The 144179-nt window shown below is 39.9% G+C and overlaps 4 protein-coding genes and 2 pseudogenes across 4 annotated transcripts in view; 4 read left to right on the top strand and 2 right to left on the bottom strand.

The window, feature by feature from the left end:
• The window catches only part of Ahsg (alpha 2-HS glycoprotein), a 7241-nt gene extending 2017 nt beyond the window's left edge, over nucleotides 1-5224 (top strand). Inside the window, exons 2-7 of the mRNA XM_074073592.1 lie at nucleotides 663-773; nucleotides 1085-1169; nucleotides 1532-1695; nucleotides 2857-2958; nucleotides 3803-3886; nucleotides 4499-5224. Of these exons, the coding sequence (XP_073929693.1) occupies nucleotides 663-773; nucleotides 1085-1169; nucleotides 1532-1695; nucleotides 2857-2958; nucleotides 3803-3886; nucleotides 4499-4831 (879 nt within the window). The 3' untranslated portion in view covers nucleotides 4832-5224. The remainder of the gene's footprint in view (nucleotides 1-662; nucleotides 774-1084; nucleotides 1170-1531; nucleotides 1696-2856; nucleotides 2959-3802; nucleotides 3887-4498) is intronic.
• Nucleotides 5225-33846: 28622 nt separating this feature from the next.
• LOC109693050 (fetuin-B-like) lies at nucleotides 33847-44295 on the top strand. The gene is made up of 7 exons (XM_020174088.2): nucleotides 33847-34169; nucleotides 34494-34604; nucleotides 35627-35714; nucleotides 37992-38161; nucleotides 38879-38980; nucleotides 42934-43017; nucleotides 43811-44295. The coding sequence occupies exons 1-7, from the start codon at nucleotides 33948-33950 to the stop codon at nucleotides 44180-44182; spliced, it is 1149 nt and encodes a 382-aa protein (XP_020029677.2). The 5' UTR covers nucleotides 33847-33947; the 3' UTR covers nucleotides 44183-44295.
• Nucleotides 44296-52063: 7768 nt separating this feature from the next.
• LOC109693053 (calcium-independent phospholipase A2-gamma pseudogene) lies at nucleotides 52064-53180 on the bottom strand (annotated as a pseudogene).
• A 2238-nt stretch (nucleotides 53181-55418) lies between these two features.
• Hrg (histidine rich glycoprotein) lies at nucleotides 55419-64064 on the top strand. Its single transcript, XM_020174085.2, has 7 exons — nucleotides 55419-55636; nucleotides 56298-56411; nucleotides 57249-57339; nucleotides 58844-59010; nucleotides 59725-59805; nucleotides 61548-61649; nucleotides 62894-64064. Exons 1-7 carry the CDS (start codon nucleotides 55436-55438, stop codon nucleotides 63980-63982), a joined length of 1845 nt encoding a protein of 614 aa, XP_020029674.2. The 5' UTR covers nucleotides 55419-55435; the 3' UTR covers nucleotides 63983-64064.
• Nucleotides 64065-67799: 3735 nt separating this feature from the next.
• On the top strand, nucleotides 67800-96010 carry Kng1 (kininogen 1). Its single transcript, XM_074073590.1, is given in 12 exon segments — nucleotides 67800-68175; nucleotides 70983-71093; nucleotides 73312-73396; nucleotides 77300-77472; nucleotides 78595-78702; nucleotides 85638-85722; nucleotides 86674-86846; nucleotides 91758-91865; nucleotides 91972-92058; nucleotides 93670-93747; nucleotides 95777-95815; nucleotides 95817-96010. Coding segments are annotated over 12 exon segments (1287 nt in total). The 5' UTR covers nucleotides 67800-67977; the 3' UTR covers nucleotides 95859-96010.
• Nucleotides 96011-108882: 12872 nt separating this feature from the next.
• LOC109691387 (fetuin-B-like) lies at nucleotides 108883-119967 on the bottom strand (annotated as a pseudogene).
• Nucleotides 119968-144179: the final 24212 nt, after the last annotated feature.

Below are 144179 nucleotides of genomic sequence, written 5' to 3'. Positions count from 1 at the left end.
AGACAATAGCAACAGAAAAATTTTAAGAAGGAAAAGAAAATGGGGAAAGGAAGGAAGGTAAATGATTGAAAGGGAAGGAAGAATGAAGTAGAGGGAGGGATAAAGAAACTAAGTTATTTACCCTATACCACCTTTGACTAAGGAAATCCAAAGTCAACGTTTTCAAAGCACTGCTTGAAGGGTAAATTTTTTTTTTTTGCTGTAGTGGGTCTGAACTCAGGGCCTTATTTGCCCTGGGGCTGGCTTTGAACTACGATCCTCCTGATCTCTGTGTCCTGAGTAGCTAGGATTACAGACGTGAGCCACCAGCGCCCTGCTAGAAGGGTGAAATTTTTTAAATTAAAAAAATATCAACACACATTTCAGTTTTCTAAATTGAGCTCAGAGTGAGGACTGTAGCTCCAGCCCTTGTCTGAGACCACTGCCCTCTTTGCTTGAAGCACCATTTAGCACTTGCTGTCAACAGAGGAAGATCAGAGACTCTGGTTGTGGTCCTGATCACAGGCCAGTGCAGAGTTAGATGGAGCTGTGAAATGGGAATGACTTCTCCCTCAAGTCTGCAAAGGGGGTGTGGGCAAGCCCCGTGGGGGCTCAAGACTTTGGCTGACACAACAAGATGGATCAGTGGGTGGGCTGCTCACCTCTTCATTCTCTGTCCACAGCGGCCCTTCGGAGAGGTGTATGAGCTTGAGATAGACACTCTGGAGACCACCTGCCATGCACGGGACCCCACGCCGTTGGCAAACTGCCCTGTGAGGCAGGTGTCCCAGCATGTGAGTGCCCTTCTTATGGCAGCTGTAATAGTGTCCCATGGTTCAACAAAGAGCAGACCCATTTTATCCCAACTGCTTTCTTGGCTAACTAGAGTGCAGTTTCTAAAACTATCATTGGATGCTGACTTTTACAACAGGTCAACTCTCTTGCTGTAGGTCTTCTTGAAAACAGAGTATAATATTTCAGTATTATGCATGTGAGGGTCACCTTTGACAGCCATGCCTGGGGGAGGGGTCTCCCAGGGTGAGCAGGGACCAGTGTTCCTGGGTCCTCACTATGGGTTTTTTGGTTTTGGGTTTTCTTTCTCCAGGCGGTGGAAGGAGACTGTGACTTCCATGTTCTGAAACAGGATAACCAGCTTACCGTATTGCATGCAAAATGTCATTCCACTCCAGGTACAGATGAGTCCTCCTCTTGTTATTTTTATCTTGTACAGAGAGTAAAGAATCTAATTTGTTTTGAACCCAAGTAGTTCCAGTCACTTGTGAGTGAGGAAAAGAAGCCAAACTTCTTGGCTTCTGGGATTTCAAACCCATTTTTTAAGCAGCTGTCCTCATCGGAGGTGAAAATTGCACTGTGATAATAGGGACTTCCGCAGAAACTTCAAACACAACACAACTATTTGAAGGTTTAGTTGAGAGGCAAACAAACAAACAAAAAACAACGGAGCATGTCTTAGCCTTCTGTAAACGAGTGGAATTGGAGTGAATGTCATGGAGAACCACAGTGAAGACCCCGAGTTTTCCTTTCTGCCTAGACTCGGCCGAGGACGTGCGCAAAGTGTGCTCAGACTGTCCCCTGCTGATCCCGCTTAACGACACCAGGGTGGTGCATGCTGCCCAAGCCGCCCTGGCCGCCTTCAACGCTCGGCATAACGGATCCTATTTTAAACTGGTGGAAATTTCCCGGGCTCAACTTGTGGTAAAGAATGAGACCCTTTCGGGAGATTGGGCAGCTTGGTGGTACTTGGGAGAACGTATGTGATGACACAGTTGTGAGGGAAAAACAGGTGCGAGGTTAGCAACCAGAAGGCAAGGAGGGTGTTGGTTGGAAGGGAGGGCGGAAGGGTTCCCTAGGGGTCTGAGGACACTGAGGGTCAGGAGGATCCCCAAGCCCCTAGGCTGAGCTATTATAACATAAAGCACCAGGTACTGTAGTTAAGCACATCTTGACTTCCCTGGTTCTCGTTAAAACCGGGCGTGGTGTTCAGCGCTGGAGGTTACCATGTTATCCAGGCGCACTCGCCGCTGGCATCTGCAGTGGTTTACTAATTAATACTGACAAAGGTAGGAGTGTACTAACACTGACAGATGTATAGTGGCAGGGTCCTGAGCTGTCGTTTAAATCAGTGTGTGTTTGTAATTGTACTACAAACAGTTTAGTATATTTGAATGCAACTGAATTTTAATGTGTAAGAGATCTGATAAACTGGATACCAGCTATGGCACACTTGGGTAATAGAGTAGATAGTAATGCTGTTAGAGTACGGGATTCCCAGAATATCCCCATCCTAGACTACACCAGATAACAGACACTTCATTTTTAAGTATCTATAGACTCCAAGCATTATAAGAATGAAAAACATTAGCAATGTCTTTCATTTAGTTTTTTTCACTTGATCCTTCTGTATGAAACACACGAGGAGGGGGGTTTTTCCTTCACGTTCTCACCCCATCTTGGAGTGACCAAACTTTGGGTCTGAAAGTGCCAGCCCAAGAGTGAGGGTAAGGAAGAGGTAGGGTTCTTGCTTCTGTGTGTCTACAGTTGACCTCTGACTTCTTGTTTCCCATCTAAAAACTCACCTCCACCCTGAATGATGAGCAATGAACACCTGTTCCTCCTTAATGCAAGACCCGACTCCCACCTCTAGCTCAAGCACCTCGGAACACAATTCCCAATAATTGCCATAGGTTAGCCATTCATGGGCATGTACCCAGGGCCACACAAACTGGTCCACATAAATGGTGCTGCCTGAAGTTGTCCCATGCCATAGCCCTTGCTACTTCCCTCGAGCCTTTCCTTCTCTGCCCTTGTCATTCCAAGTTCTCCTGCTTCAAGTGCATTTTCAATTATTCTTCTCAGCCTCTTCCAGAGTCTACCCTTGTAGAGTTTGTAGTGGCTGCCACTGACTGTGTTGCTAAAGAAGTCATAGAACCAACCAATTGCAACCTGCTGGCAGAAAAGGTGAGTGGGCCAGGCCCTGGGCTGGCAAACCTACTGTAGAACAGAGCATCTTCATGTAGTTTGTATATTTGGGCTGAGGGAAGAAAATAACCATGCAAAATGTCTACTCTCTGGGTCATGCCAGACATTTCTCTGGAGTCTCATTTCCCCTTTTAAGAGTTGTCACCATGTCATGTGGCACATGGAATGAGTGGAAAGACAGAGACCATTTTCTAATGAAGCCTAGTTGTGGCCTGATGCTAGGAAGTATAGATTTCCTAGATACATCTCTGATACAAAAACTTTCAATTCTTTGAGACAGTAATGTCACATGTGGGAATTTAGCCTAAAAAGAGTGTCAGAAGTACTTCAAGAAATATCTATAAAGTTGAATTACCACAGATATCAAATGACCAAAAAAATCCAGGTGTCACTGAATAATATATGATACCTCAGTAAATAGAAAACACTGGAGGATAATGAATGACATGAGAAAATGCAATGAGAGTAAGTGAAAACACAAGACATAAAATGGTACAGTCACAATGATCTCAGGTTTGAAATTTATTTAATAGTGTTTTTAAATAGGAAAGAAGTACATACATGATAATACTAGCTCTCCCTAGATCACCACTGTTTCTGGGATTTTGGGTGTTCTCTTTCACTCTCAAAGCGGATCTGCACTTTCTATGTTAGAATTACATAGTATGTGCCTTTTATAAGCAGAAATTATGTACTATAAGAAGATCTTTTAAAGAAGAATTAAAAATTTAAGTTTCTTTACCTTATGTATTATAGTATCAATGAAACTGGGGAGAAATCCATTTTTATGTCAGTTAAATAACTCCTCTTTTTCTGGGGGCAGCAATATGGCTTCTGCAAGACAACGCTTACTGAAAAGCTTGGTGGAGAAGAGGTTGCAGTGACCTGCACAGTGTTCCATACACAGGTAAGAACTTCCTGGATATTCTTGCTCATATCTTCAGAACAGAATGACCCCTTAATGCTTATGCAGTGTGTTGGTAATAACAGGGCATTTGCTGGCCTGTTCTGAACCCCACAATGTTACATGACACTGGATACATGGAATCATCAACACAGGGAAGGATATTTCAGCTATGTCTTTCCCTCCCATGCACTGGTGGCTGCAGGGCAGAAGCATCCTAGTGTGTAGTTGGCAAGGCCACCTTTTTATTCATGGGAGGTGGGAGTGGCTTCCTTAGCTGCAGAACTTGGTGGGCAGATCCACCTGGCAGCTCCCAGTGGCTGCGGGTTTGGATGACAAAGAGTGAAGGTTACCTGTAACTGAGCTACTTTTACTGAAGGGATAGGTTTGCATGTAACTACCATGACTAAGCTAATCCTAGTGACACCAGGATTAGGCCAGTTTCCTCTTCCCCATAACCCTGATGGGATCCTTGGTATTTGGGTAGTTCTTTTTTGCTAGATTCATCGCAAAGAAAAATCATTACAAATTGGGGAGAGGTACGACCCAGACCTGTGGGTGGTCTTGTCTGGGAGAACAAAGCAAGCTAACCTAAGGAAATGGTCCTCTCTCTAGCCTGAGGTTCCGCAGCCTCAGCCAGATGTCGCCAAAACAGCAGACCCCATCCCCACAGTGGAGCAACCTGCACCAGCACTTCCTTCAGCTGGGCCACCTGCACCTTCCGTGACGCTGGGCCATGTGATGGTGGCAGTTCGCCCAAGGCCCCCACAGAACTGGGCACACTACGACCTGCGCAATTCCTTCTCAGGTGTGGCCTCAGCAGAGTCAGCCTCAGGAGAAGCTTTCCCCCCAGAAACACCACCTAAGGTGACCCATCCTGGTGCTGCTGGTCCAGGTGGTCCGTTGGTCCGCCCGTGCCCAGGGAAGGTCAGACACTTCAAACTGTAGCCCAGACACAGCAGAGTAAGAAGTTTTGACACAGAGGATGTAGCTACCATTTTGTCCAAGACTGGGTAAGGGTGGGGGCCTTTTCTGCTGTCAAAGCAAAGACTGCGTGTGTCTAGATTAATATCAAGGCTTTAATTCTAATTTTTCTTCATTCCTCAGAGGATAGAAGCAGAGAGGTGATGGTTATGTTTAATGGAAGGCATAAGACTGACATCATTGTCATTGTTTTGCTGATAAACCATTTATTTCCATTGTGTTCTCTGCCTTCTGGTTGACCTCATAAAAACAGTTGGAACTGTGACTTTGAAAGGTGCTCTTACTAAACTTATTTCTGCCTCTTAATAAAAGTGCCTGAAGGACCTTCCTTAATAAAAAAAATGTTCTAAACTGAAATGTGGTTATGATCATTGACTCTTCTAGCCCAGATCTACTCTTGTGTGTGGTTTGTTGTTCTAACAACCACACAAGTATTCTCACCAAAGTCTATGTGAAAAGAGAAACCTAAGAGAAAAAAGGTCAACTGTGTGGCCATACAGAGGAAAATAAGACTAGGATCTGCTCACAATCCATATGATATAACCATTTTCTTATAAGAAAACAGTTCTTTTTCATTCATAAGGGGCAGAAAATATTGCTAAGGAGGCTCAAGTGCCTGAACTTTGTACAGACAAATCAATCACTGGTTTTCACCAATTCTCAGGTAAGGATTATTAATTAACAAAGGAATCTCATGGTAGTTATATTTGTTCATTAGTTATGTTTAGAATACCAATTGAAGGTCTGGTAGAATGGCTCAAGTGGTAGAACATCTGTCTAGCAAACGTGATGCCCTGAGTTCAAATCCCTATACCACCAAAAAAAAAAAAAGCTATAATACCCATTCCGTTGAATGTACTGTATATAGTTCATTTTATAATTCAGGGTTGTCTTTCTAGTTGATATATTTTAAAAACAAAAATTTAATTTCTGGTTTACAGTAAAATGAGAGCTGGGATACCTGGTCAGGTGAATCCCGCAGACATTTGTAGACATTCTCTTAGTGCTCAGAGAACATAAGTGAATAAATAGCTACCATTACAGAATGGTGTCTAGGCAGTGCCAGTTTTTATCTATTAGTATTAAGCTGTTCTAATCCACCTCAGTGATGAGTCCTGCCAGATAGAATTTTAAAGAGACCAACAGTCAGTTGCAGGGCTACACTGAACCAAGAAGATTGAATCAAGCATTGTTATTCATTGTTATTTCTGGAGGTTTTGCCAACCTTCCAGTAACCAGACAGAATAGCCAGGAATGTAAGAAAACCACTGGGTATCCCAACAGCCAGAGAAGACAAAGGTATGGGAGCTGTGCTAAATGCTGCAGAAAGAGCACGAGGATGAGAACTGAGAAAAGTCATTGTTTTAGCAGTCTGACTTGAGGTCATGGTGACCACTGGTAGGCACAGCTGCACTAGGAGAGACAACCTGGATGTCAAGGGACAGTGTGAGGAAATGGAAGGCAAATATGTTCCCCTCTTTCAAACGAACTGATTATGAAAGGTAGGAAAGAGAAGATATAATCTAAGTGGACAAATAATGAAAAAAAGTTTATTTTAGGGAAAAGTTCTGAGCATATTTAGGGCAAAAGATAGGAAGAAACAGAAGAGAGGAAAAGAGGAGATGATGGGCAAATGCTGAGGGAGTTTTTATTTAGTGGAGAGTTCAGTCCTTCCTTGAAGGAACTTGAAGAGGCTCCTAAAAAGGCATTTTTCACCCAGGACTGCAAAAGATTCATCTACTTTCCATGCTTGTTACACATAGGTTTGGCTATGAGGGACCATGTGGAGCATTAGACAGAGTGTGTCCTTAGGCAGGCAGCAGACACACAATCCAAATCAGTTTAAATAAAAAGGGAATGCTATTTATTGTCTATGTACTGAAAATAAGTGGACAAGTCTTAACTACTGTACAACTGGATCCAGGAGTTCAAAAGATGCCATCAGATCTGACCCCACCTCTCAGCCATGCCTGCCTCTGCTTGCCTTCATTCCTACCAGGATGGCCACCCCTCACACTTACATCAGTATTAATGTCCAAGCTTGAAGGAAGAGAGAAGACCAGCCAAGACAGCCAATGGGCCAGCATTCTGGACCAGAAAAACAGCAGGCACAAGGGCTGTGTGGTAGAAAGTAGGTTGATGTGGCCAAGGATGAGAAAGGAAGCTGAATTGAAGTAAATAAAGGAGAAGCAGTGGCATGGTTTCATTTACAATAAAGATTGATTTACATTACAAGCTCTCTCAGGTTCCATGGTTCTCAACCTGGGAATGAGATGAAGTAGAACCACCATCCCTTTGGGGAGATGTTTGGAAGTAAGTGGAGGCATTTACAAATGTCTATTGACATTTAGAAGACAGAGACCAGGGATGGCAAACATTCTGAAATGGACCAGACAACCCCAACAATGAAGTCCCAGTAATGATTAATCAGCGTCTGGTGGTTAACCAAGTGCCAGTAGCATCTGCATAGTTGCTCTTTGGGAAGTGGGTTGCAGTATAGGAAGTGACTAGAACCTTCCAGGGAAAAGATAAGTGTGCTTTAGCCTAAGGCAAGAGATATGATAAAAAGAGGATATAACTCCCAGGACCTGCTGATAGACTTGACGTGGGGCTAAGAAAGCAATGAAAAATGACAGTGTCTGGATTTGTAGCTTTGCTAGCTGGGTGGATAATGGGACCATTTACTGTGGTAGGGAGCCCTAGTTCATTTTATCTGACTTGGCTCAAATTCTTTCCTCTCTATCTTAAAATTTGTGCAGTTGGCTTTTCTGTTTTGCTAACCCTACAATGATCTCATGTTTCTCAATGTGACAGTGAATTCAGACATACCTGCAAGACCTGGACCAAGTAACTTCACGTTTTCCTTCTTGCTATCCTTGTTATATAACCAGGTATATAAAACAGCCTGGGAATAAATAAGATACTACAAATATATGCATGGAACCTTCCTCACCTATTCTATGTTCTCAGAAAGTAACCTCCCTCTCTACTTTTTCCTCCTGGGCTATGAATTCGGTGACTTCAGAAGATTATGTTCTAGACCTTCTTTTAAATCTATACTCTCAATTGGGTATGTTTGTCCTCTCTCATGATTTGAACTATCAGTCTCACAGAGGTAAATTCCAACTTGATAGCTCTGTCTTGGACTTCCTTCTTTAATTCCAACATTGCACTTCCAAGTGTCTCCAGAATGTCCTCATCTGAATTTAACAAGAAAAGTTTCCATTGTGCTTTGTTTTCTCTAAATGATGCATAGCTGAAGACAGCATTGTTGAAAATGTGCATTATTTTTAGAATAACTTTTTCCCAATAATAAAGCATAAATTAGGGAAGACGAGTTACGAGGCTTTTAAATCTACTGCCCTCATAGCACATTTTTGCATTAATGCTTTCCTGTTTTCTTTCTTTCTTTCTTGGGACGGGGATTTGAACTCAGGGCTTTGAATTTGAAAAGCAGGTGCTCGCAAAGCAGGCGTTCTTCCATTTGAGCCAAGCCTCCAGCCAATTTTGCTCTAGATATTTTGGACATGGGGTCTCAAGAGCTATTTGCCCAGCCTGGTCTCCAACTGTGATCTGATCTCAGCCTACCATGTGGCTAGGATCACAGGTGTGAGCCACTGGTGCCCAGCTTTTCTGCACTTTATTGACATCGTCTTTAATGTTTTGTTGAATGCTCTTCTAAATTAAAGCATTGCATATGTTTCATTTACATCTTTTTTAGTAGCTTTCTAATCACATCAAACTTATGTTTCAAAGTTATAAGATTACAGGTTCATTTTTCAGTACTTGTACCGCAACTACCAATGAACTATATTTGGTATTTGTTAGGATAATACATACTTACAACTATAATAACACCATACATCAGTGTAATAGAATAGTGATCATTCAAATCACTCATTAAAGTTTTGCTGCATATGAAAAAAGTGTGATTTCCATGATCTTGACAAAGGGTAATGGGTATTCCTCTTCCAAAGGAAGAGATCATTGAAACAACTGATGGGGGCTGGGACCTGTAGACAAGGAAGGGAAACCAGGAGGTGTCTGGTGGATTGAATAATACCTGGAGACAGAGGAACTGATGTTCTCACTGAGGCTGGAAGTCTAGTTGAGCTGATCAAAGTGAATGAGAGGAGGACAAAAGGTGGCTGGGAGAAAAAAAAAAAAAGGACAGGGTAAAGGTAAGGCAATGTCTGCCACCCAAGATGAGGATAATTGTTCCTTAAAGGTGTAACTGTGGGAATCAAAGTTTCCAGAAAAAGGGAGGGTTTTCCAGCTGGGGCTTAGGAAAGGATTTTTCTGAAGAAGAGGATGTTTGGAATGGGTCTAGGAACAGCATTTAGACATGATCTTGACAGGCTGGGGGTTGGGTGGGCAGTGCATACAGGGAGTAGCATGAGCACACATGGGGACAAGAAATGCTAGGGTTTGTTCAGGTAAGATCTGGTAGTTGAATTTGGTTAAAGCATTGTATGTACAGGAAATAAGATAGAGAAGGGGAGGGAAAAGATTTTTAAGGACTTGAATGCCAAGATAAGGAATCTCTAGACTTCATTTCATTCATTAGGGGTTTCTAAATTTTTTGATTATACATCCCATCAGTAAAAGAAAAAAGTGCTTGGATGGGGCTTGTTTGTTTGTTCGTTTGCAGTGCCAAGGATGGAATCCAGAACCTTGCTCATGCTAGTTCTACCACTGAGCCACATCCCAGCTCGATAGTAGCAAAATGTTTTAGTCTGCATTGCCAATATATGGAAGCCTATTAAGTAATTATACATGCTTTTATCAGCAATTTATTTGCCATTATGATCTGGATCTGGATTGTCCTCCAAAGGCCCTGTGCTACAGGCTTGGTCATAAGGCCAGTGTGGTGCTACTGGGAGGTGTTGAAACCTTTATGAGGTGGGGCATAGTTGGAAGAAGTAGGTCGCTAGGGGTGTGCCTTTGAAGGGTACCTTTTATTCCTGGCTGAATCAGTCTTCCCTTTCTTGTCGTTGCCATCTTTGACTTTCTGGTCTCTGTTCTCCATTGTTAGTCCTTTGCTCTTGGCTTATTCTCCTGCTATCCACCCTCACCCTACCATAATTCATATGAATTCACCACTCCCATGGCAACACCCTAGCATCTGTCGTCTTGCTTGACCATCTTTTTTTTTTTTTTTTTAGCGGTACTGGGGTTTGAACTCAGAGTCTCCTGCTTGCTAAGCAGGCACTCTACCACTTGAGCCACTCCAGCAGCTTGATTGACCATCTTGATATCGGGGAAGATGAGTTATGAGGCTGTTAAATCTATGCCTTTATACGCATTTTTGTATTAATGCTTTCCTGTATTTTCTTTCTTTTTTAATAAATTTTTTATTAGGATATATTCATTATACAGGGAGGATTCACAGTGACAATTCTGATTAGACTTATATTGTACATTATTTACATTGCCCCCATCATCTCTTCCCCTCAATGCCCCCACCCCACTTAAAGCAACTGTGAGAGTTTTCTTAGTTCTGTTTCATGTAGGTATATGAAGTCCATCTACCATATACTGTCACTTTAATCTCCTTCATTCACACTCCCGCATCCCACTGTACCTATTTTACAGTCCTGTTTTTCATGATTAATATTTGAGTTGATGTTCAAAGGGGTGTCTCAATGTATGCCTACTGACTGTGGGTATACTTTGCTTTGCTCTGTTCAATCCTGTCCATAACTCTCCTTTACCCCTTTTTACCTTCCATCCCCCATTTTTCAACTGCTTTTAGTATACATCCTTGTATCCTCTACTTTGACATCTTATACTATGCAATATTACTGATGCTCTATCATTCTCTTTTCCTTTCCTTCTTTCCCCGAGTTCCATAGAGTAGTTCCACTATCACAAACATGTTCTACATCTGAGTTTGTAATGATCATGCTTGTTTTTATGTGTATGGTTATCTTTGGATCTATCTTCCATGTATGAGAGAAAACATGAGGCTTTTGTGTTTCTGAGCCTGGCTTACTTCACTTAACATTATGTCCTCCAATTGTATCCATTTACCTTCAAACCATGCTGTTATTCCTTATGGTTGAGTAATACTCCATTGCATACATATACCACATTTTCTTGATCCATTCATCAGTTGTAGGGCACCTAGGTTGTTTCCAAAGCTTGGCTATTATGAATAGTGTTGCAATGAACACCGGTGTACAGGTGTCCCTATTGTATTCTGTCTTACGTTCCTTTGGGTAGATGCCCAGGAGTGGTGTCATTGGATCAAATGGCAGTTCTCTTTAGCTTTTTGAGGAATCTCCATAGTGCTTTCCATAATGGTTGTACTAATTTGCATTCTCACTAACAGTGTATAAGGGTTCCTGTTTTGCTGCATTCTCACCAGCATTTGTTGTTATTATCATTGATTATGGCCATTTTAACTGGGGTGAGATGAAATGTAAGTGTTGTTTTGATTTGCATCTCTTTTATCATGAAGGAAGTTGAACACTTCTTCATGTATTTACTGGCCATTTGTACCTCTTCCTTTGAGAATTCCCTGTTTAATTCATGTGCCCATTTATTCACTGGGTTGTTCATTCTTTGGGGGCTGAGGTTTTTGAGTTCCCTGTAGATTCTGGATATTAGTCCCTTAACGGATGAGTAGCTAGCAAAGATTTTCTCCCATTCTGTGGGCTATCTCTTGAGTCTGGTGACTCTTTCCTTTGCTATGCAGAAGCCCTTTAGTTAGATGCAGTCCCATTTGTTCATTCTTTCTCTTAGATGCTGAGTCTTTTGAATTCTGGTTAGGAAGTTATTCCCCATCTGATCCAGTATATTTCCTGCTGCTTCCTGGAGTTATTTCAAAGTTTCAGGACTTATATTAAGGTCTTTGATCCACTTTGAGTTGATTTTGGTACAGGGTGAAAGACAAGGCTCTAGTTTCAGTTTTCTACCTGTGGATATTCAGTTTTCCCAGCAGCATTTGTTTAAGGGATTGTCCTTTCTCTATCATGTGTTTGTCAAAGATCAGTTGGTCATAGATGCGTGGGTTTATGTCTGGGTCTTTTATTCTGATCCATTGGTCTTCCTGTCTGTTTTCATGCCAATGCCATGCTGTTTTTATTGTTATGACTCTAGTATAATTTGAAGTCAGGTATTGTGATGCCTCCAGCATTGGACTTTTACTCAAAATTGCTTTGGCTATTCGAGGTCTTTTGTGTTTCCATATGTATTTCAGGATTGATTTTTCTATTTCTCTGCAGAATGTCCTGGGAATTTTGATAGGGATTGCACTGAACATGAAAATTGCTTTTGGTAGTACGATCATTTTCACAATGTTGATTCTACCAGCCCATGAGCATGGAAGGTCTTTCCATCTTCTGATATCTTCTTCGATTTCTCTCTTCAGTATTTTATAGTTCTCATGGAAAAGGTCTTTGGTTTCTTTCATTAAATTTATTCCAAGGTACTTTATTGTTTTTGAGGCTACTGTAAATGGGATTGTTTCCCTGATTTCTTTGTCTGTCTGTTGTTGGTATATAGGAAAGCTACTGATTTCTATATCCTGCTAATTTGCTGAAAGAATTTATGATTTCTAATAGTTTTTTTTGGTAAAGTTTTTAGGGTCTCTTAGGTATAGGATCATGTCATCTAAAAATAGGGATAATTTGACTTCTTCCTTCCTTATCTGAGAGGGCTTCAAAGGATTTTTTCCTTGCTTTTGTCTTATTGCTCTGGCTGGGAATTCCAAAACTTTATTGAATAGGATTGGAGACAGCAGACAACCTTGTCTTATTCCTGAATTTAATGGGAACAATATCAGTCGTTCTCCATTTTAGTATGATGTTGGCTCCAGGTTTGTCTTATATAGCCTTTATTATGTTGAGGAAGACTCCTTCTATTCCTAGTTTCTTCAGAGCTTTTATCATGAAAGGGTGCTGGATTTTTCAAGGGCTTTTTCTGCTTCTATTGAGAGGATCATATGGTTTTTTGTCCTTGCTTCTGTTTATGTGCTGTATTATGTTTATGGATTTATGTATGTTGAACCATCCTTGCACCCCTGGAATGAAACTGACTTGGTCAAGGTGTATGATCCTTTGATGTGTTGTTGAATTCTGTTTGTCAGTATTTTGTTGAGAATCTTTGTGTCTATATTCATTAAAAATGTTGGTCTATAATTTCTCTTTATTCCCTTTCTATTTCCTGGAAAAGGTTGAGGAGTATTGGTGTTAGTTCTTCTTTAAAGGTTTCGTAAAATGCAGCTGTGACTCCATCAGATCCTGGACTCCTCTTTGTAGGGAGGCTCTTTATTACTGCTTCAATTTCATTGCTTATAATAGGACTATTAAGGTGTTTAATATCTTCTTGGTTCAATTTTTGTTGGTTATATACATCTAGGAATTTATCCATTTCATTTAGATTTTCCAGTTTACTTAAATATAAGTTTTTAAAGTACTCTCTAATATTTTCTGGATTTTGTTAGTATTTGTGGTTATGTCCCATTTTTCATCTCTGATTTTATTAGTTTGGGTCTTTTGCCTCCTCTGTTTTGTCATTTTGACTAAGGGTTTGTTGATCTTGTTAATCTTTTCAAATAACCACCTTTTTGTTTCATTGATGCTTTGTATAGTTTTTTTGGTCTTTATCTTATTGGTCTCAGCCTTGATCTTTATTATTTCTCTCCATCTGCTGGTTTTGATTTGCTCTTGTTTTCTAGGAGCTGAAGGTGCATCATTAGGTTTTTTATTTAAAAGGTCTCTTTTTTAAATGTAGACACTTATAGCTATAAACTTTTCTCTTAGCAAGGCCTTTGCTGTGTCCCACAGAATCTGATAGATTTTATTTTCATTTTCATTGAATTCTAGGAACTTTTTAATTTCTTCCCTTATTTCTTCAGTTACCCACTAGTCTTTCAGCAGTGTGCTGTTCAGTCTCCATGTGTTTGAATATTTTCTGTGATTTCTTTTGTTGTCTAGGTCTAGTTTTATACTGATGTGATCTGATATGATGCAGGGGGTTATTTCAATTTTCTTGAATTTGTTGAGACTTGTTTTGTGTCCTAAAAAATGATCTATTTTGCAGAAAATTACATGAGCTGCAGAAAAGAATGTGTATTTCCTGGTTGTTGGGTGAAATACTCTGCAGATATCTACCATGTCTATTTGGTCTAATGTGTGGGATAGATCTGAAGTTTCTTTGTTGATCTTTTGCCTGGATGATCTATCTATTGGTGACAGTCTCCCACTATCATTGTGTTAGAGTCTATCTGTGCTCTTAGGTCCATTAGAATTTTTTAATGTAGATGGATGCCTCTGTGTTTGGTGCATAAATGTTAAGAATTGCTATTTGCTCTTGATGAACCATTCCTTTAATTAATATGAAGTGACTGTCATTATCTCTTCTGACTGATTTTAGTCTGAAGTCTACTTTGTCAGATATGAGTATACCTACTTCTGCCTGTTTATGGGGTCATGCTCAGAAAACCTTTTTCTACCCTTTGACTGTAAGCCAGTTTTTTTTTTTTTCAGTGAGATGAGTCTCTTGTTAGCAACATATGGTTGGGTCTTGTTTTTTTTAATCCAGTTTGCTATTCTATATCTGTTGATTGGGGGCATTGAGGCCATTTACATTCAGTGATAATAGTGAGGTGTCTGTTGTTTCCATTCATTTTTATTCCCCTATTGTTTAGTTTTACCTATTGCTTGTTTACTGGTCTGCTTGCTCAAAATGATTTATTCCTTTTTGAGTCTTCCTCTCTTGCTCTAGTTTCTTCTTCTATATATAAAAGTATCATCTGTAGTGCTGCCTTGATAGTCATGATTTCCTTTAGTTTTCCTTGTTGTGGAAGGTTTTAATTTCTCTTTCAATTAGGAAAGATAGTTTTCATGGATAGACTCATCTAGTTTGACAGTTGCTTTCTTTCAGAGCCTGAAATGATGTCTTTCCAAGACCTTTTTGCATTTAGGGTTTGAGTTGAGAAATGTACTGTTATTCTAATGGGTTTGCCTTTATATCTGACTTGTCCTTTCTCTTCTGCAGCTTTCAGTATTCTTTCTTTGTTCTGTGTGAATGTTTTGATTATGATGTGTCTGGGGATTGTTTCTTTTTTTGTCCTGATGATTTGGTGTTCTGTAAGCTTTCTGCACCTCTTCTTGAGGTTAGGGAAGTTTTAAGCTATTATTCTATTGAGTAGGTTGTCAATGCCTTTAGTTTGTACCTCCTGTCCCTCTTCTATACCCATGATTTGTAGGTTTGGTCTTTTCATGGTGTCCCAGATGTCTTGCATGTTCCATTCATATCTTCTTAGCATTCTTTTACTGTTTGTTCTAATTCCTTTACTTTGTCTTCCAGTCCTGATACTCTATTTTCAACTTGCTCCACTCTTCACCCAGCTTTTGACCGAGATTTTTATTTGGGATGTTGAGTTGTTTATTTCAGGTTGATTATTTTTTAAGATTTCCATATCTTTATTGATTTCCTCTTTCATATCCTGCACAGTCTTCTTGATTTTGTTCATCTGCTTGTTTGTATTTTTTTAGCTCATTTGTTTATTCACATCCTCTTTGAGATCAGATACTAGCTTTTGTGTTTCTTCTATGAGCTCATTAATCATTTTTGCTATTTTTAAAAATTCATTATTTGATATCTTTTCCTCTGCACTTGGTGTTTAGATCCTTTGTGGTGGAGTTGGGTTTTGAGGGGGAATGGTGGTCTTGCTATTTCATTTTGTGCTGAGATTTATGTATCTGGAGTTGTTTTTGGTTAGGGTTTTAGTCCTTTGTGCTCCTGTGGTTGGGATTTTGGATTTTTTTCTCCTGGAGTTCCAGCAGTTTTCCTCAAAGAGGGGTATGCTGAAAACATTACCCCTGGCAGGGTTCTTGTTGTAATGCAGATTACCTCTTTTCTCCCCTCAGTGAGGGAGCTGGGGTTCCAGCTCCTTGATGGGGGGTGAGGACTCTCCTGCAGTCATACCAGGGAGTTCTGGATCTCTGTGCACTGTGGTAGTAAAGCCTCCTAGCATCTGCAGAGTAGTAGATTGCCATTCAGTGGAGGAGCTGGGATTCCAGCTCTTAGGGGAGATTAGATTCTCCTGCAGGTAGGCATGGGCCTCTGAGCTCCTTGGCGATGCAGGCTTTCTGGTGCCGCCCACTGAGTAGCAGGTTACAGCTTTCCTCCCCTCGGTGGGGAATTTGGTGTTCTTGCTCTTTAATGGAGAAGTGAAGTCTCTCCTGTGGCCGGGCATAGTGGAAAGTGCTGAGTCATTTTGCGACTTAGGGAAGGAGGTCTCTTAGCACCCACAGTGTGGCAAATTACCAATCAGCAGAGGATCTGGGTTCCTGCTCTTTGATGAGGCGGTGGGGGCACTTCCACAGAGGGGTTTGGTGGTGAGTGCTGGGCCTCCATGCTCTGCAGGGAGGAAAGCCTACTGGCACCAGCAGAATAGCAAAGTGTGGAGCCTGGGATTCACTTGTGTATGTGTGGCAGAAGACTCCTGCCATTGAGTAACAAGTTGAGAGTGCCTGTGGGCAGTGAAGCCAGTGGACTTGAAGCTTCTGGTGCCCAAGGCAGCGGAAGTTCTAGGGTCTACTCCTGTTGGGGCTGGGCTTGCAGGAGCCACAGCAGCTGCTTCTGGTGCAGGGGAACCAAGCCTGCTGGCTTGCGCCTTCTGTTACCCATAGAGCAGCGGGAGCCTTGGGGCCTGCTTATGAAGGGGCACAGGTTTCCTGGCATTTCAGGGTGAGGGTTAGCAGGTCATGTAGCAGGGTGGAGCATGGAGCTCTGAGTTCCTGTGTGTGCCAGGAAGCAGGACTTAGAGCTAAGCACAGAGACTTGGAGCTGTGAGGAGATTGCAGGGGCGGGGATTCAGGAGTGTTGGGTTGCAAATCATTCTTCCCATTCTCCTTGTGTGGATTTTGAGAGGGCTTTGCTTCTTGATGGTTATGGGACCCCATGGGTGTCTTTTGGGATCCCCAATCTTCCTTCTTCAGGGTGGTTAGTCACTGCTGGGGTTTAAGGATGTCAACAGGCTGCCATCTTGCTCCATCCTTCTTATTTGTTTTTCTTTCTTTTGCTGTCTGTGACTAGGGTTTGAACTCAGGACTTTGCGTTTGAAAAACAGGTACACATGAAAATGCCTTAGTCTTTAACCATCATTTTTTTCTCCCAAGTCAATGTCTCCCTATTTCCATGATTCTATGCCACTTTGAAAAACTACCCAAGGGCCAAATCCAGCTCATTGCTAATTTAGTAATAAAAGTCTATTGGAACATAGCCATGCAATCCACAGCTTACAGATTGTCCAAGGCTGCTTTGCCCTACAATGACAAAGTTAAGTAGTGGAGATGGAGACCATACTGCACATGAAGCTGAAAATATTTACTATGTGTCCCGTAACAAAAACAAGTGTATTGACCCCTGCTTTAGGCACACAAGATAACATAGAAATATTTTCTTCCTAAGTAATTTATGAACATTATAGAAATCTGAGAAATATAAAAATTATTAATTCAATAGAGAAAACTTCCCATTATTCCATAATTCATATATAATCTCTAGTAATATTTTAGCATGTTTCTTCCTATTACCTGGTAATTTTTATGTGTCTGTGTGTAGATATTTATTAATATGCCTATATATGTAAATTTTAGAAAATCAGAACTGTTCCATTTTAAAACCTGCTTTTTCATTTTATTTTGAATAGTTTATAATAGTTTTAATATTTTAATACACGAATCACTACTTTTTTATTATATGATTTTAAATTTCTGCAAAATAGTCCATGGAATGGATGTAATATAATTTAGTTAGTAAGACATCTAAAACACAAAAACTCACAATTTTTGCTCTTTCAAATAATGCTGTGATGAACACTATGAGCATTCTTAGTTTTGGCAGGCCAAATAAGAGGAGGGTTGGAGCCACCAGCTACTGAATGAGTGTTATACACACATATGCACACACACATGCACACACAGTGACAAGAATGCTAATAACCCAGCACTGTCTTTCACATGTTCCTACTGGTCCTTGGTATTTTTGGGGTCATTGTGGAGGTGTGGTAGGCAAAGTGAGAGATGGGAAAATAGTATTATGCTAGCACCAACAATATTTCATAAAAATGATTATTTGGGAAATTGATGTTACTAGCATTATATCACATAGAGTATATATTCTTTTGAAATATTTAAATACTAAAAATATAATTCATCTTGTGATTATTGAAATTCTGATTTATAGGTGACTGAGTGTTATGAACCAAACTAGGAAAGATGCAGGGATGGAGGTAATTTGGATGAGTTGTGAGTCAGGTGAGGTTTGAATATACAAGATAGCTGCATTTCATGAGATGTTGAATCAGGAAAATTTTAAATACTAGGATATTAAATTAACAATAAAGTTCCCATCTCTCTACTCTTGCCTTCCCAAGTTAGAGTTGTATATCACACAACAATGGTACATCCTGAGAAATGTGTCTTTGCAGAATTTCATAGTCTTGTGAACATGGTCGATGGTATAGGTCAATCACCCAGATTGGCCTCTTAATGCAATCAAGAGACATGTATGAGGCTGTTGCTTGTGTGACCCAACATTCTATTTTATAGTAAACTTTTTATTTAATAAGCAGAAATATTACACACTAAAATGATAAAAAATCTACTAAATATATCAACCAGTAACATATTCATTATCATCATTATCAAGTATTATGTACTGTACATAATTATTTATGCTATCCTTTTATACAATGGGTAGTGGTGTAGGCTTGTTTACACGTATTACCGCTAACACAAGAGTAATGTGTTGCTATGCTATAACTGCTACAGTGTCACTAAGTACTAGAAATTTTTTACCTCCATTATAACTTATGGGACCACTGTTTTATATGCAGTCCTTCATTGACCAAAATGTCTTTGTGCAGTGCTTTGCCCTTTGCAGCATCCCTTCTATCTCTTTGTCTTTGTGCAGTGCTTTGCCCTTTGCAGCATCCCTTCTATCTACTGTAACAGCAACCTCACCCTTTCCATGACCACACTTTCAGTTAATCTGCATCCTAACTAGGTGCTGGTGGCTCACACCTGTAATCCTAGCTACTCAGGAGGCAGAGATCAGGAGAATTGCAGTTTGAAGCCAGCCTAGGCAAATAGTTTGTGAGACCATGTCTTGAAAAAACCCATCACAAAAAAGGGCTGGTGGAGTGACTCAAGTGGTAGAGCATTTGCCTAGCAATGGTGAGGCCCTGAGTTCTAATCCCAGTACCATAAAAAAGAAAAAATGTTTATTAAAATTTTTTCTAACTGCTGCATACTGCTAAAAAAATTGTGGAGAATACTGAGAAGTAGGAAGAATAAAAACAAATGCCTCCCACCATCCTTTTTCTCCTCCCCCATTCCACTGTATAGAGGGCTTTATAACACAGTAGTTTCAATCATCTATCCTGTTTATTTTCCATATTATACATAGACCTCATAACATCACTTGTGGTGGCTAGTCAGTATTCTAGCAACTGGACATACCATAGTTTATTCTACCATTCCTCCATTGTTGGACATTTAAGTAGTTATTACTTTTTCATGGTGGTAACATGTAAGTGGCATGACAATAAATTTTATGCATACAAGCTTTCCTGTATTTATGAATATTTTCTGAGGTAGAATCTCAGAAATAGAACTAGTACTCTAAAATAGTGTGATAACAACTCAATATTTACTGTCAAATTGCCTTTTATGCCTATCTTCACTGCCAAAATATGAGTATGTCCACCTCACCAAATCTTTACCATCACTTGGGATTACTATTCCTCCCCACCAAAAAAGTCCTAACATATAACTGCCTTAGTTAATTAGAGATACTTTATTATATCATATTTCAATCTACTAATATTTGTCTCATATTCTCACCAATATAATAAGATTACTCTGGAAAAGATCACTATTGACCTTCTTATTGCCAAAACAGCTATTTGGTTTTCTTCTTATGCTATATGTCTCCATAATGTGTCATTGTCTACTGCCAACTTGGAAATCTTGCTCTGTCCACATCTCCTCCAGTCAACCTTAAAATATTAGAGTTCATTCCATAGTTGCTTGTCTCCATGTGCTTGGCAGAACATCACGGTAATTGGACCACGTGACAGATGAGCTTTTTCACTTCATGGTAGATAGGAAGCAGAGAAAGGAAATACAAAAAAAGGACAAGGCAACATATAGCCTCCAAGGACACACCTCCAGGGACCTATTTTCATCTAGTTAGGCCCTATCTCCTAAGGTTTTCAGAACCTCCCAAAATAGCACTGCCAACTGGGGACCAAACATTCAATACATAAACCTGTGGGGGACATTTCATAATCAAACCTTAACACCCTGTTTTTAATCAAGCTTTCATAGCATCTCACCCTGTGATCATCTTTCCTTGATTAATTCAATCCTTCTTTGTCTGTGGAGCCTAGATTTCTTCTCTAAGACCTTTCAATCTCAGACTCTTTCCTTTGCTCATCTCTGTCTGCTTTCTCCTTAAATATTAGTTTTCCCAGGATCTCACCTCTTTCTCATCTTATCACCTTACCTGATGTCCTAGCAGGAGTTCATCCACTTCCATGTTCTATCTGTGACTGATGATGATCCTCTCATTCCCTTTAAGCTTTGAGTCCATCTATTCAACACCAATTATAAATCTGCACTAGGGATCCCTGGGGATCTTCAACTTTAAGTCCAAAACTCAGGTCTCTACTCCAATTCCTCCGAAATATACTCTACTCTGGCAGTGGCATCACAGAAACTGGGGCCTTTCATCTCTGCTGCTTAGAATTATCTTCCTGAGAACCAAGTTTTTAAAATCTGGGAGGAGGCAGAAGATGGCAGACTAATGACACCCACCAATCACTAGCATATCTGGCAGATAGAGTTAAAAAAGCTATACAGTGGCTACCCTTGGAGGTGGGTGAAGGCAATGAAGTTTAGTAGTAAACAGATATAAAAATAATAGAGAATTTGGAGAGTGGAAACGGAGAGAAAGACCACCTTAGTGTGTGGAGCACACAACACACAGTGCAGTGGCCGAGGGTAGGGACTGAGGCAAAAAGAAGAAAGAATGAGAGACTCAGAAAACATAATTAACACTGGTTTCAGTACTGGCCAGAATTGTTGCCTAACCAGATAGGGGTCTGGAGTCTGTTTAGAATATTGACACTGGGAAAGCTCTCATTTATTCCTAGCATTCAGTCATGTACAGTGGTGGGAAACCAGTTTGAGAGGCTCCTGCCTGAGTCTGTAATTGTAAGAATCATAGGTCCCAGCATTGTCCCATCTCTGGGGACTTGTAACAAGTTCCCAGGGTCAGACACTGATACACTAAGTGCTGGCCTGGAAAGCTGGTCTAGGACAAGGGAGATTTTGAGTCAGAGACACAGAGAGCTTCACACAGTGGTACATCTGTGTAATCACAGGGTGGGGGTAGTGTGAGAGTACAAGTCACTTTCCATTTGGGCCACCAATCAAGGTGTTCAATCAAGAGTTCTCAGAGGGAAGGAACAAGCAGTTACAATTGATTATGTGCAGAAGCTAAGTTGTAGAAAGTAAAAAACCCAAAGGATGGATAATGCAAAAAGTCTTGTGTGGTGTCAATCACTGCATCCTCATAGGGCTTCCCTGCCTCAATACCAGACATCTGATGGCCTCAGAAACTAGAACCAGTCTAGGGAGATCTTGCAATCTACCCATCTGATACTGAGAAGCAGGGTAGCCCAAAGTAATTACAGCTGGCTCCTCCCACAAACCTTGTCCTCTGGTTGCTAGATGATCCACACAAACAAAAATGAGGAAACCAAATAACACTAAGCACTAACTTCTCACCAAGTGGCACATGGCCAAAGTGGCCAAAGAAATAAGAGCTAGTCAGCATAGGTTCAGAGCTTTCATTGCTGCATACACAAATGACCTCCTTAGGGAACTGGAACCTGTCCCTTTCTTTAATTTTGAGTTTTACTTTTATCATACTTTCCCCCCATTTGGTGTTGTATTTTTTAAATTGTTTTTCTGTAGAAACTATTTTATCTGACCAAATGGTTTACACATTTACATGTACATTTTATTTTTTATACATTTTTCTCTTTTCATTGTATTTTGTATTTCCATCTCATTACTTTTACTCTCAGTAACTAATTTCTTTGTCTCTCATCTATCCTATTTTCTTTAAGAGACAGGCTCTTTCTGTAGGACATGGGCTGTCCTCGGGTTGTGGTCTCTCTACTTCAGCCTCCTGAGTGCTCAGATTGTAAGTGTGAGCCAACAGATTTTAATATTTAATTTTAATACTCAAACCCCAGTTACCATAAATAAATAAATAAACAAATAAATAAATAAATAAATTTCCAGCCAGTGACATGGCCCCAGATGTGAAAATGCAAATGTGGGGAACATGAGAAATATGAAAAAAACAAAAAAGAAAGACAGCATGACTCCTCCAAAAGTTAGCAATTCCACAGAAACTGATTCAAATGATAGTGAAGTGGATGAAATCCCAGACCAAGATTTCAAAAAAAATTATAAAAATGACCAACAAATTCAAAGAGGACAAATAAGCACCACATTAATTCAAAGAGAATGCATATAAATAGCTGAATGAAATAAGAAAGATAATGCAGGAAATGAGAGAGGCATTCAATAGAGAGAGAAATTCTGGAAAAAATCAAATTGCAAATTTGGAAATGAAAAGCTCAATAAATCTAATAAAAATCTCAATCAAAACCTCATCAATAGACTGAATTGAGTGGGAGGCAGAATATCAGGGCTTGAAGACAAAGTAGACCAATTAGAACAGTCAGACAACAACAAAGAAAGAAAAAGAAAGAAAGTACAAGCAAAACATAGAAGACATCTGAGAAACGACCAAACTTATAAATCACGGGCATAGAAAAAGAAGAAGAAGTACAAGGTAAGTGGAATGGAAAACATATTCAATAAATTGATAGCAGAAAATTTCTCAAATCTTGGAAAACAGATGGACATCCATGTATAGGCAGTTTATAGAATCCCAAAGAGACATGAGCAAAAAAAAAAAAAAACTCCAAATATCATTTTATAGTTATAACATGAAGTATACAGAACAGAGAAAGGATATTGAAAGCTGCAACAGGGAAGTTCCAAGTCACATATAAAGGGAAACATATCAAAATAGCAGCAGATTGCTCAGCAGAAGCTTTAAAAGCTAGGAGGACATGGAATGATATATATTAAACCCCCCCAAAAATTACCAAGATAGATTATTATGTCCAGAGAAGTTATCCTACAAAATTGAATGAAAAACAAAGACCTTCCATAATAAGCATAAGCTAAAGGAATTCATAACCACTAAGCCAACACTACAGAATATATTTAAAGGAATCCTACATGCAGAAGAGGAAGCTAAACATAACCATGAGAGTATAGGAAAGAAAAGGTCTCACTAAAAGAACAGATAAGCAAATGAGGATTAAGAAAGAACAAAACATTACAAAAATAATAAAGTGACAGGAATTAGTACAAAGCATTCAATAATGACTCTGAATGTTAATAGTCTCAAGTTAATTAAAAGACACACACTGAGCCAGGTGCTGGCAGCTTATGCTTGTAATCTTAGCTACCTGGGAGGCTGAGATAAGGAGAATCATGGTTCAATGCTGCCCAGGCAAAAAAAAATTACAAGACACTATCTCACCCAATAGCTGAGTGCCTGTCATCCCAAACTACACAGCAGGCTGAGATCAGGAAGATTATGGCTCCAGAAAAGCCTGGCCAAAAAAGTTTGTAAGACTCCATCTTAACAGAAAAAAGTTGAGCACGGTGGCACACACCTGTTATCCTAGAAACAGTGGGAAACATAAAATAAGAGGGACACAATCTAGGCCTGCCTGGGGAAAATGTGAGAGACCATCTCCAAAATAACCATAGCCAAAAGGGCTGGAGATATGATTCAAGTGGTAGAGCACCTGTCTAGCAAGTGTGAAGCCCTGAGTTCAAATTCCAGTACTATTAAAAAAAAAAAGACAGATCAGCAGATTACATTAAAAAAAAGACCCAACTATTCACTGTCTGCAAGAATTGCACCTTACTGGCAAAGGTGAACACAGGCTAAAAGCAAAAAGAATGGAAAAAGATATTCCAAGCAAATAGAACCTGAAAAGAATCAGGAGTAGCTATACTCATATCCAACAAAGCAGATTTCAAGCCAAAATTATAGAGACAAAGAAAGTCACTTCATAGTGATAAAGGGAATAATCTTTCAAGAGGTTATATCAATTATAAACATATATGACCAAATGCCAGCCTATCTAATTTCATAAGACAAATACCACTGGACATAAAAGCACAGATAGACCCCAATACAGTAATAGTGGCAGACTTTAATACCCCATTCTCCTTGTATAGACAAAAAGAAACATCAGAATTAAATGACACTATAGATCAATGGAATTGACAGACATCTATAAAACATTCTACCCAACATCTGCAGAATATACATGCTTGTCAACAGCCCATGGAACTTTCTCCAAAATAGATTACATTTTAGTACATAAATCAAATCTTAACAAATACAAGAAAATTGAAATAAATTCTTGCATTTTATCAGATCATGATGGAATAAAAGTAGAAATCAACAGCAAGAGAAACTATCAAATGTAAAAACATGGAAATTGAACAATTTATTTATGAATGGTCAGTGAGTCATCAAAGAAATAAGAGGAGAAATTTATAACTGCTAGAATAGGGGCTGGAGACATGGCTCAAGTAGTAGAGTGCTTGCCTTGAAAGTGGGATGCCCTGAGTTCAAAACCTAGTACCACCACCAAAAAACAAAATTGCTAGAATCAAATGAAAAAGAAAACACAATATACCAGAATCTGTGGGGTACAGTGAAAAAAGTTCTAAGAGGGAAGTATATAGCTAATAATGATTATATTAAATGATCAGAGAGATCTCAAATAAATAACTTAATGATATACCTCAAGGTCTTAGAGAAACAAGAATGAGCCTACCCCAAAATTAGTAGAAGGGAATAAATAATAAAGATCAGAGCTGAAATTAACAAAATAGAAACTGAAAGAGCAATTACAAGGATATGAAACTCAAGTTTCAGAGTCTCTCCCTTCCCTTTCAAGAGAAAGGTTTCTGTTTATAGTGCTTGGGACATTCAAATGAAGATAATTTCATAGTGGTTTACATACTGCTAATGTGGATTCTATTGTTACCTTTCTATTAGAGCAGTGTGGCAACTTATATCACAAGCTTCAACATTAAAAATTGCTTTTGACTCAGTGATTCCCTTTTAAGGCATTTATACTAAGAAAACAATAAAAATAATTAAGCAATGATAATTAAAGAAAGACCCACAAGATTGTTAATTGCAGCATTGTTTATAATAGCAGAAAATTAGGAAACAATGTAAATGTCTTACAAAGGAATAGGTTTGAATAGTTAAAGCACAGAAGAATGTCTAGAAGGACAGGAACTATTAACAGTGCAGTAGAATAGCCTTGCCTTCTTATTTGCTTTCTGCCATTTTGATTTTTCTATAATGTGCATAAATCACTTTGGTTATATCTATTTTAATCAGAAATAAAGTTTATCTAAGTTATAATGAGTTCTCTAAGCCCTCCACCCAGTTCTATTCATTTTTGTGCCAAAAGAAAATAATTACCAATTATTAAGATTTACAGGGACTGAGAGTGTAGCTCAATGGTAGAGTGCTTGTCTAGCATGTGTAAGACCCTGTCCCCAGAATCTCAACAAAAGGCTTACTATTAGCTGGGCATGTGTTACATGAATGACCTCATTTAATCTTTATTTTTTTCGGCAGTACTTGGATTTGAGTTCAAGGCTTTGTGCTTGACAAATAGGTGCACTACCCCTTGAGCAACACCACCAGCCCTCATGTAGTCTTACAAAGATGCATGTTGTCTACATTTTTCTTGAGAAAATTGAGTGCCAGAGAAAATAAACTACATTTGTACCCGGAGATACATCGCTAGTAACAGATTCCATCCAACAACCGAAAGCTGTGGCCCTTTCCATTATAAGACACAGCAGAGGCTCACCCAGAAGTGCTCATGTCTCAGGCTAGGACCAGTACTAAGAAATGCTGAGAGAGTGAGGAGAGAATGAGGAGGCTGAGCCTGACTCCATCACAGCCATTTCCCTACTTTGAGCTCCATAGAGACAGTGCCAGGGCAAGTGTGAACCCAACAGGCACTGGGCAACTTTGCTTCACTGAGGAAAAAATAACAAAACATGGGCAGAGGAGATCCTAAGAAGCCAAGAGGCAGAATGTCAGCAGGTACATCCTCTGTGCAAACTTGCTAGGAGAAGCACAAGAAGATGCACTCAATGTTTCAGTCATCTTCTTAGACTTTTTAAAGATGTACTCAAAGAGGTTGAAGACCATGACTGCTAAAGAGAAAGGATAATATGAAGACATGGCAAAAATGGACAAGGCTCATTATGAAAGAGAAATGAAAACCCATATCCCTCTGACAGTGAAAACAAAAAAGTTCAAGGGTCCCAGTGAACCCAAGAGGTCTCCCTTGGCCTTTTTCTTGTTGTTTCTGAGAATTGCCCCCAAATCAAAGGAAAGAATCCTGGCCTATCCATTGTTGCAAAGAAGCTGGGAGGGGTGTAGAAAAGCCTTGCTGCAGGTGACAAGTAGTCTTATGAACAGAAGGCAAGCTGAAGGAAAAGTAGGAAAAGGATATTGCTGCCTGGCAAGCAAAGGAAAATCTGATGCAATTATAAAGGTAGTTGTCCTGGCTAAAGAGAGTAAGAAAAAGAAGGAAGAGGAAGAAGATGAGGAAGAGTAGGGAGATGAAGATGAAAAAATTGACCCTGGTGCAATTTTGTCTTTATTGAGCATTTAACCCTCCCCACCCACTTCTCCACCCCTATACAGACCTCACTCCTTTTAAAGAGACAAAATTTAAATGTAAAGCTTTATAAGTTTTGTTTATAAACTGCACTGTCTCTTTCTGTATAATTAACACACTACTGAATGTGTCTTTAGATAGCCTTGTCCTGGTGGTTTTTTCAATAGCCACTAACATTGCCTGGTACAGGATGGGGGTTATAAATTGTCAAAGCAATTTAAAGCAGGTTCTTGTTGGTGCACAGCATAACTTAGTTATACATGGGGGCAGTATTTTTTCATCTTCAGTTTTCTCTGATGCAGCTTACACAAAATTCTTGTTCTGTTAACTGAATACTACTGTGTGATTGCAAAAATAGTTGCAGCTGTTGTGTTGACATTCTGAACACTTCTGAGTAAATATAATTTTTATTAGTATTGTTGTCTTTTTTCTAGTTCTAAACTTTTTCTTTTTTGAGGGGAAGCTACTTTTTTGCTTTTACCCATTTTGGATCCCATGAATTATTTCAACTCCAAAATCTTGATCAGCTGAGAACAAATTTCAAATATCCCGCTTACATTTACAAGGTAAAGAGTAACCAATTCTGTTCACAGAATGGGATTATAACAATCAAACAACTTGAAAGTCTGTCCCAGAAGGACAAATAGAAAAATATGTTCTAATCTTTACATGAACACTCTATTCTGTGAATCCCATTACCATGCAATGGCAGTTATATTTTGCATACCTACACTTAAAGACGACCTGAAACGTACGCCCCAAAGTGTGGGCTTAATATTCAAGACTGTCAAATTAAATTTTTGTGATATTAGTTCCAGGGAAGGCTATGAAAGTATTGGCCAAATGCCTTTTCCTATTTCTCATTGTAAATTTCCTAAATACGGACTGCTCAGGAAACTGAGACTCTATGTTAAAAGTATTTTAAAAGTATTTTTAATTAGTTGGACTTCTTTTAAAATTATGATGCCATGTTTAAAGTGAGTATATTTTCCTAAATTGTGGTTTGCCCCTTTATAAATCAAATAGACACAAGGAAAGAAGATAAACTTTACATGTTAGTACAAGTTACCTAATTTATTTGAATTTGATTTTTCTTTCCAAAATCCAAACTCCATCAGAGTCTTGTTTATCTGCATAGAAGTTTAGGAAACAATTTTTAATTTTGTGGTTTTGAGATGATTATTCTGTTGAAGTACCAGTGTTTTTAAAATAGCATTCTTTACACACTTTTGGGAAGAGTGCTGTTTTGTTATATAATTTGACTTGGATTCTTTCCATTTGCATATGTTTATATAATTTCAGGTTGAAGAACATCTGAGACTTGCATGATATTAACTAGTAGTTGCAGAAGTTTTTTTTTTTAAATCAGTTTCTGAGGTCATTGCTCTCTAATGTAAACCAGCCAGAGGCCAAGGACAATTGTATAAGCAGAACCAGGATCAAAACTGCAGGGGAGTTTTCCTTGTAGTTAATGGGTAATGGTGTATTTGTCTGAGGCTGACCCAAGAAAATCCATGGTAAACAAGAACAAATACTGGTTGTTCACTGAGAAGCATGGTAGCTTGAGGAGTCTCTGCTTCAAGGCAAGGCTGGATGTATAATATCCAACAGGTTATTTAATTTCTCAGGACTTTGGCTACATCATTTCCAGAAAGTGGGATTTGGCCTACTGACTATCTGAGACCCCTTCAATCTCTAACATTATACTTCTATGATAAAGTATGCATCATACCTTATGTAGGTAGAAGAAGGGACATGAGCAGTGATTTCTAGTATCTCAAGGTCTCCGTGTCACCAACATTTAGGGGAAGATTTTGTTATTTTTATTTTCAAGATGAGGAAAGTGGTTCTCAGGAAAGTTTCAGGAACAACTTCTCAACCGTCAAAAACTCTCTACAGTCTCCTTTTGAGCAACTTCCTGCGTGGAACTTCACAATCTCTTTCTATCTTGTTCCTTCTCTCACCCTTGTTCCTTCTAAGAATCTGTGATTCATATAACCTCTAAGTTTCCTAGAAAATCAATGAAGACAAGTTACTGTTTTCTCAAAGTGGCCAAGGACTGGTACATTGATTTCCTATGACAGAGTCAAAAAAAGTCTCTGTTCAGCTCAGTTTAGCCTGACTCAGGTCACACAGGATCAAATCCTTCTAAAAGAAACATTCCTTGGTACTTAATTATTTTTTAGTTATTGCCCAGAAATGAACTTTGAATACAGAAGATCATTATCTTTGAGCAGGAATCTTTAACAGCCTCTATTTTCTGTGTGTGTTTGGAGAACTTGGATCCAGAGAACTTAACAATCTCATCTGCCAACGAAACTACTCAAAGACCCCTGGACTTCTCAACTGTGTTTTGAAAGTGAAGGATAGTAAACAAATTTCATAAACACTGAGGAGTAGAAGGGTGAATTAAAAAGAAAAATTTTGTTGTTTGTTCAGGTTCCACTAACTGGAAGTTCCTAGGTAATAGTGAGAAGGGCAGGGAATGGAAAGAGCTCCTCTAGATTCAGGATAGGAGTCTTCTACCCTTCCTCTTTTGTGCCAACCCACCCCTTGTTCCCGTCTGTGTTCTTTCTCTTTTCTCCCTTTTCTCTTTTCTCTATGTACACTTTACAGTACCCTCAGAAACTGCTGGTAATTGCCAATAATAGATGTAATTCAGCAGTTACATCTTGGAGTAGGTACCCCTCACCCCTGCCTCCAATGTAATGCCAGCAGGACTAGAGGGTTAGCTGCCTCTGCTCTGTGCTTCCACAGCATAGTACACATACACACACACACACACACACACACACACACACACACACACACACCTGTATCCTTGTATATGTATGTACATTGCATGAACATGTGTGATTGTATACCTTAATTTTCATCATTTGCAAATTCTGCATTTATGAATTCACTGACTCTCGAAAGCTTATTTGTAATCCCCAAATCAATAATCACAGCACTTCCTTGGACATTCACAGACTGTCAAAAAAAAGTCTCTTCAGACTCTTTTAATCTAGATCAGTTTCTGAGCCTTGTTTGTCTCTCATGAGTTGATATTTTGGAAGAGTACAAGCTAGTTGTTTTGTAGAATGTCCCCACCACCTCCCCAAGAATACCATTGAAGTGATCCAAGTTCTTCTCAATACATCACATCAGAAGCACGGGACCATTTGTCTTAATATTGTTGATGTTAATTTTGATCATCCGATTAAGATAGTGTCTTCCAGGTTTCTCTGGTTTATAATTATAATTTCTTCTATATAACTACGAAGTGATCTGTAGGAGATATGTAGATGCTATATAGATAACTTATTCTATATCAAGTTTTCATGCAGTAGTTTTTATATACAATGACAAGTCTCACCTGAATTAGTTACTACAGTAAAGGCTGAAAATGGTGATTTTTCTAATCTATCATTTCTTTTATATTTCATAATGGCACTTTATAATAAATTAAATGTTTTCCTTCATCCTTATCCAGTTAGTATCAGCATCACACATCACTATTTTGTTGGGTGGACTATAATTTACTACTTATCATTATTTATTTTCATGCCCAGTTTTGGCAAGAGATCCCCAAGTGATTTCTTTTTATATGAATTTATTCTTTGAGTACTTCTTCACTTTTGACTTTTACTTTCCAATTCCCTGGAATCAGTCATTTCTTTAAGAAGCCTTAGCTGCATTTAATGTAGGAGTTAGAAACCAGTTCTGAGCACTGGGTGGGCTCATTGGTACTGGAATGTCCTTACTTCTAGGCCTTCTCAGTAAATACAGTTGGAAAGAACAGTAATTTCATTTGGTTCTGTGTCAAATTGGGAAATCATTCTGCTACCTCTAATACTAATCCCAGACACCAGAATTTGTCTCCTCATTCTTACTCTTTCCCACAGTAAGAATCCTGGGTTCCAAAAAATGACATGATTTTCTCAATATAACATATGTACAAAATAGTGTTAAGAATTGCTGTACCATTGGGCTGGGGATGTAGCTCAAGCAGTAGAATCTATGCTTACCTAGCAAGCCCAAAGTCCTGAGTGCAAACCCCAGTACAAAACAGAAAGAAATAAAAAAGGCTCGGGTATAGCACAAGTCCATGTTTCAATTCCTAGTTCTGCAGGAAAAATGAATTGCTATACCCAATCCACTATAGAATAGCAAAATATTTTGCATTTCTTTTTTTTTTTAGACTGATGATATATAATCAAAGAAGTGTATTCAGATGCTATGTGATTGAGTTCTCTTTTCCTTTCTTCCTGTGCCAGTATCATTTGAAACAGAGGCTTATTTGTTTCTGTTTGTGTTTAATTTTAGTCCTCCCACTCACGTTCCTTTAATTAATTTTATTATGTGAATGTGTAAAACTTTAGCATGATTCCAAAAGTCAAAACTACACGAAAGGAATACTCTGAAAATTGTGTTGATACTTCTGAGTAATTTATTTTTTCTTTTATTTGTATTTAGAATTCTCTTTTGATTTTTACCAGGTACATTTCCCTCCAATAGGATTTGGTGAGATCTCTACAGAATATACCTCTTCCTTGCTCCATTCAACTTTCATTGCTCCATATACTCTCATTTCTTCATCCCAATCTTCTTAACTCTCAACATTTAGACCAAATATAGAAAAGAAGCAACTGGAGTATAGCTAAGCTTCCACTGAGAAAAAGTGTTCTACAGCTGGAGTGTGTCCCTTGATGAGAACATGCATTACAACTGGATCCTGGTTCGGCTGGTTTGGCACATGTTGCCACACACAGTGGGGTATTAGAAAGAACCCGTGCTTTGGGATGACACAATGCCAAATGGGGTGAAGACCCTCCAAGAAAGCCTCATGAGGATTCAATGTGAGCATCTCGCAGGTAGCAATGCTTTGCACGTGTCAGGTCAGTGTCTGGACAGTACTGGTTGTGGTGAAATCCCAGTGACCCACTGGGAGTGAAACCCATGAGAACCAGCACCTCTGGGTGAAGGAAGTCATCTTCAGGGTCGCCACACCCTCCGAACTGACTCATAATGGTGTAGGCGAGGTAACCTGGGAAATGCCCAGCTCTGAAGAAGGTACTGGATGGCTCCCCAGAAAGACATTGCACCTAATTAAAGCCTAGCCTTCTGCTAGGACCCCTCCTTTCATTCAGATTCAGGGTGTATGCTTGGTGTATTGTTACCTGGAGTCCTGAAAGGACTGTGTAGTCTGTTTTCAAGATATAAAAGGGCTACCAGAGAGGAAAACTTGTCAGCATCCGTCCAGCCCTGCTGGGGAGACAAGAGAGCCATCCCTCTTCCAGTGTAAATTAACAAGCAGGCTTCTGATTTATCTGTCAGCTGCTTGTCCAGAAGATTAATGTGAGCTGGCCTTCAGGCCCGAGCAATTCTAGGTCCTCAGAAGAGCCTGGATATGAGACTTGCAAAGCTGAGGCCCTGCTTGAGTGCTGCTTTCCCAAGAGAACCATATCTAAAAATCTTGCCATCTCTTTTCTTATAACAGCACAACTGTGACTATGAGGTGTGGGTAGATTCTCCTTGCCCCCTTCTTACCTTTTAGAATTTCTTTGGTGAGGTACTGAGGCACAGTAGCTAATTACAGTAATATTAGGAAACAACACAAATGACGATATTTAAATTAAATATGAAATCGATGTTTTAAGTGAACATAGGTATTGTAGAAATATCAGATGCCTTGCTTGTCTTTGGTTTACTGTTATGAACCTTGGCCAACTACACCCTGGATTTCTGTTTGGGCCAGAGGGACATGTCTTTCAATTCATTTGGAAAATTTCCACCCCCAGTCAAAATCTTCAGTCCCTTTGATCAGTTTCTCATTGAAAAAAAACCAAAACCCTCACATACCGCTATCCTTATCCACTAGTACCCTTACCCAAAATGTATTTGTGAGTTAATAATAAGCATTACTCACAAAAAGCTCTCTGATAGTCAAGTAAGTATAGGGGAATGTGGTTAGATGTTTTTCTTCATCCCAGAGCTTCAGGGAATCTTTAACATACTCTGTGTGAGGAAACTCTAAAAGACTAGGCATTGATGGATCCAATTGTTCCTAAACTTATTTAACACAGAACCCTTAGGAGAGAAGGAGGTGGAGATGGCGTGGGGGAGGGTGAATGTCGTTCATCTCATAAACTAGAGTTACAAGGAATGTCTTCTGTAATCTGGAGGCTTCCTGCCTGTCTTGGATCTTTTCTTTCATGACAATCTACCGCTGGTGTGTGTGTGTGTGTGTGTGTGTGTGTGAAATTTTTGAAAGGCATTGTCTTTCAGCCAGGCATGGTGGCTCGTGCCTGTAATTGCAACATCCAGGAGATTGAGGCAGAAGAATCTCGAGTTCAAGGCCAGCCCGGACTACATAGAGACCCTGTCAAAAAAAAAAAAAGATAATTGTCTTTCAGCAGACAGTCCCAATAAGCAGAACGTTCCTGAACCCCAAAAGAAGCTGAAAAAGAGTCATAACCAGGTCTCCCTGACTCTCATTATCTCTCTAACGACAGCATTAGGGTTTTGTCTCTTAAGGAATCTACATCCATACTAATCCATCAAAGAATGAACAGACCTGGTGTATTAAGTGAGAACTTTTGATATTCATTAGCTCTCCCCCTTGAATAGTCTCTGACTTAAAATACCTGAAGAAACTAAGTAGTACGCCTTTCATTCAGATGCTCACGGTGCATTAGGAATCTCACCTGTTTTCTGGCAAGTGACTGAGGGGTAAGCCTCCTCTCTTATCTAACAAGAGCAGTGAACACAGGAGATTAGCTGGGAAGTCTGAAGACACTGACTGAGCCTGGTTGAGCCATGCTGGGACCTTCTGGGACCCTGTGCTCCTGCTTGAGTAACTGTGAGGGTGGCCAAGGAGACCAGCTGCAAAGAAGTGAGAACAAGGTGATAGAGTCCAGATTCTGACTCAGGTGGAGACCAGTACCCAAGCCAGAATCCAATCATGACATCCTAAGACCCTTGACCAAATGTTTGCTATGATTTCTTGAGAACTGTTTGGAAACAGATTTGTTTACATGTTAGAATATTGGCAAATCCTATCCAAAGTACTGACTCAGAAAACTCTACCTTTCGAAATCAAGGTGACAAGTTAGTATATAGTTCCAAATCCCAGTTAACTATTCAGATTGCAGTTATAAAATAGCTCAAGTCTCTTCTAAAGAGCCCATAAGACTCTGAAGCTATACATACTGACCCATCCAGGGTCTTGTTCCCCACAGAATGGGTCTGCTTCAACTTCTGGTGCTCTGCACCCTGACTGCATGCTATGTGACTCTGTCTCCACCAGCACCAGTCCTCAGCCCATCTCTGCTTTCCCGGGGCTGCAATGACTCAGATGTGCTGGCATTTGCGAACTTTGCCCTACAAGACATCAATAGAGACCAGAAGGAAGGTTATGTGCTGAGGCTCAACCGAGTGAATGATGTTTGGGCACAAAGTCAGGCAAGTGACACCCCCCTTCAAAACAGGCCTTTGAACAAGCTGTAGAGACTGGCCCTGGGTGGGAACCAAGAGATACACGTTGGCAGGTGTTTTCCAAGATGGAAACCTTGCTGGGAAAACATTGCTCACCTCTGCCAAGATTGGCTACAATGCTCTTATTGTTACTAGGAGCAAATGCTAACATTGGTCTACTTTGACAACTAAGGTTCAGTCCTCAAAAACATCACATCTTTTGGCTCTTCCATAGAGCAGAGGCAGTTCTGTCTAGTCTTCAGAAGCTTCTGTTTCAAGTGGGATATGCTATGTTTCTCTATCCTCCCTCAGGGTGACCTGGGATCTCTGTTCTATTTCACACTGGATGTGTTAGAGACTGACTGCCATGTGCTCAGCAAGAAGGCATGGAAGGACTGTGGTGCGAGGATGTTTTATGATTCAGTAAGTGCTTACTGACAGGGGCTCCTGGGAAAGAAACTAGGTACCCTCTTCCTATGTGGAAAAGAGTTCTCCATGTTTGCCACCTTTTAAATGTCTTTCTTCATGATCTCCTCAGCAAGGTGCCTAGGTGCTGTTTATAACACTGTAGACAGAACCATGTTTAATCAAGGGATTTCTGAGAAGTCCCACATTACTTTATACCTCCAAGACCTCCTGTAGGCACTGAAGCAGTGTTTAAATTGTGAGAAAGGGACCTGAGGTAAAGATTCTGGATGCAGGAGACTGAGATCAGGAGGATCGATGTTCAAGGTCAGCCCACACACATAGTTTGATAGACCCTGGCTCTAAAATAACCACAGTAAAATGGACTGGAGATGTGGCTCAAACAAACCTGCTTTGTCAGCCTAAAAATCTGAGTTCAAACCTAGACCCAGTAGAAAAAAAAGTCTTCTTATCCTATTGCTAGTTACATCTGTTATGGTGACACTAGCTACTACAATACATATACTAAAAACTGCACATTAACTCTGGCATGATAGGAGTTTATTTCTCATTCATTAAGACTTCAAAACAGAAGTTCCTGATCAGAAAGGAGTTTTGCTGTAGGATGATTTGGAGAGCCTGGTTCCTCCTCTACTGTGGCACAGACTGCCACATTCAATTCATGGGCCCCAGGGTCCCCACGCTCACCTGCATCAAATCACAGAAAGAGAAAGAACTTAGAAAATAGAGAGAATGTATCAGACCTGGAAGTGACTACACATCCCCCTTCACACTTCTACTCACCTTCCTGTGGTTAGAACTCAGGGATACCCACCTAACTGTGAGGAAGGATGGGAAGTGTAGCAAGTTATGTATGAGAAAATGAATTAAGAGGTGATCGATGGCCATTCTTCCTACTCCAAACAACAGAATTTAAGTATCTCTTTACTTTAAAATAAAATCTCCAAATTCCCTTTGGGGCTGGGATTTTAAAATCTCATGGTCCTATCTACCATGGGATATGTGTTTGTTCATTCCAGGTTTATGGTCAATGCAAAGCACTGTTTTTCATTAACAAGCCAAAAAGAGTTCTTTATGTGCCTGCTTATAACTGCACTCTTCGCCCAGGTAAGAGATCATCATGATTTGTGGATATTAATAGAAGATGGAAAACAACATTTAGCCAGGGCTTCATCAAGAGTGTCTTGGGTTCTCTCATCTCTACTTTGCATTCATTCCAACACCAGTTGCCAATGCTTCCAGTACTTGCCTCCCTACTAAAATTCAACCATACTGCTCCTCTCCCCATAATTAATCCTCCTAAGTCCTCCTCAGTAGCTTTATATTCCTTTCCTGAGTCAAATCTTAATTCTCAATCCTACATAAATGGCACACGGTCTCTACACCTGTTTCCCCGGTTCATTTCTAGCTCTCTGCCACTATTTCCCTGATATTCTATTCAACTGAATTCCTCACTGTTATCTGGACACACATTGCACTTTCCCATCTCTGCACCTTGCCTGTGCCTCTCCCTCTACTGAACTTGCCCTGGATAACCTCTGCCCTTGAAACTCATACCCTTTTGAAGGAACACTGCTTCTTCTACTGTGCATTCTAGTCAAGAAAGCAACAGTATTCTCCTGTTACACATTCCTATAAAACATTGGCTAAACTACTCTTGGAACATCTGCTTTGACTTGGAGTCTTATATCTTCTATTGTGTGGAATATTATGTCACTTTTTCTACCTGTTACATACTCCCTAGTACCTTTAACGTTTAAGGAGCGATCAATGTTGAATGCATGAGTAAACAGGGTAAGGATAATGCTGAAAGAAATGACATTTGAAATATGCACAAGCATACATTCTGCATCCTCTTTTAACAAAAGGAAGTCCTTAAAAGCAAGCATCCATATCGGATATTGCCATTATCAAACTACTGTGTGCATGTGACTCCCTTTGTAGATCTGGTTAATGTGCAGATTCTGATTCTGTGGGTCTGGAAGGGTCTGAGATCCTGCATTTCTATCAAACTTCAGGTGACAACAATGCTGCTGGTTCCTCTGAGTGACAAGGCAACAGAGCAAACATTTTATTAGCCATAGCTTAAGGTTCCTGGGTGTGAAGACAAGACTAACCAAAAATAAATTAGAGAGTAACTGCTAAGTAGTCACAGCACTTTCAAGGGAGTCATGGGTATCAGAGCCTTGAGTCAGGAAGTGATTACAGTGATGACGCAGTCCCCAAATGTACAACCAATCAAAACATGCGTTTTCACTCTGAAAAAAACTCCAAGGCAAATTCCCTAGCCTGACTTACCCTAGATTTGCCACTCCCAGCTCCTCCCCAATGGAGATTCCAGTTGTACCATTAATGTGATCATTCTATCTAGTCACACAGTGACTTGGCCAAGTTTGGTTTCTGCCTCACTTGCACTTTCTAATCTAAGGGAAGGTCCTTGCTCCTTCATCATGCCTTTTCTTATTGTACCAGCATTTACTGAGAACTTGCTGTATGTCAGATATCATGTTGGGTGTTAAGAACTAAAAGATAAATAAGACATGGTAATAATGAAATCCCAACCTTTCAAAGGCATTCAACCTACAGAGGCAGTGTTGAGAAAAGACACTGAACTGGGGAGGGGATGTCTTTGAACAAAAAATTCCTAGTGTAAATAAACTTAAGTGAGATGAAATGTCTCTTGCTTTGATTTCTTTTTAAATTATGAAAATAATCTTGCTTATTATAGAATACTCATTGTCAACAGCTATTTTTTTGAGAAAATATCCTCTTTTCAGTATGTAAAAAGTTTATTTTTCATTGCCATTAAGTTGATACTGTGGGTAACTTGAAAATGCAAAAACATTGAAAAGTATATAAAAGTTCATCAATTCAAAACCTATAGTAAAGAAAAGAATAAGGAATGTTCCCCTTGAACTTTTTCTGCACACATTTGCATTTTATTGAGCACATAGCCCCAGTATACATTTATTCCTAAACACATACAAATGTCACTTATACCATATGACTTATTCAGTACCTATAGTTTTATATCTTTTCTTTTTTCAACTATATCTATTCAAATTTTATATGGTTGGGTGACGTTTTTTCAATTTTTAAAATTTTTGTTGTACTAGGGTAATGACTTTCTCTTTGAAAAAGAATTCTTTTGGGCAGTACTGTAGTTTGAACTCAGTGTTTGTGTTTGCTATGCAAGTGCTCTACTACGTGAGCCACACCTCCAGCCCAGATAATGTCTTTTTCTCTCCATCCTTACCAATGCCGAGTATTATCATTTTTATTCACTCTTTGCCTTTGTTATTGTCATATGATTCATGACTATTTATAGCATTAAAATCAATGATATTTAATAACTGCTCTCATTAATCTCATGGGCATCAACAGTTTCTCGAAGAAACATTCATCATATCTGCCCAGACTGTCCAAGACGCAGCCCCGTTGACTCATCAGACCCAAACGTTTTGGAAGCTGCTACTGAGTCTCTTGCAAAATACAACAGGGAAAGCCCCTCAAAGCAGTATTCTCTCATCAAAGTCACCAAGGCATCGAGCTACGTAAGTTTACAATGCCCAGGCCAGTAACGAGTGTGTCTCATCACTGTTGCTTTGGTTCCTGAGCTAAACATAGAATATCTATGCACTCCATTTCATTAGAACCCAAGAACCTTTCTCTATATTTCCTACTCTGATAGATCTGATGTACATTAGATCATTTTCAGCTTCTATTATTCCATGGCACTTCTATAAACATCATAAGACTTGATCTCACTTGATCAACCTTAAGGCAAGATGAAAAATGGACTTAGAGTCATATTGGAGGATTCTCTGTAGTTTACTATTTATTACTACATGCTCAAATTTGATGACCATGGATCACTTAGCCAAATTTTGGGGTAGATGTTGAGTTTTATGGATTAAACGAAATGGAGGCTCATTCATATTTGGATTATGTTGATATCTCTTGTGGGTTTGTGTGTGTTGTGTTAAAAGAAACTAAAGGATAATTCTTCATGAGAAAAAAATAAGCTTACCACGGGAAAGTAGGGGCCTTTCAAATCTTTAAGAATGCAAGAAAGGTATGATAATTATGTTTTCTAAGTAACAAAATTCTAACACATTGTTGATTCATGTGGAGACTTGCAGGGACGATGAATTTCTGTGTTGGCAATGTTTCTGGGGATGTATCATTTTTGTAAATCTAATGCTGCCAAATGTCTTTTTCCCCATATAGGAAGGTTTGATTTTAATGTCTCAACTCTTGTCTCATAATAGTGGGCAGGTAGCATTGGTTACTCTGTGGAATACTTAATCAAAGAGTCACCGTGTACGACATCCTCGGACAGCAGCTGCTCACTCCAGTCCTCTGACTCTGTGGTGAGTGTTCCTGAATGTCTTCATAATTTGAGGTTCCTGTTCAAAGATCATCACTAAGTATTTCTTGAGTACAAATTACTTGAGGTGTTGCAAAGCATGAGATGCATCTCTGCCTCTCAAGAAACAAATACAGAAATTAGACAGGCTTGGATGCCTAATTCACTCACTTATTGAACTGTGGGTGCAATTTTCATCAGCAATGTGATGCAGTTGCAAAAGACTGTTCCAGGAGCTGTAAATCCACACGAATCTCCTCATAGTTGGTGCTGATCCTACTTTGATTTTAATAAATCCAGTTACACTTAGAATACAGCATGGTGTTCCATTCTTTGGACCACGTTTTATAAAAAAAGACTCAAATGGAAAGTCAAAGAAAGCATCCACAATGTAGAGGGCACCTTGAAACCATCTGAAAGACATGTGGTCAGAATGTAAATTGGCACTTGTGTTGCAGCACAATTGAGCAAAATATACCATAAATATTTTCCTGCTTATTAATTTAGTTATAGGAACAGCTTTTTGAAGGTAGAATTCATGAACCATGAAATTCATCCTTTTAAGATGTACAATTTAGAAATTTTTAGTATATTCACAGAGTTGTGCTACAATGTCACAGCTTTTCATTAGCTCCGGAAAGAAAACCCTATATTTATTATCAGTCATTCACCATTGCTGCCTCTTGAAAGCCCCTGGAAACTGCTAATCTACTTTCTATCTCCTTGGCCTCATCTATTCCAACATTTCCTGTAAAGGGAATAGTAAGTGTGTAGTCTTTCATGTGTGTGAGAGAAAACATTTACATTTTTTAATAAACAGAAGTGATTAACTCCATCAAAGTAATGAATGAACAGTAATGCTAACCTTCAGCACTGCTCATACCAATTACTTTTAAAGCATTTTTTCTAAATTATTAACACTCAGGATTGTACAAATTAATGTGATTTACTTTGGCATTTCCATACATGCATACAGCATGCATTGATTGTATTCATCCTGCTCTCTTCTACTCTTGCCTCACCCACCCCAAAACCCTTTTTCTTCCACAAAATATAATGTTTCAAGGTTTCTTAATATGCAAAGAGAGATAGTTTTACCTCTTTCTTGGCTAAACAATATTTCATTGCATGGATATTGTTTATCGTTTTTCAGTTGATGGAAATTTGGGTTATATCCTGCAACAAACAAGGGTCCAAGTTCTGTTTACCATATGTTTTAATTTCTTTGGGTATATACCTTGAAGTGGGAATTCTGGGTCTTAGGAGAACTCTGTGTTTCACTCTGACTAACGACCATACTGTTCCCCAAGGAACAGCATCAGTTTCACAATCCCATTACCAGTATTTGAGGGCTTCAGTTTCTCCACATATTTGCCAAAATAGAAAGCAAAGAAATAAACCCTGCAAGTAGGTATATGTCTCCTTTTGAGTTAATTTTTGTTTATGGCATGAAATAAGGGCTCAACTTCATGTATGGATATCCAGTTGTTCCAAAATTATTTATTAAAAACACTATTTATTGAAAAGATTATTCTTTTCTCAATTTATTTGCCTTGGCACACTTCTTGAATATCACTTCACCATAAAGGAAAGGTTTTTTGCCTTTACTCCCAATTTTATACCATTGATCTACATATCTAAGCTGTACCACCAGTACCAAACTGTCTTGAATAGAATACTGCAGTTTTGTAGTAAGTTTTGAGATTGGGAAGTATGAGTCCTCTTCTTGTTCATGATTGTTTCGGGTATTCTAAAGAGTATTTTTCATTTTCATGACTGTAGGGTCAGCTTGTAAATTTCTGTTTTTAAAAGGTAACTAGAACTTTGATATATTCGTTCACATTGAATCTGTAGATCAATATGTAAGTACAGTGATCTTAACAACATTGAACCTTCAAATCCACAAATATGTGATATCTTTCCATTTTTAGAACTTAATTTCTTTCAACCCTGGTTACAGGTTTGTGATTTTTTTTTTGTGTCCCTCCCCCTTACCTGTAAGGGATGTATTCCAAGACCCCCATTAGATACTTGGACTGGGAATAATACTAAACCCTCTATATACTATGTTTCTTTCTATGTATACAAACCTATAATAAAGTTTAATTTAAAATTAGATATACTGAGATTAACAATAGTAACTAATAATATAGCAGCAATTAAAATAATACATTGCAATAAAATTATGTGCATGTGAAGTCTTTTCTCTCCATCTCTCTTATTGTATTTACTTATCCTTTGTTTTATTATTATGATGTCACATGATACAATATGTGATAAAATGAAGTCAGGTGAATGACAGAGCATTGTGACAAAGCGTTAGATTATTCCTGACCTTCTCACTTGAACACAAGCACTATGATGCCATGGCAGTTGATCTGATAGAGGGATGGCTGCTAAGTGACCTAAGTGTGGGTAGAGTATACAGTGTGGATACTCTGGGCCAAGAGATGGAGCTGAATGGAAGGAGATTTTTATCATGATATTTAGAATGGCATGCAATTTAAAATTTATTCATTGTTTGCTTTTAGAATTTAATATTTTCAGATATTGCTTGACCACAGGTATAAACCATGGAAAGTGAATCTCTGAATAGGAGAGACTACTGTACAAGCCTTTTACTTATTTTATTTAGTCCTTGAATGTTTTTATGGTTTTAAATGCTAACATAATTGGATTCTTTTCATTTTATTTTTGGGTTTTCATTGCAAATGAATAGAAATGCAAATGATTTTTAATACTGACTTTGTATCCTGTAACTGTTATGAACTCATTTATGAGTCCTAATAGTTTTCTTGTGATTTCCTTAATATTTTCTATATACAAGAGCAAGCCATCTGGAAGTAAAGTGTTACTAATTTCTTTCCAATCTGGAGGTCACATATGTCCACAGGCTCCAGGGTTCACATGGAAGCATACTCACAAACTCAGATTTTGCGCTCTACTCTAGTGCCAGCACCAGAGCCCTACAAATTTAGATAGTATAGCAAATTCTACAGCACGCCAGCTGCTATTGGTACAGATGCTTGCAGTCTCTCCAGAGGTTCTTTAGAGGGCCTCCCCTGTGAGTGTTGGTGATGAAGGGAAGGGAAAGGCTGAAGGAAAATTCCCCATGACTCCATACTTTAATGGTTTTTCCCACCTTGAAGAATTTCTAGCCTTCTCTTCATTTATTTAGAGATGGATGGCAGAAAAATGCTCAAGCAATCTGATTAGATATATTTAGATAATTTTATGTGGATATTTTTAAGAGCTCTTCTTTAGAAAGTGAGGCAACATTTGATTATAATATTCTATTTATGCTAAAAAGTGTGCATGTGTTGTCATCCTAGAATTCCTCTTCTAGGTATTTGCTCTAAGGAAGCAACTAGAAATAGTTGAAAAGATGCAGTTTTGTTGTTAAAAAATATTAGACTTAATATAGTTGTTTGACAGAAGAGTTTGTTAAACAGCACAGAGAATACTGCGAGCCATTAAGAAGAATCGTAGAAGACTGTCCAATGTCAGAAGAGGATTTGTTCAGTGACTGTTCAGTGAGAAAGTAGTTCAAAATATATGCATAATGTATGGGAAGTTTTAGAAGAAAAAAATGGAAAAAATCAAATCATTGCAGGTAACAAATACCTTTTGTGCAATTCCAGGTCTTTCTCTTTTCTTCTTGTTTATATACATATTCTAAATAACTACTTATTACATTTGTTAACTTAAAAAAGTTATTTTATTGGTGACTCTGGAGTTTGACCATAGGGAGGACACTGGAGAAAATTCAGCCTACTTTGCATAATTTCTTGGTAGAGGGAATTTACAGAGAATTGGCTCAGAGCCTGCCTTTCAGATGGTAGGAACATAAAAATGTTGTTTGTCTATGTGCCTACGCAAGCAGAAAGCAAGTTGATTTCCAATAATGGTCATTGAAAATCTTATTACTGATGAGTCTTTTTATTTTCTTTCTTTTAGCCCATTGCTCTTTGCAAAGGTTCTCTGTCGAAAACACCCTTTAAAAAGTTTGTCACTGCAACTTGTGACTTCTTCAAATCACAGGTATTTTTCAGTCTGTCTTCCTGTGCAGAAAAGAGCATCATTTCTATATCTAGCTGCTACTAATCAAGCCCCTCTTTTAATTTTCCGAAGATTCAGGATGACCACTTTACTCAGGCTGTTCTAAGGCTACACTGACATGGTAGCTGGTCAGAGACCTGTCGTGTTTTATTTTAGTGACAGTGTGGTCCTACAGAATAATGAATCCTTACCCCAAACCTCAGGGAGAAGCCATTTCCATGAAAGGATTCAGTCCCACTCCAGAAGTACTTATTGAGCACTTAGCATGAGGCAGGATGCTAGAGTTGAGTTAGGCCACCTGGGCCAGTCCTGCTTTGCATCTGTGAGCAGTGTGGCCATCAGCTCTTACCCGTATGTCTGAGGCTTGCTTCCTCATCTACAGGGCACTGCAACATTGCCCTCATTCTGATCCCAGTAGAAACAAGTGAGAGGACCTGGATGAAGGATGCAATAGGGCCAGCACAGAGTAAGCAATAAAAGTGTCACCTGCTGCCATTCCTGGGAGCAGAGACAGCTCACTGGGGACTCTGAGCAAGTCATTACACCTCTCTGGACCTTGTTCAGCTCTGAGACTAGGAGACATGCGGCCAAGCTTCTCTAAGTCTTGTTTCCCCCTGGTCCTTATCTGTTTGCTTTTTAGCCCTTTAGCCAGAAGGTCCATCCCTTCAGCTGGTCTCCCTGTGTAATATTCCACCAGAAAGACAGAGTAGCTTAGCCTGGTACCAGCCAGGACTTTCCTTGTGGAATTCTGCATTTTCAAACATTTTTATTTCAGGTTCAGGCTGCTGAAGGTCAAACCTCTCCTGTTACTCAGGGGCCTACAAGTCTCCCCAAGGTGAAAGGGCCTCAGGAGGAAAACACCTCCAGCCCCCCCAAACCAGCTGTGCCAAGGGGATCTGTCCAGCACCTCCCTGACCTGGGTGATGAGAAGCCGGAAGAGTCTGAGGACAAGGGCCCCCAGGAGGCCTTCCCTGTGCAGCTGGATCTAACCACGGATCCCCAGGGAACAACCCTGGATGTCTCCTTCCTCTTCATCGGGCCCGAGGAGGAGAAGCTGGTTGTGCTGCCTTTCCCTGGAAAGGAACAGCGCTCTGCCGAGTGCCCAGGGCCTGCTGGAGATGCCAATACTCTTGTCTTCCCACCCTGAGTATCAGGGTTCCATAAGGGTGTGGTGTCCTGCTCGAGAGGAGAGGTGGTGGGGATGAAACAGAGAGGGTCCAAATATAGAAATAGCTACTAAAGTGTGTCCTTTTATCTCTTCTTGGTCTCCACCTGCTGATTAGACATGGAAAGAATGAGACTAAACTCACCACTCGTACTACACTGGACACTGGACAACCGTGGACCCCGGGCTGAATCCCCTTCCCAAATGTTACTCTCTGGCTGTGGGCAGAGCCTCTCTTGTGCCTGCAGACTCTTGCTTACCTATCCTCTCGGCAAGTGTGTGCGCTCAGCCCTATGGATAAAGCTCTCCAAAGACACTTCCCGTATGCTTGCAGAGCAGAAACGAAGGATCAACAGTTGGCCCTCTCCCCTTTCATTTTACTGACAAGGTCAAGTCTAGCTAGGTATTGTCCACACCATTTCCAACCCTCAGCCTCTTTGTCCTTAGCCTAAAACTCTCTGGGTCTCAACAGTGAGGCTACTCACTGAGACGGGGACACATGGAAGAGCAGTGTGCCTGTAGCCTGTGCCGGCCCTGTAGGAACACCAGACCACAACAGTCTGCAGTTACAGGCTCTCTTGGAACAGACATCAAAGGGCCCATCATGACATGCAATCATATTCTTCTTTTCCATATTTAAAAACCCTGGAACAAATTTCCCCTCAATTAGAAGTGTATATGCACGCATTCCTGTGTGTATGCAGTACACACATACACACACACACACACACACACGATAGGGCTGTTGGCATTTTGACAAGGGATTTTCAGGTGTAACAATCGTCTCCCATTCTGGCAGCCACTTCTTAGAAGAGGCACATAGACCTTGATATAATTTACATGTGAGAAGGAGACAGCACATACACTCAATTACTTCTACCTGCTATCCCATAAGAAGGAAAAATGATTGTGTGGGGGTGTCATGTATGTTCTTACAGCTCCTTTTAGTCAGGTCTGGTGGGAGCAGAATGATACTCAGCTCAACTGAAAAGACGTCACTGAAGGCCTTAAATGCAACCTGTGGGCAAATAAGGAGGACAAGTGTTCTGAGGGCCTGGAGAATAGCACAGCAGGGAGCATTTACTCCCCTTGGCTGGGAAGGCAGCCTACCCAAGCCCAGTGTGAGCTGGAGCTGTGGAGGGGTACCCCTGACAGGAGGCACCCAAGTAGCAGCCTCTGCAGGAACCTGCTAATTTTGTGTGGAAGAAGTGCAGTGTGAACACCCTGTGTTCTTCCTCCATCTATCCCTCTTTCCAATCTTCTCCTCCCCTTGGTGTTGAACCTAGCAGTAAATTAACCAGGATTTATGAATCCCCAGGAGTCAGCCTGGCAAGTAGGGCCAGTCAGAGAATTCAGAGGCAGACCTGGAGGCAAGCTGCAAAACCCCATTGCAAGCTCCAAGTGGGAGATTTTCCTAGGGATGTTCTGTAACACCTTCCTGTATTGAAAGAAAGGACCTCAGACTTTGGTCTCCCTCAAACTGTGACTATTTTCCCTTTCCCTGCCTAATTTTTTTTTTTTTTTTTGCAGTAATGAGTTTTAAACTCAGGGCCTTGGCCTTGCTAGGCAAGTGCTGTACCACTTGAGCCATGCCCCCAGTCCTTTTTGCTTTAGTTGCTTTTCAGATAGGTTCTGCACAATTGCCTGAGGTTGGCCACGTCTCCTGGATATCTTGGACTACAGGTGTGCCCCACTATGCCCTCCCAGTTTAACTCCTTAAAAAAGTAGGTTGTTCCCGTGCTGGCCACTTCCTCATCCCCTGATCATTCCTCAGCTGCTACAATATGAGTTCTCTTATCCCACAACCCACTGAGTGGGTATTCCCTAAGCACTTGCTCATTCTCAGTTCAAAGGAAGCATTTCTGTTCAATTTACTTGTATTCCTCCAATCCTCTGCCCATGCTGATCCTTGTTTACTCTTCAAACTTCCTCAGGTAGGCATTTTTCTACCTCACTGAGCCCTCCCCACCAAGGTCTCAGCTTGAGTTCCTCTTCTGTGGCTCTCACCTTCTCCCTCAGATGCTGTTTCTCTAGCTTTCAGTTCTCTCTCTCTCTCTCTCTATATATATATATATATATATATATTTTTTTTTTTTTGTGGAACTGGGGTTTGAACTCAGATCCTCACACCACACCCCCAGCCCTTATTTTGTGTTGAATATTTTTAAGATAGGGGTTTTCAAAATATTTGCCCAGCCTCACCTCGAACTGCAATCCTCCTAATTTCTTCCTCCCAAGTAGTTAGGGTTACAGGTGTGAGCCACCAGGCTCCAACCATCTTTCAGTACCTGATCTTTTGCTCTGCAAACCCCTTGAGGGCATGTTACCCACATCCTCGCCAATAACCTCAGAATGATGCAATCATTACTCATTTGAGGCCCTTGTGTTCAAATGATCAGTTGTGTACAAATTGCACTGAAACTTCAGGACATGCACATTTCTAGTTCTGTGGTATTAATAGTTACTGCTTATGAATCTTTAAAATAGGAAATGACAATTAAAAATGAGCAAAAGACCTAACTTCACCAAAAATAATATAAGTAAGGCAAGTGTGCACATGAAAAGATGCTGAACATGGTATGCAGTCAAGGAAATACAAAGTAAAGCAATGAAATATAACCATACACAATTGATTGGAATGTCCAAAATCCAGAATGCTGTTAGGTTGAATGGTGCAAGGATGTGAAGCAATAGGAACTTTCAGTCATTGCTGGTGAGAATACAAAATAGTGCAGCCACTTCAGAATATTGTTTGGCAGTTTCCAAAATTACTAAACATTTTCTTATCATATAATCCAGCCATCACACTCCTTGGTGTATGAATTGAAACTATGTCTACACATCCACCTATGGATGTTTCAGCAGATGTGTTCATCATTGCCCAATATGGGAGCAACAAAAATGTCCTGTAATAGGAGAATGGATAAATAAAGTGTGGTACATCCAAAAAATGGAATATTACTTGGGTACTACAAAGAAGTGTAATATCAAGCCATGAAAAGACATAGGAGAAGCTTAAATGCATATACTAAGTGAAAGAATTCGATGTTTAAAGGCTACATACTGTTTGGTTTCAACTATTTGACATTCTTGTAAGGCAGGCTATGAAGAGACTAAAAAGACCACTGGTTGCCAGAGATTAGAAGGGAGAAATGGGTCGATAAGTGGAGCACAGAGGATCTTTAGGGCATAGAAACTATTCTTTATGGTATTATACTGGGGGATATGTGTTATTGCATATTTGTCAAGCTCATAGAATGTACCCCAATGAGGGAAGAGTGAACCCTAATGTAAACTATGAACTTTGGGTTATAATGATGTGTCATTGTAAGTTGATCATTTATAACAAATGTGTTTTTCTGGGTTCAAATATTTATAATGGGGGAGGATGTGTGTGTGGGAGGACCAGGTAGTAAGTACATAGGAACTTGCTGTACTTTCCCCTCAATTTTACTCTGAACTTGAAATAGAAACTGGAGTTTTGGACCCCAGGCCCGACCTCCTGGGCTTCTACATGTCATGTCCGGCCACTCACCCCCATATGCCAAACAAAGAGACATGGTGAAGGGCAGAGAAAGGAGATTTATTATGCAGCCCATCTTCAAGCATCTTCAGGGTATAGACATGAACTACAGGCTTAAATTGACAAAGAATTGGTGCAGGGGCGGAGAGGAATGTTTAATTAAACAGTCGTGGTCAAAGTGTAGCCTGATTGATTATTATCTCAGTTCTGGTTCTGTGGGGTTTTGGAGAAGTTGTTGTTGCTGTCATCACTTGACTTATCTCTGGTCCCCATGAGATAAGTACTTTTGCTCCAGGGTGCAGTCTTGTCACTATAGGTAATTGTCCTCATTTAGGGAGTGGTCTATCCTTGGAAACTCAGTGTTGCCTGGTGGTAATCTCTGTCCTTTTTCATAGACATGTTATCCATCATACCTGTCCTTCCTTGATTCAAGGTGGCTGCAGAAGAGAATGGCTTGAATGGCTCAGAGCAAAGGACAGCAGGTGCAAAATGGAGGCAGGGATGCCAAGCTTGTCTTCTGTGTTTAATTAATTCATGGGCTCAAGTAAGAAGACAGTGCTTTTCAGCAAAAGCAGTTTAAATACCTCTCATAAAATTGATATAAAAATGTTTTTTGTAGAAGTGAAGTAAAAAAAAAAAACCACATTAAATTCTTGATAGAAACTGACTCCTCTTAAAAAAGAAAAAAACAAAAACAAAAACAAAACAAAACAAAACCCTGACTCCTATTACAAAAAAGAAAAAAAAAACTTGAATGTTATAAAATTCTACCCAAGTAATGCAGTGATTCTTAATGAAATAATCAGAGATTTTCAAGGATCTTCACTGACATGAATAATTGGAGACTGAGTGCCAATGGCTCATGCCTACAATTCTAGCTACTGGGGAGGCAGAGATCAGGAACATTGTGGTTCAAATCCAGCCCGGGAAATAGGTCTCAAAACTCCCTCTCAAAAATACCCAATACAAAAAAAGGCTGGTGGAGTCACTCATGTGGTAGAGCTCCTGCCTAGCAAGCATGAGGCCCTAAGTTCTAATTCCCTGAAGCATACACACACATAAAAAGCCAGCCCTGAGGAAGAAGATAGAAGAGACTTTTCTATCTCAAATCTCCACCTTTGAGAAAATCACAGGTATGAAGGATTTTTAGGGGACACAACAGATTATAATGATACGACAGATGAGAAATCCCTGCTCTGGGCAAAGTTTGTTCTTTCCATAGTGCATTTTGTCTCCTTCCTGTGAAAGCCAACCTAGACCTGGGATCTTGACCTTCTGGGGCCAGTACCTGCATTTTCTTTTCAGACATTTCTTCCTGCTAGTAATATGAGCCGAGGAATGAGGGAGGTGTTACAGAAGCATCTTTTAGAATTTGGAATACCATGTGGAAGGGATGAGGTATTAAAAAATTGGGGAAAGGATTAGAGAGGGAAAGTCTGTTATAGCACAACGAAGCAGACCAAAGGAGAAACCAAGCCATCTTTTGGGCAAAGCACTATTCAGGTGACTTTCTCATTTCTCACACAGTCTCCAGTCATTAAGTAGACATCAGAAGTCCACATTTCCACATTCTCTGTTACGTTAGCATTGTGTCTGTCTTTAAGATGCAGTATAGCAAGGGAAAGAGGCCCTAGTAGACCTCTAGCAGACACTCTAGAAGAATGCTATTGGAAAAGCATATTCCCATTCTTGGGGCCTCATCCCATCTCCCAGAATTTGTACCCCTTAACTTGTCCCAGAATTTGGTTGGCCCAGGCATTCCATATTGGGTGCATATTTTAGCAATAATAGAAAGGCTTAAAGAGCTCAGCTCAAACGGTTTTTGTTTTAAACAATAATTTTTCCACTGCCCCGCTGGATTGGAGCCCCTTAACAATACCTGCAGCAGATTCTAGGCTATTCCCAGAATTCTGAGTTACACTGGAGTGGTCCTGACACTGGAGTCTTAGGCCAAAGGCCTGACCAGGGTTCCAACATGTCTGCTTCCACCACTCATCCCAATACACGAATCACATAGAGGAGACCAGTAATGGTGAAGGTCAGGGAAGGAGATTTATTAACATGCCTGCTATGCAAGGAAAGGGGGAAAGAAAGCATTTCAGCCCATCTTTGAGTATTGATGTGAGCTTTAGTGTTAAAGAAAGGAAGAATTGGGAAGGGGCAAGAGATTGCATAATTCAGCAGTATCAGGTGAAGTGTGGTCTGGTTGATCATTTTTTCACTTCTGACTCTGAGAGGGGTTCTGGAGAACTTAACACTGTCATCACTAGAGGGGAAAATGTGGTTCCCTTGAGATGACCCCCCTCAAAAAAAAATAAGGGGATTCTCAACCTTTTAGATTTTTGTCTCCCAATCTAGTGGGAGTCAATGCTTTTTTAGCAAAAGCAGCCATTATAGTTGCATTTGAGTGTTTAAAAGCCAGCATTGAAGTGGGAGCTGGTGGCTCACACCTGTGATGTTAACTACCTGGAAGGCCGAGATATGGAGGATCATGGTTTGAGGCCAGCCCAGCCAAATAGTTTGGGAGACCGTATCTCCAAAATAACCAAAGCAAAATGGACTGCAGGTATGGCTCAATATGTCAAATAAAGAGACATGGTGAAGGGCAAGAGAAAGGAGATTTATTACACCATCCAAGATGAGCTGTGGGAACAGGAATGCAAGCCCTTTAGCCTATCTTCAGCTATCTTTGGGGTACAGACATGAACTTGCAGGGAGCAAAAGGTATGTATACTAAAACAGTCCCAGTCACAGGTATGTTCTGGTGGTCTGAGATGACACCAGGCAGGTTATCTAGAAAGCCTGGTTGACCATTATCTCAGTCCTTGTTCTTCGATGGTTCTGGAGAATTTGATATCACTGTCACCTCTTGAGGGGAGCAATCTCGTTCCCGTGAGATGATTGCTCCTGCTTCAGGTTGCAGCCTCATCATTACAGGTAATTGTCTTCATTGAGGGGAATAGTCTGTCCTGCAAGGCTCTGTTGATCCTTAGGAATAGTTTCAGTCCCTTGTCATAAAGATGTTATTGATCAGTCCTATTCTTTCTGGAACTTGAGGTGCCTGCAGGAGAGAATGGCTCAGACAAAGACAAATACAAAATGGGGGAAGACATGCCAAGTTTTTCTCTTGCCATTAGTTAATTCATGGACCCAAGTAAGGAGCCAGTGTTTTTCAGCAAAAGCAATTTAAATACCTTTTACAATGGTGCCTAAGAAATGGTTGTTTATTGGCAGTGGGGAGGAATCTAGGCTGATTCCCTCTGGTCCTTTCCTGTGGGTATGAAGGTTTCACATAGGTATATTGGTTTCTTTGGAGAGATAAATAGGATTCAGTGTATTCCACCCCTGTCCTCCAATGCTGAGTCCCTCTCCCAGTAGAGTGGACATCCATTTGTTTGACTCCTACTCTTAATACTGTCCTCTTCCATATTAACTGATTCTTTCTGGGATGTTTTAAGAGCCACAGGTACCTGGGTTGACATGGCAGTGCCCCACTTCTTCCTAGTGACACTAATAATAATGATAAATGTCACCATTTATTCAGTAGCATTTATTTGGCACTTATCTATGCCAAAAAATGTATTGGTTGTATATATGTCTTTTTTAAATTATCACACAAGTCTACCAAGAAGTATCATTTCTCCCTTTTTTTGATGGACTGTTGTTTAATACTTTGATAGTTTATTTTTGTTAATGATAGGAAATTTTTCTCAGATTAATTTGTAACAGTGAATGGAAAGCTACAGCTATATCTAGAAAAGTTGGCAAACAGCATTTATCTTTAAATTTCAGGGAAATTCACATACATTTTTAAAGTAAAATTTTAATAGAAAACTGAATCTTGTTCTTTCAGATTTCAAATGTAAAAGTACTGTACTAGAGAAAATTCCATTTTCCGTATCAGTTTAGATATTACAGTAAAAGGTGTTGGATTGCAGAATGCATTTAATGAAAACATTGGTGTAAACATACAAAGAAGTTAGCTTGTCCACATGGAATAAAATCAATAATCACATAAATGAAACATGATTATAATGACTAAAGCAAAATTTCAAAGTATATTTTTGTTTTCTTGTTTATGCATATATTAATAGATTTTTTTTCAAATGTTAAACAATTTCACACCAATATCTACTAAAACCAACACGCACAATAATAAAATTCCTAAAACTTAATTAATTATTAACGTCTTAAAAATCTAATTCCAATTCCCATATGAATTCTGTAACCAAGCATAGCTCTGTGTAGTGCAACCTGGGCACTGTCTCTTTCAGGATTTTCCAGGATTGATAAGCATTTCAAGGTTAACTCATGTTGAAACCCACAAGTCCATTCTGAATTCAGTGGATCTTTACAATAGGCCTCCACTTATGAGAACATCTGCATACATGCGTTACAATTTTGAAAGGAATGAGGTCTGCACACATGTTAGTTTTTAACTTTATCCAATCATTAATTTTCTGCAAAGTTGTTTTTTCTTGACTTGGTATTTTTACAACTTTTTTCATCCTTTGTTCATTTCTTTCCATGTACTTCAACCCTTCCAACTGCAGCTGATCCAGCTGACTTTTCATGTTGACTTTTATCTAATGATGTATTTTCACACAGGGCAGGATTGAATCTAAAATGTTTCAGGAGGTAACAGACTATCAAGCATTATGTGGACCTCTGTGTCTATGGTGCTGTTGATAACATTTGAAAGTCTGGTTTTCAAGCTTATGTATGTCGCCATGTTTCTCACATCGTTCTCATGACATCTGGTGCCCAGAGACATCTGACCAAAAACACCTACACTCATGCATTGCCAGTGCTGAAGGGTTATTCAGAAGCAAGCCTCCATCTTGATAAAGATCATTTCCCAATGTGTATTCTGCAAAGTAGCTTGAGCAGCAGATGAGTTCTGATGGCCTGCCACATTTTGTACCAACAGCTTCCCAAATAATGAGTGTTGATTCCAGGAAAATGACCATAGTTTCTGAACACAAAAGCTTTTGGTGTTATCCTTCTGTTTACTATGGTGCTTACAGCGACTACTTTAGGAGACTTAGGGTTTCTTGATATTTGAGTCATTAGTGTAGATCTCATTCTCTCCTAAGAATCTTTTCCCGCATTTTACTGTCATAAAATGCATGACTCCAACTCCTTTTGACTGTCCCAACAATGACATTTTGTGAAAATACATCTGATCCTAATTTTCTATAGTTCCTCACATTCATCCAAGGCCATATGAGACAATCCCAGCATGAAAGGTAGAATGGCACCGTGCTTCCACCCCAAATGTAATCTAAGAGCTGATTAATAGGTTTCTGAGTAAGTTCAATTAATTTCCACAAAGTCTGAAAAGCAACCACACCCCTTGTTCCTCAATCATCACTGTAAGAAGTCTGATTCCTCTCCCTTTCACTGGATCCACAAAACCATTTAAGCCAAAAATTTCTCTAACTGAAGCCTAAAGAGTTTCATCCTTAATTTATCTCAGTCATAATAAATAATTATGTCCTTAACAGCCACTCATTTTCCTTCAGGAAATTCTAGAAGATGAAGAGTCAATCCTTCAGTCCTAGTAATGCAGAGTTTGGGTCTGTTGTTCTTCATGCCTGAACTAAGGCCTGAGTTCTATTATCAACACTCACTCTGGCAATACTCTTATCTGGCTGAAAAGATAAGTGCCTTTTCTCCTCTGCAAGTTTGTCTTCCCTGATAGCCTGCTCAGTTTTAGTAGATGACTTCTGTTCCTCTGACTGGCTTTGTGAGTCATACTTTAATTTGGGGACAGGCCCAACAGTATAGCCACCTACTAAAGCTTATATGCCTTCTGTGGGATGAAAAATAAAGTCAGCAATACTTTGTTTAGTGGGAACTGGAAGAACCTCAGGCTTCCCATGTGGACTTCAGGCTTGTCCACAGTGTGCATGGGGGATTCCTAGCCCAGCTAATGAGCTAGGATGCCAGGATGTAGGGAACCGGATTTCACTTCTTCAGCTTTTTCACCTCCAATGTCTGATTTGTCTGGAACATGCTTATTTTCCCTTTTTCTTGAAACATTTTTTTCCTCAAATTGAGACATTTTTATCAAATCATAATTAATTCATACTTCCTTGAATTACGATTTGATAAAAAGTTGCATGAGTCTCCCAATTTTGTGTTTATACTATTTGTGTAATAAAAAGGCTTCATTTCCCTTCTTTATCTACAACGTCAATTTTCTCTTCTTCAGGACTCTTCTCTGCTGACTGGTCATTGTAGTTTTTCAGAGACTTGATGGCATGCTTACAGTTTTTTGTTTTAACCAGCCACTATCTGATACTTTTCTTAATATTTGAGAACTTAGCTTAAATTGGCTTAAACATTAAATCCTTTCATTTTGAGAGCTAAAGAAAGCCTTTGAAACAGAGTTCAAAGTACTTCTAATATGGGACCAATGCTCAATTTTGGAGTTCCCTCGGGAGCAGAAGTGCTAAATTTCAAAATTCCCATATATAAACCATGGTTGTTTAGAGAGGACCTGTGCTTACTGTAAGAATAGGCTTCACTTTTTGTCCATTTATATCTTACTTTGCTTGAATGAAAACCTCTTTGTAAATGGATATAGCTTATTCTCCAGTGATGTGTAGGTGAGCACAAAAAAAATGCAGCTGCTTGTTTTTCTGCTTCCAGAAAGACTAAGGAGGTAGATATATATATACAAAAAGTCAAATCAGTAGACATAAGTTAAAAATCATTCAGTTTCTATGACATTTTCTTGCCTCATGAATTTCATTTAAGAAATTCCATAATTCATAGTCTTACCACAATGTAGGCCTCATTCACTTCCATGTTGACAACTCGCCCCTTACAGGCATTGATGTCCACCTCAGCCAAGCAGCCTGCCTGCAACAGCTGAGCTTCCAACATATGCAGATCCAGCTCGTGGAGTCAAACTCTTGTTTTTTCTTTTGGCTGAACTAGGATTTGAATTCACACTTGTAGACAGGCTCTCTACCACTTGAGTCACTTTGCCAGCCCAGGAGTGGGATTTGAACTCAGGGCTTCATACACGCAATGCAACCACCCTACCACTTGAGCCATACCTCCAGTCTTCAGTTCTCATTTTATAAATGAAGAAACTATGAGTCAGAGAAGTTTTGGAGTTTACCCAGTATCACACATGAGAAAGTGACAGAGCCAGGGTTAGAAAATTCAGATCTGACTCCAAGGCTCTAAGTGAATCATTTTATTCTACCTGAAGTCAGTTCTTTTCAGGATGTTAACTGTCAAATATGTTGCCTCTCTTAGATGATACAGGTACATTCTACTGAGGAGTCTTAGTGTCTTAATCCAAAGAGGGGGCTGACGGTAGAGATTTCCAGCCAAGAAAGACTTGTAGATAGAAGAAAATTACTTTCCCACTCCCACCCCCACTTAGGCAGTGTTTAGGGTCAAAACACCCTCTGGATCTGCTACCTACTAGAAATAGCCTAATTTGTACCCATCACGGTTTCACCCAGACACCAGTGGTGTGGCTTAACTTCCTGTCCTCAGGAGCTTCTAATCATTTACAGCCTATGTGATGGATATTTGAACCAGGGGTCAAAGTGAACAACCCCAGTTACACAACCAAAATGTACAAAGACTTTGTTTTGTCAATATTGTGTGTGTGTATGTGTGTGTGTGTGTGTATGTGTGTGTGTGTGTGTCAGAAGTCTGTATAAAGTTCTCTGCTATGGCAGACCATGGGATGGTTTAGCACAATGAAGGTGTTCATTGCAGCACTGCTTTTGCTCACACTGCAGTGTTCGTGTGCTGTGAGTCCCACCGATTGCAATGATATTGAGCCTGTGGCTGAGGAAGCTCTAGACCTGATCAATAAAGGGCGCTGGAATGGCTATCTTTTCCAGTTGCTGCGGGTTTCTGATGCCCACTTGGACAGCGAGGTGAGAAATCAATGGAGAGATGAATTGGGAGGCCTTGTACCATGGCAAGTGGGACTCTAGCTCTAAAACCAACTGCTTTGCCCAGTGAACGAGTGGCTTTGTTCAGGATTTTCTGTTTAGCTTCTGAGTCTGTTCTTGACCTTTTTTCCTTCGAGTTAATGCTTATTATTGGCATGTCCTTAACTATGAATCAATTTGTGAGGATTTAGAAGCACTTAGGCTGAGCCCAGTTGAATGCTAAGTACTTTCAGAGAAAAACTAGAATTAACTAGAGTTATTGCCCTCAAGGAAATAATAGTCTGCTGACACACATAGCAAACTATGTAAGATAGGGTATATTCAGTTGCCAAGTACATGGAATAGATAACGGAGCAATTTAATGAAAGAAAATCTGTTAAGATTGGATGGGAGAAAGCTTCTTGAATGAGAAGGCCTATGGTACCTCTAAAACCAGCACTCAGGAGGTTAAGGTAGAAGCTAAGGCCAACTTGGGCTATATAGCAAGACCCTATTTCAAAACAAAACTAAAAAAGGAAGGAAGGAAGGAAGAGAGGGAGGGAGGAAGAAAGGGAAGGAGGGAGGGAGGGAGGAACTGCTTTTATTTTTTAAACCTCTAGGCTTCCATACCCTACTCACCTCTTGCTTTCTTGGCATTCCTCAGGGATCTGCAACTGTCTATTATTTAGTCTTAGATGTGAAAGAATCTGACTGTTGGATCCTATCCAGGAAGCCCTTGGATGAATGTGAACAAGTTTCTAGACGGCCATCTGATATAGTAAGTAACTGGGTACCATCACTGTTCTTTTATCATTCTTACCTTCTATCTACTCTGCTCACTCAGGAAAGCCACATGCCTGGCTAACACAACAGAAAAGTAAGACAGCATGTGCTTTGAGATTCATGAAGATAATGTTGACCTTGAGTAATACTCTCTTGAGAGTCATTCATGGGAACCCAGTTCAAGATAGGTCAGCAGGCTTGTGGTCCCTTGGGATCATGACTAGCTGTGAGTCACTGGGCAAAATACCAAACATTCCTAGATTTCAGTTTTCTCTGTGTAAACTGTAAAATAAGAAGAGGGGCTTGAAGTGGATGGCCACTAGGGTTCTTCCCATCCCTCACAGTCTACAGAGCTACAAATCTATGAACTCATAATGATGTCCCATGAAGACTGATTCCATCAGCAAGAATAGCCAAAGGGTTTAGTTGCAGTGAGGAATACAGTCTTGCTATGCATGTCAGAATGGGTACTGAGATGCCAGGCTCTGTGCCACAGGTGGAGAACACAATGACAAATAAGCAGGAATACAACATCTCATTTACAAAAAAAGAAAATTTTGTACACTGGGAGTCTTAGTGCTTTTTCCCCTTGAAAATACTTGGGATTTGATCATGATTCATTTAAATTGTTTCTTCCTATTCTCACAAAGACTATGAGTGCAATAGTGTACAGCACACAAGCACTAAGAAAATGCAGGGTTTGAGACAGAGTTTGATGAGGGAGACCCCCAAATACATTTTAGGCAGGAGTATGTTACATCACTTTTATGTTCCCTCATATGTGACCTGAGGAAGGCAGTGCACAATGACTCAAAAATTCTCTTTTTCCCAGGTGATCGGACAATGTAAGGTAATAGCTACAAGTTACTCAAATGAAACTCAGGATCTTAGAGTGAATGACTTTAACTGCACCACAAGTTCTGGTATGTTAATTTGTAAAATTGGTGAATTTTGGTATGTTAATCAGTAAAATTGCTAATTGACTCCAGATTAATGTAGAACTTAGTTATCTGTTGGTATTCACCATATAATACCATGATGTATATCAGAAAGGGTCCCTCCCTCATGATCTCCATTATTTATTACTCACTCTCTTGAGACAGAATAGGTTACTATGTAAAATTCTTTAAATAAACTCAATATTTAAAAGTACAGATTTACAAGAGGCAGTCTCTATACCATCATTATGGAGACAGGTGCTGGGATCTGACCTGCTTGAGTTTGAATCCAACCGATCACTTCCCAGTTGTATGGTTTGGGGAGCAAGTTACTTAACTCTTTAAGCTTTTCTCATTTGTAAAATGAGGAAAATAATAGTATTAGCTTTTAAAATTCTTGTTAGAATTAATAAGACAGTCTTTGCAGTTCTTAGCCTCAATAAAAATTGGTTTCAACGTTTAAAAGTTACGTATTGTTCTACAGTTCAAAAAGCAGCTATATATGTATACATTATACATAGTTTCATTTAATTTCACACAAGGCCATGAAATAAAGATTATGAAGCTTTCTATTTTAGAGATAAAATAATTTAGTCTAGCAGAAGTTCGATGGTGTGGCCTTGGGAACACAGCCTCATTGATTCAAGGCAGACATGACTTTATCTCAACAGTGCTGTAAAGTCCATGATCTTCTTATTTACTTTTTAAAAAAGAATGATCTCAGATTCCTTTGAAAATGGCTAATCTCAACATGACTCAATATAGTCAAGAGCCAAACAACTTCTAAAGGAGGCTGCCTTGAAGAAAGTTTAAACGCAGGGTGCCGGTGGCTCCTGCCTGTAACCTAGCTGTTCAGGAGACTAAGATCAGGAGGATTGCAGTTCCAGACCAGCTCTGGCAAATAGATCGTAAAACTCCATCTCCAAAATAACCAGAGTGACTGGTGTAGTGGCTGAAGTGGTAGGTCACCTGCCTAGCAAGTGTAAGGCCCTGAGTTCAAACCCGGTACCACCACCACCACCAATAACAGTGTAATAATAATAATAACCAGAGCAACATGAATGAAGGTGTGTCTTAAATGGTAGAGCACCTGCTTTGCAAGCAGGAAACCTTGAGTTCAAACCCCAGTCCCACTAAAAAAAAAAAAAAAAAAAAAAAAAAAAGTTGCTCTGTTTGTGTGTAAAACTTTATGTGAAGGCTGCCTGTATTCCCTGGGCAAACATGTTGTGAGTGGTGGGGGCGAGGGAAAAGGGGCGTCATGACCATAGGTCACAAAAGGCACCAGAAGGATAAGAAGGAAAGACCAGCAGGTTAGCTCAGCTGCTGATTGATCGTGAACAAGTTAGCTTCTCCAACCCTCAATTTACCACGTGTAAAATGGAAATGATCATTATTCTCGACACCACGCTTCTATGTGTTAGATTAAATCCTAAAATTGACATTGCTGTTTCTGACCTGCAACCATGGCATTACCATTTTCTTTCTCTAGTCTCTTCAGCACTGGCCAATACCAAGGACAGTCCAGTACTTGCTGATTTCTTTGAGGATACTGAGGCCTACAGAAAAGAAGCTGACAAAGCCCTTGATGAGTACAAGAAGGAGAACAGTGATTTTGCTTCTTTCAGAGTGGACAAAGTAGAGAGAGTTGCAAGAGTGGTGAGACTCCACTAATGGTCAGAGTCTGACCGCCCAGCTTCAACCTAGTAGACATGAATTGAGTTACATGCCCTCTCTACCCATCCTACTTGGCCAGCTGCCAAGAGGAAACAAAATCCAAAAAAAAAAAAAAAAAGATTAGGAAAGACAAGAGCATATTAGGGTTATGTGAGAATAGAAAACTGAGGCTCCGAGAAACCTCACCATAGCCAGTGGTGTGGCTGGAACTAGAGTTCCCTGCCTCACAGACCAAGGACTCTTAGCACTTCCCTCCCTGAGTTGTCTTGTAGAGTGGCTGGTTAATGTTTACCATACATTTTGAAAATGCAAAGTCAAATAGATTATGTGTGTGCAAGCAATGTAATGCTTACAATTAATTGTTACAAAGAATCCACATGCATCGGAAACAGTTTAAATACTATTGCTCAGGGGGAAGCAGAAAACAGAATAATACTTACCATATGAGCTCATTGTATTAAATACTTAAATAGCTGTATATTTTAAGGAGAAGCACATCACGTGGTGACGTGTCACCCTACACTTGATTGTACCTGTGGGATATATTTTTTAAAGGCAGAAGCTGTAAGGGAAAATGGCAGGTATTGGTGAGGTTAATTCTCATAGTGCTTTCTAATACATTGGATAGTAGATATCTAAAGTTTTCTTTCCTGTTTTTTTCTGCTCCTGAAACTATGTTGATCCCATCTGTTGTAGAGAGGAGAGGAACGAACGAATTATTATGTGGACTTCTCTGTGAGGAACTGCTCTACACACCATTTCCCCAGACCTCCTAAAGTGAGTATAATAAGTGTCTGCACAACACTAAGTGGCATCTAAACAGTGCTTTGTGGCTGCTAGGTGCTCTTCTAAGCACTTTACACAGATGTTAACTTATTAATACTCACACTACCTTAGGAGGTAGATACCCTTTTTATCCCTGATTTGCTCATGGGGAAACTGAGGCATGGAAAGTCAAGTGAATCATGATAATATGATTTTAAATATACATGTTACATACTTAAAGTTGAGGTTTCTTTTTTGGGGGGTGGTACTGGGGTTTGAACTCAGGGTCTCAAGCTTACTAGGCAAGCACTCTACCACTTGAGCCACTCCACTTAAAATTGAGCTTTTACCTCGTTAGAATTAAAGGCTTAGCTAAAACTTATAAGCAGCCTGTATTAAAACCCTAGACACCAGGTATTTCATTCATTGCATTGCATTGACACCCACAGGGATTCCATGTGACCACCTAGGAGGAAACTGAGGTTCGGCAAAGGAAGGGCCTTGCCAAAGCTCAAAACTCAGCTGAGTTTAGAATCCACTCTTCTCATGGCAAGTTAAGCGGGATTTCTCCCTTAATCATTTACAAATTGACCCATGAACCTACTGAAGGATCTTATTAATAATACCTGACATTTCCATGGTTAATAAAACACCTCAAACCATATTATTGTTTGGTAAGACTCCCATGACAACCCCGAGAAGGAAAATCAAGTGCCTACCTCTATTTCTGTGGGACAAGGGGGCTTAAATTTTAACCACTTTCATAAGTGCCCTAAACTAGAAAGTGTTAGGATATGGGATTTTAATTCTGATTTAAGTCTAGGATTTTTTTCTTAGGTTTAACACACATCTTGCCTGGCTGAAAGAGAAGAAGCATGCATTATTTCCTTTCGGAGTGTTCAAATGTTCAACCTGTACCAACTCTAGATTCCTTCTTAGAGTCCATCAGAAGACACCTCTTCTCCAATCCCCAGCACCAACAAACTCTTAGCTATCTTTGTGTAGTAAGACATTCCCAGTGCTGTACCATAAATGAAGAGAAGCCAGAGAAGAAGAGGCTCGGGGCTGTGTTTTGTAGCTTATCTCTCTGAATTAAGCCCTCTCACAATCTGTGGGTAGATAGGATTATAGGCATTTTACAGAGACTGAGTTTCAGAAATTTTGAAGAACTTCTCTAAACCCAAACCACTAGGATATGGTGAAACCAGGATTATCTGGCTTTGAAATTGTACTCAGATCCTCAATGCTTATCAATTTTTTTCTAGAAAAGAGTTGTCTTCCTGTCTTTTGATGACGGGGTTTAGGGACCTCTGGAGCATAGAAGTGCCAAGCAGTTGTACCCCTCATACTTAGGGTGAAGCCAGCAGACACGTTAACTGGGTCCATGTAAACCCCTGATTTCCAACACTTTCACGGGACCAGTTAAAGTTATACAAATCCATCTTTTGCACATTCTTCATTCTCTCTACACATGGGCAACCCAGGTCTTCAGTGCAGAAGCATTGGTCTAAAGGCAAAGCAGTAATGGCATGGTCTTTCTCATCACCACAAGTGAGGAAACCCAGTACCGGTAACTGTTCACAGAAAAGAGCAACAGCAGCCTATGGTTCTTCCTTTGTTGAATGTCTAGAAGTTCATGACTCTAGCCAAGTTCATGACCTTCACATCCCTTGCATGCATGCATGCCTACGCACGCATGTGCATGTGTGGGGATACAGACACACACAAACACAAAAGACTTCTCTCTCTCGTAGGTCTTTGGATTCTGCAGAGCAGTTTTGTCCTATGCTGTAAAAGCCTCTGACTTGGAAACCCCAGAAGACCTTAATGTGAACTGTGAAGTTACCAACTTGGAGGTGAGTTGCCTGAGTGTTCTGTTATGAGCAGTGCCAAACTAAATAATATATTCACATGTGTAATGCTATTGGTTCTCATGGCTGTGTGTGTGTGTTACAGAGAGAGAGAGAGAGAGAAACATGGAGAAATCCAAACAGGTCCCTGGGCAAAGGAGTGCAATTGCTAGTATAACACTAAAAAGTATGAAGATTTATCCAAGAATTGGGGAGGGATAAGATTTGACAAAAAACATAAATTCATGATTATTCAATCAAATAGTCCTTGTAGCCAGGATTCCAGTGATGAGTCTTAGTAATTCTTTTTCTTTTGGTGGTGGTACTGGGGTTTTAACTCAGGTAAGGGTCTCACTTGTGGACAGGCGCTCCACCACTTGAGCCACTCCACCAGCTCGAGTCTTAACTTTAATTAGTAGACATAGAACCTAAGGAGTATGAATAAGCCTCACATTTTTCATGCAAAGATATATAAAGGATGATATTAACAATAATATATGTCTATTCTAGAAATCTTTATGTTATTTTATGAGTAAACACAGAGATGTTCTTCACAGTAATTTTTTATATCAGAAAAGAAAGAAACAGAGGAGAAGGAGAAGGAGGAGAAGAGGGATTGTTCTATGAACCTGGGTCCATACATTTATTATTTTCTTAATTAAAGTCTACTGGGAATGTGATTCATACCTGTAATCCCAGCATTCTGGAAGCTCATATAAGAGAAGAGCAGCCTGGGCTACATAGGGAGACCCTATCTCAAAAGTCAAAACAAAAGAAAGCAGAACCAAATTTAAAGTCTGAACAAGGAAAACCAAGAGGCTAAGCGTTCATCTTCTAGAAGTAAAGAATGTGTCAGTAAGCCTCAGTAAGCTTAGTATAGTTTTACCACTTTATGCTGAAGTGAGAAAAATCAGGATAATTAAATTTTTTCATAATGTGACATGTATTCCATCCAAAGGACAATCCTTTAATCTGAGATTAACTTTCTGACTTTTGGGTGGTTTTCCCTATTATCCAATAGTTGAACTTCGTTACTTTTGTTGTTAAAATATTATTTCTCTTTTGAAATAATTATGATAGCTTTATTTATATTTTAAATAGTGATTTAAATAGATCCTGTTTTGATATCCTACTTTTTAAATTGATTTGTGAAATCCAAAATTAGGGAGCCATTGGTCTAATCAAACTAAACATCTCACTTTTCCTTTTATGTTACATGATGATATTCACGGTTCTGTGTCTTTTACCAGGAACATAGAAACTTCAGTGGTATGCGACCACATCCGGGCCATCCCCACCATTTTGGTAGGCACGGTCATCCTCGTGGTGGCAAGCATTCATTTAAGCATGGTGGATTCAGAGGCCGTCATCATCCCCACGAACCACATGATCTTGGATGCCCACCTCCTCCAGAAGAAAAAGATAGCTCAGACAGACCACAAGAAGGACATCCTCCACTAATGCCCCCTTCAGGGCCAAGATGCCATCACCCTCCTTATGACACCAGTGATACCGATAGTTCCCCTCATAATCATAATTCCAGTGAACAACATGAACAAAATCCTGAAGGACACCCTCCTCATGGTCCCCCTCCTCATGGACTCCATCCCCATGGATGCTACCCCCATGGTCCCCCTCCTCATGGACATCATCCCCATGGTCCTCCTCCTCATGGACACCATCCCCATGGTCCCCCTCCTCATGGACACCATCCCCATGGTCCCCCTCCTCATGGTCCCCCTCCTCATGGACACCATCCCCATGGTCCCCCTCCTCATGGTCCCCCTCCTCATGGACACCATCCCCATGGTCCCCCCCCTCATGGGCCCCCTCCTCATGGACACCATCCCCATGGTCCCCCTCCTCATGGTCCCCCTCCTCATGGACACCATCCCCATGGTCCCCCACCTCATGGGCCCCCTCCTCATGGACACCATCCCCATGGTCCCCCTCCTCATGGACCCCCTCCCCATGACCATGATTTCCATGACTATGGACCCTGTGACCCACCATCCCATAGCCAGGGTCCCCATGGTTACCATCGCCGTGGCCATGGCCCACCACATGGCCACTCAGGAGAAAGAGGTCAGGGTAAAGAAAAGTTTCCTTTCCATCGGAGACAAATTGGATACGTTCACCGACTCCCTCCACTGAATGTAGGTGAAGTTCTTCCTCCTCCTGAAGCCAATTTCCCCAACTCCTTATTGCCAAACTGCAAAGGTCCCCCACTGCCAGATATTCAGCCCTTCCCTCAGTCAACCTCAGAATCATGTCCAGGGAAATTCAAGAGTGAGTTTCCACAAGTTTCTAAGTTTTTTCCAAATTCATCTCCAAAATAATATCTGATTCTTTGATGGGAAATAAATGAATAATGTTCTGAATTAAAATCATAAATAAAATGTGAGCAGTAATTAATGAAAATCGCAGTTATTTTAGCCTTGTTTTTATACTTGGGATAGGACAAAATGTGACTGGGAAAGGAGATGGTGCAAGAAGAGACAGACCAGAGGAAAGAAGAAAGATCTCAGTGCTACAAATCAGAAGCTAATTCACTCACTGCCTCTGAATCACTTGAGGCAAATCACTAATCCTTAGAATTTCTTTCTTTCTTGGATAGTATTCCTACTCATGCTATGGCAAGGCATATCATCAAAGTATACATTATTCCTGAAAGGATTGTAAGAGTTACCCAATGACTCCCAGAGGGTATTTCTAGTTGCCTAAATTTTCTTTTGGAAAAATTATTTCTAAATTCAATTATGAAGCAAATAAAGCTCTGGCTATAAATTGCAAAAAAAGTTACAGACATGAATCATGACCAAGAAATATCACTTTATTTTCAGGACAAATTATTTTCTATTTCACATTGCCAACCTTTTGGGCTAATGGGAAGCTAATCCCCATCCTTCTTGGAGTTCCTCTGCCCAGCGACACCCCACACCGAGTTTGCCACAATTCTAGAATCTCATGTACTGCCTAGGTGTTCGGGTGGACAGAAGAAGGTGGTCTGATTCTTGAACATTGGTTCACCAGGTCCCCCATGCTGAGGGATATTCATACCCTGTTCATATCTCTCTCTGAAGCTAGTTTATCTGTTCTTCCTGTATCGAACTAGGAATATATGAGTCTCTGTAACACCACTGAAGGATATGACCACCAAGACACACCACAGGACTATTCTTTCCCGGGGATCTTCCAGACTTCATTTCCAGAAAATCAGGCAGAGTTCCCTCTCAAAACCCTCAAACCCCATAGACCTTCTCATCTTTTTTATCTCCAGGCTAAGGACTCTTTCTGGTCTCAGATTAGTTTGCTTTATTCATTTATGATGCCAAAAAACTCTTCTCCAATACCCTATAACTTCTTTCTTTCCCCTTCTTTCTAAGTCAGAGTTCAAGAATTTATAAAGGTTAGTAAGATTTCAGATTCTCTCTACCTTCCAGCCACAGTGGTGATTAGCACTCCAAATACTGAAAAACCATATGACACAAGCACTGACCACAATCAGACCAGATTCGGCAACCAATCAGAGCAGCTGCCAGACACAAATAGCCAGTGGAGCCATACTGGTGGGCACCAGCTGAATGTTGCCTTGCAGAACCACATTCTTCCACGGAGGCATGTACACGAGGTTAGTTGCTTGAATGAAAGGTGAAATCAAGGACCAAAATATAATCATCATCATAGTAAAATAAAATAACTCTGGTTAATAACTCAAAATTTCATTCTCCCACAGGTGCATTTGTTTTGTAATTTATAAAGTACTTCCACAAACATCACTCGAGCTAATGAAAATATTAACTGAAAACAGGCATTGAAAACGCTCAAGTCATTTTAATTAAATGCATTCATTATATGCAGGCGCAGTTGCAGCAGGTGAATAATGAGATTTAAAAAAATCCTACCCTAGGGAGTTTACTTTCTACTAGAAGTTTTAGACAATATGCCATTGCTTGCTGCTTTTTTATGTGGTTTTGTTTACTTTTGAGACAGGGTCTCACTCTGTAATCCATACTGGCCTCCTCCTGCCTCAGCTTTTAGAGTGCTGGAATTACTATACCCAGCTTCCAATAATTCTTTTATATAAGTAATTGTATTAGAGTAGGCCAGAAGCTGTAACAAATAAACTCAGTGTCTTAATGACAAACAACTTGATTGTCTCTCATATCATAGTTCACAGGTGGCCATTCATATGGTGATTCAAGGTCCCAGGCTCCTTTTATCTTGTTCTTTCCTGCCTTTGGGCCTCAGTATTTTCTCCTGGATCCTCTGCATCTAGCCTACACAGGGAGAGAATACAGGATCATTAAGGTGGTTTTCATGGGCCAGGCCTGCTCACATTTCATTAGCTAGAACACAGTCATATGACACTTAATGCAAAGAAAATTAAGAAGTAGTCTAGATGCACTCCAAGGACGAAAGAGAAATTGGAAACAGGCTGCCATAGTCACCAGTTTTTGGAGAAGGGTGATGAGACCTTGAGAAGTTTAGTTACTTGCTTTGGATCCTACAGTTAGTAAATTGTGGGACTGGGATTAGAACTCTGATTAGCCTCCTCCAAAACCACATTGTTTCCTCTTTATTAAACTGCCTATACGTGCTGCCAAGTTCTGTTTCTGAATCTTCCCTTGAACCCACCACAATGATCAGCCTAGGCTTCTCTTTTCCAAGTCCTTCTGGATGGTGCACCATCACTTGCCCCTCACCCTTCCACCTTCCAGCAACTCCATCTCACTGCTTCCTCATTCCTCTCAGTCTAAAAATGTACCCAAATCTCTTTCACCCTTAATTTTCCCCCTAGGCATGTTATTAACATGCATCTGAAACCAGTAAGTCAGAGGTTCTTAGCTATTCTGTGTAATGTAAGATACGAAAAAGAACTAATTACCTGAATACATGCTACCTCAAAACAACCCCATTAAGATATTATGATTTCCCACATTTTACAGGTGAAGAAACAGGTGGAAACATGTGACCGTGATTTGCAAACACACACATGCACACTTTACTCATTCATACCAGGCACCAGACACACACATGAACACAGAATGGAAACACAAGCATATACCCAGCAAGCATGTGATCTCATACAGATGGGCACACATGCATACGCCATTGTACACATGCTGGCACGTAGCAATTAAGAGGCAGAGCCAGTTAAGAATTCAGGTTGGATACACAGCCAAGCACGTGTTCCTGCCCCACCTCTACAAAGCCACCACTCAGCTGACACTGATCACTCCCTCTTTTCCAGGGGCCGTCAGGTAGACACCATTGCCAAACTATAGATCCTATCAATAGCAATAAAGTATTGAATGTTTTGTGATTTTTTTTTCTTCTTTATTCTCTCCTTTTTTTCTCTTTTTCTTCCTTCTTTCTTCCCTTTCCATCCTCCTTCCTTCTCGCCCCCCATCCCTGTATGTTCTTCTCTTTCTTTTTTGGCTTGAAGGCAAAGGCAAATATCCAACAAGGCCTAAGCCATGGTTTTAATCTACTGTTAGACCACTTCTCCTTGAATAGTCTACCTTTATGTAAAAGGTTGTTAGGCTTGGTGAGTGAAAAATATCCTTATCCACCAAACCAAAAACAAGAAATAAGGCCAGGGCTTCACCCACCCTATCTCTTCTTAAGCTTTTCCTCTGTCGCCTGCATCCTGGGGAGCAGTTTCCTTTGTAGAGCTAATACAGTTGAGCAGAGAGAGGCTGGCTTGGACAGAGACCAGATAGGATGCCCACAGCTTATTTTCAGTTGACCAGGACATTTCCTGGGTAGAACTCCCAGCCCTCAATTCGTACCATTGGGCTTGGGCTTTGCAGGTGTGTAATGGAACTGATGGCAGCCTACTTCTGTGCACATAGATATCGGGCAAAGAAATTTCAAGTGAAAGCCACCTGCACCTGCACATTTAATGTTTACATGTGTAATGACCTTTGTAAATGCCTTGGAAAAGTCACAGGAAATAACAGAACTAGCTGGTGGCCTTTTCTTCTTCTTTATTAGATTCTGCTCTGATTTGCTGTACTAAGTTGTGCAATCACCTGGAAATGTGTCCTGTGTTCCCACGTGCTTTTCAAGGCAAACCAGCAGGTCAATGGCCCTAGTGTTGCAATGTTGTTACCTGAAATCTGCTTGAATAACCCAGCAGAGTTATTTGTCCTTCTGGAAGAAGGCAAATAAGATTTGACAGCAGGAATCCAACAAAAGTCCTGAGTGTTGAGTCAGAGAGAAGAGAACACAGAAGACAAGAGAGTGGAGACTATAAAGTCTGCATCCGAGTTGGCTCCTGATTCTTGGCAAAGTCGTCCCTCCTGTTCTAGAGGGAGAAGGTTACATCATGAAACTACTTACTCTCCTTTTCCTCTGTTCCAGGCTGCTGCCCAGTTTAACCCACGAAGCGGTCTCCGAGGAACTTGACTGCAATGATGAGGATGTGTTTAAGGCTGTGGATGCTGCTCTGAAGAAGTTTAACCAAAAGCAAAAACAAAGCAGCCACCAGTTTGTATTGTATCGCATAACTGAGGCCTCCAAGACGGTGAGTGAGCTGTTTCATCTTGAAGTCACTTGCGACTTGTGCTTTCACCTGCAGCCCAGGTCTCTCTCTCTCTCTCTCTCTCTCTCTCTCTCTCATACACACACACACACACACACACACACACACACACCACCACCACCACCATCACCACCACCACCAACTACTACCAGAGAAGAGATAATCTAAGGTAGGAATTTACAACTCTTGGAAAAGACCAACACTACTTTCTGGCCTGGGGTATGGGCAAGATACAAGTAGCTCTTAGGCAACCAAGACTGATTTCCTGGCTGATCAGGAAAATCAGTATCCTAGGATGAAATGAATGAACAGTAGCAGATGGCTAAGTAAGCAGAGTGGAAGAATCTAGGAACTCAGTCAGTCTGCAGTAAGGGACTCACCAGGTCTGTGGCCTGAGACCAAAATATAAAGATTTTCTAACTTTAAGTGAGAGAGAGTTATTTATGCTGTATGTCTAAGAAGAGTCAGGAATGAGATTTCCATATTTCCACTGCATTAGACAAAGTATCTACCATGAGTCTCAATGGCTAATTCATTAAAGTAAACAGCAGTGTTTCCACTGGTTTTTAATCTACTTTTATCTCCATTGATGTATGCAGGTAGGAGTCAAATGCTGAAAGCATGCATACTTCAGAGAAATACAAATCTTTTAAGAGTTTGTTTGAATAAATTCTGCTATAAAAGAGTTTTTCTGGGTTAGTTACGCAACTGGTTACTTCAGCAGAAAAAAAAAATCCGATCGTGATATTATGAGGATAAAGAAGAAAAGCCCAGTGGACACAGGCTTTTTGTTATTGTTGTTTTTGCAAAGTGGTATTAAGCCATTTTGTTTCACAATCCAGTACTATTTTGTGAAGGGTTTTTTGAGATAGGGTCTCATGGAACTATTTGCCCAGGCTAGCTTCAAACCTCGATCCTCCTGGTTTGTGCCTCCTGAGTAGCTGGGATTACAGATGTAAGCCACTGGTGCCCGGCCATATAGTCTTCTTTTATCTTTACTTTGCCATGTGGGTACAGCACCCACCAACTCCTGCTCCAGAGGCCTGAATTAACAAAATGGACGGAACCTTGGAAACTATCCTGTGTGACTCCATCATCTCCAGATAAAAGTGCTGTTTCCAGACAGTGTCTGTGAGGGTGATGCCCTGGGCTCCAGGAGACTGAGAATGTGGGGCTGGCCTTGCCTTCCTGAGGTTGTGAGGCTGCCTGACTTACGCCTGGTTCTCTCAGGGATTCCCTGCTTTCAGCTGCAAAGAAGCATTGGACAATATCCCTTCCCAGGTCCCTTATTGCTCTGACATGTCAAGATTCTACCAGAAAGCTTATCTAAATCAATAACCTGTGCTTTAAAATTTATTATATGACATCTTAGAAAAATTAGGTCACCAAAAATGAGGAATGGGGTCTGGACATGGTGGCTGACACCCATAATCCCAGCTATTTGGGAGACAGAGACCTGAGGCCAGCCTAGGCAAAAAGTTACTAAGACCCTATCTCAACAAACAAGCAGGGTGTGGTAGTACACACTTATAACATCCCAACTACCTGGGAGGTAGAGGTAGGAGCTCCAGGACCAAGGCAAGCCCACGCAAAACACAATGACGACAACCTAAAGCAAAACTGATTGAGGGTGTGGTAGAGTTCCTTGCCAGAGAAAGTCGTATGGGTTCATTGGTATGAGACGTCTAGAGTAAGCAAATAACACAGAGACTATTGGGTGCCAGGGGCTGGAGGTGGGGAAGAATGGGAATTAATTGCTAATAACTGCTAACAGGTACTTCTTTTGGGGGTGATAAAATGATCTAAATGAATCGTAGCAATGTTTGTAAATATACTTTTAAAAATTGAATTGTGTACTTTAAACATGGGTGAATTGTAGGGTGTGTGAATTTCATCTCAATAAAACTGTTTAAAAAGGGAAAAAGAAAAGTTAGAAAGCAAAACAAACATACTGAAATCACCTACCACTCAAGAGACAGTTGTTAACCTTTTATTTTTTCTTAAATAATGGTCTCTTGTTTGTTTTTTGTAATTGTAAAAGCAATATGTGTTAACTAGGAAAAATGGCAATTTAAAAATGTTTAAAGAATAGGGCTGGGGATGCCCCATGGTAAAGTGTTTGCCTGGAATGCACAAGGCCCTGGGTTTGATCCCCAGTACCAGAAAAAAAAAAAGAAAGAAAGAAACATTTAAAGAATAACATGAAAGGTAACTGTAATCCCACCACTGAGACACAAATACTAGCAGATATGAACAGATCACTGCATATCTTTCCAGAATTTTTAAAGATATATACATTCACATATAAATCAGTTTTTATAAGAAATGAGCTAATATTATGGATAATTCTTTGTAATCTCTAAGAATATATTTGTAAATATGTTGTGAACATTATTCCAAGGCAATATTTGCAAACATGTAAATAATTGGTGGGCGCTGGAGACTCAAACCTGCAATCCTACATGCTTTGGAAGCTGAGATCAGGAGGATTATGGTTCAAGTCCAGCCTTGGCAAGTAGTTCACAAATCCCATCTCCAAAATAACCAGAGAAAAATGGACTGGAGGCATGGCTCAAGTGGTAGAGAGCCTGCTTTGCAAGTGCAAAGCCCTGAGTTCAAACCCCAGTCCCACCAAAAAAATAGAAAGTGAATATTTATATTTTTAATGACTACTTGTCTCTCATTAAATCAAATCACATCAAGATTAATATTCATAACCATACCAGAACTCACTCAAATTATTTGTTGGTGGGCCAGCTGAAGGAAGTAAATATCTTTGATTTTTTTAGGCTGGTACTGAAACATTTTATTCCTTCAAGTATGAAATCAAGGAGGGCAACTGTACTGCTGAAAGTGGCAAAACCTGGCAGGACTGTGACTACAGAGATGCCCAGGAAGCCGTAAGTTGCAGTGATTACCAAGTCTCTAGCTTTCTCCATTGAACCTGATGTACTTTATAAAATTTAAATTAAAATTAATTTTAAACTGACAGATAAAACCATTAAAAATAGCACATACTAATAAGGTACCATGTGGCGTTTTGATACTTGTGTGCATTGTGGGATGTGTAAGCCAGATTAAGCACATCTATCTCTCCAAACTTTTATCAGTGCTTCATGGTGACAACATCCAAAATCCTTTTTCTAGCTTTCTGAAATATGCAACAATTGTTGTCTGTAGTCACCCTACTGTGTAATAGCACACCAGAGCCTCTCACTCCTATCTAACTGTAACTCAGTACCCATTCCTTAACCTCTTCTCAGCAGTCTCCCTGTTCTCTCTCCCACGCTGGTAACCACCATTCTACTCTCAACGTCTATGAGATCAACATTTTTAGATTCTACACGTGAGTGAGATCACGTGGTATTCATCTTTCTGTGCCTGGCTTATTTTACTTCACTTGTTGATCTTCAGTTCCATCCTTGTTAGTGCAAATGACAAGATTTCTTCTTTTTTATGGCTGAGTAAGTTTCCATTGTGTCTATGCACCACCTTTGCTTTACCCATTCATGAATTGTGGATTTTTTTTCACTTGTGTAGAGATGATTAATAGTGTTGAGCCCATTTATGGGGCATGCACATAAATCTTTAAATGAAAAGTTAGGCACTTGATATCTGTTCTTGAGAAGACATAAATTACAGATAAGCCAACAGTTAAAAAGGGAGAAAGCCCTCCCATGAGAACGGGGCCCTGGTGACAAATCAGAACATGTTTGTCAGATCACAGTGACAAGTAATCACTATTTGGGCTGAAGTCAAGGTCCAATGAGGGGAGAATGTGGGAGCTTTAACTACATAGACCTGGGTGCAGATGTTGACTTTGCCTCTAACTCGCTAGGTGGTGGCTAACAAGCTGCTTCACAAACTCTAGAGCTGATGTTATCCCTTATAAAAGAGAGATAATCTTGACCTCCTTGGGTGGTTGGGGGATGAAATGAAATAAATTATGTAAAGGACCTTGTTAATGATGGCCACCTTAAACAATTGTCTGGGGACCTCTGCTGCTTTCTTGCCTGGATTAATAGAGGAATTGGGTGTATCTGCCTGAAAGGGAGTCTTTCTTTCATGGTTGGTGGATTCCCTTCTCAGATGGTGGACATCAGCAATCTCTATGTGTTTTGAACATGACCATCACCTGCAGTTATAAAAGAGCCCTGGACCTCACCAAGTCAGGAAACCAGGCCTGCCACGCTGCCTCTGTGCCCTCCGTGAGCCTGTCCAGCAGGTGGACTAATTAGCTACTGCTGTGCCCTGCACTGCTGGCCTTCTAGGGTTATGGGGACACAGAGAGGTGTGCTTTATCCTGATAGAATAGCTATCACTTAGAGGTCCAATGGGTATGACTGAAGAATGACAAGACAAAACAAAACAATGATAACAAGTGGACATTTGCTGGTTTAAGTGTCAGTCATGGGTGGGCCTCCATTAGGCGTTTTATGTGTTTGCACACTTACTTTTTACAACGCCACGAGACAGATGTGGCATATCTCCTACAAGATGAGTAACTGAGGCTCTGAAAGCCAACAGGACTTGGCAGAGGGAACAGCTAGCAAGTGGCAGATCTGGATTGGCTTAGCCTATTTCTTTGGGGTTTTTTTGTTTTGTCTTTTTTTGGCAGCACTGGGGTTTGAACTCAGGGTCTAATGCTTACTAGGCAGGTGCTCTTGCTGCTTGAGCCATTGTGCCTATTTCTAATAGGCTAAACCAAAGTTTATGTACATAGTATTAACCTACTGAAATTGAGAGGGGAATCAAGAGGAAAGCTCAGCAGTCTGGTTCTAGGCAATTCTAGCATCTTGGTGAAAAAAACAAAAAAAAAAATTTCCAGGGCTACAAAAAATATTCGCTAGCATGTCTCAAAACTGTTAGAAAAAACTTCACTTATTATTTTTTTTTTTGGTAGTAGTGGAGTTTGAATTCAGGGCCTGGTGCTTGCTAGGCAGCTCCTCAACTGCTTGAGTCAGGCCCCCAGCCCTCTTTTTTTTTTTTTTTTAACTTTTTACCACTATACTTATGAGGACAGCCCTCCTTTTTAAAGTAAGCCATATTTGGCAACCATACCAGCTAGACTTTTCCATTGGAAAGGTCAGGATAAATGGTCTCTTTCTTCTCTTTTAGGCCACAGGAGAATGCACAGCAACTGTGGGGAAGAGGGGGAGTTCAAAATTCTCTGTAGCTACCCAAACCTGCCAGATTACTCCAGGTAGCTGATACATTTGGTGGCACTGCCCTGGGGGCTGGAGCAATTAACCATTTCTATGAATGAATGCAAGCTAGACCAGAGGGTGGAAGTAGCAATGCCATTTGCCCTGGGGGTGGGGCCTCAAAGTCCTGGGATTTGGCTAGGTTTATGCTAATCACCCCCTCTGAACTATCCCAACTCTCTTCCTATGTGCCAGCTTGCGTCAGGTGTGTGCAAGGGCCTGCCAGGGGACGAGAAGACACAGGCCTGCCTTCAATTGTAGGCAGCATCCTAGAGTGAGGGAAGCAGAGGCTTTGAGGCCCTGGAATCAGTCAGAGCTCTTTTTCACATTCTTCACTTTCCTTTCTAGAAAGAGATAACAGAAGTTCCCATTTCACACTCTCTCACATCATGATAGTATGTCACCATAGTGGCAAGTGTTTTTGTATATTGTCCTTAATCATTCAAATGGAAGCCACAAAAGTTATCTTTGTTGTGATATCAAATGAGATGATATACCCAAGATATAATATCTAGCAATCATAACCATGCATGAATTGAAATCCAGATGAAAAGATGGGACAGTCATGAATAGGCACTTTCTTTTGGCCTTTTTCTTTTTTTTTCTTTTGGTGGTACTGGGGATTGAACTCAGGACCTTGTACTTGCTAGGCAGGCACTCTACCATTTAAGCCACTCAACCAGTGCTTTTTGTATTGGTTATTTTTAAGATAAGGTCTTGCTTCATGCCCAGGCTGGCCTGGACTATGGTTCTTCTATTTGTGCCTCCTCACATAGCTGGGGTGACAGGCCCATGCCACCACAACCATTTCTCACTATTGGTAGAGAAAGGGTCTCATGAACTTTTTGCCCCAGTTGGCCTTGAACTGTAATCCTCCTTATCTCTGCCTCCTAGTATCTAGGATTATAAACTTAAGCCACAGCATCTGGTCTCCTTTTTTGCTCTTTTTTTTTAGTTTGATTTTCAGATACAGGGCCTCATGCTAACTTTCCCCAGGCTGATCTCTAGCCATGATACTCCTATATCTGCCTTTGAGTAGCAGGGATGAAAAGCATGCACCATCATGCCTGGCTTGATCTAGGCACTTTCTATGTATTAACTCAATTAATCCTCATAACAACTCTATGCAATTAATATCCCAATTTTTCAGTTGAGGAAACTGAGGCACATAGCTAAGTAACTTGCCAAAATTCTCACAGATAGTAAGTAGTACAGTTGGTAGTGTAGACCCTCAATAAGTGAAATTCCTTAATAATAAAATTATGGAGCAACTTATCAACAGATACACCCACGATTAGCTCCTTCACTAATTTAGCAGAGGCACCAAGTCCAGGGCATCCAGCACATCTAGGTGATGTCAATCACAGGAGCCTCCCTGGAATTGACCTGCCAGATAGAGGAGATGAGGAGTCTGCAGCATGGCTGTCTAAAGTCACCACAGTGGCAAAGTGCTTTATACGTGGCCTTAGTTGTCCATGTGGAACTCACAGCAGTTATCTCCTTGGAGTTCCGGTTCTTATAAAAAGTTGCATTCAAATATAAACAGTCCAAGACAGAAAGGAAATCAGAAGTAATTAAAAATTGATTCTAATTTCAATCCATCTCTGTAGAAATGTCAGAGCAGGGTGGAAAGGCACTCACTCACTTACGAGAGACACTAAGCCCACGTCTTTCTCTACTCGTCTGACCCTCAAAAAGCTGTCCTTTTCTCTCACCCCCCACTCAGGCTTCTGAATAAAAGCTGGCCTGAAAATGCATGGCATCATCTTCACTTCCCTTCTAATGTTGCCTTCTTTTCTGTTCAATAATCATCAGGTCAATTTCCCATGACTTCCTCTCCCATTTTAAGACTTTACCTATTACCTTGACATCTTCTGCAAAGAGAGGTGGGGAAAAGCTATGCATGATCATCCACTAATTTCTTCTGATACACCTATTTACAGAGAGAATCCATAAACTGGTTGCAAGGAAAGTTGTATCGAGCAGCTAAAAACCTAGGGCAGTACAGTCTAATGCTGTTGACCTCCATAATCTGTCAAGTCAACTTTCAGAGATAATCAACTTAAAAAGAGGAAACTATTGTTTGGGGTCACAGTTTTGGAGATGCCAGTCCATAATCTAGTGACCCTTTTGCTTTTGGGCCTGTGGTGAGGTAGTACATCATGGCAGGGAGTGTGTCATGGAGCTGGCAATCAGCGAGAGAAAGACAAAGAGAGAGAGAGAAAGAGAGAGAGACAGAGAGAGAGAGAGAGAGAGAGAGACAGAGAGAGACTGGAATCCCACAGTTCCCTTTGAGTTCATGCCCCAGTGACCTGACAGCTCTCACTATACCCTGCCTCTTAATGTTTCCACCACCTCCCAAGAATGCCATCCTGGACATGAAGCCTTTAACACATGGGCCTTTGGGGGGCATTTAAGATCCAACGATAGCACATACACAGGCAATGTGCTCCCACTTGGTGATGAAGTCTCAGACTTTTAACTGGTGTCCCTGTCACCCGCACCCACTCATTCTGCAGTTACCTCCTCCTTTCTAGGTCATTTGCTTTACTGACGCAGGCTAGGGGCATCTGTTATGAACAATTCTTGGTCATTTAATGCAACCTTCTTTTAAAATATTCGACATCATTTTCTTGGAAACCCCTCAATAGTTTCCTGTCCTTATAGCAGACCGTTCTTCCTTCATCTCTGAGGGTCTATGAATACCCTGAAATTATTTAGTGAATGTTATGATTGTGTGCATTTTCTTGGGGGAGGGGCCACAGCTTTCATCAGATTCCCCAAGGAGCCCATGACATTTGAGTATAGGTAGTAACCTCTGAATATAGTTATCAACCCTGGTCTTGAGAGTGGGGATCAAACTTGACAGCACAGCATCTCTCTACCTGCTGTTCACACCTCAAAATAACCCCTTTCTGCGTCATGCTTTAAGTTCTGGGAAAACGTGAGTCTGCCACATCCCACACTGCTGTGCCTTGACTCATCCTGCTTTCTCAGGAGCCATGTGTCCCTTCTCCCCATGCCCTCACACCTCATGCTGACACCTTTTGTCACCTTTATCCTCTTAGCTCAAATATCTTCATCTGATTCTTAGAAAAGTCTTCTCTGACCTCATTCTGGGCTCCTGTCTTTCCAGGCACTTGCTGAATTATATTGAAATCGTGGGTCTTCAGTTCTATCTTTCCTACCTCCTGTCATCTCCTTCCCAGAAGTGACCATTACTAACACATTAATGTCTTCACACAGCCTAGCTCAACACTTGGCATGTTGTAACAGGTACAAATGAACTGCAAGGGAAGGGAGCATGATGTACTACCTTTTCCCTTTACACATCAAACTATTCGATCACTTGGAGCCGAGAGAAACCCTTTATCTACACAGATCTCTTTACTATCACTGTGCAACCATCCATTTCCTTCTGCCAATGGTTTACTTTAGGTGATAAACCCAAAATGTAAACATCTAATAAATTTTAACAATATTGTGTGACATGAAAAATTAAAAAACAAATTTGTCTGAGGACAATTTTTTACTCCTGCAAGAGCGAGTAGCATGTTTGTCAAATTGTACTGATATAAAATAACTCAAACTCTGAATCCGGCTTCAAAGAGTCTTCATTAATGCTGAAAAAGAAATAATGATGTATCTGTAATGTTTTCATTTTTACGAAAAGGATAAATTCATGCATTACTTTGATAATTTAAAAATGAAATAGATTTTAAATAATTGCACAAGATATGCATGTAAAGTATTCTTGAGTGACAGTCTTGTAGTCTCATTTTTTCTAATGTGTGTAGGCTTTACCAGGAAGTTTATCAGGACCTTCTTAATGATCTTGTGTTAGGACCATGACCTGAATGCTGCTTTCCATTGTTAATGCTGTTTGCCTATTCTTCATTGAGCTGCTGGCCCAGTGGTGATGGACCAGTACAACTGTCTTGGCTGTGTGCACCCCATATCAACTGACAGCCGTGATCTGGAGCCTGTTTTGAAACACGCCGTTCAACATTTTAACAACAACACCAATCATTCCTACCTTTTTGCTCTTGGAGAAGTGAAAAGAGCCCGAAGACAGGTTTGTTTTTTAATTTTTCATTGTCCTATGAGATGATTAAAACTTTACATTTACTCTTTCTATTTAGGGTTTCATCACCTAAATAAACCATTGACAGAAGGAAAGTGTATGTTAATGGCACAGAAAACAAGGGGCTTTCTCTTTGGTCAAAGTGAATAGGAAAATACAACCTACAAAGGAGAAAAGGTGGCTAAAATAATGTATGTGTAACTGTGCCCCTTTCACTTGAAGTTTCTTTGTCTTAGGGTTGGTTATCTTTGGTGGGACTGGGGTTTGAACTCAGAGTCTCAGGCTTGGTAGGCAGGTGCTCTACCTCTTGAGTCACTCTGTCATCCCTGAAGTTTGTTTTTAATGAACAAGTAGTCAGCATTATATGTTCCTCCCTGAGACAGTGAAATGGCAGTCATTCTGGCTTTAAGGTTTTAAGAAATCTATATCATCATCTTAATAAAGATGGCTCTAAAATATTAAATTATTTCAAAAGGCTGACAATTCTGGGTACACCCTAAATTACAGTTTCCATGTAATCAGAGGAAAAAAGTAAATACCAAATAATCTAGTCTTTTTATTGGCTCCAGTTCATCAAATCTTTTCTGACATTTGACTGGGTCCCTTGTATCTCAGCCTCTTAGGAGTAATCTCTAAGAATGTCAGTGACATTCTCTGCATTTAATGTAACTTTCCTAGGTGCAAGACATGTGCTTTACTCAAGTATGTCCACAGATGGCCATCAGTATGGGACCAGCTCAGGATAAAGCAGGCAATCTCACTACCTGGTGATAAGAAGAGCATTTTTCTTTCACAAAATTCAGTAAAATACTTTTTCCCTGAAGCCTGGCAGAGAGAATGACCTACTGCCAGGTCTTATGTAGGAAAATAGAGTAATTCCATCTACATATTATTTTCCATTTGCAGTTGGATAGGTGTGGGGAGTGTTGTGTGGGAGTCTCGAAGGTGCTCAATATTTATTCAGTGATGATTTTTGTCTAGTAATAATAAAAGTTTATATTTCTTGAGCATTCTTATACACCATTTGGTGTTTTAAATACCTCAGAACTTTTAGATTTCATGGTGATTCATGTTTTAAATATACTTTAAACACTGAATTCCAAATTGTTTCAGGTGGTGAGTGGATTCAACTTTGAAATTACCTTCACAATTGTGCAAACCAATTGTTCCAAGGAGAAGTTCCCATTCTTAACTCCAGACTGCAAGTCCCTTTTGGATGGAGTAAGTAGGCAAAAGTTTAATCATGAGATTCTTAGTGTTTTGTTTCCAATATTTATAAGCATGGGAGCTACCAAGCTGTACAGGAAGATTGTCATTAAATTTAGATGACATTCAGCAACTCAAATCACCCTCACTTGGGATCCCTGAAGCTCGGGTCACTAGTCACTTACTCACCAGCTCAGAGAATCTGCAATTCTAGTGACAAGTACTTCCAGAGTAGAGCAGGGGTTACAAATGGCCTGAAACAAAGGATAAAATTGTCACTTTGTTGTTATGTATCTTCTCACCTCCTCTTTTACTTTGCTTCTCTGGGAAGTCAATGTCCTGCAGTGTCTTCTAGCTCTGTGTAGGACAGTTTCTCACTTCAAACTCTTCTCTGCTGTGTTCTTACCTCCTTTCATCTCCCTTTGTCTTTAATAAACACATTCTGAGTTTCTATCCCCTTGTGACCTTTCCTGGGAGGACATTTTGTCATCACAATCACAATTATGTTAGAGTGGCTTCTCTCAGTGGCAGTGGCTAGTGAGTGATAAACTGATCAAGGCATAAAACCTCAGGATATCTTCATTTCAGCAGAAAGCTGTGCTTTAGCCAAAGAAATGATGCAAATCCTTCATTCTAAAATTCTATTATATGGGAAAAATGGAAAATTCAGACCATGAGTTGCTAATTTAGGTGTTATTTTTAATAGAAAAGCATCTGAAATCAAATATATATGAAACAGTAGGAAATTAGTAAAGCACAATATATTCATATGATAGAAAGTTGTTCATAGAGTTTTTAGTGACATGACAAAATGGTTACAATATGTTAAATAAAAAGCAAAAAAAGCTGTAGATACAGATTCAAATTCATCCAAATATTTAAAGTAAAATTAAATGTGAATATAAAAAGTAATGGAAAACAAATATGCCAAAATATAGAACATAGTTAACTTTCAGTTGGAATTAGAAGTACATTTTCTGATTCTTTATACTTTCTGGAATTCCTCAAATTTTCTAATTAGTCACGCATTTATTTCATAACTGGAGAAAGAAGCAAAAAGGATACTGTCATAAGAGTGAAATAGTAATCCACAGATTGAGAGAAAATACTTGCCAATCTGGGCTGGAGGCCCAAGCGGTAGAGTGCCTACCTAGCAAGTGCAAGGCCCTAAATTCAACTACTAGTACCTCAAAAACAAAAAGAAAAAGCAAATCATATATCTGATAATATCTGATAAGGGTTTCATATGCAGAATATATACAGAAACCCTAGTATTCAACAAACCAAGTTAAAAAAAGTCAAAGGACCAGACATGATGTTACATACCTGTAATCCCAGCTTCAGGAGAGGCATAGGAGGAAGGATCGAGATTTGAGGCCCATCTGGAAAAACAGCAGGACCCTAACTGTAAAATAACTACAGCATAAAAGAGCTGAGATATAGCTCATAAGGTAGAGCACTTGCCTAACAAGTACAAGGCCCTGAGTTCAAACCCCACTGTCACCAAAATAGATAAATGAATAAATAATATTAAAAAATAAAAAGGCCAAAGAATTTGAATAAATCTTTCTCTAAAGAAGATTAGAAAATAGCCAATAAAAAAGAGAGGATACTCAAGGTCATTACTCATCAGGGAATGCAAACACAAACCTCAGTAAGATGCCATTCCATGCTAAGAAAGTAGCTATAATTTAAAAAAAAAAAAAGAGGAAAATAAATATTGGAACGGATGCAGAGAAGATGGAACTTTTGTATATTGCTGTGGGAACGTAAACTAGTACAGCCACTAGTACAAGATTGTTTGGCAAATCCTCACAAAGTTAAACATTCCAGACCGTCAAAATAAATAAATAAGCTAAGCATAAAATTACTTAAAACATAAAATTACTAGATTACCCAGCAATTGCACTCCTAGATATATGGCCAAAAAACATTGAAATGAGATACTTTAACGAATATGTGTACATGAATGTTCATAGCAGCCGAAAGGTGAGAACAACCCACGTGTCCATCAGCAATGATCGGGTAAGTGAAATGCCATAAACACACTCCACAGAGGACCTTCTGATGCTGTTACCGCACGAATGAAGCTTGAAGCACTATGCTATGTGAAATAAGCCAGACACAGAAGAACGAATATTGTATAATTCCACTGACATGAAATAGCTAGAATAGGAGGGACTGGGAAAAAGCAGGATGGCAATTTATTGCCTACTGGGTACAGAGTTTCTGATTGGAGTAATTCGATGGCCCTATGACATTGTGAGCACAACCTACACCACTGAATTGTACCACCTAAAATTTAAAATAACAAATTTTATGCTTTCTATGTACACATTTTATGTATCTTTATATATATTACACATTCTATATGTTCATTTTTGACAAAAAGAGAGGAATGCTCTAAGATTGTACTCTAGCTACTATTTAACTCTGTCAGGCCTATGAAAGCCTTCTGCGTTTTTTGTTTAATTAGCTATCTGAAGCTAAGTAGATCTAAATGCTATTAACATTAATCTTTCCTCATCTGTTTGTAGGCCTCAATTTAGTTACCTTGTCCCAATTCAAAGAAATGCAGGGGCTGGTTGAAGTTACAAAGACAATTGGGTTTTGGCTATAACTTCTCTGAGACTTCACTTCTTACCTGTATAATAAAAAATGATCATAGCAACTATTGCTGAGTTTTTATACTACCCAAAGGAAATGGAATACAAAGGAAATATTTTGCCCACAATCAGTAAGATTTGAGGCCTCCCATTTACATCCCCAGGGTGCTTGCTGGAAACACAGAATCCTAAGCCCCTGCACACATGTTAGCAAGGTGACTTAGGTGCACATTAGAGTTTTAAAAGCAGTGGTTTAAGACATTTCATAAGTGGTTCTCAAGTTCTACAGCTTAGTAGAATCACCAGGCTGGCTTTTAAAATACCTACTCCCTTGCAGTCCCACAGACAGGCTGATTTAACTGTAAAGGGGTGGGTCTGGTGCCAGAATGATCTAAAACCGTCTCAGTGAATGATATATTCTGATAGAATTGAGAACTGCCTGGTTACTCTTGACATCCTCCTCCCCACCCAAAATTAAAGCACGTAAGTGTAGCATTCCCTATATTGTTTAAAAACATGGCCTTTATAGCCAGGCGTGGTGGCTCACACCTGTAATCCCAGCTACTCAGGAAGCAGAGATTGGGAGGATGAAGGTTTCAGGGCAACCCAGACAAAAAGTTAGGGACACTCCCATCTCAAATAAACAGGCATGCACCTGTGGTTCCAGTTATGTGGGAGGCTGTAGGTAGGTAGTCCTGGGCAAAAACACGAGACCCCCATTTAAAAAAACAAAACCTAAGGGCTGGTGCAGTGTCTCAAGTGGTAGAGGGCCTGCCTACCAAATGTGAAGCCTTCAGTTCAAATCCTAGTCCTACAAAAAAAAAAAAAGCTTTTTGCTTTTTGGGTTGGAGGCAGACACAAGTGACAGAGTACTTGCCTAGAAAGCTCAAGGCTATAAATTCAAATTCTAGTACCCTGTGCAAGAAATAGACCTTTATTATACATGTATCCACTTTTTGGAATCATAGATATTATTTTGTTTAAAAAAACTTCATCAGAGTGTCATGGTAGACATAATATATTATCCTAGCACTTGGGAGACCAAGGCAGGAGGATTTCAAATTCAAGTCCAGTCTGAGCTACTTGGTGAGACTGTCTCAAAATACCAAAAAGAAAAGAAAGTAGAACAAAACATAAGTTCAAGACTATGTAGAAATATAGAAAAAAGCAATATCAAACCACAAAGACGAAGATCCAAAAACATCTTACTGTATTTCCTTTTGAGTTTTTTAAATTATTTTTTTCTTATCATATATTGTTGGCTGCTTGAGTTTTTTGTTCTGTTTTGTTTTTTTCTCTTTTTGAGTGAGGGAGGACAAAGGGTGAAAGAAAGTTATGGACAATTTTCAGTGACTTTTTCTTTTTTAATACTTGTAATTATTAATAACTATAATATTCTAGTGAAGACACCATAAATTATTTTTAAAATCTTGCTCCTACCTTTGGATATTTGGGTTATTTCTGTTTTTCATTATAGTTAATAATTTACCAAAATTTTTGACATTTATATTTAAAATTTTTGTTCAAAGTAAATCCCTTGTTTTATTCATGGCATAAATAAAAAGCTTTAAAAACTCTTTATAGATAGAGAGATAGATAACCAGTTTGCTAAGATGCACCAACTTACATTCTATTGGCTATGCATAATAGAATTTATTTTTAAAAAGGCTTAGCTAATTCATAGATAAAACTTTTTAGTTTTGCCAGGCACTGGTGGCATAGACCTGTAGTCCTAGCTATTGGGCAGCTGAGATCAGCATTACTTGAGGCCAGCCTGGACAAATAGTTCATGAGACCCCCATCTCCAAAATAACCAGAGCAAAATGAGCTGGAGTTGTGGCTCAAGCAATAGAGCATCTGCTTTGCAAGCACAAAGCCCTGAGTTCAAACCCCAGTCCCAGGACTCGTGGAGTGGCTCAAGAGGTAGAGCACCTACCTAAAGCAAGTGTAAGTTCCTTGAGTTCAAACCCCAGTTTCGCCAAAAACAAAAACAAACAAACAAAAAACCAGCCCCACCAAAATATTATGTGTATATATTATAGTTTTAATTTTATTCAATTTTAATTTATTTAATTTAAACTTTATTTATAGTTTTATTACAGTTTTATATATTATAGTTTCAATTTTCTTAATAACCAATATAGCTAGTATGTTTTTACCATAATATTTTCGTACACACGTTGGAAACTTATTGGTTGAATTAATGAGTTACGAATAGTTCTATCTCTTACCATTTCTTTTTGGGATAAATTTTAATGAACTAGAAAAGAACATTTACATATTATAGATATCAATGCTTTATCATTTTTCCTCAATTTTTACCTTTCAGTTCTCATTGTGGTATTTCTTTTGCTTGTTTGTTAGAAATGGGGCCACTGTATCACCCAGGTTGGCCCTAGAACTCCTAAGATCAAGTGGTTCTCCCACCTCAGTGCTGGCATTCCATGCTTGCCTCACTCATTGTGGGTTTTCTGATTTACAAATAGCTTTTATACATAGGTGACCGAATCTACCAATATTTTTCTTTTGAATTTTTGCACTGTTTGCTCAGCAGTCACTTTTCCTCCTTAAATTGTCTATGGCTAATATTTTGAAGTATAGCTTTCAAATCTATCTTGAATTAACATTGATGTATTTTATGAAGTGGTTTTTTTTTTTCAAGAGAATAACCAGACATCTCAATATTCTTCCCTTCTGCATGAATGTGATAAAATCTTTTTTCCATCGTGATTTCTTATGCAAGCTCTGTTCCCTACTTTTGTACCAATATTAGTCATGTTTGAAAGCCACATAATCACATTAACTTTGAATATGTGGATAAGATTTTAATGTTTATGTCTTCAAAATCAATCACAGAATTACTTTCTTTCAAATTAATTTGAAGAGAATTGGCATACATACACCAAATTTATTGTTTTGGTCAAGAATTTGGCAGGCCTTTCTATTTAGTCTGTATTGTTTCCACTTTACAAAGCTGATTGAACTTTTGGTGACCTCACATGAAAGTAATTGAAAATATTTCTGTGACATGACAGTGTCATCTAAAATCATATGTATCTTATGAAGCTACAATTTGAATAAATTTTTATTATGTATTCAAGTTTTCTATGATCTTTTTATTTTTATCCATTTTCCCTAACTTAGATTTATAGTTGAATTTTACATTTTCCCATCGTAATTATTTTTCTGTATTTCTATTCATATACATAATGTTTTCTGCTTGATGTATTTTGTTCAACACCATTTAGTTTATATCTTTAAAAAGTAACCTTTTTTATTATCTTTATGAGTTATTCAAGGTAAAAACCTTGAATTTTACTTTATCCAATATTAATAATATTCTAGCTTCTTTGATATTTTGTTTTTATATTTGCCTTATACAGTTTTTCTCATCCTTTATGTTTATACTTTATCTTTTTATTAAAAAACATGATCCTTAGCCAGGTGCTGGTGGTTCATGCTTGTAATCCTAGCTACTCAGGAGGCAGAGATCAGAGGATCACAGGTAAAGACCAGCCTGGGAAAATAGTTCACGAAACCCTATCACAAAAATACCTAATGCAAAAAAGAGCTTATAGAGTGGCTGAAGTGGCAGAGTACCTGCTAGCAGCTGTGAGGCCTTGAGTTCAAACTCCAAGTACTGCCAAAAATAACCCCAAAACCCATGGTCCCTGAAGCTGTAGTAAATTGATTTTATTTTCAACGTAATCTGAAAGTCTTTGCCTTTTTTATTTTTTATTTTTACTTTTTTGCCATGCTGAGGATTGAACCCAGGATTTTGCAAATGCTAAGTCTTTGACTTTTTCAAAGAAAAGTTTAGAATGGGGGCATGACTCAAGTGGTAAACTGCCTGCACGGCAAGCCTGAGCCCTGAAGTTCAAACTCTAGTACTGGTAAAAAATCAGAAAGAAAGAAAGACGAGGTGGGAGGGAGGGAGGGAGGGAGAGAGAGAAAGAGAGAGAGAGAGAGAGAGAGAGAGAGAGAGAGAGAGAGAGAGAGAGAGAGAGAGAGAGGAAAGAAAAAAAAGAAAGAAAGAAAGAAAGAAAGAAAAAAGAAAAAAAGAAAGGAAGAAAAGTTTTACCCATTCATCTATATGGTCATTATTTCTGTGCTGGGTATTCTTGTCATGTCATTTCATGTTTTCTCTGTGTATGTATGTGTGTTTATTGTTGTTATTGATTCTGTCACCTGTTTCTTATTTTTTGCCTTTTGCAATTAAAACTGTTTTCTTTCGTATTTTTCCCAATGCAATGATTTGGAAAGTAGACATCCTCTATCTTTTGAATTTACTAGTTGATTGAAGATTCTCAAAACTGATTTTTGATTTATGCTTTTAAAACACAGGATGCTGGTGAATGTACAGGAAGTGCATACGTGAATATTCAGCAAAGTATTGCTGCCTTCACTCAGCAGTGCGAACTTTTTCCAGGTGCGAGGTAACATCCCACCACCCATAGTGAAATATGGGCCCTAGATAATGTCTGGCTCTTTTCACATCAACTGTGTTTTCGTCCCCATGATAGAAACCCTAACCAACCTATGGGCCCTTCCGAGACTTCTGTACCTTTCCCTGCCCAGTTGTGCTGCACCTGCTGAAGGTGACATTGTTCTGCATGTGGCCACAGGGAATTTGGTGACAGAGGGACAACTGTGTTCTTTGGGTGAAGTTGCCCTTCAGGTGTAAAGGTCCTCCCTATGTAAAAATTGCTCTTAAATTTAGTGTTGTGAGTTGGACAGAAAGCTATCTCATTTTCAACCACTCCGAATAAAATCCTTTCAATTAAAGGTGTTTTTTTTTTTTCCTGCATGTTATAATGGGGAAAAGGAGATAGTGTGAGTTTATGCTCAAGTCAGTATTTCTTTTGGTGGGGACAACTGGCAGTATTGGGGTTTGGAACTCAGGGCCTCATAATTGCTAGGCAAGGGTTCTGTCACTTGAGATCTCTACCAGCCTTCTAGAAGGTTATTCTTACAAAAAGTGTTGACTTTTCTTATGGTTGAAAGACAGTTGTGTATGTTCTACAATGAGAAGCATTACTGAATCTGGTTGTCTACCCCACAAAACTTAAAACTATTCCAGTAGAGAGTTCTTCCTTCAATTTAGCCATTGTTTTCACAGTTTCCATAAAAAATTTAGGGAAAGTATAGCATATCCATTGAGTCAACATCCTCTGTTTGAATGTTTCCCTAAACACTCTGAGCTCTTTGGAGAGGAAAGAAGAGAAGCAGGAAGTGAAAACCATACATTCCCCCACTTACTACTGGGCCTGGGCCACCACATGGCACCCTGTGAATTAGGATGTGGGGTCTCACGAGGCATAAGTGCTAGGCTAGACTACTCCTTCAGTGCTCATGCTAACTTGAAATCTGATTCTTCCAGGGGAGGATGTTGTACTGCCATTTCCCAAGGCATGCGTTGGCTGCCCCATAGAAATACCTGTAGACAGCCCACAGTTGAAGGAGGCGCTTACTCATTCCATTGGAAAGCTTAATGCAGAGAATAATGAAACTTATTACTTCAAGATTGAAACTGTGAAAAGAGCTACATCACAGGTCTGTCAATGATGCTATAAAAAAAGGTGCTGGAGTCTCTGGGCAAATTGCTTGCCGATTTGCTCCTGGCTGACTCTGGATTGAGAAGCAGTATACTTGGTAATGGGGCTTAGTGGACATGAATTCCATGTCCCAACTTGCATTGTAGGCTTATTGTGTTATCTTAGACAAGTCTCTGAAAACATTCTGTTTTCTTTCTGAAAATGACTAAGGCAAAGATCAAATAAGGAAATGAATTCAAATCACTTTTCAAACTCTGAAGTATTACAGAAGTACTAGCAAGTAGTATAATTAATAAGACTCAGGGCTAGCAAAAACAAGACTTTTACTCTATGCCTTTCCAGATTCATCTCTCAGTAGAACATTTAGTGCTTTGGTCACTGGTGGCTGACTGGCCTCTCCACACTCTCTTACCTCCATGTCCTTTCTCACTCTATTCTCTCTGTCCAGGGTGCCCTTTCTTCTTCCAAATGTACTTCTGGGGATTCAGCTCACCTTTCATGCTCTGTCAATAGAGGATAAGGAGTGCCCTCATCTGCATGGAGGGGTCCTTGGTGACCCTTCCCCACCCCGCATGGTCATTTAAGCCACTCAGCCTTTGTGGCCCCATCTGCAACAGAAGTGGCTGGGTTAGAAGAGCCCAATTACCTACCAACTCTGACATCTATGACCAATATGTTCAGGGATAAATTCCTACCCTAGAGATTAACACTGACTCCCTAAATACAAGCTAAAGAAAAGCAATTGAAATAGAACCAAATTGTTAGAGTAAACCAACACAATGTTCTTAATCTGGTGAGGACATTCTCACTTAGAAATACATACTTTTGGCTCAGTAATTGGATTTCTAGGAATCTAAAATCAGAGTGTATGCAATGATATTCACTGCAGTTTTGATTATAACAGCAAAAAATGGAAAACTGTCAAAATGATCAATAATATGGGAATGACTAGCTAATGTCTGGCATATCCTTATGTTGGAGTGTTAAGCAGCAATTTGAAAGTATCTTTGGACCTGGCAGAGTGGTTCAAGTGGTAACAGCGCCTACTAGCAAGAATGAGGCCCTGAGTTCAAACCCCAGTGCTGTCAAAAAAAAAAAAAAGAAATAATCTTTGTAAGATGGGGTTCATGTAGGAAATGTCTTATGTTACTGTATTCAGTTAAAAGGGGCCATTAAATTGAATATACATTATGTTCTCAATTATGTTATAGAAAAAGTACAGAAAGCAATACTGAAAAGGGATGAATGCCTGTAGCTATTCACAGTGATGGCTTTGAAGTGGTGACACAGTAGACATTTATTTTCATCTTTCTAAATTTCTTGAGTTAGTTGTATAACCAAAAGCAGTAAACAAGCTTATTAAAATAAATCACAACTAACATTTTGACCTCTCTGTGACTCAGGCACTCTTTCCTGTTTTTACTGCCATGAGGTCCGTGCTAGGCTTACTTGAAGGGGATTCCAATCCATGCTATTCTTGTTGCCAGCTTAATTCTCAGTTGACATTTTTGCATTGCAATGAAATTCCCTTATTCTTAATTTTGTGGGACTCGTGTGCATGTCAGAGGTTTATCATCCAGAACAGAACCACTCATTCTCAAGCATGCATATTTAGTCTTCTGAGCAGTTACAGTTGGTTCTGTCTGTAAATTAACTAATCAACATTCTAGTGTGTGTGTGTGTGTGTGTGTGTGTGTGTGTGGATATTAAGGTTACCTGGGGAACTCCAAGAGGTAACACTGTGAACCCAAGGCTCACCTCCTTTCAGTTAGTTATCAAATCCATCTGCATATGGGACAATTTCAACTTGAAACTGATGAATCTTTATTGATTTTGCATTTGAAAAGAGCCATTTGACTACTTAGACATGGTCACTCCAGGCAGCCTGGGTAGAAGCTGCCAATTTACAGGAAGTCAATTGACCATATGGTGAATTTGCTAAAAACCATCTCCTAATGTCTTGTATACCAAGTTGCTAAAGACTTATTTTATAGTTCAGTTTCACCTTGGCTTTGCATGTTTAGTCCTGTTTGGATGCACAGCCATTCCAACTTGAATTGATATTTCAGATACCAAACACTTCCTAAATCTTCCGTCTTCATGTTAGTGAGTGAGATTTCTGACACGTTATTTATTTTGCCCTGCCCCCACTGAATATGTTGGGGTACTTTAACTTGCAGCCCACCTAGCCTAGAAATCAGCTATAACAGGCATGACCCTTGGGTAACCTCGTGAAGAGAAAGATAGTCTTGAAACAGGGTTGTAAAACATGGTAAACTGTCAATTAAAAGCTGTAACCTAGGACAGAGCTGTGAGGAATTGCTCATTAGAGCCATGCAAAAGTTCGGGATGGAGATGAAAGGCACCATGCAGAGATAATCACCCATTCCTACCTTTCTTTGTCTCCATTTGTAAATAAACTTTCCAAAGCAGGACTCCCTGCTGTTCTTATCTAAACCTTAGGTTTCTATTCCACTATTAGCCCCTAATTTATGGGAAAACACATTCCTTGTAACCTGATAAGTAAGCCTCTGGTGTTTCCCCAGTTCCCAATAAACAATATTACCCCACCACCAGGATGTGGGCAAGATCAGGATGTGGGCAAGATCAGGAAAATGTGACCCCAGGGGCATGAGGAATTCCTATGTGACGATGATTGATGCTTTAAAGAGTCTAAGATCTGCTTAAACTTTTCTCTCAGGGTCCTTGTTGAAACCTGCTGCATCAGGCCGATGCTCGGACCCTAGCCTGGTAGAAATAAACCTCGTCTTGTGACTACCTTTGTCTCGAGTGTCCTTTGTCCTCTCAGGAGGTGGCCGGCCTCCTACCCTAAAAAATAAATGTCCAAAATCTGCACATACATTTTGGGGAATTTTTCCTTCAACAGAAGCCCTAGCAATGTCAAAGAATTTATATGTATATGAAACTTTTGATGCAAATTGCCAGGTCACCAAACTACTTGCAATAATGCAATTTACATTCACAACAATAGGAGACACTGGTTGTGGATGTTGATTTGAATTGCATTTTCATCAGCAGTGTTTCCCACACCTCACCAACACCAGGTATGGTTGATATTTTTCATCCTTGCTGACATGGAAGATTAAAAGTGATGTTGCACTGCTTAAACATTTTTTTTTCAGGCTCAATGCCCATTTTAATTTCTTGTCTGAAATACCTGCTTGGGTCTTTTGTCAATTTTTTAGTGTTGGGCTTTATATGTGTAAGAATATTGATCCTGGATCTCAGTTTTCCAAGTTTGCCTTTTTTACTTTGTGATTGTTTTTTGAGAATCAGTTTTCATTTTTATCTAGTCAAATTTAAACATTTTCCTCTTGCTTCAGTTTTCCATCCCTATTTTTCACCTAAGAAAGGCCTTCCTCTTCCTGAGTTCTGATGAATATTTATATTTTTCTAGTTATTTTCTTTAATTTTTAAATTCATTTGAAGTTTAATTGCTGTATAGTGTTCTTTATGTAAAAAAAAAATTAAAACTTGGGTTTAAGCTGGGAAGACTTCTGATGAAAATGGCATTTGATGGTGATGGCTGTGTTGTTTGGATCCCGAGCCCCTAGAACAGAACTATTGGGTGTACTGAGTTTCTCCCCTCTGGCCTTGTACAGAGTTGAGTCATCAGCTGTGGTTTGTATTACATCTTGTCAGCTTTCTTAGGCGGCATTATGTTGATCAACTTTAAAGTCCAAAGGGGAAAACAAGATTGAATTTAGGTTCACTCTGAGGTAAGAGAATTTATGAGTCTGAAAGTGTAGACTCTAAAACCCTCTTGGAATCTTTCTTCCCAATTTCCACATATACTTATTTTTTTAAGTTAATGTTTTATGTATTTAAAAAATTTAACCATATTACTTGGTAAAACAATGCCAGAAAGTTAGAACAGGAATTTAATTCTTCCTATGACTCTCCTGTCCACATCTTCCCCATATCACGTTCTCCATGCTTTTACAAAGCATAAAGATAGAGAAGACTGTAGTTTGCTTTTGCACAAATGACATTATATGATAACCCTGTGACTTCCTTTTTTTTAATAATGGTTCTCTCTCCAGGTGAGTGGATATACATGTCATGCATTCCTTTTTTTATTCAGATGTGCATATATGTTTGGACCACTTCTCCTGCCTGTCCTCTACCCCCTCCCTCTCCCTCCCCTCACTTCCAGGCTCATGCATTCTTTCTAATGGCTACATAATATTATGAACACACATATTTCTAAATCTTATAACTAAATACTAGATAATTTGGTCAAGAAACTGGCCTACAAAATGCTTGGATGACAGGATTATGCAGTGACTAAAGCTGTTGTTAGAGATTAAAATAGTTTCTTAATACTAAAATATGGGGCTGGTGGAGTGGTTCAAATGGTAAAAGTGACTGTCTACCAAGTGCGAGGCCCTTAGTTTAAACCCCAGTGCCATAAAAAATACAAAATCAAACAAACAAAAAAACCTGCTAAAATATGTATGAGAAGCAATAAAAATATGAATATTTTTCTTAATTGCATAGTTTAATCCACATAATTCCTACATTAGTACTAATTCAGTATTTCAACAAGGCAAGTTTGAAAGAAAATGTTTAAGTTTTTGTTCATACTCCTCATGTTACAACTTGAGTCATTGATTTGCAGCTGGTGAGCAATAAAATTCAGGAAAAAAAAATTATAGCCTGATTTTCTTCCTTAGGGAAGTGGGACCAATTAACAGTCAAATATTTTAAATGTACATACAAATAGGAAGTTTTGTTATAAAACATTGGTACAGGGGCAATAACTCTAAGTTGCTTGATATAATAGTTATAATTTCAAGATTCTCCCTTAAATTCCAATGGAGCAAAAAGTACAATTTGTTATACAAGTATTCATTAAGTACTTATTTTGTGCAAATTAATTTTCCAGGTGGTGGCTGGGGTAATATATACTATCGAGTTCACGGCCAGGGAAACTGAATGTTCCAAGCAAAGTAATACGGAGTTGACTGAAAGTTGTGAGCCTAAAAAACTTGGTGTGAGTACGAATGCAACTGTCTACTTTTACTCTGGAAACCAACTTGATGTTTTTTAAGGATCACTTGTTTATAACGCTAGTCTCCCTTTTGATTTTTCCATTTTAGAGAAGTCTGAATTGCAATGCTAAAGTTTATGTGGTACCTTGGGAGAACCAAATTTCCTCTACTGTCAACTGTCAACCACTAACAATGGTATGATTCTAATTACAGTCACTTTGGGGTCAATTCTGCTCATTCTGAAAGCTGCATTTTGGGATTGAAAATGAACCATCACCAAAATGAATTGGGGATCTTTTATTTTTTGGCAGTACTGGGGTTTGAACTCAGGTCTTACACTTGTCAGGAAGGTGTGCTACTACTTGAGCCACTCCACCAGGCCTTCTATTGTGTTGGGTAATTTCATGACAGGGTCTCACAAACTATTTGCCCAGACTGGCTTCGAACTGTGATCTTCCTGATCTCTGCCTTCTTTAGTAGCTAGGATTGCAGGTGTGAGCCACCAGTGCCTAGCTTAGAGATCTTTTCTAAATGGAGAGAAATCTAGTATTTCTGTGCTGATCTTTCTTTTTATGGTTAGGAAGGAAAGCCGCACCAATCCTCTTGACACTTCTCCCACAATGTCAGTGTCCCCTGACACTGTGAGCTGGTGGTGAGGTGCAGTCCCTGGTGTGAGGCACTAACAGTGTCCATTCACTTCAATTGTGTCTGAGATGCATACAGTACTTCACTGCTCTGCACATCCTGGCAGCTTTGTGAAAAATGCAGACTCACACTCATCCACACTTCTGAATCAGAATCTGCATTTAAAAAAGATCCCCAAGTGATTCATACACATGATTCAAATCTGAAAGGCATTACTTTGCACCATCTCTTTAAGTCTTAAAAGAACCCCAGGAGGTAAGTAGCACTTTCTCTATTGTCAAAGATGAGACACAAAAATTAGAAAGGCTCTGAGGTCCCAGAGTGAATAATAACATTATTAAGTACTTCTGGTGTCCCAAGCACTGCACAGAAAGCTTCATTCACATTTTCCTTTCTTCCTCCTTAGAACCCTGTGAGGTGGGTACTGTTAATACTCCTTTTTTACAGAAGAGTAAAGCTAGTGGTACTTAGAATCAAGTGTAGTTCAAATCAGAACCTACCTTTTTCATCATGATGCTGATTACTTGCCTCCAAAGTCCATATTCTTTCACCTCTGACCACCACCTTCAACCATCACATTCTTATAGGCAGTATAGTGGAAATAACCCACAAATCCAAATTGTTAGTGTAACTTGCCTCTTCTCCCCTTTTCTGGTTTAGGATCTTGTCATGTGTATGTGTATGTCTAATACAACATTACATGCATCTTAATGTGTTTCCACCCAACAAAGTGACCCTGAGTATATACCCCCTATATATTCAGTTTGTAAAGCCACTTTTAGGATAAAAGTAGTAATGGGACAGTGGTAATAGAAGTATTATCCATTAATAAATAGTGTGCATGGCCTTACATAATCCCAGGCTTAGGATATATCCATATTAGGAAGTTCAAACACTCAGTTTTTCCAAATGAACAGAAAACTCTCCAAGTTTATCTTAGAGCATAATTAAGGACAACAATCAATGCCCACAAACGTTAAGCTCAAAAAAGAAAAAAAATATTTTTCCATCTTTTCTAGAAGATTAATATAAGTATTTAAAATCTGGCAAATACATGCCCCATTGCAAAGCACGATAGTGATGGCAGATCTCAGTCTCTAATTTCTTCATTGATAGTGTGGTGTTCACAGTAATGCATTCATCTTAATATTTCCTGTTTAGATTTCAATGATGAAAAGGCCTCCAGGTTTTTCACCTTTCCGAACAGTACAAGTAAAGGAAACAGGAAAAGAAACAACTGTAAGTCCACCCTACACTTCCATGGTACCTGTACAAGATGAAGAGCAGGATGCAGAAAAAGACCAAGGACCCATTCGTGGGCATGAAAAGCAAATAAAACATGGTGTTGGCCATGGGCATAGAGATGAGCATGGCCAAGGTCATTGGCACCAAAAGGGGCATGGTCTTGGCCATGGACAGAAAGAAAAACATGGCCTTGGCCACGGTCACCAACATCATGGCCTTGGTCATGGACATCAGCCTGAATTTGATTACAATAATGTTAAACTCCAAAGCAGACATGGCCCTGACCATGGACATCAAATGGGGCATGACCTAGCCCATGGACTCAAACATAAGCATAAACATGGTTATGGCCATGGAAATCATAAAAATAAAGAAAAAGAGCATGAAAAGCACAATGACTGGAGAACACAGCATTTGGCAAGCTCTTCCGAAGATAGTACCACATCTCCTACACATGCACAAGAGAAGACAGGAGGGACAACAACCAGTCCTTTCCTAGCCCAGCCAGATGTAGCAGTTACCTTTCTTGGCTTTCAGGACTCAGATCTCCTTGAAGCTGGGATGCCTCCCACATCAGCTCCCACAGAAAATGATGATGATTGGATCCCTGATATCCACATAGAACCTGATAGTCTTTCATTTAAGCTGATATCTGATTTTCCAGAAACAACCTCCCCCAAATGTCCTGGACGCCCCTGGAAGCCAATTAGTGGAAATAATCCAACCATGGAAGTGAAAGAATTTCATGATTTCGATCTCTCTGATGCTTTTTCTTAACTTATGCAGTCATGGGTGTTTCTTTACTACTTTATCAATCCCTCTCTTCATTGTCCAAACACAAATATCCTGATACAAGGCACCAAAAACCATGAAGTTTCAGAACAGCCTAGAGAGAAGTGGTCAGCCTCCCCATGGGGACACCATCAATCTCTATGACTACCTAAAACTGTGTGCCAGAGTTTTAAATCCTTTCTGAGTCTTCCTCACAAGTTTTCTGAACTAGTATAGGAAATGGACAAACAAATTTAATGTGCCTTACGACCTACTGCAATTTGCTTCTCTGATGAGGAATGTGTACCTTCCAATGTATATTATCAATTTTCATAGAGATTCTTGCCATTCTGAATAAACTGTGGTATGTGGTCCCTACGCATGTGTGAAAATAAGTGAAGTCAAGAGACTGGATACTGAATTTATTAATGGGCTTAAAATGTTAGTAAAAGATTCCAGATGTCAAAAAGGGATAACAAGAAAGAAATAAGGGTTGGCCAAAGGGAAGAAAAGAGAAAAGTAATTAATTGACTTCTGTTTTCAAGATGGGCTAGTTATATCAAATACGTACTCCCACTTGACCAAGCTGTTCTGAGAATTCCTTTTCTGGGTGTGATTGTTTCTCACGAGTTGATAATTTCTATTTACTCATTAACTACTCTTGGCAACAAGGCTTTCAAACAGGAGTTTTCTGTTTATTTTTTCCTAAGGCGAGAGTGAGTAATCCTTAGCTTTCAGAAGCTCTGAGTTTAATGATAGGGATGAAAACAAAAGGAAGTAATAATAAAAGCAGGCTTGATAAGGCATTTAAAAAAATTAACATCAGAATATCATGAAAATGTGATGAAAACTTTGCTCAGAAATTTTGAGGCAACTCCTCTTAGTTTCACTTTTAAATTACATCATATTTTTTGTTATGACATTGAAAACCATCTATTTTTATGAAAGAGAATATGATTTATACTATAAGGAACACATACATTTTATAGCTTATGCTATACTTTTGCCTACAGAAACAAGATACAGCTTTAAACAGCTACACCTGCCTGTGGATGCATAGGTTCCTGCTATTTCAATTTATTGCCTGCATTTGAGTGCTGAGTTTTTATTTCATTTCACATGTTGTTTGCAGTTTTAAACAAAGAACCAATGATATCAGGAAAAAGTTTACCTTGTCAACTGGCTGCATCACTTTTGAAAAAAAATTGAACTGTAGCATCCAATAATTAATGGAGTTTTACTATACTTACAGAAACACCTACGGTCCTGCGAGTACAAGGGCCGACCCCCAAAAGGCAGGGGAAGAGCCAGCGTCTGAGAGTGAGGTCTCTTGAGCATGGGCAGAATCTTCATGCCTGGCAACAACCTCTGCCAGAAGCTTTGAGCAGAAGGACATGAAGAAACCTGGGATAAAACTTAAGTAGAGAAGAATGCCTTTTTGTCACTCTGTTACTGGGTGAAATAAAGTTCAGACTTGATTAATTAATTCACAGTGTCTCCTTTCAGCCATACCCATCCTGTAGCAAATTCCAGCTGGTCACCATTGCTCTGCCACCAAAGCTTACAACCTCACTTGGGAACACTGTCTACCCAAGGTGGGGATCCTTAGATGGGTCTGGGTCCTCCTTAGCACAAGAGCACCATGGGTGCTAAATGAAAGGTTCTACCAGTCATCTAAATGCTCTCTCTCTCTCTCTCTCTCTGCCTTCCTTCTTCACCCTTTTCCTGATTCCCACGTCAAAGCAAGGAATAATTAGACTTACTATTTTTATAATCTGGATAATTACCAAAAAAAAGGTATCCACCAACTTCTCATCATCAGAAAATATCTAACCTCCTAAAAGTTTAAAGAAAATTTGAAATCTTTCTGCTCCACGTAAAGGAGAAAATAGAAAACCAATGAAACCAAACATAATAGAGATTTAAATTTTTCTTTAATACAAACATTTATTGAATGCCTATTCTAGCCATTTGCTGTACTAGACCACTTACTTTTGGTGTGTAGCCTAACCCTTACAACCACTCTGAGGCCCCATGGTCATTTTTCTTTTGCACTGAGGAAACTTTCATTCTCAGTGTCCTGCCCAGGGTCACATAGTTAATAAGTGACAGAGCTGGCATTCAAACTCAGACCTTTCAGATTCCATTACACCATGTCATTTGGAAACTATCTTATTAATGTTATCATTACCAAAAAACACAGCAAGACCATTTCTGAATCTGAGATGCTCATTATCTGAGCCTCCACCCAAAAAGTTTATTATGAAATACCAAATTGTAGGGCTGGCAGAGTGGCTCAAATGGTAGAGTACCTCACTAGCAAACATGAGGCCCTGAGTTCAAACCCCAGTACTGCCCCACAAAATAAATCAATCCTGCACTGTAGCTGACACTGTTCTGAGTACTGTTCAGAATAAGCTATAATTGAGTAGCACTGAGTTCTGAGACCTAAACCCTTTTCCTTAAAGAGTTCACAATGTCACTAGGAAGTCAGAAGGAAGCATATGAAACAGAGACTTAACCCAAGCCATAATCATTTCTGGAGCAGTGAGTACAACTCACCATTTGGTCAGAAGATGTTGAAGATGGGCAGGTCCAATTTGGGAATATAGGACGAAGCCCAGTTGGGAGTTTAGAGTAAAGTATGCAAGTAGAGCCCTTGATACAGTTCTTGACATGCTCAAAAAGTAACAGATTTTTTGACATTCTGGGTAGCATTAATCAGAATGCAGTCATCCTGATAGCCACGTTTCAGCAGAAGGGTGACCACTCAGGAGTGACATAAGAAGTTGTCATTTTATTTAGCAACAGAAAGTTCTGTATTTCTACCTCCAGCCTTTGTTAGAGAACATAAACCTGAGTTCCCATGGCCCAGCAAGCACCTACATCTTCCCCACTTTTTTTTTTTTTGCCTTGCTGGGTAAGCACTCTACTACTGACCTACAGCCCTAGCCAAATTTCTCTCATCTTTAAAATAGCTGCACTCTCCCTCCAACACCACCTAGGTGTATATCCCTGGTCCTGAAACCACACACTTCATCCATTTCTGCTTTGACTCAGTGTAGGACTTTCTCTTGTCCCATCCAACCCACATTCCTTACATTGCCCAGCCCTAACTTCCCAAGCAGGAAGGCTTTTTTGATGTTCTACCCCACCCTCCACTTCCTGCTAGCCTGGGTCCTACAGACTTGACTCACAGAAAGACACATGCTTTTTGGCCCTGTCCATGTTCATCCTGTACCCGTGCTCCCTATGTGTTGGTGCACTGTGCCTTTACCTGTGGGAGAGTGGATAGGGTAACAATCCAGTCTTCCAGAAGTCCCAGCAAATAGGGTGACAACCCAATTTTCCAGAAGCTCCAGCAGACAGGGTGACCATCCAGTCTTCCAGAAGCCCCAGTGGACAGGGTGACAATCCAGTTTCCCAGAAGCCCCAGCAGATAGGGTGACAACCCAGTCTCCCAGAAGCCCAGTGGATAGTGTGACAACCCAGCCTCCTAGAAGCGCCCAAGTGGCTCTCCCTATAGTGATTTAGCTACCAGAAAGCAAAATATCATCATCAATGTCTTGCAAAAATGCTTTTGTTAAATTGCTTACAGTTGTACCTTCAGCCTTTATTTTACAATAATCACCATTTGAACACCATTCTGTCTTTTGCAAAAATTTGATTGGAAGCATTGCTCAGTGTATTCACCTTATAGGCAGGATGGTGATGTGGTTGAGAACCGGGTTCTGTAGTTAAACAGCTGTGTCTAAAAACTGGCAATTCATTTATCTTCCCAAAGTCCAATGTTTCCTCGATGGCAACGTGAGGTTAATAATATACCACCACACAGGTGTGTTATGGGGGTTAAAAGGGAGAAATTCCTGCAGTTGCAATAATGCTTAGCACACGATAAGCACTCAGTGAGAGTTAGGTATTAGGATTTACTAGGACACACACAAAATAGTTCTCTTAGCATTTACCTCTGGGGATGAAAAATGTTTCCTCTGACAATGAGAAGTGTGTAACACAGCTTACATCCCTTTTGCCTCTGCAGGTATACTCAGGATTCAAATGTTTAATCAGCTTGTATCAAGTGGCTGGTAATAGAGATTCACTCCCTCATTTCCACTTCCTTGTGTTCTTAACTTTTGCTATACATTAGAGTAATCTAGGGAACTTCAGGTCACTTGAACTCAAATTTCTGGGAGTAGTCGTGGACATCAGTAGTTATCAAACATTCTCTGCTGATTCTAGTGCATCCAAGGGTAAGAGCAATTGCTTTGGGCCCTCTCTATTCTCTTTTTAATTATCCAGCTTCACATTGTTTTACTTGATTAATACTTTCAAATCTTCTTGAAAATAAGATTATGAAACTCATGAGAAATGGATGTAAAGAAGGGAGGATGGACAGATAGAAGGATCACAATAAGTATATATGCACTAGAGTTGTCACAGTAAGAATAGCAAGAATATGGAACTGGGAATGTAGCTCAAGTTGTAGAGCCTGCCTAGCAAGCTGGAGGTCCTGAGTTCAAACCCCAGTACCACACACACACGTACCATATATACATACACAAATATCAGGTATAAGACATGATAGTACTCTGTAATGCCAGCACTCAGAAGGCTGAGGCAAGAGGATCATGAGTTTAAGACTAGCACTGGGCTATGCAGTAACTTCCAAGCCAATCTGTGCTTCCTTATGAGACCCTGTATCTCCCCTCAAAAAAAGAACAGCAAGTATAAACCAAGAATGGTAGTACAAACCTATAATCCTAGCACTTAGGACTCTGAGTCAAGAAGATCACAAGTTCAAGGCTAGACCAGGCTACATAGTGAGACTCCCCCATCTGAAAAAAAAAAAAAAAGAAAGGAGGGTGGGAGAAAAAGAGAAGGAGAGATAGACAAAGAGTGAAAGGAAGGGGGGGATGGGAAGGAGGGAAGGAAGGAAGAAAGAAAGAAAGAAAAAAGGAAGAAAGAGAAAGAAAGAAAAAGAGAGAATGAGAGAGAAAGGAAGTGAGTACAAGAAGGGTACAAGTGGCATTTTAAAGTCATAAATCAGTGAATAAATCAAAGATGACAAGAACACTTCCCAGCATAGGTGTCTGAGGGAAAGGTAAGGCCATTGACACAAACAAGGAAACTGAGCATTGGCCTGTGTTCTCTAGTAGCTCATAAAGAGATAGACTGACCTAACATGCACGTAATTTAAGATATCCCAATAGCCAAATGAAGTCAATATACGCATGACATGGAAAACTCTACTACCACCCTGCTCAAATTGATTGAGTCACTTCATTTACTTTGATATTTGTGACACTTGTCTCACAAACAGATTAGTATCTTTAGATATTCAGGGACTGGGCCTGTGGAAAACATGGGAGATTGCAATTGTGACTTCTTATCTTATCAAAAAGAAAGCAAAGAAATTAGTCTTTGAGCCGGGTGTGGTGGAACACACCTGGAATCCCAACATGTGGGGGGTGGAGGCAAGAGGTTCTCAAATTCCGGGACAACATGGGCTACACAGTGAGACCTGTCAAAAAAGTAAGGGAGGGCACCAGTGGCTCACATCTGTAATCCTAGCGGCTCAGGAGGCAGAGATCAGGAGGATCAAGGTTTGAAGCCAGCCCAGGCAAATAGTTTTCAAGACCCTATCTTGAAAATACCCAACACAAAACAGGACTGGTGGAGTGGCTCAAATGGAATTATGTTTTTCAAGAAGTCCTGGGGAACCGAAGGCATGTCTGAAATGGTAGAGTGCCAGCTTTGCAAGTGCAAAGTGCTAAATTCAAACCTCAGTACAGCAAAAAGGAGGGGGAAGAGGAGGAAAAAGAGAAGGAGAAGAATCTTCCCTTGGACTAGGAGTGACAGAGTGCTTGCCTAGCATTCATGAGGCCCTGGGTTTGCTCCTCAGCACCACAAAATAAAAATAAGTAAATAAATAATGGAAATATGATGGCTCACGCCTGTAATCCCAACTACTCAGGAGGCAGAGATCAGGATGATCAAAGTTCAAGGCCAGCCCACACAAAAAGTTAGTGATACCCCATCTCAATAAATAACCCAGGCATGATGGTTTACGTCCGTAATATGAGGTATGCAGGAAGTGTAGGTATGAAGATGCTGGAGGCTGGCTCTGGGCAGAAAGTGTGAGACCCGATGTAAAAATAAACTAAAGAGAAAAGGGCTGGGTACATGCCTCAAGCGATAGAGATCCTGCCTAGCAAGTGGAAGCCTCTGAGTTCAACTTGCAGTACTGCCAAAATAATAATAATAATTTTTAAAGCTGGGCATGGTGGTGCACACCTGGAATCCCAGCACTCGGGAGACTGAGGCAGGAGAATCTAGAGTTCACAGCCAGCCTGGGCTACATAGTCAGACCTTGTCTCAAAATAATAAAATAAAGAAGTTTCTTTGCTCTATGGTTCTGGCATTATCCAGGTTTGGATGACAGGATGAAGCAGCAACTGCTGCTCTCTGAAAGTCACAGGGAAAGAAGCGGTGGGAGACAGCTGCAGAGCTGCGGAGGTCCCTGCTTTGTATGCAGCTCTGCTTGCTGCTACTGGCCAGGCTGACATCAACAGCCATATTAGACTTACCAGGGGCAAAAGCCCTGCACAGGTTTCTCCACTAGCTCCCCTGCGCCAGTCTCTCTGCCAGATGGATGTGCCTGCCTGAGCGCCAATGCTGGCAGAGGCTGGCTAATAACCTTGCTAGGATTTTCCAGCTCCCCTTCCTTGGACCTTACTGTCCTAGCTCCTTCCACAACGAAGATCTAGTTCCTGTGACAAATCCCCTGGGTCACAGTACTCAGGATGGTTCCACTTCCCTGGTCAAGCCTTGACTGAGGAGAGCGTGTACTGATCGTGCAAGAAGCCCTGGTTCAATGCCCAGCACCAGGGAAAAAAAAACCCAGCCCCGTGAACAGTTCTGTTGCTTTCAAATGCAGAACCAGACCCAGCAATGCAAGAACACCTGAGTCTCTCTCAGAAAATGCTTACTGCAGGTGGCTGGGAATGTAGCTCAGTGACACAGTGCTTGCTTAGCACACTCCAGGCCCTGGATTCAATGCTCAGTACGGAAAGAAAGAAAGAAACTCCTGGAAGGTTTCTGAGCCTGTTTCCAGACTTTATCATTCATCAGGTCTATGGTGGGGATCTAGAAGTTGAATTTGTAACAGCTGGCGCTGCTGGTCTGGGGACGGTAGTTTCAGAACCACTGGTGAAGTGCCATAGTTCTCAATCCTGACTACATATTCAAATCACCTGGGCAATTTTTAAAACTATCTTACCAGAAGCATCAGCCCAGGCCTAATAAATCATGTTTTAAAAGCTCTGCAGATGATTTTCAGATCCAGGTCAGAGTTGAAACCACTGATATGACAAACAGTGGCACCAGTTACCATTAATTGCTTGTGTATTGTGTACGGTTACAATTTACAGATCTAACACGTTAGCATACCTACAAATACAATTTTGTTGTTTGTTTTTGTGGTGCTGGTGGCTGAACCCAGGTCCTCAAGCATGCTAGGAAGCACTCTACCATTGAGCCATACCTCCCAGCCCCAGGAAGTCCATTCTGCAGATTAGAAAGATGAGGCTCAGAGAGGTGAGGTAAGATCACATCAGCAAGCATTAGTATGGGAGGCAGAAGTGAACACCACCACAGTCCATGCTCATAGCTGCCAGATGACAGTGCCTCATGGGTCTCAGAGAACCAGGTGCCTGATTTGAATACTGACATTTTCTGGGCATGCAGGAGAGCTGAGCAGGTCAGGCGTAGTAAGTCCTGAGCTCCACATCTCTGGAGGCAGGGATGGAAGGTGTCGTAGGGAAGAGTACCCAGCTAGGCAGGAGGCCCACCCTCCTCCGAAGGTCCAGAGTTTTAGAGTGAGCCCATCTGGAACCTGAGGGCTGCATCATTTGTGGAGCCTATCCAAGGACCAAGAGGAAAAGGAGAAAGACCTGGACACCGACCCTGGCACAGAGCCGCCCTGAAAGTATAATAAGCATACGCCACCTTACTGCATTTCCTCTGTCTTTTTCTGGACATCCATTTTGGCTTGAGCCTGAAATCTTACCCCTCCCAAACAACTTTCTGCTAGTTATTTAGAGTCTATAAATAACAGCAAATAAAAGCCAAGAACATGGAAGACTGAGGCTCTTCATACTTCAGTATTCATTTAATTGTTGAAATACAGTATCAATTTTTCTCTATCCCCCAATCTGTGTATTCTTTCTTTTGTATGTTATTTTACGATGTATACCTTAAGGTTCAATGTGGAAAACTAGAAAATACAGAATAGCATAAAGAAGAAAATACAAATTATTGTAATCACAACAGCCAACAGAAATTACAGTTGAAATTTTAGTTATAACTTTCTAGTTAATGTCTTTCCCCAAATCTTCAGGTATGTGTTTTCCAAAAGGGACACCATGCTGTAAATATAACATGTAATCTTTATTGTCATTCTGTATATACAATTATAATAAACGTGTACAACACCTAATAGTACACTGCAGGAAAACTGCAGTAAGAGAATTCAGTAACCTTGGTAACTGTCACTGTTGTGATTGTTCTACCTGTGGATCCATGAACTAGGTGGAGACCCATCTGTGGGTCATGAGCAGCTGACTCACAAGATGAATGAGTGGTCATTCAGCTTAAAAATGTCACCTTATTCAGGTGAGTGAGGATTCTTGGTGAGTCTGGATCCGTAGCCCAGTGGTGTACCTCGGGGCTAATAGTGGGAAATGGGGTGGCTCTCCAAGAGGAGGCTCCAGGCAAAGCAACCTCTCCTCCTTTGCAGGGAACTGCTGCCCCCGGGAGGCAGAAGCAGAGCTAAGGGCTTTGCGGCCTCAGGACTGCTGGGAGAATGTGTCTTCTCCCCTTAAATGCATTTCTCTCCTTGTCCATGTTGTTACAGGACTTCTGGGTAATTTCAGCTCACCTAAGAGTTTTCTACTTTCTTTTGTTATTGGCTGTGTTCTTTTTTTATTTTTTTCTGAAAGACCACATATGTATCCAGAGAGATCTAGGACCCCAGAAGGGACCCCAGCCTTTCTATAACCTACAGTAGTGCAAAAGCTTTCCACACCTGGAGAACTGGGGTGGAAATGTCCCAACTGACAGCGAACAAGAGCATTCCCTAACGAGACCCTTGAATCAAATAGTTTAACTCATCCATGGGGGAAACTGTAAAATAAAACCCAGGAAAGCAGCTCAAGTACAGTGATGACCGCTAAGATTTCATGTGTGTCTAAGACAAATGACCTTAGATTTAGATTAAAGATTATCAAGAAAAGGAAGACACCAACCAGAATATAAACATTCCAGTGCTGCAACTCTGTGTATGGGTGCCCAGTGGTAAAATGACACTCTGTGACTTTAGGAAATGTATCAAGTAGGTTTCAGAAGCCTGAGACCTAAAAAGGGTTTTGACTAAGAAAAGATGACTTCTGTGTGGGAGGGTCTCAGTTTAGATGAGAGTTAAAACTACATTTAACCAAATAAAAATTTTAAAATATTAATTATGGGGCTGGTGCAGTGGCTCAAGTGGTTAAAGTGCCTGCCCAGCAAGTGTGAGACCCTGAGATCAAACCCCCGTACCACCATAAGAAAAATTAACTAGGATACAAAGATCAATTATTACTAAAAATTTAAAGTGTATATGAATTCCTAATATAGACACTCTCAAAAACACTTTTGGGCGAGGAAAAGAAAAATTTAACTTTCGTTGAATGATCTAGTATCCTTAGTTACAAAATAAAGACAGGCATAATATTTTATTTTATTACAAAATAAAAACAATTAGTCACAAGAAGACAAAGAAGAAGGAGGAGAGGGGAAGGAAAGAAAGAAAAGAGAAAGGAAGGATTAACCCACCAGCCAAGGATTTTGGAAAAACTGGATTAAAGTGGCCAGAAATACTTCTAGCAAAGAAATGGGCAGCAGGACTATGTCTGAGCAGAGGAGCTGAGAGAAAGGGGAATGAGGAAGACTTTTTACCATTTATCCTTTTGGTCTTTTGCATTTTGTATGTTGTATACTTTTACATATTCAAATAGTGAATAAACTAAAGCAACTCCCTTCCCAACTACAATTTTGCATACCTGGCCCATGAGTTACACTTCTTACAGCTTTGTCTGCACATGTGTAATGATGGTACAGAGTTGTTGATAGCTGTACTAGCAAAGGGTGGCTCATAACTGAATGTCCACGAAAGAGGCGTGGTGAAGTGAACTAAGGAAATTCATACAGTGAGATCTGAAGCAGACCTAAGAAAGGAGCGAGGAGTCTGTCATTTACTGACATGGACCTGAAATTCCCAAAATATATCAAGTTAAAAACAGATGCAAAAAAGTAAAGTATGCTACCATTTTGCATAAATAAAAAGCCTGTAAAGAAAGTCCATAAATATGCAATTATGCATTTACTTGCTAACACATTAACAAATGTATCTTAAGGCTATAAAACAAATCAGTATCATTGGTTAAGTCTGGGGAGAATAATTAGGTACAGGGAGACAAAGGTATGAAGGTGACTCATCACTAAATATACCTTTGTAACTTTAAAATTTTAAGGCTTGTGAATATATTACCTTTTCAAAAAATAAGTCAAAAATTAAAAAAAGAGCAGTAGAAAATATAATAACAAAATACTTATAAACACTTCACACATTTAGCAGTACTGGGGTTTGAACTCAGGGCCTCACCCTTGCTAGGCAGGCACTCTACCACTTGAGTGACTTCACCAGCCTTTCTTTGTGTTGGGTATTTTTGAGAGGAGAGTCTTGAGATCTATTTTCCCAGCTGGATTTGAACCACAATCTTCCTGATCTCTGCCTCCCCAGTAGCTAGAATTATAGGCATGAGCTACTGGCACCCGTCTCCAATTATTCTTGTCAGTGGAGAGCCTTTTAAATCTCTGATTATTTCAATAGGAATCACTGCATTACTTGGATAGAATTTTATAACATTCAAGTTTTTTTTCTTTTTTGTGACAGGAGTCAGTTTTTCTTTTTCTTTTTAAAGAGGAGTCAGTTTCTATCAGGAATTTAATATGGTTTATTTATTTTACTGCTATAAAATATTTTATATCAATGATATAAGAGGTATTTAAACTGCTTTTGCTGAAAAGCACTGGCTCCTTACTTGAGCCCATGAATTAACTAAACACAGAAGACAAGCTTGGCATCCCTGCCTCCATTTTGCACCTGCTGTCTTTTGCTCTGAGCCATTCAAGCCATTCTCTCCTGCAGCCACCTTGAATCAAGAAAGGACAGGTACGATGGATAACATGTCTATGACAAAGGACAGAAATTACCACCAAGCAAGGACAGACCACCCCCCAAAGAAGACAATTACCTATAGTGACAAGGCTGCACCCTGGAGCAGAAGTACTTATCTCATGGGAACCAGATTGCTCCCCTCAAGGATGACAGTTACAACTTCTCCAAAACCCCACAGAACCAGAACTGAGATAGTAATCAGGCTACACTTGGACCAGGATTGCTGTAAATATCTACAGGTGGTGTTTTTTGTAGACAGAAATTTCAATTTATTTGGGTAAATACCAAGGAGTGTGATGGTGGATCATATGATGAGAACATTTTTAGTAGTTTTAGAAACTGCCGCACGGTGTTCTGAAGCGGCTGCACTGTTTTGTATTCCCACCAGCAGTGACTGAAAGTTCCTGTTGCTTCACATCCTTGCACCATTCAACTTAACAGCATTCTGGATTTTGGACATTCCAATCAATTGTGTGTGGTTATATTTCATTGCTTTACTTTGTATTTCCATGACTACATACCATGTTCAGCATCTTTTCATGTGCACACTTGCCTTACTTATATTATTTTTGGTGATGTTAGGTCTTTTGCTCATTTTCAGTTGTCATTTCCTATTTTTGGAGAAGTCACTTTTAAAGATTCATAAGCAGTAACTATTAATACCACAGAACTGGAAATGTGCATGTCCTGAAGTTTCAGCGCAATTTGTACACAACTGATTATGTGAACACAAGGGCCTCAAATGAGTAATGATTGCATCATTCTGAGGTTATTGGCGAGGATGTGGGTAACATGCCCTCAAGGGGTTTGCAGAGCAAGAAGATCAAGAACAGAAAGCTAGAGGGGGTCCTGGTGGCACACACCTGTAACCATAGCAACTTGGTAGGCAGAAATTAGGATTGTGGTTCAAGGCCATCCTGGGCAAATAGAAAGTCCCTATCTTGAAAATACTCAGCACAAAAAAGGGCTGGGGATGTGACTCGAGTGGTAGAGCACCTGTCTAGTAAGCATGGCCCTGAGTTCAAACCCCAGTACCGCAGAGAGAGAGAGAGAGAGAAAGAGAGAGAGAGAGAGAGAGAGAGAGAGAGAGAGAGAGAGAACTGAAAGCTAGAGTAACAACTAGAGAAACAGCATCTGAGGGAGAAGGTGAGAGCCACAGAAGAGGAACTCAAGCTGAGACCTTGGTGGGGAGGGCTCAGTGAGGTAGAAAAATGCCTACCTGAGGAAGTTTGAAGAATAAACAAGGGTCAGCACGGGCAGAGGATTGAAGGAATACAAGTAAATGTGAGCAGAAATGCTTCCTTTGGATTGAGAATGAGCAAGTGCTTAGGGAATACCCAATCAGTGGGTTGTGGGATAAGAGAACTCATATTGTAGCAGCTGAGGAATGATCAGGGGATGAGGAAGTGGCCAGCAAAGGAACAACCTACATTTTTAAGGAGTTAACCTGGGAGGGCATAGTGGGGCACACCTGTAATCCGAGATAACCAAGAGGTGTGGCCAACCTCAGGCAACTGTGCAGAACCTATCTGAAAAGCAACTAAAGCAAAAAGGACTGGGGGCATGGCTCAAGTGGTACAGTATTTGCCTGGCAAGGCCAAGGCCCTGAGTTTAAAACTCACTGCTGCAAAAAAAAAAAAAAAAAAAATTAGGGAGGGAAAGGGAAAATAGTTCCAGTTTAAGGGAGACACAAAGTCTGAGGTCCTTTCTTTCAGTACAGAACGTGTTACAGAACATCCCTAGGAAAATCTCCTACTTGGAGCTTGCAATGGGGTTTTGCAGCTTGCCTCCAGGTCTGCCTCTGAATTCTCTGACTGGCCCTGCTTGCCAGGCTGACTCCTGGGGATTCATAAATCCTGGTTTATTTACTGCTAGGTTCAAAGACCAAGGGGAGGAGATGATTGGAAAGAGGGATGGACAGTGGATAGCACAGGGTGTTCACACTGCACTTCTTCCGCACAAAATTAGCAGGTTCCTGCAGAGGCTGCTACTTGGGTGCCTCCTGTCAGGGGTACCCCTCCACAGCTCCAGCTCACACTGGGCTTGGGTAGGCTGCCTTCCCAGCCAAGGGGAGTAAAAGCTCCCTGCTGTGCTATTCTCCAGGCCCTCAGATCACTTGTCCTCCTTATTTGCCCACAGGTTGCATTTAAGGCCTTCAGTGACGTCTTTTCAGTTGAGCTGAGTATCATTCTGCTCCTACCAGACCTGACTGAAAAGAGCTTTAAGAACATACATGACACCCCCACACAATCATTTTTCCTTCTTATGGGATAGCAGGTAGAAGTAATTGAGTGTATGTGCTGTCTACTTCTCACATGTAAATTATATCAAGGTCTATGTGCCTCTTCTAAGAAGTGGCTGCCAGAATGGGAGACGATTGTTACACCTGAAAATCCCTTGTCAAAATGCCAACAGCCCTATCGTGTGTGTGTGTGTGTGTGTGTGTGTGTGTGTGTGTGTGTGCGTGTGTGCTGCACACACACAGGAATGCGTGCATATACACTTCTAATTGAGGGGAAATTTGTTCCAGGGTTTTTAAATATGGAAAAGAAGAATATGATTGCATGTCATGATGGGCCCTTTGATGTCTGTTCCAAGAGAGCCTGTAACTGCAGACTGTTGTGGTCTGGTGTTCCTACAGGGCCGGCACAGGCTACAGGCACACTGCTCTTCCATGTGTCCCCGTCTCAGTGAGTAGCCTCACTGTTGAGACCCAGAGAGTTTTAGGCTAAGGACAAAGAGGCTGAGGGTTGGAAATGGTGTGGACAATACCTAGCTAGACTTGACCTTGTCAGTAAAATGAAAGGGGAGAGGGCCAACTGTTGATCCTTCGTTTCTGCTCTGCAAGCATACGGGAAGTGTCTTTGGAGAGCTTTATCCATAGGGCTGAGCGCACACACTTGCCGAGAGGATAGGTAAGCAAGAGTCTGCAGGCACAAGAGAGGCTCTGCCCACAGCCAGAGAGTAACATTTGGGAAGGGGATTCAGCCCGGGGTCCACGGTTGTCCAGTGTCCAGTGTAGTACGAGTGGTGAGTTTAGTCTCATTCTTTCCATGTCTAATCAGCAGGTGGAGACCAAGAAGAGATAAAAGGACACACTTTAGTAGCTATTTCTACATTTGGACCCTCTCTGTTTCATCCCCACCACCTCTCCTCTCGAGCAGGATACCACACCCTTATGGAACCCTGATACTCAGGGTGGGAGGACAAGAGGACTGGCATCTCCAGCAGGCCCTGGGCACTCGGCAGAGCGCTGTTCCTTTCCGGGGAAGGCAGCACAACCAGTTTCTCCTCCTCGGGCCCGATGAAGAGGAAGGAGACATCCAGGGTTGTTCCCTGGGGATCCGTGGTTAGATCCAGCTGCACAGGGAAGGCCTCCTGGGGGCCCTTGTCCTCAGACTCTTCCGGCTTCTCATCACCCAGGTCAGGGAGGTGCTGGACAGATCCCCTTGGCACAGCTGGTTTGGGGGGGCTGGAGGTGTTTTCCTCCTGAGGCCCTTTCACCTTGGGGAGACTTGTAGGCCCCTGAGTAACAGGAGAGGTTTGACCTTCAGCAGCCTGAACCTGAAATAAAAATGTTTGAAAATGCAGAATTCCACAAGGAAAGTCCTGGCTGGTACCAGGCTAAGCTACTCTGTCTTTCTGGTGGAATATTACACAGGGAGACCAGCTGAAGGGATGGACCTTCTGGCTAAAGGGCTAAAAAGCAAACAGATAAGGACCAGGAGGAAGCAAGATTTAGAGAAGCTTGGCCGCATGTCTCCTAGTCTCAGAGCTGAACAAGGTCCAGAGAGGTGTAATGACTTGCTCAGAGTCCCCAGTGAGCTGTCTCTGCTCCCAGGAGTGGCAGCAGGTGACACTTTTATTGCTTACTCTGTGCTGGCCCTGTTGCATCCTTCATCCAGATCCTCTCACTTGTTTCTACTGGGATCAGAATGAGGGCAATGTTGCAGTGCCCTGTAGATGAGGAAGCAAGCCTCAGACATACGGGTAAGAGCTGATGGCCACACTGCTCACAGATGCAAAGCAGGACTGGCCCAGGTGGCCTGACTCAACTCTAGCATCCTGCCTCATGCTAAGTGCTCAATAAGTACTTCTGGAGTGGGACTGAATCCTTTCATGGAAATGGCTTCTCCCTGAGGTTTGGGGTAAGGATTCATTATTCTGTAGGACCACACTGTCACTAAAATAAAACACGACAGGTCTCTGACCAGCTACCATGTCAGTGTAGCCTTAGAACAGCCTGAGTAAAGTGGTCATCCTGAATCTTCGGAAAATTAAAAGAGGGGCTTGATTAGTAGCAGCTAGATATAGAAATGATGCTCTTTTCTGCACAGGAAGACAGACTGAAAAATACCTGTGATTTAAAGAAGTCACAAGTTGCAGTGATAAGCTTTTTAAAGAGTGTTTGTAACAGAGAACCTTTGCAAAGAGCAATGGGCTAAAAGAAAGAAAATAAAAAGTCTCATCAGTAATAAGATTTTCAGTGACCATTATTGGAAATCAACTTGCTTTCTGCTTGCGTAGGCACATAGACAAACAGCATTTTTATGTTCCTACCATCTGATAGGCAAGCACTGAGCCAATTCTCTGTAAATTCCCTCTACCAAGAAATCACTCAAAGTAGGCTAAATTTCCTCCAATGATGAGAATCTGTACTTTTTGAGGAATAAAACAATTTTTAAAGTGTTTTTAGCTTTTGTTTTTACAGTACTGGGTGTTGGACTAAGGGCATGGAACTTCCTAGGCAGGCACTCTGCCACTTGTGCCATGCCACCAGCCCTAAAAAGTTCTCTGTATTAAGAAAGCTGTGTCTATACTACTTCTCCCTCAGGGGCTTATTTCTATCCTTGGATCAATTAGAAACCTAGTTTTCTTTTGTTTTTTTTTTTTTTTAGCAGACCTTAATTTTTCTTCTCAGGCAAAACTATTCTCAGCTTCTTCACCTTCTATTTGTTTAGCATAAAATAACTTTGTTCCTGGGGGCTGTGGATCAAGTGGTACACTGCCAGCATAACGAGTGTGAGGCCCTTGTTCCATAACCACCAAAGTCCAGAATCACCAAGTAAAATAACTTTGTTTTCTTATTACAAATATATATATCTATATATATCTATATATAGATATATATATAGATATATATAGATATATATATCTATATATATATATCAACAAGAAGAAAACAGAAAGACCTGGAATTGCACAAAAGGTACTTGTTACCTGCAATGATTTGATTTTTTCCATTTTTTCTTCTAAAACTTGGCATACATTATGCATATAATTTTGAACTACTTTCTCACTGAACAGTCATTGAACAAATCCTCTTCTGACATTGGACAGTCTTCTACGATTCTTCTTAATGGCTCGCAGTATTCTCTGTGTTATTTAACAAACTCTTCTGTCAAACAACTATATTAAGTCTGATATTTTTTAACAACAAAACTGCATCTTTTCATATATCTCTAGTTGCTTCCTTAGAGCAAATTCCTAGAAGAGGAATTCTAGGATGACAATACATGCACACTTTTTAGCATAAATAGAATATTATAATCAAGTGTTGCCTCACTTTCTAAAGAAGAGCTCTTAAAAATATCCACATAAAATTACCTAAATATGTCTAATCAGATTGCCTGAGCATTTTTCTGTCATCTATCACTAAATAAATGAAGAGAAGGCTAGAAATTCTTCAAGGTGGGAAAAACCACTAAAGTATGGAGTCACGGGGAATTTTGCTTCAGCCTTTCCCTTCCCTTCACCACCAACACTCACAGGGGAGGCCCTCTAAAGAACCTCTGGAGAGACTGCAGGCATCTGTACCAATAGCAGCTGGCGTGCTTTAGAATTTGCTATACTATCTAAATTTGTAGGGCTCCGGTGCTGGCACTAGAGTAGAGGGCAAAGTCTGAGTTTGTGAGTATGCTTCCATGTGAACCCTGGAGCCTGTGGACATATGTGACCTCCAGATTGGAAAGAAATTAGTAACACTTTACTTCCAGATGGCTTGCTCTTGTATATAGAAAATATTAAGGAAATCACAAGAAAACAATTAGGACTCATAAATGAGTTCATCACAGTTAAAGGATACAAAGTCAGTATTGAAAATCATTTGCATTTCTATTCATTTGCAATGAAAACCCAAAAATAAAACAAACAAGAATCCAATTATGTTAGCATTTAAAACCATAAAGTATTCAAGGAGTAAATAAAATAAGTAAAAGGCTTGTACAGTAGTCTCTCCTATTCAGAGATTCACTTTCCATGGTTTATACCTGTGGTCAAGCAGTATCTGAAAATACTAAACTCTAAAAGCAAACAATGAATAAATTTTAAATTGCATGCCATTCTAAATATCATGATAAAATTCTCCCACCATTCAGCTCCATCTCTTGGCCCAGCGTATCCACACTGTATACTCTACCCACACTTAGGTCACTTAGCAGCTATCCCTCTATCAGATCAACTGCCATGGTATTATAGGGCTTGTGTTCAAGTGAGAAGGTCAGGAATAATCTAACGCTTTGTCACAATGCTCTGTCATTCACCTGACTTCATTTCATCACATATTGTATCATGTGACATCATAATAATAAGACAAAGGATGAGTACAATACAATAAGAGAGATGGAGAGAAAAGAGTTCACATTCACATAATTTTATTGCAATGTATTATTTTAATTGCTGTTATATTATTGTTATATATTATATAATAACAAAATATATATTATATATTATATAATAACAAAATATATTATATATTATAACAAGATTATTGTTCATCTTAGTATATCTAATTTATAAGTAAATTTTATCATAGATATGTATACATAGAAAGAAACATAGTATATAGAGGGTTTAATATTATTCCTGGTCCAGGTATCTAATGGGGGTCTTGGAATACATCCCTTACAGGTAAGCGGGGGGACACAAAAAAATCACAAACCTGTAACCAGGGTTGAAAGAAATTAAGTTCTAAAAATGGAAAGATATCACATATTTGTGGATTTGAAGGTTCAATGTTGTTAAGATCACTGTACTTACATATTGATCTACAGATTCAATGTGAACAAATATATCAAAGTTCCAGTTACCTTTTAAAAATAGAAATTTACAAGCTGACCCTACAGTCATGAAAATGAAAGATACTCTTTAGAATACCAGAAACAATCATGAAGAAGAAGAGGACTCATACTTTCCAATCTCAAAACTTACTACAAAACTGCAGTATTCTATTCAAGACAGTTTGGTACTGGTGGTACAGCTTAGATATGTAGATCAATGAAATAAATTTGGGAATAAAGACATAAAACCTTTCCTTTATGGTGAAGTGATATTCAAGAAGTGTGCCAAGACAATGAATTGAGAAAAGAATAATCTTTTCAATAAATAGTGTTTTCAATAATGGTGTTGGAATAACTGTATATCCACATGTGAAGTTGAGCCCTTATTTCATGCCATAAACAAAAATTAACTCAAAAGGAGACATAGACCTACTTGCAGGGTTTATTTCTTTGCTTTCTATTTTGGTAAATATGTGGAGAAACTGAAGCCCTCAAATACTGGTAATGGGATTGTGAAACTGATGCTCTCCCTTGGGGAACAGTATGGTGGTTAGTTAAAGAGTAAAACACAGAGTTCTCCTAAGACCCAGAAGTCCCACTTCAAGGTATATACCCAAAAAAACAAAAGCATACATTTACACAGAAATTTGGACCCTTTTCTGTAGTAGGATATAACCCAAATGTCCATCAACTCACAAACAAGAAACAATATCCATGGAAGGAAATACTATTTAGCCAAGAAACCGGGAAAACTATCTCTCTTTGACGATTGAGAAACTTTAAAAACATTATACTATATGGAAGAAAAAGGGTGTTGGGGTGGGTGAGGCAAGGATAGAAGAGAGAAGGATGAATACCATCAATGAATGCTGTATGGATGTATGGAAATACCAAAGTAAATCACATTCGTTTGTACAATCCTGAGTATTAATTTAGAAGAAATACTTTTAAAGTAATTGGTATGAGCAGTGCTGAAGGTTAGCATTACTGTTCATTCATTACTTTGATGAAGTTAATCACTTCACTTGATTAAAAAAAAGTAAATGTTTTCTCTCACATGAAAGACCACACACTGCACTATTCCCTTTATAGGAAATGTTAGGAGTAGACGAGGCCAAGGGGATGGAAAGTAGATTAGCAGTTTCCAGGGGCTTTCAAGGGGCAGCAATGGTGAATGATTGCTCATAGGTATAGGGTTTCTTTAGGGAGCTGATGAAAATATTCTAAAATAATAAAGAGACATTGTGGTACAACTCTGTGAATATACTAAAAACTTCCAAATTGTACACCTTGAAAGGATGAATTTTATGGTGCATGAATTTTATATATATATATATAAAATATATAAATATATATTTATGAATATATATATGTATATATATATATCATAAAGCTGTTCCGATAAATAAATTAACAAGCATGAAAATATTTATGGTGTATTTTGCCCAATTGTGCTGCAACACAAGTGCCAATTTACATTCTGACCATGTGTATTTCAGATGGGTTCAAGGTGTCCTCTACATTGTGGATGCTTTCTTTGAATTTCCATTCGACTAAGTTTTTCTGTATAAAATGTGGTCCAAGGAATGGAACACCATGCTATATTCTAAATGTAACTGGATTTATTAAAATCAGAGTAGGATCAGCACCAACAACGAGATTCGTGTGGATTTACAGCTCTTGGAACAGTCTTTCGTAACTGCATCACGTTGCTGATGAAAATTGCACCCACAGTTCAATAAGTGAGTGAATTAGGCATCCAAGCCTGTCTAATCTCTGTATTTGCTTCTTGAGAGGCAGAGATGCATCTCATGCTTTGCAGCACCTCAAGTAATTTGTACTCAAGAAATACTTAGTGATGATCTTTGAACAGGAACCTCAAATTATGAAGACATTCAGGAACACTCACCACAGAGTCAGAGGACTGGAGTGAGCAGCTGCTGTCCGAGGATTTCATACACAATGACTCTTTTATTAAGTATTCCACAGAGTAACCAATGCTACCTGCCCACTATTATGAGACAAGAGTTGAGACATTAAAATCAAACCTTCCTATATGGGGAAAAAGACATTTGGCAGCATTAGATTTACAAAAATGCTACATCCCCAGAAACATTGCCAACACACAAATCCATTGTCCCTGTAAGTCTCCACATGAATGAACAATATCCTATAAATTTGTTATTTAGAAAACATAATTGCTACACCTTTCTTGCATTCTTGAAGGTTTGAGGGGACCCAAGGCACTTTCCCTTAGTGATTTTATGTTTTTCTCATGAAGAGTTGTCCTTCAGTTTTATGAAGAGTTGTCCTTTAGTTTTACACAGACACACAGACACACACACAAACACACGAGAGAGAGAGAGAGAGAGAGAGAGAGAGAGTTCAACATAATCAAAACATGAATGAGCCTCCAATTCCTTTAATCCATAAAACTCAGCATCTAAGTGATCCATGGTCATCAAATTTGAGCATGTAGTTGTACATAGTGACCTATAAAGAATCTCCCAATATGACTATAAATCCATTTCTCATCTTGCCTTAAGGTTGATCGAGTGACATCAAGTCATATGATGCTTATGGAAGTGCCGTGGAATTACAGAAGTTGAAATATGATCTAATGTGCATCAGGTCTCCCAGAGAAGGGAATGGAGAGGAAGTATCTTGGGTTCTAATGAAATGGAGTGCCTAGGTATTCTGTATTTTTCTTAGGAACCTACAGCAACAGTGATGAGGCACATTGCGTAACTGGCCTGAGCATTGTAAACTTACACAGGTGAATCCCTTTTTAATTTTGACAAGGAAATACTGCTTTGAGCGGCTTTCACTGTTGTTTTTTGCAAGAGGCTCAGTAGCAACTTTCAAAACCTTCAGGTTTCATCAGTCAATGGGGCTGCGTCTTGAACAGTCTGGGTAGGTATTATGAATGTTTCTTCGAGAAACTGTTGATGCTCATGAGATTAATGAGAGCAGTTATTAAATATCATTGATTTTAATGCTACAAATAGTCATGAATCATATAACAATAACAAAGGCAAAGAGTGAATAAAAATGATAATACTCAGCATTGTAAGGATGGAGAGAAAAAGACATTATCCAATCTGGGCTGGAGATGTGGTTCAGATGGCAGAGCACTTGCATAGCAAACACAAACACTGAGTTCAAACTCCAGTACTGCCAAAAAATATTTTTTCAAAGAGAAAGCTATTCCCCCAGTACAACAGTAATAAAAAAATTGAAAAAAAGTTCACCCAATCTAACAAAACTTGAATATATGTAGTTGAAAAAAAGAGAAGATTAAAACTATAGGTACTAAATAAGTCATATGGTATAAGTGACATTTGTATGTGTTTTAGAGTAAATTTATACTGGGACTATGTGCTCAATAAAATGCACGTGCATGCTGAAAAGTTTCAAAGGAAACATTCCTTATTCTTTTTTTTTGCTATAGGTTTTGAATTGATGAACTTATATTTACTTTTCAATGTTTTTGCATTTTCAAGTTACCCACAGTATCAACTTAATGGCAATGAAAAATAAACTTTTTAAGTAATAAAAAAATAAGAAGGACATTTTCTGAAAAAAGCAGTTTGCTATTGACAGTTTTTATAATCAGATAGACTGCTTTCATAATTAAAAAGAAATCAAAGCAAGAGAGATTTCATCTCACTTAAATTTATTTACACTAGGAATTTTGTTCAAAGACATCCCCTCCCCAGTTCAGTGTCTTTTCTCAGCACTGCCTCTGTAGATTGAGTGCCTTTGGTTGAGATTTCATTATTGCCCTGTCTTATTTATCTTTTAGTTCTTAACACCCAACATGATATCTGACATACAGCAAGTTCTCAGTAAATGCTTGTACAATAAGAAAAGGCATGATGAAGGAGCAAGGACCTTCCCTTAGATTAGAAAGTGCAAGTGAGGCAGAAACCAAACTTGGCCAAGTCACTGTGTGACTAGATAGAATGATCACACTAATGGTACAACTGGAATCTCCATTGGGGAGGAGCTGGGAGTGGCAAATCTAGGGTAAGTCAGGCTAGGGAATTTGCCTTGGAGTTTTTTTCAGAGTGAAAACGCATGTTTTGATTGGTTGTATATTTGGGGACTGTGTCATCACCGTATGTCACTTCTTGACTCAAGGCTCTGATACCCATGACTTCCTTGAAAGTGCTGTGACTACTTAGCAGTTATTCTCTAATTTACTTTTGGTTAGTCTTGTCTTCACACCCAGGAACCTTAAGCTGTGGCTAATAAAATGTTTGCTCTGTTGCCTTGTCACTCAGAGGAACCAGCAGCATTGTTGTCACCTGAAGTTTGGTAGAAATGCAGGATCTCAGACCCGTCCAGACCCACGAAATCTGAATCTGCACATTAACCAGATCTACAAAGGGAGTCACATGCACACAGCAGTTTGATAATGGCAATATCCGATATGGATGCTTGCTTTTAAGGACTTCCTTTTGTTAAAAGAGGATGCAGAATGTATGCTTGTGCATATTTCAAATGTCATTTCTTTCAGCATTATCCTTACCCTGTTTACTCATGCATTCAACATTGATCGCTCCTTAAACGTTAAAGGTACTAGGGAGTATGTAACAGGTAGAAAAAGTGACATAATATTCCACACAATAGAAGATATAAGACTCCAAGTCAAAGCAGATGTTCCAAGAGTAGTTTAGCCAATGTTTTATAGGAATGTGTAACAGGAGAATACTGTTGCTTTCTTGACTAGAATGCACAGTAGAAGAAGCAGTGTTCCTTCAAAAGGGTATGAGTTTCAAGGGCAGAGGTTATCCAGGGCAAGTTCAGTAGAGGGAGAGGCACAGGCAAGGTGCAGAGATGGGAAAGTACAATGTGTGTCCAGATAACAGTGAGGAATTCAGTTGAATAGAATATCAGGGAAATAGTGGCAGAGAGCTAGAAATGAACCAGGGGAACAGGTGTAGAGACCGTGTGCCATTTATGTAGGATTGAAAATTAAGATTTGACTCAGGAAAGGAATATAAAGCTACTGAGGAGGATTTAGGAGGATTAATTGTGGGAGCAGTATGGTTGAATTTTAGTAGGGAGGCAAGTACTGGAAGCATTGGCAACTGGTGTTGAAATGAATGCAAAGTAGAGATGAGAGAACCCTAGAGTCTCTTGACAAGGTCCTGGCTGAATGTTGTTTTCCGTCCTCTATTAAAATCCTCAAAATCATTATGCTCTCTTACCTGGGCGAAGAGTGCAGTTATAAGCAGGCACATAAAGAACTCTTTTTTGGCTTGTTAATGAAAAACAGTGCTTTGCATTGACCATAAACCTGGAATCAACAAACACATATCACATGGTGGATAGGACCATGAGATTTTAAAATCCCGGCCCCAAAGGGAATTTGGAGAGATTATTTAAAAGTAAAGAGATACTTAAATTCTGTGGTTGGAGTAGGAAGAATGGCCATTGATCACCTCTTAATTCATTTTCTCATACATAACTTGCTATACTTCCCATCCTTCCTTACAGTTAGGTGGGTATCCCTGAGTTCTAACCACAGGAAGGTGAGTAGAAGTGTGAAGGGGGATGTGTAGTCACTTCTAGGTGTGGTACATTCTCTCTATTTTCTAAGTTCTTTCTCTTTCTGTGGTTTGATGCAGGTGAGCATGGGGACCCTGGGGCCCATGAATTGAATGTGGCAGTCTGTGCCACAGTAGAGGAGGAACCAGGCTCTCCAAATCATCCTACAGCAAACTCCTTTCTGATCAGGATTTCTGTTTGAAGTCTCAATGAGTGAGAAATAAACTCCTATCATGCCAGAGTTAATGTGCAGTTTTTAGTATATGTATTGTAGTAGCGGGTGTCACCATAACAGATGTAACTAACAATAGGATAAGAAGACTTTTTTTCTAGTGGGTCTAGGTTTGAATTCAGATTTTTAGGCTGACAAAGCAGGTTTGTTTGAGCCACATCTCCAGTCCATTTTACTGTGGTTATTTTAGAGCTAGGGTCTTTCAAACCATTTGTGTGGGCTGACCTTGAACGTTGATCCTCCTGATCTCAGTTTCCTGCATCCAGAATCTTTACCTCAGGTCCCTTTCTCACAATTTAAACACTGCTTCAGAGCCTATAGGAGATCTTGGAGGTACAAAGTAATGTGGGGACAGCTTTTCAATCCTAGGACTTCTCAGAAATCCCTTGATTAAACATGGTTCTGTCTACAGTGTTATAAACAGCACCTAGGCACCTTGCTGAGGAGATCATGAAGAAAGACATTTAAAAGGTGGCAAACATGGAGAACTCTTTTCCACATAGGAAGAGGGTACCTAGTTTCTTTCCCAGGAGCCCCTGTCAGTAAGCACTTACTGAATCATAAAACATCCTCGCACCACAGTCCTTCCATGCCTTCTTGCTGAGCACATGGCAGTCAGTCTCTAACACATCCAGTGTGAAATAGAACAGAGATCTCAGGTCACCCTGAGGGAGGATAGAGAAACACACTATATCCCACATGAAACAGAAGCCCATGAAGACTGGACAGAACTGCCTCTGCTCTAAGGGAGAGCCAAAAATGTGATGTTTTTGAGGACTGAACCTTAGTTGTCAAAGTAGACCAATGTTAGCATTTGCTCCTAGTAACAATAAGAGCATTGTAGCCAATCTTGGCAGAGGTGAGCAATGTTTTCCCAGCAAGGTTTCCATCTTGGAAAACACCTGCCAACGTGTATCTCTTGGTTCCCACCCAGGGCCAGTCTCTACAGCTTGTTCAAAGGCCTGTTTTGAAGGGGGATGTCACTTGCCTGACTTTGTGCCCGAACATCATTCACTCGGTTGAGCCTCAGCACATAACCTTCCTTCTGGTCTCTGTTGATGTCTTGTAGGGCAAAGTTCGCAAATGCCAGCACATCTGAGTCATTGCAGCCCCGGGAAAGCAGAGATGGGCTGAGGACTGGTGCTGGTGGAGACAGAGTCACATAGCATGCAGCCAGGGTGCAGAGCACTAGAAGTTGAAGCAGACCCATTCTGCGGGGAACAAGACCCTGGATGGGTCAGTATGTATAGCTTCAGAGTCTTATGGGCTCTTTAGAAGAGACTTGAGCTATTTTATAACTGCAATCTGAATAGTTAACTGGGATTTGGAACTATATACTAGCTTGTCACCTTGATTTCGAAAGGTAGAGTTTTCTGAGTCAGTACTTTGGATAGGATTTGCCAATATTCTAACATGTAAACAAATCTGTTTCCGAACAGTTCTCAAGAAATCATAGCAAACATTTGGTCAAGGGTCTTAGGATGTCATGATTGGATTCTGGCTTGGGTACTGGTCTCCACCTGAGTCAGAATCTGGACTCTATCACCTTGTTCTCACTTCCTTACCACTAGTCTCCTTGGCCACCCTCACAGTTACTCAAGCAGGAGCACAGGGTCCCAGAAGGTCCCAGCATGGCTCAACCAGGCTCAGTCAGTGTCTTCAGACTTCCCAGCTAATCTCCTGTGTTCACTGCTCTTGTTAGATAAGAGAGGAGGCTTACCCCTCAGTCACTTGCCAGAAAACAGGTGAGATTCCTAATGCACCGTGAGCATCTGAATGAAAGGCGTACTACTTAGTTTCTTCAGGTATTTTAAGTCAGAGACTATTCAAGGGGGAGAGCTAATGAATATCAAAAGTTCTCACTTAATACACCAGGTCTGTTCATTCTTTGATGGATTAGTATGGATGTAGATTCCTTAAGAGACAAAACCCTAATGCTGTCGTTAGAGAGATAATGAGAGTCAGGGAGACCTGGTTATGACTCTTTTTCAGCTTCTTTTGGGGTTCAGGAACGTTCTGCTTATTGGGACTGTCTGCTGAAAGACAATTATCTTTTTTATTTTTTGACAGGGTCTCTATGTAGCCCAGGCTGGCCTTGAACTCAAGATTCTTCTGCCTCAATCTCCTGGATGTTGCAATTACAGGCACGAGCCACCATGCCTGGCTGAAAGACAATGCCTTTCAAAAATTTCACACACACACACACACCAGCAGTAGATTGTCATGAAAGAAAAGATCCAAGACAGGCAGGAAGCCTCCAGATTACAGAAGACATTCCTTGTAACCCTAGTTTATGAGATGAACGACATTCACCCTCCCCCACGCCATCTCCACCTCCATCTCTCCTAAGGGTTCTGTGTTAAATAAGTTTAGGAACAATTGGATCCATCAATGCCTAGTCTTTTAGAGTTTCCTCACACAGAGTATGTTAAAGACTCCCTGAAGCTCTGGGATGAAGAAAAACATCTAACCACATTCCCCTATACTTACTTGACTATCAGAGAGCTTTTTGTGAGTAAGCTTATTATTAACTCACAAATACATTTTGGATAAGGGTACTAGTGGATAAGGATAGCGGTATGTGAGGGTTTTGGTTTTTTTTCAATGAGAAACTGATCAAAGGGACTGAAGATTTTGACTGGGGGTGGAAATTTTCCAAATGAATTGAAAGACATGTCCCTCTGGCCCAAACAGAAATCCAGGGTGTAGTTGGCCAAGGTTCATAACAGTAAACCAAAGACAAGCAAGGCATCTGATATTTCTACAATACCTATGTTCACTTAAAACATCGATTTCATATTTAATTTAAATATCGTCATTTGTGTTGTTTCCTAATATTGCTGTAATTAGCTATTGTGATAAAATTCAAATTTGTATTAAGATGTCTAGTGGGAAATATTTTTTTCTCATATGATAGCCATGCTTATAAATAGCTAAGTCATAGCATTTGAGTCCCTAACTAGGTGGCAGCATATAGACTCACTGCAAACTCATTCTTAAAGATAATTTAGTTTTCCAACCAGCACATTTCCCAGGAAGGAAATGTGAGGAAGGCTGAGGCCCAGGAAGGCAGAGTGTCTGAACAAAAATCATGAATGAGTGAATGGTAGAAGAAGTGTAGGATTTCTCATTTAGAATTCTGTCATTAGACAAACAGTACTGTGTTGACTTAATTATAGTTCTTTTAATTATCAACTGAATGAACTTAGGGAGCCACTTAACTGCCTTACATTTCAGTAGCCAAATCCTGCAAATGGACTAATTATAACACCTATCCCAGAAATTGTCTATATAGATGGCATATGGTTTTAGCTATTATGTAATCATGACAGCTACCTGTAACTCGACTAACATTTATTGAGCAAGTCCACAGGGCCAGAAACTGAGTTCGATTCTCCACACTCAGTGGCTAATAAGATTGATGTGCTTGGAATGCACATCAAAGTCATGGGTTGAAAACTTTATTCTAGTGCAACCATGTCGAGAGGTGGAACTTTTAAGATGTAATTGGGTAATGAGAGATCTGTCCTCACTGATGGATCAATGTTATTATCATAAGAGTAAGTTTGTTACAAAAGAGCCTTTGGTCCTCGCTAGCTTTCTTTCTCTTGTACCTTCCTGCCTTCTGCCATGGGATGACACAGCAAGAAGCCCTTACCAGATGTGAGCCCCTCATCCTTGGGTGTCCTAGCCTCTGGAACTATGAGAAATAAGTCTCTGTTCTTTATAAATTACCAGGTATTCTGTTATAACAACACAAAAAAGACAAAGACTATAAAATAAATAAGATGTAGTCCTAACTGACTTCTAGAAGTAAGTAAGAAATTTATAGGATTGATTTATCAACCAAAATCTAAAGATATGCTTTTAGAGGTTGTGTATAGGCATTGCTTTCAAATGGGGACACTATGGAATCCAGAAATGGGTATTGCTTTAAAAAAAATCAAGTTGGGAGGCCATTATACTGAAGCCCTGGCACTTTAAATTCCTACACAAACAAATCAAAGCCCAGTGCAACCCAATTTATTAAAACTAGAAACCACCAACTGACCTGTAGCTAGGAACTTTCCACTTCAACCAATCAAAATTGCTTTCTTTGTCTTGTTTCTGCAACCACATTATAAAAGTTTCACCTCTGACTATCCTTGGTTCATGAATCTATAAATGCTCAAATAAACCCTTTGAATTTTAATGTGCTCAACTTTTTCTTTTACCACCAAGGTTAAGGGACAGATAACAAAAATTCAGTTCCAATCAGGGAGATTCCCAAAAGAATAGAGGCATCTTCCATCATTCCACCTAATTGCCCTCTGAGCCCAATGTTAGAATCATGGCCAGAGAATTCCATAATTAAGACAAAAAAGAAACAAAAAATGATCAAATATTGTTGTTTTATATGAACACAAGAGCGAATCCTAAGACCTGCCATGTTCTGACCTAAATTTAGCTCCGATGAGGACTGCGTATGTCAGCTGTTGATAAAATATGTGAATGATGAGTCTAGTCAGTCAGGAATAATTAAACTGTGCCCTCTGCTGGCTGAGGGGACCTGTAACCCTATTCCCCCTTAAAGCCTCTAAAGGAAGAAAGGAAAAACCAGAGGAAGAGATAAATGGAATCCCCTTGATTGTCTTCCCCCAGCACCATGTGGGCCTGGGAGCCCCGATCCTGAACCCAAGATTCCAGAGGCTGCAGAACCATAGAAAGCAGCTCCTCAGGAAGAGGACAAGGAAAGGGGAAGAGGGAATGAGGAAGCAAGGCTGACTGCAGTGGCTTCTGCACCTCCTTCCTCCTTGTACCTCTCCCTCCCTGGTTACAAAAGGAATTAGAACAATGTAAAAAGAATGTCCAAATTTTTCCCTTTCCCCTGGAGAAATTTGAGAGAATCAACCTCAGACCTTATATTCCATCTGGGAAGTTCCCTTGGGAGGCAGGGGAATTGGGTTCATAAATATCCCCCTTACCAGCTCAGAGTTGAGAAATTTTAAAAGGTAATTAAAATCTCTATTTGAAGACCTGCACAGAGTTTCAGATCCACTTGACCAATTCTTAGGCCCACAAATCTATATCTGTGCTGAACTGATGTCTATCTTAATCATTTTGTTCTCCTGGGAGAAAAGAGAGATGACAAGGAGGTGGCTATGGAGGTTTGGGAACATGAGCATCCACCCAGTCCAAATGTTCCGCCAGTGGACGTTAAAGTTTCCTAATCAAGAACCTCCATGGAATAAAAATAATTCCACCCACCGGGGACATAGGAGAGATCTCAAGAATCTAATTATGAAAGGGATCAGGGAGGCAGTTCCCTGGCCCCAAACAGAGCCAAAGCAATTGATGTCAAACAGGGTAGGTAAGAAGGACCCACTGAATTCTTAAATAGATTAATGGAACAAATGAAAAACTACTCAAAATTAAACATAGAGGACCCTTAGGCCAGGGCATGTTAAAACTTCACTCTGTAACTAGTAACTGGACAAACATAGCAAGATAACTACAAAAAGCTGAAAAATTGGAAAGACAGGGGTTTAGAGGAATTATTAAAAGAAGCTCAAAAGGTATATGTAAAAATGGATAAAGAAAAACAAAGACAAAAAGCTAAACTAATGTTGTCAACCATTGTGTAGCAGGGAGGAGGAGCAGAAGAAAACAGTCTAGGTCTGAGTCCTGAGAAAGTAGCAGGGATGTAGGGATGATATAGCAGAGAGAGAAAACCTGAGAAATCTGAACACGAGGAAGGTCACATAGCACTAGGGAGGGGAAAGTCACGTATCACTAGGATAAAGTAGCCAATAAAATTAAATATAACCATATATGGATTAGATGTTGCTTTTTGCTTCTGTAACCTGCTTGCAAGGGTATGTAAGGTGAGACCCCTTTGTTCTCATGGCTCAGCCTTTGGACACAAGTCCGCTGGGTCTGTGTTGGCACAATCAAATGCTGCTTCCCGCTAATTGCCTCAAAGTCCAATATCTTAGCTAGCAATTTCCCACAATATTTCTTGGGGACTTGTCCGGGTTTGTGGAGATGGTGAGTTATCACCTCCCTTGTCACCAGGGTGTGTCCCCCCATACCACCAGGAGGAGATCCCACCAGGAGCCAACAGACAGCTTGATCTGGAGGGGGATTCAGCCTCCCAGCAAGTCAGGGCGAGGGCCTCCAATGCACAATGAAACCTGGTGAGGCACAGGAACCAGCAAGGGGAGAGAAGCACTGCTCATCAGACTGGTAAGAACCCGGGTTTGAATTCAGGCCTGCCCCAGGAGGCAAAAAGGGGAGACTGATCACCTCCCAGAGACTGCTAGTAACCACGGTGAAACCTTGTCTCTCAGGTTCAGGGAGCAGTGTGGAAGTACTGTGCTGTGTGAGAGTAAATAAAAATGCAAGCTGAGACACAGCCCAGCTGCAAAGTGAGTGAGGAGTCCCCTCCCGCTCTGTGTCTGTCTAGCAGTCTGGTAACGGGAGGATATGGGTGGAAATCGGAGTAAGAACACTCCTTTGGAGTGTATGATTAATAACATTAAAAAGGGATTTAATGGAGACTATGGAGTTAAGTTAACTCCTAACAAGCTAAAGGTCCTTTGTGAAGTAGATTGGCCTGCTTTTGGTGTAGGATGGCCCCTGGAAGGGTCACTAAATAAAACTGTGATTAATGAAGATTACAGAGTAAATGTAAAAAGAAGAAGAAGAAGAAGAAGAAGAAGAAGAAGAAGAAGAAGAAGAAGAAGAAGAAGAAGAAGAAGAGGAGGAGGAGGAGGAGGAGGAGGAGGAGGAGGAGGAGGAGGAGGAGGAGGAGGAGGAGGAGGAGGAGGAGGGGGAGGGGGGGAGGAGGAGGAGGGGGGGAGGAGGAGGAGGATGTCTAACATCCAGGAGAATGGGAAAAGCTAAGAGGCTAAAATTGGTCTTCAAAAACCCAGACTCTGTTGTTTATTTAAATTCAGGTAGCAACTTATTGGGCAGACTAAGGAGAAAGTCTTGGTGTGTAGCTTTGGTGCCCCAGTTTGCACATCTTCACCCAAAATGAGCATCATGAAGGAGGACTGAGGCTCAGCACTAACTGAGCTCTTACAAAAATTAACACCTGAAGGATGAACTTACACTGATATATAAGATCTGGTCTGACTTGAAAGAAAAGGAATGTTGCAGAAGGGTTGTGACTGTAGAGAGGGGGAAGTAGAGGAATGGAAACAAAATTGGGATGAAGTCTGCTTGGATGAAGTGAGGAGAAAGAGAGGAGACAGAGAGAGAGAGAGGAGAGAAGAGAGAAAGAGGGAAAGAGAGAGAGAAAGTAAAATGTCATGAACTGAGACAGAAAAGGATGAAAGGTTTAATACACCTTCAGTTGAGTTTTTATGTCTTAAGAATAAAAAGTAAATAGAAAACAATTTAGGATTATTAAAAAATGCCAGAAATACTAAACTTGCTGGCCCTTTACTTCTAGGGAGTATAAACAGGGAGAACCCACCTAAAAGGGTGAAAAGAAAAGGAGCGACTTTGACTGTTGCTGTTAAGAAAAACTGTTTCAAAAGGTTGGTACAGTAAGCTCAGTCTGTTATTGAGACAGTCATGAGATGCTTACGTTCCCCTTGCTAATGTCTGGTCCGATTACGCATCCATCTAATGGTGCGCTCACAGTGTGTATGTATGTGTAAGCATCTTCAAAACGGTTCTTAAACTGCTGCTATGAGGTTAATATGATACTCAAGGTAACAAAAAATCAGGGTATTTGTTTTAAAGATCTCTATTATAAACTGTGTAGGCTTTTTACACATAAATATGTAAACATCTTGAGAACGATTCTTATTATAGAGTCAATGTGAAAAATTATTACTCTGTTCTACTACTTTTAAGACAATCAGTTTCTAAACTTATTTCAATCAGGTCTCATTAAGATGCAGGCAATCAGGGTTTAACACTCCAGCTCAGACTAGAGGAGAAAAAAAAGGGGGGGGGGCCACAGCTGCAGCAGGAATCTTGGAATTTAGGTAGTTAAAGAAATGACCTTCGCATGTTTCATTCTGTGATTAATACAATCTGAAATTAAATGCTCTTATAATATATGGGTCTATTAACAAATGGGCTTTCTATAAATTGCTTTTATACAAAAATAATTTCAAGATTGCTTTCTATCTTGTTTTTTCATGCAAATGTAAGGCTCTAAGTTAAAAGATTTTGTGAGTTATTTTTAATAAGTAACAAAAATATATAAAAGGTATTAAGGATACATTTTTTAAAATAAAAGATAAAAAATACTTTTAGATAAAAAAGATTATATAAAAAAAGGGTTGTCACAAAGATACAAAGTAAGTTGTCATAAAAGGATGAGCTTATAGATGCTTATGTAAGTGATTAAGTTGACTAAAATCTAAGAATTATATTAAAGGTTTTGTAAGGTCAAAATTTAATGTACTGATGTAAAACTAAAACTTATTTCTCTAAGCTCATAACAACAAGGCTATCTTTAAAATATCGTATTGCTATTGATAGCGTTTACAAAAAATTGTCTTAAAAATGATTTTTGTTTTGTCAAGATAACTCTCAGGAATTTTTGGTGCAACAGGTTAATCCACAAATTTAGCAAGACAACAAGAGTTTATTAAAACACAGAAAAACAAAAGGCAGCTGAGCACAGGGAGAACTGCTGCACTGATATGAGGGTAAAACAGATTTACTTATATAAAACAAAGCCAAAGTGCACCCTCCAAATAGGATTAAAAAAAAAAAACCTCAAGAAGGAGCACTACACTGGAAGTCAAGACCTCCAGTTTCTACTGGGCTCAACAGAGTGGAGATGTTAGTCCTACCCCTTCCACATGGCAGGCGGAGGGAATTTTTGCCCTAGGGTGGCCAGATTGGGCCTGTTATTTTAGAGGGGCTCCACTGATTACAGGTTGGCGGGATGCTGCTGGATGTCATGAGCCATGTGTTAATGTCAACAATCTGGATGTGATCCCTTATCAACATCTGAGCCATGATTCTTGGCCACTATGTTTCCTAACTCCACACTTAGTCCCTCTATTTACCTGTGTTCTCTGATGTTTTTTGTTGGGGTTTTGACTACTAAGGTAACTGAGTCATGTTCATTTAAGAGTTGGTTTATGTTGGGGTTGACAGTGAGGACAGCCATGGTAGGACTACACCCCCCCCTTGCAGATGGCTCTCCTTTATCTTCCTGGATAGATGCCAAGGACAGTTGGGCAGTCAGTGACCTAACTACAAATTATCTTTCTTGGTTGCCCAGCAACAATAGCACTTAGTGACCTTCCTGGTACTTTTCCACTAACCCCCTATACCTAGTCTAAGCCTGTGTATGGCAATGGGCTCTAGCTCTCTTGCTGGGGTCTCCCTCCACAGGACTCCTGCCTGAACAGTAAACCCTGTACTGGTGTTTGAGCCATCTCTCTGCCTCTTCCATGCCTCTTATTTTCTAACAGGTTATATAAAACTTTCTAGATGACCTCATGGTTAAACAACTGTTGTCTTGGGTGATTCTAATACAGTTGGTACCCTATATGTGTCTGTGACTGGGCTATTTGGGTTTACTAAAACTGCTCTTTCCCCATACAACTGATAAAAATCTAAGGTTTTACTTCAAGAACAACTAAACTAATATGTATATTTAACCTCTATAGAGCTGTGATGCTGTTGCTCATTCCTATCTATTAAATATATTTATGTTTTTTAAGTATATTAAGCCTTCTAAAATATAAAATTTAGATAAACATAGTAACAAAAGGATAGTGGTATTGATATACTGTTCTGTTAGTTGCTAAATTGTCCATCAGAATTTTAACCATGACTCTTAAGTTTGTCATTACAGTTCTGATCCTTCTGGGGCATTTATAATCAAGTCCATAAAAAAATGACTCTAATAACTACTTATGTGTCAACCAGGTTAGCTTTTTAGACAACTACTTTTGTTCAATTTTGTTTTGTATTGTCCTTGTCTAGAAGCCCACTGCCTAAGAGCCACTCCTTCTAAGCCTTTTTGTTGCTTACATTTGTCCAAAAGGGTCTAGCTGGCACTGACTGCCACCTGATCTGCTTGTTAATCCCCCCAAGGTGGAACCAAAACCGACCAACTAACCAAAATCCAGGAAAGAGTAACCAATCAAGAAAGATCTTCAGTCTATGACCATACCACCCTGAATGCAGCCAATCTTGTCTGATCTCAGAAGCTAAACAGGGTCAGGCCTGGTTAGTAAATGGATGGGAGACAGATCTTCAGAAGACACTGCTTAGAGACAAGCAGTTTGGAGACAAGTGGGGAATGCCATCAAAGTTCAAAAGGAGTCACTGATGCCAGACCTCTCAAAAATAACCAAGGCAGAGAAAATTAAAGGTTCTTATGCATATGTGGCTATCTGGCATTAAAGCCTTTCTAGACACAAACTCATATTTTTAGACAGGGTCTTCTTTTTTTTTAATTTTTATTTTATTTATATGTGCATACAATGTTTGGGTCATTTCTCCCCCCTTCACCCACTCCTTCCCTTATCCCCCCATCTCCTCCCTCTCCCCCCACCCCCTTGCTACCCAGCAGAAACTACCCTGCCCCTATCTCTAATTTTGTTGAAGAGAGAGCAAAACAATAATAGGAAGGACCAAGTGCCTTTGCTAGTTGAGACAAGGACAGCCACACAGGGAATTGACTCACATTGATTTCCTGTGCATGTGTGTTACCCTCCAAGTCAATTCCTCTTGAACTAACCTTTTCTCTAGTTCCTGGTTCCCCCCCCCCGCCCCTCATTGGCCTCAGTTGCTTTTAAGGTATCTGCTTTATTTTCTCTGTGTTGAGGGCAACAAATGCTACCTAGTTTTTTAGGTGTCTTACCTATCCTCATATCTCCCTTGTGCTCTCTTGATTTCTCATGTGCTCAAAGTCCAATCCCCTTGTTGTGCTTGCCCTTGATCTAATGTCCACATATGAGGGAGAACATATGATTTTTGGTCTTTTGGGCCAGGCTAACCTCACTCAGAATGATGTTCTCCAATTCCATCCATTTACCAGCGAATGATAACATTTCATTCTTCTTCATGGCTGCATAAAATTCCATTGTGTATAAATACCACGTTTTCTTAATCCATTCATCAGTAGTGGGGCATCTTGGCTGTTTCCATGACTTGACTATTGTGAATAGTGCTGCAATAAACATGGGTGTCCAGGTGCCTCTGGAGTAACCTGTGTCACAGTCTTTTGGGTATATCCCCAAGAGTGGTATTGCTGGATCAAATGGTAGATCAATGTTTAGCTTTTTTAAGTAGCCTCCAAATTTTTTTCCAGAGTGGTTGTACTAGTTTACATTCCCACCAACAGTGTAAGAGGGTTCCTTTTTCCCCGAATCCTTGCCAACACCTATTGTTGGTGTTGCTAATAATGGCTATTCTAACAGTGGTGAGGTGGAATCTTAGTGTGGTATTAATTTGCATTTCCTTTATTGCTAGAGATGGTGAGCATTTTTTTCATGTGTTTTTTGGCCATTTGAATTTCTTCTTTTGAGGAAGTTCTGTTTAGTTCACTTGCCCATTTCTTTATTGGTTCATTAATTTTGGGAGAATTTAGTTTTTTAAGTTCCCTATATATTCTGGTTATCAGTCCTTTGTCTGATGTGTAGTTGGCAAATATTTTCTCCCATTCTGTGGGTGTTCTTTTCAGTTTAGAGACCATTTCTTTTGTTGAGCAGAAGCTTTTTAGTTTTATAAAGTCCCATTTATCTATGCTTTCTCTTAGTTGCTGTGCTGCTGGGGTTCCATTGAGAAAGTTCTTACCTATACCTACTAACTCCAGAGTATTTCCTACTCTTTCCTGTATCAACTTTAGAGTTTGTGGTCTGATATTAAGATCCTTGATCCATTTTGAGTTAATATTGGTATAGGGTGATATACATGGATCTAGTTTCAGTGTTTTGCAGACTGCTAACCAGTTTTCCTAGCAGTTTTTGTTGAAGAGGCTGCTATTTCTCCATCGTATATTTTTAGCGCCTTTTTCAAAGACAAGTTGGTTATAGTTGTGTGGCTTCATATCTGGGTCCTCTATTCTGTTCCACTGGTCTTCATGTCTGTTTTTGTGCCAGTACCATGCTGTTTTTAATGTTATTGCTTTGTGATATAGTTTGAAGTCGGGTATCGTGATACCTCCAGCATTGTTCTTTTGACTGAGTATTGCCTTGGCTATTCGTGGCCTTTTGTGTTTCCATATAAAGTTAACAGTAGATTTTTCAATCTCTTTAATGAATGTCATTGGAATTTTGATGGGAATTGCATTAAACATGTAGATTACTTTTGTGAGTATAGACATTTTTACTATGTTGATTCTACCAATCCATGAGCATGGGAGATCTCTCCACTTTCTATAGTCTTCCTCAATCTCTTTCTTCAGAAGTTTATAGTTTTCCTTGTAGAGGTCATTCACATCCTTTGTTAGGTTTACACCTAGGTATTTGATTTTTTTGTTGAGGCTATTGTAAATGGAATTGTTTTCATATATTCTCTCTCAGTTTGTTCATTATTAGTGTATAGAAATGCTAATGATTTTTCTATGTTGATTTTATATCCTGCTACCTTGCTATAGCTATTGATGGTGTCTAGGAGCTTTTGAGTAGAGTCTTTTGGGTCTTTAAGGTATAGGATCATATCGTCTGCGAATAGGGATGGGTTTTCTACTTAAATAGAGACAAAATAACTATTTTTACTGGCTCTAAACATGTCCTTTGATACTTAAAGATGGTGGTTTAAACTTTTTTAAACAATGAGTTTACTTGGACATATATACTGATGGTATATTGTTGCCAAGGTAATTCTATTCAGTTATAAAAAAAGATACTGTCTGGATAAAAAAGTAAATAAATAAATAAAATGCCCAACCATTAAAACCCCATTGGAGGGGCCCATTTATTGTTATCTTGTCTATTACTCAACACAGTTAAGGTAGCAGCGATTGCTCCTTGGATCCACCACAGTCGAGACAAGCCAGCTTCTCTCAAGTAGGAGTGGATCCCTGATCTGGCTTCGCTGTGTAGGATCACCCTCCAGAACCTGAGCACCCTCCCTCAGCAGGACTCCACTTCCCAGGACACAACAGGGGACCAAGAATAATGTGACAACAGCCCTACTCTAGTCATCCTTGAAAGCTGACTAATCTATGCACAGCAGAAGCTTGAGGAGTTGACTCTCCAACGGGACAAACAGATTGTTTTTCACACCAGTTATCTCACTGTAATGCACTGTCACCCCTTGTCTATATCTGCTGCTGTAGTTCTCACCCTAGTCTTTACCATAGGCTTGGCAGAACCGCCCCCCTGATTGGTCTCATGGTGAAAGGTTTTTATTTGCTCTCTTCTATCTCTTTTTGGCAGTATGCATAATTACTGTTTATTGTTACTGATCTGGTTTCCCTTTGCAGCTGCAGAGCCCTCCTCCTGTGACTTATATATGCATACTACTCAGGAAAGAAGTGTTGTTACAGAGACTTTCCTTTTCCATACTTACCATTCCTGTGCAGGCTTTGTCATCGGGTCATGCTCTCACAAGCCATAAACAAAGGTGGATGTGGAGGTACAGGCTGTGGCTTTGGGGGCCTAACTTGGAAAAGAGCCTATACATTCAATGAAAAGTATATGTACAAAAGAGACAACTCTTGGCCATGTGATGATATAGGTTCTTATTATTGCCCTCATTGGAGTTGTGTTTCATGGGCCACATGAAAAAAGACAAAATACACAGCCCTCCTTCACAAGGGGAAAGCTGCCCCTAACTGCACCCGTGGCACCTGTACCCCTGTAAATTTCACTGTACTTAAGCCATCTGATTAAACACGGGGAAAATAATTAGTATAAAAATAGATAAAAAGGGTCTTGACCCTGAGAGTCTGATACACCTCAAATTAGTAACTGTTACCCATGAGAGTTCCTTATACGAAGTTTTTCACTCCTCTTACAAGGAGATAAGAAGTGAATTTTCCATCTCTGCCAGAGCTAAAAACTTGTTCTTCTCCCTGAATGACTCTATCACTCAGATACTAAATATCACTTCATGCTATGTTTGTGGGGAGACCAACATGGGACACCATTGGGCTTGGAAAAAAGATGACAAATGGCCTCCAGAGAAAATCATCCAGTACTATGGTTCTGCCACCTGGAGAAAAGATGGTCCTGGGGCTATCACACCCCTATATATATGCTCAACCACATCATCAGGCTGCAGGCTGTTGTTAAAATTAAAACTAATGAAACTACAAGAGCCCTCAATTTGCTGGCAAAACAAAGCACTAAAGATGTGCAATGCCATCCATCAGAACTGCTTGGCTTTAGACTATTTGCTTGCTTCTGCGGAAGAAGTTTGTAAAAAAATTTAACCTAAACAGCTGCTGCTTACAGATTAATGATTTTTAAAAAAAAGGTTGTGATTGAGATCATAGACAGAATGAAAAAGCTTGCCCATGTCCCCTTCCAGACGTGGAGAGGATGGGATCCCAATGACCTGTTTGGAGGATGGTTTTCTGCTTTAGGTGGATTCAAAACCCTGATAGGGGCAATGGGCCTAATCCTAGAAACATACTTAATATTGTCCTGCCTGGTTCCCCTGGTGCTGTGGTTTATTAAGACTATTATAAAGGCCATTACAGAAATAAAAAGGGCTACACATGTAATGATGCTATAAAAATACAAACCCCTAAATTAAGATGATGCTCTTTGACCCTAGGTGGGTCCAAGCATTAAAGAAGGGAATAATGTAACAGGGAGGAGGATCAGAAAAAAACAGTCTAGGCCTGAGTCCTGAGAAAGTAGCAGGGATGTAGGGATGGCATAGCAGAGAGGTAAAACCTGAGAAATCTGAACATGAGGAAGGTCACGTAGTACCAGGGAGGGGAAAGTCACATAGCACTAGGGTAAAGTAGCCAATAAAATTAAATATAACCATACATGGATTAGGTGTTGCTTTTTGCTTCTGTAACCTGCTTGCAAGGGTATATAAGGTAAGACCCCTGTGTTCTTGGGGCTCAGCCTTTGGACATGAGTCCTCTGAGTCTGTGCTGGCACAATAAAATGTTGCTTCCTGCTAATTGCCTCAGAGTCCCATATCTCAGCTAGCAAACTCCCCCAACAATTAAGCAGGTAGTGCAAGGAAAAGCAAGCCTATGGGTTCAAGGGCAACAAACCTCTAAAAAGCAGTGCCTTAAAGAGCCACTAAAACAACAATCAAACGAGTGAGGGGGAAATAAATGCTACAAGTGTGATCAGGAATGACATTTCAAGAGAGTGCCCAGGCCAGAAAAATGAGGAACAGGTGATGACTCTTATGTACTTTGAGGAGGACTAAGGGGGCCATGGACTTTTTTATTTTAAGGGATCCTACCAAAAGCCCTTGACAAATCTAGAGATAGGATCTGAATTAAATGAGATAACTTTTAATTGACTTCAGAGCAGCTGGTCCTCATTAGCAATTCACTCTCCCGGCCTGCAACTATCCTCTGATAGACTATTAGTTTCTGGAGTAAAAGGAAAGGGATTCAATGTCCACCTGTTTAAAGAAACCCTGGTAAAATATAAAGACAGACAGACAAAAATAATCTTCCTTCTTGTGCCTAAGACAGGGACCAAACTTCTAGGCTGAGACCTAATGTCAAAATTGAAGATAGGATTAAATAAACACCATAAAGAAATCCAGATAGCCTTCAAACTATTATCCTTGGAAAAAGAGACATAGATTCTTCCAGAAGTCTGGACTAAAAAAGGAAACTAGGGGGGACTAAAAGTTTCCCCAGTCCATATTAAACTAAAAAATAAGAAAGAAATTGCCAGAAGAAAACAATATCAAATTTCCCTTGAGGGGAGGCTGGGCTGCGGTCTATTACTGATGGGCTACTCAGAGTCTTGAACCCTGAGAGTCATCAACCAGATTGGTTAAAGTAACTTCCAGTAGTCCCAAACCATTATACTCTCCTCAGTAAGATTCCACATGACCATAAATGCTTTAGTATAGTTGATTTAAAGGATGCCTTCTGGATCTGTCCCCTAGCTGAAGATAGCAGAGATTCTTTGCCCTTGAGTGGGAAGAACCTCAGATGGAAATAAAACAGTATCAGTCCTGCCTCAGTGATTCACAGAGTCCCTTAATTTGTTTGGACAAACACTCAAACAAGTATTAGAGGCCTTCAAAACCCCTTCCTAGATTAAGTTACTCCAATATGTAGGTGATTTACTAATTTCAGGGAAAAGAAAAAGGAAATAACAAAGATGACCATTTTATTTAACTCTGGGTCAGTGAGGACTAAGTGTCAAAATCCAAATTACAATTCATGGAAATGGAAGTCAAATACTTGGAACATCTAATTAGTGTGGAAAAGTGAAGGTTAAAACGAATTTTAGGCATAATTAACATGCCAATCCCTACTACGAAAAAGAGAATTCAAAAAAATTGGGGTCTAATTGGGTATTACACATTGTGGATAGATTCATATGCTCTCAAATCAAAGGGGTTGCATCTTTAACTCCTGGATGGGAACCTGACCACCTCCTCTGGAAAACTGAGAAGCTACAATCCTTGGATGCTTTAAGACAAGCCTTCACTATAGCTCCAGTGTTGGTCCTACCCTCTCTAGAAAAACCATTCTACCTGTTTGTAACTGTTGATGGAGAAACTGTGCTAGGGGTCTTGATACAGGACCGTGGAGGACAGAGGCAACCAATGGCCTAGCTCCCTGAGGTTTTAGACCCGGTTTCAAGGGGGTGGCCTGAATGTATTCAGTCAGTGGGGGCCACAGCTCTCTTAACAGAGGAAAGGAGAAAATTAACATTCAGAGCAGCCGTTATCGTGAGTACACCCCACCAAGTCAGAGCAGTTCTTAACCAAAAAGTAGAAAGATGACTGACTGACTAGAGTATTAAAATATGAAGCTATCCTACTGGAAAGGGATGACCTAATACTTACCTCAGATAACTGCCTAAACTCAACAGAGTCCATGATGGGAGACAGCCACCAAATCCCACTAAACGTTGTTGTTTAGACCTGGTAGAATGTCAGACCAAGGTCATACCAGACCTATGAAAAACCCCCTTTGAAACAGGTGGTAAACTCAGTGTGGATGGCTCTTCCCGAGTAATTGAGGAAAAAAGACATAATGGATACTCAGTAATAGATGGGACTTGCCTAAACATAGTGACATCAGGTCGACTACCTAATAATATGTCAGCTCAAACTTGAGAATTATTTGCACTTAATCAGGCCCTAAAGTGCTAAGGAAAAAAAGAAGGGTCAACTTATATAGACTCCAAATATACATTTGGAGTAGTACACACGTTCAGGTAAATTTGGATCAAACGAGGTCTAATCAACAGCCAGGAAAAAGATATTATCCATAAGAAGCTTATCACTTGAATTCTAAAAAAATCTGATGGTGCAGGGAAATGCTCACAAAGCCCTTTATGCGAAAAATAATGACTCAGTTACATAAGGAAAGCCACTGGGCACCACAGGCCATGTGTGATGCAATTTTTAAAAGCTGTAGCTGTATAGGAATAAATATGGTGGCTAAACAGGTAAATGAGAGCTGCATAACCTATAATAGCTTAACAAACAGGCAAAAAGAAAAAACAAGTACCAGGAGAAGGAATCTAGGATTAAGAGAATTTCAGAGCAAAGCATACAAATAGACTACACTAAGATGCCCAAAGTTGGATGCCTTAAATATTTACTAGTGATAGTGGATCATCTAACTAATTGGGTGGAGGCTGTTCCATTACTTAGTGCCCCAGCCAATAACGTAACTAAGATATTATTAGAGTCTATAATACCCCAATTCGGGTTAGTGGAAAGCATAGATATAGATAATGAGAGCCACTTTATGGCTAACATTATCAAAAATAAAACAACCCATGAAGGTCTTGGAAATAAAATGAGAATACCATACCCCACCCCCAGCATCTTCCTCCTCAGAAAAAGCAGAGAGGATGAACCAGACTCTAAAGATTCAAATAACCAAATTAATAATGGAGAGAAGATTAACCTGGATTAAATGCCTTCACACTGCACTTCTCCGAATTAGAACAGCCCCTAGGAAAGATACTGGGTTCTCCCCATATGAGTTGTTATATAGAATACCTTACCTTGGGTGGGCCTCTGACCTCCCTACTCTGGAAACTAAAGATCAATTCCTTAAAAATTATATACTTGGATTTCTTCCACTTTACTCTCTCTCAAGTTACAAGGTCTCTTGGTCAAATCATCACCCCCCCCCTTGAGTTTCCAGCACATCCATACTGACCTGGAGACCATATCCTAATAAAAGCCTGGAAGGAAGATAAACTTGAGCCCACCTAGGAAGAACCTTTCCAGTTGCTACTCACCACCACGATGGCACACCAAACCACAAAATAAGGTTGGACCCACTACACCAGATTCAAGAGCACCCAAATCTTGGTCACTACAGAGGAGAAATGATGGATGGTAGTCCCACACCCCGACCCTACAAGATTAACTTTCAATAGACTATAACAATTTATTTGCTCAGGTTAAATGCCTACTGGGACAGACCCCAGATAAATTTTTTCTTATAAACCTGATCATAAATATAACCAAGTCCCCCCAGCACACAGGTCATAAGATTTGACACCTGTCAGGTCCTGTCTTGAGGGAATTTAAACAACCAAAGACAGTTGTCACAAAAGGACAAATTCTTATGTCCTAAATGGGAAACTTGCACAAATGGGAGGGGCCCTTGTCTATCCTAGAATGATGTCTGGTAGACTACTAAATATCAGGGATGGACTGCTGACTCTAATTCTAGTTACTTACCTTCCTTAGCCACCTTAAAACCAAAGCTACCTCTGACCAAAGACATTCTACCAGAATGTTGCTAAGACCTCCAATGTAATTCCTTTATACTAACTATTCTTAGCCAAAAAGCCTGGGACTATCTTAGAGTCACTCTTAGGATTTACAGCCTTGAAATCTTGGTGTCAAGAAAAGACCCTATTGGCAGATTAAAGATTCAAGTCATAATACCCCCGTCTCTCCCCCTACGACCACCTCCCCAGGTTCCTCTTCTCCAATTCCAATGTTAGACTTCTGAAAGAGCTCCTTAAATCATCATAAAAGGGTTGTGATAACAGAAGTTAGAGACCTAAGACAGACTCTACAAATAGAAACAGGATATAGGGAGACAAATGCCTGGATGGAATGTACTAAATATTCTGTACTTACCCTAAATAAGAGTGATTACTTTGCGTGTGCTACAGGGAGACTGGAAGCTCAGGTGGTCTTGTTCTTGATTGGTTGGTTTCTTAGACTTTTTGGGAATAGTATACATGATCTCTCTGTACCAGGATAGTACAACCTGGAGAACTCATCCTACAAGACCTTGTTGTTGCTATTTCTGACAAACAAGGGTCAAAAGTAGGGAAGTAGGGACCCCCCACCCCATGAAGACAGTCTGGTTACCCACTCACAATACTAATTATACCTTCTCCTTTCCAGGCAGGAAGGAGAGTAATCAGTTTTCATTGGAAACTTGTCTGGATATACTAAAGGTCAGCAAATCAGCACTAACCATCTCCCGAGCAGACATTGGAAGACCCTTGCTTGAGACTCTACCAGTTGATCAGAGTGGGACCTATACTTTGGTTCTATTGGCCATCCCTTTCATCCTGGCATTTCACCAACCTGACCCATCTAGAGAAAGACTCCCATTCCAAATCAAAAGGTGAAATGCCATGACTGCTCCTGGTAGGTCTTTCAACCCCCATGTTTATATAGATGCAATTGGAATCCCCTGAGGAGTACCAAACAAATTTAAAGTTAGAAACCAAATAGCAACAGGATTTAAATTGGGCTTTTTCTGGTGGTCTATCATTAATAAAAATGTAGACTGGATTAATTATGTCTATTATAGTCAACAGAGGTTTATCAATTACACAAGAGATGCTGTTGAAGGAATAGCAAAGCAATTAGATACCACTAGTCAGATGGCATTTAAAAAAATGGGTTGTCCTTAGATATAATTCTAACAAACAAAAAAAAAAAAGGGAGAGTCTGTATTATGATTGGTGGCCAATGCTGTACTTTCATCCCCAGTAACACTGCCCTAATGGCATTATCAGAAAAGCCTTGCAGGAGTTAACTACCCTGGCAAATAAATTAACAAAAATTCAGAAATTGATGGTCCATTCACTAACTGGATGAAAAATGGTTTAGAAGATGGAAAAAATCATAGTATCTATCATTACCCTGCTAATTGTTGTACTACGAGTAATGACCACAGTAGGATGCTGTAGAATTCTGTGCATGAGAGGCCTGATTCAATGATTAAGTGAAACAGCCTTCACCAAACAAACCCCTACCTCATATCAATGTAATCTGTTCCTACCAGACACTACGGACCAAAAAAGCCAAGTCATGTTAAAAAAAATTTAAAGAAAAAATTGTAATTAAAAGAAAAGGGGAAATCATGAAAGTTAACTAAATTGGGTCTTTTTGTCAAAGGGCGAGCTCAGTCAGTAGAGCATGAGACTTTCAATCCTAGGGTCATGGGTTGGGTCCCCCCATATCTGACGCCCACTATGAAATATGTCTGTCAGTGTGTGGATATTAGCTAATTTCCCCAGTTGTCTATGTGCTGTGTGGCACATCTCCTAACTATAAAGTTTCTGTCTTCAGCAAAGAAATGTTTGTCATCAGATATCCTAACCTCAAACTGCTAGCTTTAAGATAATCATTGTCCAAAGGAATTTCTGCTCTCCTGTCCCAAAGTCTCCTTGACCCATGGGTTAATTATATACTTGGTCCTGTCTTTTCAGGTCAACAGCTATTTCCGGCTTCAGTTTCCTGGAATTCTAAAACTCCACACCTCATGGGTCACCCCTTTGTCTTTGTGTACACCAACCAAATTAAGTTTCATGTCCATGCTCTCCAATCATGTCTGCTCTTTCCCTGTGCCCTCCCCCAATCCCCAACCTTAGTCAATCACAAAGATTGTGAACCAAGCTCCCTCCATTAGAGGAGGGGCAGTCCTGCATTAGGCATAAAAACTGAGGTGGTCTTTCCACCCAGTGTACTTGTTTGCCTGACTCTGGTTGGAGGCACACCCTTCTACAGAAGTAAATTTTGCCTTGCTCATCAACTTTGAGCATGTATCTGATTTTTGATTGAGGCAGCACCCTGATATTTCTAACATCCAGTAATGGAGGAATGATAGAATAAACTATGGTATGTCCATCTGCTGGAATACTGACTAGCCACCAAAAGTGATGCTTATGACGTTTATGTATAATATGGAAAATGTTTATGTTACAATGTTACATTGCAAAACAGGACAGACAATTGAAACTACTATGTTATAAAGCCCTCTACACAGTGAAGAATGGGGGAAATGAAGGCAATATAATGCAGGAAGATGTAAATGTGCTTGTTTTTGAGAAAAGGGATGGCGGGAGGCATTTGTTTCATTCTTCCTGCTTCTCATATTCTCCACAATTTTTTACAAGTATGTGGCATTTAGAAAAAATTTTAATAAATATTTTTGAAAGTAGTTTTAACAGCTAAAAGGAAGAAGAGGGATAGAGAAGTAACTTAAGAGGGATGATGTTCATATCAAGGAGAGGGTGATTTTTTTGTTTTTGACAATACTGGGGTTTGAACCTCACAGTTGGTAAGCAAGTGTTCTACCACTTGAGTCACTCCACTGGCCCTTTTTTGTGATGTGTTTTTTCAAGACAGGGTCTCGCAAACTATTTTCCCTGGCTGGGTTTAAACTGTGATCCTCCTGATCTCTGCCTCTTAAGTAGGTAGGATTACAGGCGTGAGCCACCGCCACCTGGCTAGGATGCAGATTACCTGAAAATGTGGTAGCGGAAAGAAAGGGTGAGGCTGCTGTTACAGTAGATAGAAGGGATGCTGCAAAGGGCAAAGCACTGCACAAAGACATTTTGGTCAATGAAGGACTGCATATATAACAGTGGTCCCATAAGTTACAATGGAGGTAAAAAATTTCTAGTACTTAGTGACACTGTAGCAGTTATAGCATAGCAACACATTACTCTTGTGTTAGCGGTGATACGTGTAAACAAGCCTACACCACTACCCATTGTATAAAAGGATAGCATAAATAATTATGTACAGTACATAATACTTGATAATGATGATAATAAATATGTTACTGGTTGATATAGTTAGTAGATTTTTTATCATTTTTGCGTGTAATATTTCTGCTAATTAAATAAAAAGTTTACTATAAAACAATATGTTGGGTTAAAAGAGCAATAGTCTCATACATCTTGTGTTTGCCGTGTCTCTTGATTACATCAAGAAGCCAGTCTGCATGATTGACCTATTCCATCTATCATGTTCACAAATCTATGAATGTACCACTGTTGTTGTATGACACATGGCTCAAATTTGGGAATATGAGAGTGGAGAGACAGGAAACTCTTTTGCTCATTTAATATCCCACTGTTTAAAATGTTTCTGATTCAAAATCTCATGAAATGCAACTATCTTGTACATCCAAACCATAACTGGCTGATGAGTCATCCAAATCGTCCCCATTCCTGCATCTTTCTCATTTTAATTCGTAACACTAGGTTACCTAAAGATTAGGATTTCAATAATCACAAGGTAAATTGTATTTTTAGTCTTTAATATTTAAAAAAGAATATACGATCTCTGTGATACAGTACCCATAACATTAATTTTCCAAATAATTATTTTTATGAAATTGTGTTGGGACTAGCATTTACTATGTTTCCTATCTCTATCTCTACCTACCCCACCCACAAGGACCAAAAAGCCTCTAGACACCAGTAGCAACATGTGAAAGAGTGCTGGGTCATTAGCATTCTTGTCACTGTGTGTGCATGTGTGTGTGCATATGTGTGTACAAAACTCATTCAGTAGTTGGTGGCTCCAACCCTCCTCTTATTTGGCCTGCCAAAACTAAGAATGCTCATAGTGTTCATCACAGCATTACTTGAAAAGGCAAAAATTGTGACTAATATTAATCTTTGTGTTTGAGATGTCTGACTAAATTATATTACATCCATGGACTGCATTGTAGAAATTTAAAATCAAATTATTAAAAAAGTAGCAAATTCATATAGAAAAATATTAAAATGTAAATGAAAAAGCAGGTTTTAAAATGATGCCATTCTTATTTTCTAAAATTTACATATATAGGTATATTAATAAATACCTACACACAGATACATAAAAATTACCAGGTAATAGGAAGAAACATGCTAAAATATTAGTAGAGATTGTATATGAATTAGGAAATAATGGGAAGTCTTCTCTGTTGAATTATGTTTCTCAAGATTTCTATAATGCTTATATAGTACTTATGAAAAATTTTTTTTTTAAATTTTATTTTGCTTACCTCAATTTGGGGTCAATACATTTGCTTTTGTTACAGGCCAGACAGTAAATATTTTCAGGTTCATGTGCAGTATGGTCTCCATCTCTACTACTCAACTCTGCCATTGGAGGGCAAAAGCAGCCTTAGACAATCCATAAAAGACTAGGCATGGCTGTACTCCAATAAACTTTTATTATTAAATTAGCAGTGAGCTGGATTTGGCCTTTGGGTAGTTTTTCAAAGTGGCATAGAATCATGGAAATGGGGAGGCATTGACTTGGAGGAAAAATGATGGTTAAAGACTAAGGCAGTCTCATGTGTACCTGCTTTGCAAGCACCTGCTTTGCAAGCTCCAAGCCCTGAGTTCAAACACCAATCACATCAAAGAAAGAAAGATAGAAAGAAAGAAAGATCGAAAGAAAGAAAAATCAGGAAAGAATTAATGCAAAAATGTATATAAGGGCAGTAGATTTAATACCCTCATAACTCCTCTTCCCCAAGATGGTCAAGCAAGACAGATGCTAGGGGGTTGCCATGGGGGTGGTGAATTCATATGAATAATGGCAAGGTGAGTGTGGAGGGGAGGAGTATAAGCCAGGAGCAAAGGACTAACAATGGAGAGCAATGGCAATAAGGGGGGGGCTAATTCAGCTAGGAATAAAAGGTACCCTTCAAAGGCACACCCCCAGCAACCTACTTCTTCCAATTACACCCCACCTCATAAAGGTTTCAACAACTCCTGATAGCACTGCACTGGCCTAGTGACCAAACCTGTAGCACAGGGCCTTTGGGGGACAATCCAGATCCAGATCATAATGGCAAATAAATTGCTGATAAAAGCATGTATAATTACTTAATAGGCTTCCATGTATTGGCAATGCAGACTAAAACATTTTGCTACTATCGAGCTGGGATGTGGCTCAGTGGTAGAACTAGCATGAGCAAGGTTCTGGATTCCATCCTTGGCACTGCAAACGAACAAACAAACAAGCCCCTCCAAACACTTTTTTTTTCACTGATGGGATGCATAATTTAAAAATTTAAAACCCCTAATGAATGAAATGAAGTCTAGAGATTCCTTATCTTGACATTCAAGTTCTTAAAAATATTTTCTCTCCGCTTCTTTATTCTATTTCCTATACATATGATGCTTTAACCAAATTCATCTACCAGATCTTACCTGAACAAACCCTAGCATTTCTTGTCCCCATGTGGGCTCATGCTACTCCCTGTGTGCACTGCCCACCCAACCCCCAGCCTGTCAAGATCATGTCTAAATGCTATTCTTAGACCCATCCCAAACATCTTCAGAAAAAACCTTTCCTAAGCCCCTACTTTAAAACCTTCCCTTTTCTGGATCTTTTATATGGCACAGAGCACTTTCAGCCCTGGGGTGTGTGTGTGTGTGTGTGTGTGTGTGTGTGTGTGTGTGTGTGTGTGTGTGTAGCAGCTTGTCTGGTTCATATTAATTCATCCTTTTTTCTCCCACCTATGTAAGATATTTTTGCTGTTCAAATGAGATATGTAAAATGATACTACTTCTACCACCATCTTCTCCAGGGGAGGCTTCAGTTGTCTCTGTGCCCTGTCTTTAAGGACCAGCAACTGGTGTTACACACTCCAGTCTCTGCACTGGCTTTCAGAGTGTTACTTTACATCACCTGGGAAGTGTTCATTTTTCTCTGCCTTGGGCTGCCCCTTCTCGTCTTGGTCTCAATTACTCTGACCCCCAAGGCTTCTCCCACATTCAACAGTGGCTTTGGTGTCTCTCCTCCGCTGCTAATGACCACCTCTCCAACATCTGACTAGGTTCCCCCTCTTGCTTTCTCTACCTCTACTTCATTTCTGCCACCCTCTAGTTCCCAGTCACACCCTCAAGGAATAATTGTCCTCATCCTGGTGGTAGACATTGCCACACCCTTACGCTGCCCTTCTTTTTCCCAGCCACCTTTTGTCCTCCTCTCATTCACTTTGATCAGCCCAACTAGATTTTCAGCCTCAATGAAAACATCAGTTCCTCTGTCTCCAGATATTATTCAATCCACCAGACACTTCCCAGTTTTACTTCCTTGTCTACAGGCCCCAACCGCCATCAGTTGTTTCAATGATCTCTTCCTTTGGAGGAGAAGTACCCATCCCCCTTTGCCAGTACATGGGAACCACATTTTTTTCATGTGCAGCAAAACTTTG

Source organism: Castor canadensis, chromosome 5, assembly GCF_047511655.1.
Source record: "Castor canadensis chromosome 5, mCasCan1.hap1v2, whole genome shotgun sequence".
Taxonomy (NCBI): Eukaryota; Metazoa; Chordata; class Mammalia; order Rodentia; family Castoridae; genus Castor; species Castor canadensis.
This window is presented reverse-complemented; position numbering and strand designations above follow the sequence as displayed.

Excerpts from the sequence above, each read along its gene's own strand:
- LOC109693050 (XM_020174088.2), top strand. The coding sequence starts at position 33,948 with ATGGGTCTGCTTCAACTTCTGGTGCTCTGCACCCTGACTGCATGCTAT. Across the intron at positions 38,162-38,878 it reads TCACCAAGGCATCGAGCTAC|TGGGCAGGTAGCATTGGTTA; the intron begins GTAAGTTTACAA and ends GTCTCATAATAG. Across the intron at positions 43,018-43,810 it reads GTGACTTCTTCAAATCACAG|GTTCAGGCTGCTGAAGGTCA; the intron begins GTATTTTTCAGT and ends TTTTTATTTCAG.
- Hrg (XM_020174085.2), top strand. The coding sequence starts at position 55,436 with ATGGGATGGTTTAGCACAATGAAGGTGTTCATTGCAGCACTGCTTTTG. Across the intron at positions 55,637-56,297 it reads ATGCCCACTTGGACAGCGAG|GGATCTGCAACTGTCTATTA; the intron begins GTGAGAAATCAA and ends GGCATTCCTCAG. Across the intron at positions 59,806-61,547 it reads ATTTCCCCAGACCTCCTAAA|GTCTTTGGATTCTGCAGAGC; the intron begins GTGAGTATAATA and ends TCTCTCTCGTAG.